This window comes from Liolophura sinensis, chromosome 6, assembly GCF_032854445.1.
Source record: "Liolophura sinensis isolate JHLJ2023 chromosome 6, CUHK_Ljap_v2, whole genome shotgun sequence".
Classification (NCBI taxonomy): domain Eukaryota; kingdom Metazoa; phylum Mollusca; class Polyplacophora; order Chitonida; family Chitonidae; genus Liolophura; species Liolophura sinensis.
Window position 1 is genome coordinate 5,935,105 of NC_088300.1, and position 144,179 is coordinate 6,079,283.

At 39.4% G+C, this 144,179-nt stretch overlaps 6 protein-coding genes across 6 annotated transcripts; 1 reads left to right on the forward strand and 5 right to left on the reverse strand.

Annotated features, from left to right (window-relative positions):
- Nucleotides 1-305: 305 nt before the first annotated feature.
- On the reverse strand, nucleotides 306-18,835 carry LOC135468747 (cytoglobin-1-like). Its single transcript, XM_064747154.1, has 3 exons — nucleotides 18,618-18,835; nucleotides 14,104-14,341; nucleotides 306-2,206 (listed from the first exon to the last, which is right to left on the reverse strand). The coding sequence occupies exons 1-3, from the start codon at nucleotides 18,764-18,766 to the stop codon at nucleotides 1,967-1,969; spliced, it is 627 nt and encodes a 208-aa protein (XP_064603224.1). The 5' UTR covers nucleotides 18,767-18,835; the 3' UTR covers nucleotides 306-1,966.
- Nucleotides 18,836-33,456: 14,621 nt separating this feature from the next.
- On the reverse strand, nucleotides 33,457-43,464 carry LOC135469112 (uncharacterized). Its single transcript, XM_064747645.1, has 12 exons — nucleotides 43,202-43,464; nucleotides 40,065-40,210; nucleotides 39,045-39,140; nucleotides 38,356-38,512; nucleotides 38,065-38,110; nucleotides 37,034-37,198; nucleotides 36,845-36,900; nucleotides 35,882-36,019; nucleotides 35,247-35,418; nucleotides 34,702-34,812; nucleotides 34,175-34,393; nucleotides 33,457-33,683 (listed from the first exon to the last, which is right to left on the reverse strand). Exons 1-12 carry the CDS (start codon nucleotides 43,408-43,410, stop codon nucleotides 33,468-33,470), a joined length of 1,731 nt encoding a protein of 576 aa, XP_064603715.1. The 5' UTR covers nucleotides 43,411-43,464; the 3' UTR covers nucleotides 33,457-33,467.
- Nucleotides 43,465-45,746: 2,282 nt separating this feature from the next.
- LOC135468752 (leucine-rich repeat and immunoglobulin-like domain-containing nogo receptor-interacting protein 1-B) lies at nucleotides 45,747-48,238 on the reverse strand. The gene is made up of 2 exons (XM_064747163.1): nucleotides 48,145-48,238; nucleotides 45,747-47,125 (listed from the first exon to the last, which is right to left on the reverse strand). The coding sequence occupies exon 2, from the start codon at nucleotides 47,120-47,122 to the stop codon at nucleotides 45,806-45,808; it is 1,317 nt and encodes a 438-aa protein (XP_064603233.1). The 5' UTR covers nucleotides 47,123-47,125; nucleotides 48,145-48,238; the 3' UTR covers nucleotides 45,747-45,805.
- A 3,834-nt stretch (nucleotides 48,239-52,072) lies between these two features.
- Nucleotides 52,073-63,978, reverse strand: LOC135466216 (anti-sigma-I factor RsgI6-like). Its single transcript, XM_064743619.1, has 12 exons — nucleotides 63,803-63,978; nucleotides 63,404-63,546; nucleotides 60,125-60,217; nucleotides 59,620-59,788; nucleotides 59,025-59,070; nucleotides 58,110-58,277; nucleotides 57,244-57,299; nucleotides 56,861-56,998; nucleotides 55,506-55,677; nucleotides 54,988-55,098; nucleotides 54,373-54,591; nucleotides 52,073-52,336 (listed from the first exon to the last, which is right to left on the reverse strand). The coding sequence occupies exons 1-12, from the start codon at nucleotides 63,976-63,978 to the stop codon at nucleotides 52,073-52,075; spliced, it is 1,755 nt and encodes a 584-aa protein (XP_064599689.1).
- Nucleotides 63,979-78,559: 14,581 nt separating this feature from the next.
- On the forward strand, nucleotides 78,560-86,279 carry LOC135469252 (uncharacterized). Its single transcript, XM_064747850.1, has 2 exons — nucleotides 78,560-78,689; nucleotides 85,367-86,279. The coding sequence occupies exon 2, from the start codon at nucleotides 85,396-85,398 to the stop codon at nucleotides 86,209-86,211; it is 816 nt and encodes a 271-aa protein (XP_064603920.1). The 5' UTR covers nucleotides 78,560-78,689; nucleotides 85,367-85,395; the 3' UTR covers nucleotides 86,212-86,279.
- A 29,167-nt stretch (nucleotides 86,280-115,446) lies between these two features.
- LOC135466218 (anti-sigma-I factor RsgI6-like) lies at nucleotides 115,447-124,278 on the reverse strand. Its single transcript, XM_064743621.1, has 12 exons — nucleotides 124,070-124,278; nucleotides 122,143-122,285; nucleotides 121,608-121,700; nucleotides 120,933-121,101; nucleotides 119,806-119,851; nucleotides 119,318-119,485; nucleotides 118,802-118,857; nucleotides 118,452-118,589; nucleotides 117,698-117,869; nucleotides 116,760-116,870; nucleotides 116,184-116,401; nucleotides 115,447-115,694 (listed from the first exon to the last, which is right to left on the reverse strand). Exons 1-12 carry the CDS (start codon nucleotides 124,276-124,278, stop codon nucleotides 115,598-115,600), a joined length of 1,620 nt encoding a protein of 539 aa, XP_064599691.1. The 3' UTR covers nucleotides 115,447-115,597.
- Nucleotides 124,279-144,179: the final 19,901 nt, after the last annotated feature.

A 144,179-nucleotide genomic window follows, 5' to 3' on the forward strand; every position in this document is an offset into this window, starting at 1 on the left:
CCTACACTTCGCGGTTTTCCATTCCTGATAAAGTTCTGGAACCTTGCAGTAAAGTCAACATAGTATACAAAGTGTTTTTCTTTATGTTGTTTGTCACAAGTAGTAAAACCTCTGCCTAGCCTCATCTGCCATCAGTATTACATCAGATAACGTCGCTATCACGTGCTGTGTACCTAGTCACTGGGGATGTTTGCCCAGAACTATGTATTGGAGTCTTTGATGATATAGTAATCTTCGGTATAAAGTTGTGGCTTTAGGCGTCAGCAGGTTTATTAAGAACTTGACAAAATGTCGTGGTTGGTTCTGGATGTTCTTTTTAACTCTTCCACAAACATGGCAATTCTCTTGTACTACAATCATTCAAATAATCCTGTGTACAAATCAATAAATGATCTCGTATCCTAATACATTATATGCATTTTTTCGATTGTAATAATCATCTCTTATTGCGATATAATATCCGAGAAATAAGGTTAACTCTATGAAGGACAATGTTCTTCTATTAGACAATGTTCTTCTATTAGACAACATGCCCTCATGCTAGAAATTACATGACAATTACAGTTTAAGAATTACACAATTTAATCGAACCTCTTCATATCAGTGACATAAACATCAACATTCTACAGCAGCACAAGAACAAACAGTATTAATATATGGTAGATAATCGAAAATAAGTGACCGTAACAAAAGGCAGTGCTATGTATAGTTAGGCTCCGCCAATCGAAAGAAAGCCTAACTATTATACAATGAATTGACGGTTACAAGCCCCCTAATGTGTCTGTATAAATAAAGAACTGGCAAAATCGACTACAGTATGAAAAAGATTGACATTAATCAGCTGAACACGAACAATCTCATTAAGACATTAAAAAGAAGAAAAAAAGCACGAGAGCAGGAAATAAACTTGTTGTCTGAAACGAACAAGGCGATAATCGCTATTAGTGATTCAATGTAGAGGATGAAGTTTTAAGAGTAATGCAAAAATACTAACATTGTTTTTATGGCGCAAAAACAAAATTATATTGAGAATTCCTCTTGTTCCCTGCATTAAAGTGTCTAAACAATTGCACTGAAGTTTTACATCGTAAAGTTATTTGCCAAAGGTGTGTGCTGCATGAATAGAACAGTTAAACACCGGTTAGTAAATACGCGTCATTCAAAATGAAACAAACTTGTCCTGTATTTCACTGGGTAAAACAATTTGCCACATTCTCTTAACATAGAAAATAAAGCTTTCTTGAAAATAACGTACTTTTCATCAAATGTTCCAGTCAAACATTCACAACTGTCATAAGGTTCTCTTTGGGAGTTATACATATATACACACATTGTAAATCAAAAGTTGTAAGGCAAGATACGTCCACTGCACGACGTCAGTGAAACGCTGTCACGTGGGAGTCACGAATCAAGGCCAAGATGTGGTCACGTGTAACCATGGTATCCGTCTCGTGGACACTTCCGTCTAATACCATTGGACGCATTTTCCCTCCGCCCTTCTCGTCGGTTAAATTTCTCATAAGCTTTGCACATGCAACACAGCTTTTCACTCCTACACGCTAAACGGTCCTTATTTTGGAAAGGAATTTATAAGTTTGGGATAACGATTTTTGCATGCGGGTAGAAAGACAATGGGTCCAATGAAGTGTTTTCAGACTTGAAAGTCTTGGACTTCAATATGATCAGTCAAACGGCTTAACTGGATTTTGTATACGTATTTAAGACGCAGCAATTTTTTGCACGAGAACCGAATGTAAGGCTATAGAAACTGTGATGGGACGTAGGTCGTGTTGCAACAGGTCATTGCTTTACTTTATAAAAATGTTTACTTATTACCTATAACATTGTCAACATAGAATTAGTGGCCATTTATCGCTCTTGTCATCATTCCAGTGTCATAGGAGCATTGTCTTTACATTGCCCATTTGTCACGAAGGTGTGGGAAAGGCTTCAGCAATCTAACTTCTCAGTTTTCTTCCCGTACATAAGGGTTGTCGAATGTTGAGTCGGCATCATCCTCGTCGTCATGGGCCGCAGCTCCAGCCGCTTTGGCTCCCTCCCGTTTCTTCCTTTCAGCATCCCGTATGCCCTCGCTCATTCGAGCCTTGATATACCAATACACCTTCTTCCAGGCTTCCATAGTTTCTTTGGTGTATTTTTCTTTTAGAACTTCTCTAAAGCCATAATCCATAGAAGGCCACAGTTTCTGGAAAAAAGAAAGAAAAATATCGACATCAACATTCCACAGATATACATGGTGTGGATTCTATGTGTCTAAATGACACCATCTTAGCCGGACGTCGTCTCAACACCTGCCTGACCGTTTGTACTGAATAAGAAACGTGCATAAAAAAGGTCTGAAACATTATACAGGTGGCATTCTGCAATTCATCTACGAAATCTAGACTTATAAGAAAAAGAAATCCACGCAGATTAAAAAACAAGCTTAATTTTTCTCTTTCTCGATGCCGTGTTATTGATGACGATATATTAAATCATTTATTTATTTGATTAGAGCTTAACGCCGCCCTCAAAATATTTCACTCGTCTGTCAGGATTATCAGTGGAGGAAACCACTTTTACCTCGTCAAATATTCAAGGTGCTGGACGAATGAGCAAACACCAATAAACCCCTTGTAATGAGTCTGTACACACGTTATTTACAATATATAACTGGAAAATATAACGCACATCTTCAAGTCAGAGTTGATATTCGGACGTCAACGGTTGCCATATATACTCACATTCCACACAAATATATAGTCTAGATACAGACACAAATAAAACTGAATGTTGTTATAGAAAAAAATATGATCAATGAAACATTATTTCCTAGAGAAAAGGAGCCATCTTCTAGACGGAACCGAACAGTGGAGAACACAATGTAACCAAGGGGTTACCGTCATAGGAACACCAGGCCACGAGAAGCCGTGCATATTTCACATACTGCCCCTGATGGAGCTCTCAAGCGACACACATGCCAGTTTATCAGATACGTGAGATGCCCACGGTGGTGTCATAAAAGCCAACACATGGCACTAATGTCGATATACTGCACGTCAAAAACCGATTAGTCCCGATCTTGCGATTCTGTGGATTTGACTACCTCACAGGCACATACACACATATCGGTTTCCATTTTGGGGCTGTCAGGTGGTCTGTTGCTGTCCAACAAGTCGTTTAATGTGATTTCCCAATCTCGTAATTTTAACCTACTGTGCGGCAGGACGTGGTAAAACGAACTCTTCTCTACAAATAAGACCGCTGCATATGTAACAGAGGGTTGCGTCATCAACCACTTGATCACTAAATAACGTTAATCTTTTGCGCCGCAGATGAAACAGGTTTATCTAAGACACTCAGCATTCAAAAGATGTTTAAATCAAGGTATACAAAATTATTTTGGGGACATATGGTTAAACCTGAACACAGACGATAAGATGGTACCTTTATAATGAATCGTTTTTTGCCGGTAAACGTCTATGGAGTAAATCAAATGAATCTGAAATTGACTGAAACAAAACCATGCAAATGATTAGCACATGACTGATTTTGCTGTGATGATTGTTCATTGATATGACATTTTTGTGACCACCAGGCTACTGCATCTGCAAGTTCCGCTGATATACAAAATATCCACGCATGGCATGTGATGGGTCTTCCAGTCTGACTAGTCAAATGAAAAGCGAGCAAGCTGTATTTTGTGCGATTTGTATATAGGTTTCAATTTTCAAAACGACTTATGTCCACAACAAGATCACCTGTTCTCTTGATATCATCATATTTTTTTGCGCCGTTATGGCGTCATCATACAATCAACCTTTAGTTTTGTCTTAAAACTGGTGACCGGCAGTTTTTGTTCGCGACGTCGTCGTACACAGATGTTGTATCTATCTGACAAAGCCTGTGACCTGCTTGTCGAGTGATTATCCTTGTGCGTAACTGCGCGTTTTCCCAGACGATGTTCGAGTCAGATTCATGTTGTAAAAAGAGCATTTTAACCAGAACAAGACAATGGGCCCAAGAAATGGCCACTTTCGAAGATTTACCCATCAAGTTGTGGGGATAATACGTAGACTACGGATTGTTTGTATGTTTTGTGGAACTGTAGGGGCAAACTTTCAGAAGGACACCGTATCCTTAGCCTTCTTTATGTCGGGAATGGCGGGGAGATGCAGAACAGCCATTCCACAACCACAGAAAAAAGTCGGGCTTTGTTGCCAGCTAAGGTTGTCGGAATCCACCCCAGAAACCGCTCCTCCAGAGATAAGGCTTCTTGAGACAGTGAAGGCGCCCTTATACAGAAGCATCTCTCCCAATGTTACACCCAATGTGGGCAGAATCTCGATGGCAAGCCTCGGTAAGACTGTAACGGTGTAATCAGCAACTCTTGATTCACGGAGACAGGGGGACGAAAGCAGGGGCAGTGGATTGGCCTAGGGAAATAAAGAGGAAGAAGAAAATGTCCGTGGTTGTTTACCTCAAAGCATGTATGGAAGTGACAGCGCCTGCAGTTCCAGCAGATGGATTCCATAAGGGCGTCAAGCCTGGGCGATGAGTATGATACAGAGGTCAGTACAGAGAACTTGACTTCCCAGAATACAATCTCCAGTAGTCAAATCGGGGTAATTGAGTGGTCCTCAGTATATGGTTATAAACAGAGAATCGTGCTAAAAGCCTTTACTGCAGCTACAAGTTATACTGAAGCTAGACTTCTTAATGAATGTTAGAGCTCATTCGTGGCAAAACTTCGGGCCGTTCTGGTCCAAGGAGAGACACATAGCTTATATAAGATGTATTTTGACAGATGAAACCTAGGCAAGTGGCTTCAGGTAGAAGGATCAAGGAACAACCCGGGGAAGCCTAACACATCTGCATCTCTGCATTCACTATCGGTGCTGTGGACTGTTTGCACAATAAAGGAATTCTTCATCTCAGCCTTCTAGCGTTCTAATATTCTGATCACCAACACCCGCTATCATGTTTTAGGGGTTTTTGGCTCACCCATGAAGATAGTGGGGGGGGGGGGACGCAAGATGAAACTTTAGTTGTGCACGTCTGCTTACACCTGCCCAGAGCCATTTGCTTCCCCTTTGAAGCCCAGGAAACTGGCCGATCCCTTGTCAGTGGGGTGTGTGTTGTCCGAATTCGTCGTGGGAAGCGTTAATCCGGTAAAAAGCCGCTCAGTGGTTCCATCAACGTGCACGCTATTTTCTCTCCGTAGCTTGGATATATCTATGTTGTCAAGTTCTCAGATTTATGTCAGATGTCAGCTACACACGATAACCAATCGGCGGCTTGAATACGCCGCTAATATTCGGGTGGTGATGCGACACAAAGTGTTTCTGCAGACGGATTAGGAGGACGTGAAATACGGTTACTGACACTATAGGTGTGATCTGCTCGCCCAGCACAAACGGATTGACGACGACGAGTTTCAGACGAATTACAGCTTAAAGGAGGGTGCCTTACGGTCATTTTCTGGGTCAAGACCCAGACAAATGTTGGGAAATACCTTTCTCTGCCGTCTCGTCACGTGGGAGCGACCTTGGAGAAGAGGACATGAAGCCTCCGTTCAACAGGGACCTGCACACCATTGAGGAAGAGGGAACGGAGGTTGTCTCAGAGAGGAGCACAAAGGCAGCCTTTTGGAGGGCCCAACGCAGAGAGTTTTATTTATTGTAACCGTTTTGAAGCAGCTAGGAGAGAGGAATGGACGCCATACGTTGGGAAGGGCGAGGGCGTAAGCATTACATTATAAATGGATACAAACGCTCGCTTTGATAGATGATGTTATTTGATTACTATGAGATGAAATGCAGTCCTTTACCTTTGTTAACATATTTTTTATCACTTATATTTTATCACTATATCTTCGCTAACCATAATTGCAGTGTTTTGAAATTGTACTTATAAAACTGGGCATTTAACTTGCTGCTGTTTGCGGTGTCATAAATGATATTAGGTATTTCTAGTATTGTGATGAGAATTTACAGAATGGTGCACATGATTTTAAGACAGCAAGTATTAAAAAGTTCAGAAAGCGTCGCAGGCGCACGCATTAGTTCTATTTGAAAAGTGTGAAAATGGCAAAAAGCTAAGGCTTTTCAATGCTGTATACATGGCATTTTGTCCAATGAAAGTTTAGCAATAGAGGCGTTTGAACTTTCTGAACCCTATGTTATGCCAGTTACCTGTTTTCTGTGATTAGGGGTGCTATATAAAGGAAAAGTCCCGCTATATTTGATGAAGAAATAAAATGCTTAAAAACCTCAACTCAGCCCTTTGTGTTTATTTTTGTTAACCAGAATCATTTGGATTCCCTAAACACGTAAACCAGCTAACGTGACGTAAACCAGCTAACGTGACGTAAAACAGCTAACGTGACGTAAACCAGCTTACGTGAACAAACCACTGGAAGGACAACCGTACAATCTCTGTTGACATTTTAAAACACATAATTCTCCACGAGCATATTTCTTTCCTGGTTGCTTGTTTCAACTGGGTTTAAAACAATACTGAAAAGGTCAACATTAACGTCATAATTGTCATTCGCGTCTGACTGATTTAAATCCCCCATGTTGTCTTTATGGATTTTCTGACATCTTACGGTGAAGTGTGGCCCTTTCCGAGGAGATGTATTTGCCATCACCAGTGTAATTAATCTCTAACAGTGATGGCAACGCTCATGGGAGGAAATCTCACTAATTCCGTATAAACTGTGTCATATACTAAGGCTACATAAAGATGTGGCAATCTGCAAAGAATATCATGGTCGCATCGAATTAGTTCTGATGGTTCTTAATGGACATTTCGACATGATAAAAAATCATCAGCATTCGTCTTAGGTGGTAAATGGTATTTAGAGGGTATAACAGTTTCTTTCTGTCAGGAAAAGGAAACCAGAGCCATGCAGCTACCTTCCTTATTTAGATCAATTACCGATCTTTTATCTGAAATATTTGTGTCGATTTTACTTTTAACCTTTATAAAGCTATTATTATAAACATGTATGACAAAAACGTTTAGGCTAGTTCACGCTGTACATATGACATTTTGTTCTAGGAAATTCGGGCTATACAGGCTTTGGATTCCTTTCATTCAAAGCTGCAAGTAGAATATAGATTATTGGCGAAAACTAAAAATTCGTTACAATGTCGTAAGCATGGTATAGAGTGAATAGAAAAATAATGAGTAATAACCAAGAAAATGACCAAGGAATACAGCATGATTTGTATGTAACAAACGTCTTCTAAGCTGGACCGAGCAGTGAAGAAGGCAATGCAATCATAGAGTGTAGGGTTACTGTCACAGGAATACCGGGTCACGAGAAGTCGTCCATATTTCACTTACTGCACCTGGTGGAGCTACACAAATGCCAGTTTATCAAATTCGTGAGATGCCCACGGTGGTGTCATAAAAGTCACATGACAATAATGTCGACATACTGCACGTCAAAAGCCGATCAGTCCCGATCTTGCGCTCGTGTGGATTTGACTACCTCACAGGCGCATACACACATATCGGTTTCTATTTTGGGGTTGTCAGGCGGTCTGCCTGATGTCCAACAAGCCGTTTATTATTATTTCAGATTCGCAGAACCTATTGTGCGTTAATTATTGGTAACACAAAATAAATTCTTCTTACCAAATGCGATAGATATGTAACATGTAAAAGGGGTAAAAGATATAAAAACTAAATGTGGGTAAATTCATGAATGGATATCTACTTGCGCACCACTGCACAACGCACCATGTAGATCATGGGATAGTAGTTTCGATCAGCCGATGTCGTCAAACATTAAACCAGGACATAAACCTATAGATTTGTTTTATTTTATTTTATTTATTTATTTTTTTTTTTGATTTTCCTTTTTCGTCGTACATAAGAATATTTCACTCATAAGACGGCGGTCAGCATTATGTTGGGAGGAAACCGGGTAGAGCCTGGGGAAATAAACTGGTAGAGCAGCAGACTACACATATATCTGTTGACATACGACTGACAAAAATGCACAGAGGGAAATTCGACAAAATCTGCAAATCAAACAAACTTTGACGTACAATCACGTCACGTTTGACCTTGGGGATAACGGTGTGACAAAGCAAATGTCAATAACAACCATTTCCCCAACAGAAAGCAGACCATGGGCTATTCGTATGTATTGTGGAACTGTGGGAGCAAAACTTTCAGAAGGACACCGTATCCTTGGCCTCCTTCATGTCGGGAATGGCGGGGAGATGCAGAACAGCCATTCCACAACCACAGAAAAAAGTCGGGCTTTGTTGCCAGCTAATGTTGTCGGAATCCACCCCAGAAACCGCTCCTCCAGAGATAAGGCTTCTTGAGACAGTGAAGGCGCATCTCTCCAATGTTACACCCAGTGTGAGTAAAACCTCGATGAGAAGCCCTGGTAAGACTATAACGCTGGAATCATCAACTCCTGATTCACAGAGAAAGGAGGACGACAGGGAAGAAGAAAATGCCCGTGGTTGTTTATCTCAAAGCATGTATGGAAGTGACAGCGCCTGGAGATTGATGGATTCCGTAAGCGCGTCAAGGCGATGAGGCGATGATTACAATACAAAGGCCAGTACAAAGTAATGTTACCCCGAATTAAAGCCTTCTTTGCCCTCTGAGCTACCTGACTACCATCGACATCAATTAATTAATCAGTTCATCAATTCCAAATCAGAAGTTTTCTTGCTGACAAACGAATCTACGACCAACAAACCTGTTAGTACAACGTACGATATAGACAAGCACTGAGATTGTCAGATGTGGAACTGCCACTGACTACTTCTGTCTCCTCGACCACACCTGTACAGGTAGCTGGATGTGTGATGGAGTTTGCTGCTGAAGACTTTAGGCGCGGAGTGCGGACAGTGGACTGGACTGCCCAGAATACAATCTCCAGTAGTCAAATCGGGGTGATTGAGTGGTCCTCAGTATATGGTTATAAACAGAGAATCGTGCTAAAAGCCTTTACTGCAGCTACAAGTTATACTGAAGCTAGACTTCTTAATGAATGTTAGAGCTCATTCGTGGCAAAACTTCGGGCCATTCTGGTCCAAGGAGAGACACAAAGCTTATGTAAGATGTATTTTGACAGATGAAACCTAGGCACCTGCCTAGAGCCGTTTGCTTCCCCTGTGAAGCCCGATCTCTGGCCAATCTCTTGTCAGTGGGGTGTGTGTAGTACGAATTCGTCGCGGGAAGCGCTAATGCGGTACAAAATCGCTCTGCATCAAAACAGAAGTCATTCTCTCTCAGTAACTTGGACGTGTCTATGATGTCAGCAAGTGCTCGGGATTACGTCAGTGTCAGCTACATTGGTCAGCCAATCGGCGGCTTGGATACGCCGCGAACAAACGGGAGGTGATGCGACACAAAGGGTTCCTGCAGACGGATTAGGAGGACGTGAAATACGGTCACCGATACTATAGGTGTGATCTGCTCGACATGCTCGAACGGATTGACAACGACGAGTTTCAGCTTAAAGGATTCTGCGCCTGACAGCCATTCTCTGGGTCAAGACTGTTAGAAAATCTCTTCTCTGATGTCTATTCATCTGGAAACGGCGCTGTAGAAAAGAATCCAATGCTTCCTATCAAAAGGGACCTGAATACCATTAAAGAAGAGAGTAAGGAGGATGTCACCAGCGAGGAGCACAAAGATCACCTTGTGGAGAGCCCAACCTAGAGGGTTTTTGTTATTGTTACTAGAGTGGTGAAAAAGTTGACTTTATTCTTCGGAACAGAAAACTGAGCGGAATAGAGTCACCACACAAGAGAGATACATACATTATATATACGGCATAGAGTAATTGTTAGAAACTTATGAAATAGTTGAGTTTAGATTAACTTGTAAATTATGTTTGATATTGAAGCTCCTGTATTTTTACGCAATAAATGTTAAATTTTTTAAAACGTTTTTGATTTTGTGTTTCATATACTTAGTTATCAGGAGTTTCATTTCGAATCGTGTTCATGTGTTTTTGTTCATCAACTTTGGATATTGTTAGCAGATTGGTTCTCACACCTACAGGCGAATCACTATTTCGTCAATACAGAAGTATTGTATAGTATGCAAGATTGCATATAACACAGATCTTGTCAATAATATCTCATCTCCTCAATTCATAGCGCTAAGCAGCTTTATTATTATGTCAAGTATATGCAAAATTAAAGCAATAATTTGAAACGATATATACAATAATACACAACAAAAAACCTAAAATACGAAACATTCTAGACCTTTTATATAGAAAAGAAAATGTAACTTTGTACCTTAATAAACTGAATTTTTCTTGCATCTGGAGGCATTCATGCGTCATTGGTATTTAGCAAAAATGGAAATTCCATGTTATTACTCCAAGTAACAGTTTACGTAAATTCCAACTGTGCAAGCTATCCGCACTAGTCACAGCAAAACAGTAAGTACATTACAGTCACCGCAAGAGAGTAACCACTATACAGTCACCGCAAAACACTGACCACAATACGGTCACCGCAAAACACTGACCAGTATACAGTCACCGCAAGACAGTAACCACTATACAGTCACCATAAAACTGCAACCGTAAAGCACTGACCACAATACAGACATCATAAACAGTAATCGCAATACAGTCACCGCAAAAACAGTGCTGTAGAAAAGAATCCAATGCTATAAAGTCACCGCAAAACAGTAACCACAATATATTCACCATAAAACAGTAACCACAATACAGTCACCGCAAAACAGTAACCACTAAACAGTCACCTCCAAGATAGCAAACACAACGGAAAAATAGACCATTTATAACCAGTGTGTGGAAGATAAGAGACTTATTAGTTACTGTGATTGCTAAATATGCTTCAGTGACACTTCGGAAAGGTTTGATACGAAAAGTCGAAAGGTCAGCTGGTTATAGTGATGTAATGTGAACGCAGGAAATGGGTCACGCGCTCTTGCGATCATGGCTCAGACTGCCACAGTCGGAACGAACTCCCAGAATTCGTCAGTGAAACCAGGAATCGGAAACTTACATGTTGAAATGCCCTCCCGATACGCTTTTAGGTTTGAGGGGAAATGAGTGTGTCACGATCACAGGGCTATCGCTAAAGATACCAACCCTAACGCACCTGTTTCCGCCAGGGGAGTGGGGGGGGGGGGGGGGGGGGGGGGGGCTGTCATGGCTTACAGTTGCAGTGTGGTGTGTTTACATGAACAACTGCTGTGACACCTGGCAATGCACAATAAGGTAATATACACACATACTATCCACTGCTATGTGTTGGTTTAAAGGATGCTGATGTCATTTTTTCACACACAAGATATATATCATAATATTCAATATCAGGCGTGCTACATGTCCCCCAATCAATTTAATCCTTTTAATTTTATTGTATGCATCTGAATGTCAAAACTATATACAAAATGATGAGAAAAACATTACGCTCATTTCTGACTAAACTTGCTGTTGGAATTTCGACTGGCCAATGAGAAGAATCTGTCTAAAATAAATTTCTCAATGGCGTGCTCAATGGCTATAACTTGTAGAAATTAAAGGAGGTAGGTTTTGCAGAACCGTATTTTTACAATGGTAACATGATAGCTTAGTTATATGAGAGCCAGGAATATAAATATCAAACATCAACGACAGACAATATAAAAAGACACGACAATTTATATTAAGTTCCACGGCAATATCAAACTAACGCATTGTCCAAGAAATAAAGCGTATCAGCCGACGACAATACTGGTACTAAAGTCACGAGCATTAAGTCTTACCTTAACCTGATCATCACGAAATGTGCCTTAGTATCTATAGGATCTAGGCTCTGATAGTTAATGATATGTTTTGTACATTGGCCAAACCAGGAAAGAGTGTGTGACATATATAAACACCAGATCTGATACCATCTTGGGATTTAAAGTTCTGCATGTGTTTGCTTTATATTATAACACTTCACATTGCACTTCATTAAACCCGCAATACTTTCGATATTCGTTTATAATTGTGCCAATTCATTCACAAGCTCCATTTACGAAAACAGTCTATATGTAAACAAGTATTCTCTGTTAACTCTGACATTTGTAAGATATTTGACAGATACTCCTAAAAGATGAAGAGATCCTGTCGGGTAAAGATGTCAGACAATCATTACAAAAAGTCATTGCATGTTACCTCATTGTGGTTCTGTATATTAAGGTGAGACAGCTGCTAGAGTATATGATATAAAAGTTATAGAGAGTTATCATATAAAAACATCTCACTCAGTCTTTAGTATATCATCCCTAAACACAGCATACATTGTCACTATTCTCCCCAGGTCTGCTGCAGTATTATGGACGCTGTCAGTTCCCAATGCTATGTGGTTATGCCTAAGAAGCAGATTTAACTCTCACTATCATTAACATTCACTTTATCAAAAACGCCTCCAGTCAAAATTTTATAGTTTGATCGCTATCCGCGAGAACATAGGGCTCCCAGTTGTCAGCCTACTTCTGGGGTATATCACGGTCATGAGGCACCGACAAGAGAATCGTCAGCACGTGTGATCTCGAGCACCACAAGCTTACACATATGGAATTATAACCAGTATTCAGTGTATATCACATTGTTAATACTTGATTTCTTCTGGGTTAATTGCATTGTGACCGCATAGACGTACAAGTGTGAGATTTAATACGTAGTGCCTCAATAATGAGGTCATTTGCGAAGATATCGTGTTTCGAAGTTAACTTTATTCATTGACTGATCTATTACATAATCATCTACTTTGTAAGTGAGCGAGTGCTTGGGGCTTAACGTCGTACTTAACAATTTTTCAGTCATATGACGACGAAGGAACCCTTAGAGTGCATGTAATGTGCCTCCTAGTTGCAGGACGGATTTCCACCGCTCTTTTATCTAGTGCTGCTTCACTGAGACGACTTACCGAAGGCAAGTAAGCAGCCCCGGCCGAACCCTTATACTGATACGTGTCAATCAGTTGTTGCACTATCTCCTTCATGTTGAACGCCAAGCGAGGAAGTTACAACTTCCTCTTTTAAAGTCTTAGGTGTGACTCGACCCAGGATTGGCCCTGGATCTACCTCTCCCGAAGCGGACGCTCTATCATCTACTTTGTGGACGCGTGTGTACACTTTTACACATGCTATTACAAAAGATCATACGATGGCATATCAGAGCACATACTTGCTAGACGCCCGTCCTATTGAGGTTCAAGCTCGAACCAACATAAACTGTGTATGATGCCACTTGAAAGAAGTCATTATAGCATCCAAAGAAAATTTACACCTATCTCTTGACTGTTATGAGCAATGTTCATTTAACGCCAAACTTGTCATTAAGTACTGAAAGACATGAAGAAAGATTTCAACGTGTTAAATTCAAAAAAGGAAAATGCTATAGGACTATAAAAAGTTTAACTCCTAAGGTCGTATTGACACATTTGTAAATAAATTCTAAAATGGACCAAAAGTTGAGTATTTAAGTGTCTAGAGCATCACCTAGAGTTTTTCAGCCCGACAACCAGAAATGGAAAGTTTCCTCTCTGCTGCACTAGACACTCCAGTAGAAACTCCGGGGGGTGTCATTTTAAGCTGATCTGGGCGCTGAGCTCAATTAATCAAGGTTACATGCGGACGTGCTGATTTAGGTTAATTACCTAGCCCTCGTGGTAAGTGAACTGGGCAAGGTCAGTGTGTTACCGGAATTTCCCTTGTCTCCCTGTGATTTTAGTTACCGGGGAAAATAACCGCCAGCCAGAATGTGGGGTCATTAGAAGAAATCGGCTATGGTCTACTCCCGCATCTAAAGTCCACAGCGACAACCTCTTACGAAGTCTTCTTTAACGTTCTATTTTAAGTTGGGTTTGACCTGATTGGCACACAGTTAGAATCTCTTTTCCTGTAATCCAGTCCCTTTACACACCATTTCCTGACAAAGCACCTTATACCTTTTACACATTGGCCTTAAGTGTACCTTTACAATGGTAACGTTCACTAAGTGACGTTGGACTGTGTCTTTAGCGTCCGCTGTTACCACCTATAAACACTTTACTCGCAGTATTCGCCTTTTCAACCCCCGTTGAAGTAGTTTTATTGACTTACTTGTAACATGTAGGGTTTTATTTTTCGCTTCACGTGACTTTGGCCGATGGCAAACAGTACATTATTGAGGAATTCCGTGTCGTCCAGGCTCTCCACGGCAGCCCCCAATCCTTCCATTACCGTCAGCGCATGCGTCTCCAAGCGATCGCGGTCCATGTCCGTCGACAATTCATTCCGATCATTCATCGTCACCATTTTCGGAAAGTATTTCTTCATTTCAGCCTCTTGGTCGAAAAACCTGGAAAAGCCACAGAATGGTTCATAAATCAGCATTTTAACATAAAATCATACCTGCAGGACACCAAAGTATAAGCCGTAGAAAGTTTTTAGCACATTTAGGTAAAGAATGGATTAAAAACAAATTATCCATGTTTCCATATGTTCCAGATTCCATGCACAAACATTCAAACCTTGGATGTTATGTTTATTAGCCGGGGCTATAATATCCTTTCCAACATTATTTCGGCCATTGAAAAGACACGACGGTGTCTATAAGTTCGGATATTTATAGTACTGCCTCACTGAAACGCCTTCATAGTAACACCATACATGACATACACGGTATGCTAGCAAGGGGATGGGGAGGGGGGGCAATACGTTTACAGTCTTAAAAAATGATGTAACCGTATATAATGATACAGTTTTACTGATGCATACTTCATTTCATGTCCATTTACATTGTTGAGTATCATGCAATGTAAAAGCCTTATGCGTCCATAGACTTCATTTAGATTTTATCTAAATGAAGAACGAAAGTTTCCCCTAAATCACCACAGGACGTTAAATGTTTACGTAAAACTAAATGAGTGCTGTTTTTGTGTAATATTTATCAGTGGATTAAACTTCAATGTTAACGTAAACAGAACATTCCTGCTTGCATCCACTTTTCTAAGAATGATATATTTTCTGGCACGTGTCATACTTTTGTTTACTAGATTTCTGAAATACAGAAAACAAAGCAGCCATTTACATCTTACCTATCACCTTGCTCTATAAACACTTTTATCGAGTGTGTGTTTATGTTTCCCCCGTGGGTTGCATTTAGTTAAAGACTACTCCCATTCTCAGTCTGTTCTTTGGGCATGTGTGTATATAGGGACAGGAATATTTTTCAACCCGGATCGTTGGCAACATTTCAAACTTCAAATAGGATATCCAAACGGCACGCCAGGGAATAACTGCTTAAAACAGTGCATAAAAAATCTGTCCAGGCTATTTTAAGATGAGTTATTTTCTCACGTAACGATCTAAAATCGCGTGAGAATCTAATCGCTCGTATCGAAAGGCATGTGGACATAGACAGACTTGTACACCGTCGGTTCAGGTTCAATTCTACCAAATGTGTTTTTGTTTTTGTCTTAGCAGATTCTGCAGTTGGCTTTGGTCGATATGGAAGGTACCAGATGGAACGATTTATTCAGTTCTGCTTGATGTGTGACCACCCAGTGGATGGCGACATCAGAAGATTTACTATTCTTTTGACGCCGAGGATATCGTGGAATTTATAACAACGCGTACATTTATTCGTATCACAACATATCATTTTAATTTAACCCAAGCTGATTTCTTATCATATTGATTCAGACATTTCCATATTTACAGTTTTAGTAGAGCAACTTATCAGTGATAAGGTCCCCTGTGCTAACAGCTTATAGTAGATTTCAGGAACTAGAGTCCGGCGTACTGAGTGGTCCCAAGGACTAGACATTTGCCGCCACTATGCTTTAATACTCAAAGCAGCGAAACAAAACTAGGCAAAGTCGCATATTAATCTATTTTCGAGCAAATGTAATAATACAGATCGAATACAGACCAATGTAGTATATAATACAGCAGCTTGCTGAGATTAAAGTCTATAGGTCTATAGGAGATGATTCTATAAGCAAAAGCTTGTGCTATACTAGTATGTGCTACTTTAGAACGTGCTACTGTCGTTGTTTTTAGCTTTCATCACAGGAAAAACGTGCAAAGACGTTTACCATGGGGAGGGGTACGGTGGGGTGGGTGTGAGATGGGGTAGTGAAAATATATAACAGATGGTGTTCTCTCCACTCGACACGTTTCAACCTTATTCTTACTCTTTGTAGTAATACAGATAGTGGAGCACCTCAGTCCGTTTGCATCACTGCTCGCAGAAGACCGACCATTCTTTATTGATCCAGTTTGGTGTGTATGGTCAGAAAATCCAGCTGTTCTAATGCGCAAAGGGATAAATCTCACATTCATTAATCTGTGTGCATTTACATTGTTTACAAGATTTTTTATTTACGCAATAGTTAAGATTAATTTAAGGCAAACACACCTGACATTTCTACTTCTCTCTTTAGCAACACAAACATTTAATTGTAAAACAATATTACATTCTTTCAGTATGAAATGTGTGTGAGTTTCATATGGATTCCTATCATATTAAATGAAATAATGCCACAACGCACTGCTGAAGCCTTAATATTAACAAAGCCGCTATAAAGTTAAGTCGACAGCTGGTGTCGAAATATTGGGGAAACATCACAAGTTACGGTCAGAATAAATCAGACACATTTTGTGTTCAGTTCACTAATTCAAGGCATGTCATCACACTCAATAACAGAACAAAGAAAACATGTTGTCATTGACTAGTGTAAAGTTTTCATTTATTTTCTCGTATTTTTTGGTTTTGGTGTTGCCGGAAACCTCTCCACATGTATGGATGTAATATTTGGTTATAATGGGCTCGTGTTCACATTGATTACGTAGCCGTTTTAGGTGACATGTATAAAATATGAGGTATGGTAATGATCGGATTCAGTCCACATAACGGGAATTACAGTTTGAAATCAAAGCAACCAACATTTGACGAACCACTAGTTTCGCAAAAAGTACGATGTTAAAATTTTACGTAAGTTGTACTTTACCTCGTGATGGAATGAAGTCAACATGTGATAACTGTTTTCAACAAATCACACCGCTACGTCAGTGACGTAAAAGTAAAACTGTGTGAAGTAAAACTAAAGCTGACTGACAACAAAAGTTATCAGAAAGCTCATAATTTATTTGCAGAAGTTGAGCAGTGTGTCGTACTTAGTTCTTAAAGAGCGTAGTGCGAAATAAACAATGAAACAGTTAATCCTTGATATATCAGAAACGCATGCAGTTATTCGAACATGCCCCGTGTACTTAAAACATAATTTAGAAATGCACTTATTACCCGTACACTATTCAAGGTCCAAACTGACACGAACATCTGCGTGAGCCCATGAACATGTTACCCCATTCAAGAAGGATTCCTGTACTTGGGTGGTTATAACAGTTAATAATCAGCAAAGTATAAGAGTTAGTTTGCTGATGGAAGTCTTGTTCCATCCCAGATGCCGTCCCTACTATGATAAACCTGTGTGTGGGTGCAGCGTGATACATCGTGCAGTTCATGCTTTTTATACCAGAAAATGGAAGTTCGTGAAACAATTGTTCTAGGTGAATAAATAATGCAGGTTTAATGAAGAGCTATTCCTGGAATGCTTACCTAGTGATTCTTGTAAATTTTACACGGTCTCAGAATAAACTACACACGGTAATCATTGCTCATACCAGGCCATAATAGGCGGAGTATCTCGAGTCAAGTACTGTAAAGGTAAAACGGAAGCACTCTTCTCACACACCGCTGCATCTTTATTAGTCACGCAGAAAGGAATAAAGTTGGACGAGAACAATTGCTCTTCTGGGAATATTTCAGATCTTTCACAACAACGACGAAGACTCGTATTGGCACCGAAAAGTCGTGTATAAAAAACTCGCTATCTATAAGAAATGTACTTGTTCAACTACCTATCAACTTCTAAATGCTAGTTAAAGATGTCTTTTACTGAGGCGTTTCTTCTGATCTTCTGTCTACTCTACTTCTAAGAACTCTAGCAGTCAATGAGTGATGCAACCATTCTGAAACCATTAAGAAGTTGGCTTCATTCGGAAGAGCTACAGGCTTGCTGATATTTTCCTGAAATGACACTTTATTGTGCTTTGTGTTCTTGAGACATGACACAGACGTATTAATCAATAAATATGTCTATTTTTCATAAGTTTTAAGGTGTCACCAGGGTGATTGGTTATATATATATGCAGAGGTGTTTTTCGCCACGAGAGTGGAAAAAGAAATGTTAAAGGTTTTCTTGGTAAAATGGTGGATCGATTTTTACACTCTGTTCCCTCTTTCCCTTCGACCTCGCCCAGTAAATTTCTGACGTGTTAAGTTGTGAAGCTCAACAATGAAACAATACTCAAACGTTTGATGGGGGCAATAAATTCTGAAGTACAGATTATGGTATAGGTACAGATTATGCGCGTTGTGTGAAAATAAAACACGTTTAAAAATTGCAGTGATAATATTCTATCGTGTTGGACAATGCTGTGTGTATTTCTTCACTGATGATTGTACAATACCGTAATGTTACAGGACGTATATCACCAAACAATCCAATCACTAAATTGTTGGATAGCTTTGAACTGTTTTTACCAAAACGCTGACACACGCTACTTACTTGGTAAAAATGATAATGCCAGTTCTCTTGACATCCTGTCGGATAATGGCCCAAGTTTGTTGAATGATCTTCACCTGTCTATCGGTCAGGTATTTGCTGAGTTTCTCACTCCGTGGATACACCGTACACACACCGTGGTAATTGCCCATCTCCGCTCTTCATGTCATGTCCAGCGCTCGCCACAGCATGGTCGGCTCAGACATCCAGTCAGCAAGGCACTCGAGTTCAGTTTGGCGTAGAAATCTGGGAAACCGTAAGCGTTATGAGGTTTGGACCTTTGCTCCACAGCATCACGACTGCATCCGGTGCCTTGAAACGTCATACGGGAGCTTCAGGTGGGCGATCCGTCACGTGACAAGGGTACACCAGCTCCACCAAAGACGCACGTGACTTCTCTGTTTACAGCTCTTCCACTTACGTACCTTATCGGCTGAGGGTCTGAGTGGTGAGAAATGATGGCGGTGTCGATTCGCTGACCGCCACTCGGATTAGCTGCCATAGTAAACCGTGCCAATATTTGACAGATCAATCGCTTTCACTTACAACCCTATATCAGACATATTGTCCAGGATCAGTCCAAATATTGACAAATAATCTAACATTGCGGCTGTGGCGATCTACAAGGCCGTTCCCCTCACCAGGAAACTTGAACACCCGGGATTCTGACCACTTTGCAGCCTTTGACAATGCGCGGATATGGAAGCCTTAAACTGTGAAAGCCAACCGGCTGGCTCTCCAAACCCATCAGACTGGCTGAAGTCGAGCTATAATAGAGCCCGTTTGCATTACAGTAGCAAAGAGATTGCCTATTACACTCTTCTTGGTGTGTACTTTGTCCTGTCCGTCATGGCTAATATATACCAGATATCATTACTTCAATGGACGAACTGTGTACAGCTGTCCTATTAGTACAATCTAGTTTTTCACCGAACTTGCACAGAGGAAGAAATGTCAATCTTTCTGTGGCCGCTAACCTATACACTTGGTATATGGTCTAAGATAGTGACGCGATATTGTCTGTCATGGAAGTTCAGATCGTTGCTGCCATATCGTCAATAATAGTACTTCATATCGTGATGCGATACCGTCAGGCTAAGATACCATACGGTCTATGATAGTTACTGAGATCTGAGATCGTCTATAATCCTGGCTCAGGTCATGATGCGGTAAGATCTATGATAGTGATGCGACAGCGTCTATGATAGAGGCTCAAATCGTGATGAGATATCATGTATAAAAGTACCTCATATCGTGATCCGATACCATCCATGATCGTATCATCTATGTTCGTTATGCGATACCGTCTATAAAAGAGGCTCACATCGTGATTCGATACTGTTTATGATAGTGGCTCAATCGTGATGAAATATGATCTATGAAAGGAGCTCACATCGTGTTGTGATATCATTTATGATCAGGATGCCATACCGTCTTTGAAAGAGCTTTAATTCGTCAAATCATACTGTCTATGATAGTGGCCCATATCGTGATAACTTACTGAAACGATACTGTGATAGTGGCTGACATGGTGATGTGATACTGTCTGTGACAGTTGCGCAGATATCGATCGTGATGCGATACTGTCTTTGACAGTGACTGACATCGTAATGCGATGCTCTCGATGACAGTGGCTCACATCGTGATTCGATACTGTTTGTGATAGTCGTTTAGATATCGATCCTGACGCGATACTGTCGATGATAGTGGCTCCCATCTTGATGCAGCACTGTTTATGATAGTGGCTCCCATCGTGATGCGATACTGTCTATGATCGTGATGTGATACCGCCTATGATGGAAGTTCAAATCGTGATGCGATACCGTCTATGGTAGTCGCCCAGTTTGTGATGCATAACTTCTACGGTATGGGCTGATGTCGCGATGAAATGCATGATAGTGGTAATTAATGCAATTAATATCTGGCGGCCGGTTGTCTACGTTTACCCATTCGCCTTAAGTACTTTCAGGCCTGGTACGGCTTTAATTTGTTTATTTATTTATTTCATTGCTGTTTTACGCCTTACTCAAAAATGTTTCACCAATACGACGGCGGCCAGCATTATGTTGGTAGGAAACCGGGCAGAGCCAGGGGGAACTCACGACCATCTGCAGGCTGCTTTCAGACCTTCCCACTTACGGCCTGACAGGAAGCCAGCATGAGCTGGACATGAGCTCACAACGACTACAATGGTGAGAGGCGCTGACAAGCTAACCACCTCGGTCACGGAGGCCCTCGGTACGGCTTTACGTTGTTTTTCGCACATCTATAGACCTTGCGGCAGTGGTATGTGAGGTCGTTTTAATGCGTAAAGGTTTCCAATATATAGGATCTTATAGAAAGCTAAGTAGAGTTGATGTGCTGGGTTATTTCCAAATATTATTTTAGAAATGATAAAGTTATGATGCTTTGATGAAAACTAAAATTGTTCAAACGAGTTACAACAAACATTTGTATTTTATGTGTAAATGAAGGTGTATCTAATTTAATGTCTGACTATGTAATTGTAGGCGTTTGGGTTTTTACCACTGAGACTCTGGAGTCATTATCCCCTCGAAACACGTAGTCAGGTTTACTCAGCGAAGAACGCTCGTGACCTCGTAATGAAGGCCAGTTGATTTTCTGCCCCATTGCCATTATGCGGTTGAATTGGTCTCACCGATAACAAATTTATCCACCACTCATCTTAGATTCTGGAAATATGGACCAATCAAAAACTGTCTCCCTTTCCATGATTAGTGTGAACTGGGTATAGTTTTAGGGTGTGATCTTCATATTTTTGGCAGCCACGTAGTCAGATCTTATACGTCCAACTTAAGGGTGTGGTCGTTTGAGCCTGTCTGGATACATTTGGATATAATACTGCTATTTGTCGGCTCTGGGTCAGCCTCTTGACGATCTCTCTATTCTCTGAAAATTGAAAGTTTGACTGTGTCATTTTGCAGGTGAATTCATTGTCATTTCACATTATAGCCAGGTTATTGTTTTAGCTCTGTTTTAGCACTCTTGCTTCCTTCGTTCCACCAGCTTTTAAGTGAAGATCTAGTCGGCCCAATATCCTTATATTATGAAGAGTAGTGTTGATCAGGTCCGCATCTATAAGGCACAATGCAGCAGGGTAAAAATGTCGACATGGAGACATTTCCATATGTAGCGCTGTAAAGTATATCTTCAGTCGTTATATCGGCGGTTCTCATTCACCAGACGTTATATCGGCGGTTCTCATTCACTAGACGTTATGTGTCGGTGGTTCGCATTCACTTGACGTTATGTGTCGGCGACTCTCATTCACCAGACGTTATATCGGCGGTTCTCATTCACCAGACGTTATGTGTCGGCGGTTCGCATTCACTTGACGTTATGTGTCGGCGATTCTCATTCACCAGACGTTATATCGGCGGTTCTCATTCACTAGACGTTATGTGTCGGCGGTTCGCATTCACTAGACGTTATATCAGCGGTTCTCATTCACTAGACGTTGTATCGGCGGTTCTCATTCACTAGACGTTATATCGGCGGTTTGCTAGCTTTGAACAACCATAATGTACATGTAGCAAAATATGTGAAAGAAACATATCCACCTTCATTTGATATACTGTAAACTACAGACTGAGCAGATTTTGGAGGAAGGATGATCATGGGAACATTGTAATGCTAGCAGAGAAACATTATTATACCCAATAGTCGTTATATGGAAACACTGAGGGACAAAATCGACATTTAAATGTTTTATATAAAATGTAGCGAACAGCTTTCAACACGCTATATGAGCTTCTGCCAGTTTCCGCTTATCGGAGTCTTTGTTGAAACACACTGATGAGAGTTTCCTACTTTCACTTTATAAACAACCACTTATTTCCAATAAACTAGGTTTTGTCTGATGGATGTCTCAATTGACATTGCAATTTTCTGAGCTTGAACGCTTAAATATAGAAATCAAAAAGGTTGGCCCTCCCTTTCAAGAGATGACCCATTCGGTAAAAACGTTAAGTGTGTTGTGATATGGATAATATAATGGTTCAGTAACCTTACAAATGACAGTTTACAGACTTGTCTGACGTCAGTATTGCTTCTATTTTTGGTCCCATATTTGCTTTCTGCAAAAACAACAAATTGATTATTACTGGGGAAATTGGAGTTCTCAGTGTAAAAAAATAGGGGTATAGTAGCATTTGTCCACAGGACTATGGCTAGTGGCACTAATACCGACAATATCCTCGTATAGCAGTCCTCCAGAGCTCTGCTCAAGTCTTTATACGCAGTTGTTCCTAAAAGTGTTCAGAGAGCACTCACCCTGTAGATTTCTTCACGAGACGGAAATGAGTTTACCGAAATCCGTCAGAAGCCGTCATCCACAGAAACAATTTTCTCATCTTTCTTGTGGTAAGCTTCACGATCCCATCATTAAAATAAACACATTGGCTCTTTTGGTTTAATTCGCAGCTATGTGTGGTACTTCCTCCTTGCACAATCTCCCACTAATACGTTTTAGTATTCCTGCACTTTACAATTTATCATCTAATCCCCAATTCCGCGCCGCTTACTTCTAACTGTTAAACCCATTAGCCGTACAAGAAAAGGTGACACTGAATGTACGGATTAGACTTTTTGTTTTTGTTTTATCTTCAGAATTATAAGTTTACACATGTTCGAATTTTAAGGTGGTGGTGTGATGTATATAGCGAGCATCAGGCCTCGCCTATATGGCCTCGTCATATAGGCCTCTCGCTAAACAAATGAGATCTTTTCATTTCTGCATGAGAAAGATTTCATTTAGGATAAGCTTACAGAAACGTCATCCATAGGTAAATACAAAGATGGATATGTCAGTGTGGCATATCTAATGGGCTCTGAGTCTCAGTTGTAACATCTCTTACAAAAGATATAAATTTCCTCCAAGCAGTTGAAATCAAGACGCGTATGTTTTGCTGTACTTTAGGCTTTGTCATGGACAACTAACATTATACCCTGATGGACGGAACTATGAAACTGTCAAGGGCCTCTTTTGCACCTTTTAGATGTGATCAGATTTATTACACTCCATCCCCTTTTTCAGCTGTCATTATTTGTGTCTTTGTTCAGAATATTAAATAATAGAACGCAGTAGACAATGGATTCTTAGTACAGCTAGTAGATATCCCCTTCTTTAATATGCGACATTATATTTACTGTAATACATGCATCCTAAAGGCCCGTGGTTACGTGCCTACTTTACGGTAATTCTCCGGATAATTCCATGATTTTGTTCAAAACTGCGTGAAACTCATGCTGAAATTCTAAGAAAATTAAAGAATGAAGAGATTTATCCAGAAGTTACAAGGCTCGTTAGAAAAACATAATCAGTGGCATTCCCCATTAATCTGGGTGGTGCCCCTCACTGTGAAAAGTAAGAAAGTGATTCTCAGAAAAGCAATTGTTCTGGGGTGGACATAAGAAAACTTTGTACACAGTACTCTCGATGAAATCATTGCGTTGAAAAATATTACGGGACATATACTAACGTCTAAAAGCAGGGCACAAGTATATCTGAAATGAAAAGCCGAAGTGAAGTCCAGAGTTTACCGTTTTCATGTTTAATGGGCATTTCATATCCCTTTATAGATATGTCATTGCTAATGGCATGCATGGTGATGCTTTTCACATGTTTTGCTGAAATTCCTAAGTCTTCCGATGTGTGGTCTTGTGAGACCGTAAAGCGGTTGCGTGACTGAGATGTCTCTATAGGTAGACGATACTTTGGCCACAAACTTGATACCAAAATCTATTCTGAGTTTCAGCACACGTCTATGGGGAAATACGACAGCAGCTGCTCTCAACATTTCTGACCTGAACAGCTCTGTGGCCAGTCTCGTGGGATCTCGAACTGGTTTATGTTTTCACCATCAATCGTCAGATGAATCGGGTGATGAAATAACCGGATAATCAAACGGACCTGAAAGACGAGGGAATGTTTTTATACATTAGTCTGTTTTTGCCTCATAATACCCAGTTCTTCAAAACTAATACGTTAATATGCACATCACATTACTTTCACATAAAAGGCTAATGACCTGAAGGGCATTGCCGTGAATGCCATCATATATATTAGGCCATGTATTCGCGATATATAAAGGCTTCTGGGTCTGCGTCATTGTGCTTTGATGCTAACCCCCCTCGGCTACACAAGCCACAAGAATTATTAAGAAGCACGGTGATAATCTGCTCGACAATCTGCTCATATTTAATCAAAAGAGAACCGCTTCTATTTTCAAGATCGGCCATATGGAATTTTGATCAATTAAACCGCAGAAAGCGAATATTAGTTATTAGATTTAAATATTATACCTTCTTGTTAGAATAACAACTGATTTCTTGTAGTGAGAAGATGGGTCACACTGAAAAAATGTTTCCAAAATACACGAACCTATAATTTCTCTCATTCAAATGACAAGTATGTATATGTAGGCCCTGTGTCATATGTACGGTGGACAAGGGTATACCAAGAAAATATTGCTTTGTCTGCAAGATCGTGCCGTTTATCCTGACGTTGACGTTGTAGTTTCCATGACATCCACGGGTGTGGAATTTGGTGCCAGACGCCAACGAGCGTGTCACATGTGTCCGTCATTGCCGTTTGACAATATTACTGTATACTTTCCGGTCGCGATATCCTAAATTCATTGTAGATCTGTTTATAAAATTTTGCGAAAGGAGCTCATAAAACATTGTCGAAAGAGCCCAATAATGTTATAATAATAGTGGCCATTACTGAGAGAAAATGTAAAAATAACAGAAAATATATATACATGTGATGTATGAAGTATTTGTTTTACACTGCAGATGGACACCGGGCGCTGGCCGCTTTCCTCCCACCATAATGTAGGCCGCCGCCGTGAGTGAAATATTCTTAAGTACGGCATAAAACACTAATCAGTTACATAAATAATCTGCTTTACATGAGGTCTTCTATTGCCCTTTGCTTGGTTGCCATGGTCACAAGGCCTGAACACATATACAGATTAGGTTCTAGCCGTAGTGTTATGCATGAGGTTGAAGTTGCTACAATTTAAACATTTACATGAACAGTTAGAATGAAGTACGAACTGTGGTTAACTGACAGAAGACCAGATCTCAGCGGCTGTGTGCTATAACTTCCCCATTACCACACTGTCGCCCCTGCTCTACTTATAATCTCTAGCTGTAGTCTTTTCTTATTTTGTCTGTTTTATTTTGTCGCCTATATTCAGCTCTCTGTAAAATCAGTTATGGTCGTTACGAAAATTGACTTTCGTCGTGGACACTTAACATGTTAAAATGATTTTTCTAATTCATAGTGCTAAACTTTATAAGCTTGCGTTCGAAAAGAATACTTTATTGCGTCGGGTGACGACATGTATGATAATTCAAAAAAAAGTTGAATGCCGGGCAGTGGGATGGAGAGATATTTGTTTTATCATAGTGCGCCCGTAGCGGTTAGGCTAGACTCCACGTAGTAACAAAGCTCACACTACTGTCTACATACGTATTTTTATAACAGAACTTGATTTGCTAACTTCGAACTCTGAGGACAAGTTGATGTGGGATCATACAGCTACAAGAGATAAAATAAATTTCATTTTTTAAGGTTATATTATACTAAAATATGGCAGTTTCAGAAACAGGGTTTAGTCTAAAGTCGATCACAGGTAACTGGGGCCACTTTCCCACAATTTCTCGTACATTTCTTCGCAAAAGACCTTGTCTATTGTTTTTAATATTTTTTCCATTTTTTCTTTCAGGCGAGAAGGGTATTTGATAATATTTTTGTATTGGGACAACAATTCGATATATACCGTCTTTGCATACTAATGTTCTAAATAAGGATGTGATACATGTCTAATAAATTTAGTTAAGCATAAAATTTGTTTTTTTTATATCCTAACAGATGGATTTAATCTAAACTATGATAATATTTATGATTGTATTAAAAATATAAATATGATCAAATTTCAGGCTGAACACATTTGTTAGCTGAAAAACCATATTCTAGAGCAAATATATTTATTAAACATGTTTTACGTCCTCATTTATGCCATTATTTCACAAAGACAATATAAGCAAAGAGGTGGTCCCGAATACCCACCGCACAAGAAGTATTTTAAAGTGTCTTTTTCTCTTTAAAGATAAATAAAAAAAGTAACTTTTCGCACGCTTTCATGGGAACTTTATGTAAGTTTTATGTTTTCTCAACCTTTAAAATATCCACATACAGAACATAGGTAGTGACTTTTTCAGCCAATCATAGAACTGCAATGGCCATCCATAGTACATGTATAGCCAATCGTTGGTAGCTACTTGCTATCAAAGACCACTTCAGCAATTTGGTGCTCGAACTCCCCACAAAAAAGTTTTTTTTAATAACATGGCTCAACATTTCATAGGGCTTCCTTTGCCACCCATAGAACAGGGACTGTCAAATGCAAATACAACGATGTATCACGTTGCTAGGACTCAAATCTTATAAAGCTTAATCATTTCGGCATTTTTTAGCACACTTTAAAAACTATACTTTGTCCTCAACAGAACAGAGGTAAGGTATTTAGTAAAGTTGCAAAGTTCTTAGTAACTCGAGAATATTTTGATTTTCTTTGTGCTTTTTGATTAACAGATATATAAAGTAGCTTTTTTGTTGAATTACAGTATGGCGTGTATCATCCCTGTTCGGGCTTGAAAACTCAAAATGTTCGTTTTCACTCACTCACTCACTCACTCACTCACTCACAACGACGTCCTTTACCCTTAAGCGATTTACCACCTGACAAACATTCATATTTATGTAGTATAATAATTTTGGCCTTTATTGTTGATTTAATGACATTTTGATTTAATCAGAGAATAATACCAGTGTATGACAGTGTCATTCTACTTTATTTTGGTTTAGGGGACAATATTTGAACGTGTCACCTCACTTGAAAATTAGGCAATTTTACGAACTGTTCAATCAGGCGACCTACCGGTGTTCTCTGGACGCGTTGTTTAATAATTTTGATGTCGCCTAAGGCGTGAGTTCTTGGTGTAGAAAACAATCTGGAGGAAATTATAAATTTGAAAAAATATTCTAACTGCGTTTTCTTGCAATAATATCGACGTCCAACATATCAAAATGAAAAGGTTGTCGTGTTACGCGTCAATTTCTTGGCGACAAGTTAAAAGGAAACAGACTTTAGCATATGTGTTTCGTGCTACTGTGACCCAGCTTTATCTCGGGTCCGCTCACAAAAGCAGACAAATCTCCAGCGTAATGTGTTTCACCGCAAAATCCCACATGATGATACCCTCCACAGACTGGGTTGCTGAACACGATATCATGGCTGCCTTGCATCCATCAGCGTTCTGATTCTCATCTGGATTCTGAACGTCTAGCTCCGTGCTCCATTACGCAAGTCTAGCCCTTGTCAACCAATCAGGGCCACTGTAATAAAGTCTGAAAACTACATCTGTCGGCTTGTGTTATAAGTGAAGATTTTCATTAAATTGAGATATAATAACGTCTAAATGCAACAAAATGGCGTAGGCGGAAGAGACGAGTTGATTTGGAGATTCACCGTGCAGAACCAGGGTAGGGTACTCAGTAGATATGATCTGGGGAAGGAGTGACTGACAGGTCACAGTCTATATGTCTGTATCAGATTTCTTTTAAGGGATTCCTGACCGAGTATATACACTTTTAAATTTAGTCAGAAAAGAGAAAATTTACAATACAGATGTTCTTTAAATCTGAACAAGGTGAGCTTATCACTGAATACAGTTCAGATTGTCTTTCTTATGCATCGAACCTTCCCCAAGCGTGATCGTTGACATGTACACAACAGCCATCTTAAAATCGCAATCATTCCAAATGTCTAAAACGTAAAACTGATATCTCGCAAATTGGATATCTGAGAAGTTTCTGAAAAGTTAAGCGTCATACGCGAAACAGTATTAAACATTCCATCACATTAAAGTGCGTGCCTTAAATGTACGTCAGAGTGACATTAAGTGTCTGGAGTAAAGGATATTTTAAAGTTCAAAACTTGTCTCTGTTATAATAATATTTGACCAAGGGTGCTGAAATTTTTGTGAAAAGTATCTATTATCCTTTATAGCATGTGTGTTGAGTGTCAAAGTTTTTCTAGAGATCTTCACTCGCGCGTCCCTTCACATACTCCACGGGTCGAGAACACGAGAGTCGAAACTACCGAAAACTGCATGGTTTGTTTACTAGTTATTCTCTCGCGATTTTTGACAAACTGCGCTTGATTAGCAAGAACATATCGCGGTTTTACTAATATCGCATTCCCGAATTCTCCACTCGCGCGTCCGTCATAACATACTCGGGTCGAGAATAGGAAAAACCGCGCGTAAAATTTTTTTGTTAATCTTGACTCTTGTGTTCTTGAACCGTGAGAATTAAAAGGCGAGTGATTGCATCCGTCTCCATATGTTGGAACTATTTTAAATAACTGCAAGTTTAATGTACCATGTCAGACAGAGTGCCATCAAGTGTTTTGGGGGCACTAGTATTTAAGCATTTACATGAGCAGTTAGAATAACACTCTGACCCGAGCGTAAACTGACAACGGGCCTGATTTCACTGGTTTCCCGTGACCATTTGCCAGTTGTCACACTGTTGTCGCTGCTCTGGTTTTACTCTCTATACTGTACGTCTGTCACACTGTTGTCGCTGTTCTGGTTTTACTCTCTATGCTGTACGTCTGTCATACTGTCAGTTTCCTGATATCTGTTAAATAATGTGTGTTTGAATATTTGCACATTTACAAAAGACACAATACTGTAAAGTAAAACCAGAGCAGCGACAACAGCGTGAAATCTGGCAATTACATGGTAATACCTAACCGGTGAAAGTCGACCTTTTGTCAGTTTACCTCAGTGGGGGGTTTTTCTAACTATTCATGAAAATGCTTCAAAGGTAACAACAAACACGACCCTATAGCACTTTGGCTCAGGCGGAATTGAAAATGTAGAATTGGTGAAATGGTTATATAACAGATGGCTTTCTCACTAAAGGATCTGGCATCACGATACCATAGCTGGCTCATTTACAGTTTTCTCTTACTGAAGGATTTGGCTGCATGTAACCGTGCCTGGCACATTTACAGTTCTCTCTAACTGAAGAATCTGGCAGCACGATACCACAGCTGGCTCATTTCACGAAGGATCTGGCAGCACGGTGCCGTATCTGGAAATTTACAGCTCTCCCTTATACTGAAGGATTCAACAGGACGATGCCGTGCCTGTCATATTTACAGCTCTCTCTTAATGGAGGATCCCACCCGAAAATGCCGTATATGTGTCAGAATTACAGTTCTGTCTCACTGTAGGATCCAGCATGAAAATGCATTACCTGGTATATTGATAGGCCTGTCTCACTAAAGGATCTGGCAGGACGATGCCGTACCGTGTCTTAATTACAGGTCTGTTTCACTGAATGAAGGGACAGGACGATGCCGTATGTTTTATTACAGTTCTGTCTCACTGAAGGATGCCATATGAGAGACCAAATCAACATTTAATCCAGAATTATCGATATCAATCAATCATTTATTCATATCAATAAATCATTTAACGATATCCATTAGTCATTTATCAATATCAATAAATCATTAATCGATAAATAGTGGTATTTATCTGTGTCTATAAATGAATTATTGATATCGATAGATGAATGAACGATATCGATAATGAAATAGCGATGTCAATGAATGATTATTGATATCGATAATTCTGGATTAAATATAATCAATTCTCTCTAACTGAAGAGACACCACTATACCACAGTTTATCGATATCGATAATTTGGCCCTTTTAGCCATCTAATAATTACTGCTCGATTCTGACATCTCGTTATATTTTCAACCAGAAGAAAACTTGTAGAAAAACCTAGAAAAACGAATGGAATTTTTCCAATTGTTTTGCAGGTGTTATAAGGTTTCCATCATAAACAGTGCAGAGCTTGCTGCATGAAATTACCGACCTAGGTAATACGTCCCTGACTCTGCTGCTTTACTTCTTCGATGGCTGACCCTGCTACATCGGCATTTGTAAATACAAGCATTTTCTCTCATCCTTTCTGTCGTATAGGAACGTTTAGGTCATTTCCATTGAAACCAACAAGAAGCACTATTTATCGGTATATCCATAATTCGTTTATGTATATCGATAAAAAATTAATCGACATAAACAAATGATTTAGCTATGTCGATAAATAAATTAGCGATATCGATAAATCGCTACCAATTCGATATCGATAATTGTACCTGTCATATGTACAGGTCCGTCCCGCTGAAGAATCCAACAGGACGATGCCGCACGTGTTATATTTGCTGTTCTGTCTCACTGAAGAATCCAGCAGGGCGATACCGCAAGTGTTGTATTTGCTGTTCTGTCTCACTGAAGGATCCAACAGGATGATGACGTACATGGCATATTTACATGCCTGTCTCACTGAATGATCTGACACGACGATGGGCCCTACCTGTGTAAGTGCATAAGAAATTTAAACATCCTTTGTGGCATATGTGATTCATCTTTTAGCATGCAAAAGTTTTCGCTGTTTTTTATTCTGTGAACCCATTTCAGTTCGTCATATATTGTAACCTAAACACCATTGGTTTCCTTTTTAAATCAAACCTAAAATAACATGTAAGGTTAATATATGGGAATTACTACAGACGTAACACGCATATAATCAATGTTAAGACTTTTAATATTTCATAGATTCACAACTATCTCGGTATCTTATACGCCATACCTTTTCACTTTTATTCATCTTGGGATAAAACAAGCCCTTTTTCATGATTTGTTATGTCCTTTCATGATTTGAAGTTCCCAGTACACAATCTAGCGCCATTTTTACGCTTCAGACACGATTACTTAGGACTGGAAAGACTTAGTAGGAACCGATTTAAGAGTGAACAGTGAAATCGTGTCAAGCAAAAAGCCCCGTCTTCGCACGTTTGAGATGACCATCTGGGATTAGGAATCCCACGGAATCGCGGTAGGACACATTCATTTCACATTTATTAGCAATGCTGTTATCTGGTACACTTTAACAGACGCCAGGGTCAAAGAGATCAAATGAAATTACTCTCAGTCTAGAATGAACCAACCTACAAACGATGCTATTTGAGGGCTCATGGGTTATGGAAGATATACACAGTGTAAAGTGTGATATGACAAGTAAAACGAGCTGTTGGTATCACCTTATTGTAATATATTACATGAACATGAAGCGAATACAAAAAATCTTACAAAAAGAAATTTCATCTTGACAATTTCAGCTTGAAAGAGGAAGTTGTAACTTCTTCGCTTGGCGTCCAGCATTAACCATTGTAACGACTGGTTGACTCGTATCAGTATGATGGCTCGCACGGGGCGGTTCACTTGCCTTCGGTAAGTCGCGTCTGTGAAGCAGCAAAATGGTTTGTCTGAATTTATTTATTCTTATTTCTGCTTCATTGTTAGTTAAGCAGTTCTCTGCCACAGAGAAATGCTACTCTACGTTAACACTGAGGAACACTGATCCCTTTTAAATTATTTGGTTAAATAGGAACACCTGTTCTTCAGTATTTACTTTCTTGCTCATTTGTCACCCATCTTAATAAAAAAATCTAATTAATAGCTCTCGCCTGTGACAATATTTATTTATTTGTTGATTAAAGCCATACTCAAGAATTTTTCACATATTCGTTGGTGGTAATCTATTTGAGTGAAGTAAACCGGAGGGCTCGGCGTAAACCACAAACCGGAGTGCTCGGCGTAAACCACAAACCGGAGTGCTCGGTGTAAACCACAAACCGGGGTAGTTGCGGATTTTCCCACATGTGACGAACAAATCAGCACAACACGTTGGTAGAAGACAGGCCATCTTCCACGAACGTCAGACGGCGCAAATGTTCACGCGAGCGTCCTCACCCGCTTATAAATAGTGAGAGATGAGGAATTTCTGTCTAAGGGCGGGTTTGAAAGCGCACTTCGTGCTCTGTGACAATATACATAGGTTTAACCAATGCTAGAACTATCGGGTCATACCAAGACTTTAAAAATGGTACTTGCTGTTATCTCGCTTGGCACTCAGCACTGAGCGGTTAGAAGAAGAAAACCTAACTGATTGGGTGAGGTGTCATGCCTGGTGCCTTGGGTATAATATTTCAGTGGTGGCAGCACTTTGACAGCATGGCCTCGCCCTGCCACAAGAAGACTTGTTTTATGTTCACACACCTAATGACTCTTCGTCGTCATATAACTAAAAAAAAAATGTTAAACTCCAAGCATACATACATACATTCAATGTTGAATTAATAGATCTCACACAGCCTTATCCCATGTTCCTCTTTAACAATGCTGCTCGCTTTTGATCATACACTGAGAGAAAAGTGTATGGCTCAGTAAAAAAAATTGAGTTATACAATTGAGATAATTGAGTTCAGAAAATGAAGGGATATGATCAGATCACCTGAGTAATGAAGCTCATCAGGTTATATTGCTGACTCACTTGGTTAGTTGGAAAACTCACAGGAGTCTTTCATGACAGTTGATCTGGTCATATGACTCAATTTTCTGAAATGAATTAGCTCACTTGTATAACTCGATTGAACCAACCTGATTTTTGAGTCAACTGACCCAAACTTTTCTCCGTGAAACACTTCTTTGTTATGGTGAAATCTAGGCTATCATAGTGATGTTATGTTATGTTATAAGCTTGCAACTTGCTCAGGGATGTGTGGTTGTAGTTGAGTTCGAAGAACTATTCTTTCTACTTTCTGAGTAAACCAGTTAGTGGAATAATGGACAGAATAAAGACGAGAACATGGAAATGGTTTAGTTTATTTTCTGTTAATGGCTTTGGACGGTAAAGTGCACATTAGCTGGAGTTTTCCCCAGGCTGAAGTGTTCTCTCTGGACGACTTTGCCGTTTATTCTGACGATGACGTTGTAATTTCCATGAAATCCCCGGATGTGGAACTTGGTGCCAGACGCCAGGGACCGTGTCACATGTGTTCGCCATTGTCGATGGACCAGGTCGATGTATCTTTTGCCCGCCGAGTTAACCTGAAGCAATAGATGGCTGATTCAGTGAATGATCGGTTATTCGTCCACCCAGAGTTTCACACACAATATGTCAATACGCTACACCGACTGTTCAATGTGGATCATAAGTCTGGGTACTTTATTTCTAAGTCTGAGGTGAAAGCAGGCAAATGTAGTGTAGGTGAGTAATCCGATGTTTTGAACGCAGTTCTCGTTGTTAACACCTTACAGGCCTACACACACAACGTTTGGCTTACGGCAACTAATATATATCGACCCAATACATTTCAGAGACCCTGCTGTATTCCATACAAAGTTGATCATACAAATACATGTAGGTATAAGAACTTTCACCATTAACAATTAAGTCATGGAAATAAACTACAACATTACAATAAATAATAATGATACGGACTTATGCCGGAATTTGACAAATATTGTGGCTTACTTTGCTCCATGTCCGTTTTTTTCTAAACGACATTTAAGAAAACCATATATATGTTAAAACTGACCCGGAAATCCGGCCCAGACACAAGGGAGGCTTGTTCTCCAGCGTAGTGTGCCTGGCTCCAGAAACCCCACATGACAATGCCTTCGACCGCCGGGTGACTGAACAGAACTCTCATGGCTATCTCGTACCAGTCAGCGCGCAAGTTCTCATCCGGGGTCTTAACGTCTAGCTCCGTGCTCCATAACGGAAGTCCTGCACCCGCCAAACGATCAAGGCGTCTCTAGAAACAGAACTGTATTTTCCTTCATCAGGATTACGTAATCTTTGAACCAACAGCGTATGTATAATTTCAATATTTGCAAGGTTTCTATTCCACCCCACTATCCACCCTCAAAAAATTACCCCGGTGCGAAGTTACCGAGTTGTTAATGACTGTTGATAGTACAAATTTGTAGTCAGGCGGAGTAGTTATCAGTGCGCTTGATGGCTTGTTCAATTGTCAAACCGCTTAACCACTAAATTGTTCGCTATAACAATCATTACCACAGACAAAACCACACTGTGTAAACTGGTGTGAGCAGCACATACCAAAACCATGGTAGGGTCAGGAGCTATACCACTTGGGAAGTGGGACTGAACGCCCATGCCGTATATATGAGTATTGAACTTCTTGTAAGCGGACCCTTGTTGAGTATAGGCCTACAAAACAAATGAGTAGACCTATATTTAGTAGACCTAGTAGACCTATACTAACGAATCACATATATGCCTGTAAACACAGTTAGATTAAAAATCATAATCCTTTATGCCAAAAGATCGTAAGTTATTTTCCGAAATAAACTAAACCGGCTTGCATGACTGCAATTAAAACGCTTCACTTTCCTTATTTACATCCAAAGCCCGTCGTCAAAATATGAGAAAAAATAGTTGTCTGATATCCATTGTTTTCAAGTAAAACTTAATCATATTCAAATGGTTATTGGGTTTACATTTTCCTTGCTCCTGTTATAATTGTCATCATGGCAAAACTCGAAAACAGTCAGGAAATAGTGTCACTGATTAGCGAAAACCAGAGGTGCTATCTGCGATGGCGAGTCAAACTGTGGAAGCTGTAGAATAAGTTGACGACACACCTCTGTGGCTCCTCCAGAACCGACGGTGTTGTAATCATTGAGGAAAAGCTTCACGTTAGGGTCCCAGTGGTGAATCATCCGAAAAACATCCTTCGTATATTCAGTGTCATTAAGCTTAGTCTCGTACCAGTTTCCATGCAGAAGTTCGTTATTCACGTCCCAGTGTTTAACTCTGAACGATAAGAAATACAGGAAGAGTAAGTATAAAGAATAAAAAAGAGAGGTATTTGCTCAGTCCATTGATTTATTTGACTTATTTTATAGACTTTTTAGCGGCAGTGACAGAGAAGGCCAAACTTTAAATGCTCTAATGGACACTCATTTACAACTTGTTAACCAAAAAAGTAAGAATATATCCATTTACAAAACTAGCCAGGTTGCAAAAAAAGAGGCGTTTAGACAATAATTACCGGCGTAATAAATAAGGTTTATATTTATATTTGCTCTTTTGGCGTAGAAACAATCAATGTTCTTGGATTAAACGCCAAACAGTACGTCAAACAAGCTGACACGCCTCTTTCAGCACATAGAATCGCTGCCGTCAATAGCCAGAAGGCCCTGCAATTCTTTAAAACCAAAAAATCCAATGAAAATAAATTGAATGCACAGTTTGGTGTCGAGTGTATAATACTTACAGTCCCTTATACCGCAGTGCAGTTTCTTTAATGTGCTTTGCAACAGCTGTCCTCACTTCTGACCGTGGTAAGTTTTTCAACCACCGTGGAACAAATTGCTCTACTGCCCAGAGCATATTGTGAGCTCGAACGTTAATTCTGCAGGAGATGATTACACATAATAACAGTATATCATCAAAGACAATTTGTTGTAGCTCTATACTTAACATGTCTTTGTCTCGTTTCTATTAAATTCGCCATCGATACACCAATGTTATTCCTATGGCCAGCGCCTGCATAAGGGCATTAATCCACTGTGTTGTCACAACTTCATGGAAGTCTCGTGACCGAATAAACACGTGCAGGTGCTTCAGACAAATCCGTAAATTAAAGGGATACAGAATCAACATTGATTGGCTGACTGTGGGATTCCTGGGGTTAAATCTTGCAGCCTTGGTCACACGTGAATAAATGGCCCATACCTAAAATTCAGCTTAGGTAAGGCATAGCCTGGATTTGGGTATCTCTCACATCAGCCAATCACAATGGAAAAGACATAGCCTGAACTTGGGTATCTCTCACATCAGCCAATCACAATGGAAAAGACATAGCCTGGACTTGGGTATCTCTCACATCAGCCAATCACAATGGAAAAGACATAGCCTGGACTTGGGTATCTCTCACATCAGCCAATCACAATGGAAAAGACATAGCCTGGACTTGGGTATCTCTCACATCAGCCAATCACAATGGAAAAGACATAGCCTGGACTTGGGTATCTCTCACATCAGCCAATCACAATCGGAAAGACATAGCCTGGACTTGGGTATCTCTCACATCGGTCAACCACAATCGATTCTGTATCCCTTTAAGTTTAACTTCAGCGCGTTTCCAGCTATTCTGATGAGAACAAATGGCTTGTAAAACTATGGCTTTACAGATGATTATGAAGGTAGAGATTGGACACAGACAAGAACTTCTTACCCATGCTTAACGAGCTCTTGGACAGCATTATACCCCCAGTCCCAGTCCGGATGACCCTGGCGAATTCATAACAGTGTATAAGAAGAGAAAATATTTTCGATTATTATTCGCTATCTATGAGCCTTATAGCTGTCATCAAAAGGAAATTTTTATGGCAATGGATAAATGAATAAATGAAACTTGACTTACCCTATTCGACTCAAACTCGTACCACTTTAGAGCATTGCCAGGTACTCCCCAGTTGTAGTTATCGTAGAGAAACTGTGCGTATTTCCGGTTCTCTGGACTGCTGGACACAAGTCTGTGGGCATTCACCTCCGTTCCGAACGCAAATCCATTAGTGGTTTGATTGATCTGTTGAAACAATTAGCCACTAAAGGTTCATTTCTGGCAATGACACTACCATTCGTCGAACATAAAGGGACGTTCTATGTGGAGAATGACATGACCCCTCTTAAAGGTAAATCTTTACCAAAACCGTCAGTTTCTCGATTCAGATATGGAATGAGGGATCGCCGAGATCATGTTGCAGTCGGGGTCTTAATAATATCACCTTTCAATAATTACACCGAAAAATAAGTAATTTAACTATAAGCTTTCAAATTTGTTTGTTTTCTTTTTTTTTTTTTTTTTTTTTTTGTCTTTTATGTGTTTGTTTTTTTTTTTTTTTGGTTTCATTTTTTTTTGGAAATCAAAACGTTTGTATGGATATGTATTGCCTAGGGTTATCTGGAATTCGATACACGAGTGAAAAATCCAGACATCCTAATTGAAGTAACACGAAAGAGTAAGTCTGAAAGAGTTCATTATAACACCCAATGCTTGTGCGCACAAGGTTTTGGGGGCGCTGGAAACGTTGGCCCTTGTGGTTTTAATGGCTAGGTCATATGATATTCGGGAACAATCTCATTTTCATCATTAATGGGAATCTTTTATAGATTCGCCTGCTTCCATTGCTCTCGGAACCTTGGTGGTAAGAACTGGTTGACGGTAATTTCTTGTGTGGTCTTGATGGAGATCACTTGCTTTCCACCTACAGGACGTTGGCCTATGTCACACATGAGAGAGCTCGAAAGTAACTCACGAAAGGTAGACGGTTAACCCCGGGTACTCCGGTTTACTTTACCCATAAAATTAACCACCATCGTAAAAGTGAAAGTATAGAATTAGATAACAGTAACAGACACATGAATTTTTAAAAAATCGTCATGTCAGCTTACTTCCAGCTCCACGGATTCAGGCTTTACTCCATTAGGAAGGCTGACACTGAGCAAAGAGAAGAAATTTAATAGACAATTTCTCAATAGCAATTTACGGTTACAGGGACCACATGTATCCTAGAGACGATGTTAAAACGTTTTCTGCACCCCGATCCTGTTAGTTAAACATCTCCACTTATGGTAATATCGACAGGTATTATATATGCGGAATTTATTTTAACATATTTTCATGACATTGAGTCAAGATATTGTTTTAGAAAACCAGCTATTTCAAAATTCCTTAAAGTTTACACAAAGTTGATGTCTGATTTTCGGATTTTTTCAATTCTCTTGTCGGCCTCAGTGCGCCAGTTTGCGACTTCCGGGATTTCCTTCAGCGACAAGTCATCCACAATGAAGTCAATCCCAGAGTTTGGTCCTTGTAGATAAAGCCGAGCTGACTTCAGGCCTGGGGAAAACAAAAACACACTCAGGACATTCAAAATGTTAAGCATCAAATTCACCATCTTTTAAAATTCTTTGTGATAAATAAGACTTGAGAAAAAATATGGTACCAAGTCCATTACAACACATGCCGCACGTGGGAAGGTCTGTCAACAACCTGTGCATGGTCGTGTTTACCTGTTTTCAACCAGCGCACGGGGATATTGTAATCGGTTTACCGTTTTTTTGGCCACCGCACAGGTAAAACCGTATTTGATTTACCGGTTTTCCGCCACCCTGATGGGAGACTGTACTTAATTTGGTGGTCTGCTTTTTGGTCATCGCGCTGGGATACTGCATTTGGTTTACCGGTTTCTCGCTACCGCAACAGGATACTGTATTTAGTTTACCGGCCGGTTTTCACCCACCGAACAGGAATAATGTATTTGGTATATCGGCTTTCCGCAATGGCACTGCATGGAATACTGTATTTGGTTTACCGGTTTTTGGCCACCGCATTGGGATATATAGGGACTAGGGTAGTGCCTTTGATTTACCGGTTGTCGGAGTGACAAAATCCCCCGCCAGGTGAATCCATCCATCTTCAGCAGTCAGAAATGGGCGACGAGCTACGCTCAGGTAATCCGTTTTACCTGTCAACAAACGAAGGGTAAAACATTTTATTGCAGCCAAAGCTAATTATCTAACCGTTCCATGCTATTGGAGCCCGAATATTACACTTCTATTTAGAGAATTTGTCTGGAAGTGATATAACGGTATTATAAATATTTATATAATAAAGCAATACAAACGTATATTTCTGTTTTGATTCTGGTTAGTTTATGCCCTAAATACCATCGATACCAGAGAGAGAAGCATTAATACGCTTTATTCACGTATATGGAAAAAATGGGTAAACATCGGAAGTATTCCTTGATTTATCACACAATCATATTTGATGGCTGGAACCCTTGAGTAAGTTGTAAATGGTGTTAGACCATTTTGTCACAGGCACTGAAATGTCGTGGTTTATCGCCTATGATTTTCTGATCAAACAACTAGCTCTAAAAAAATAATTGTTTTAAATTTAACAAAAAGTCTATTTTTATTTTATTTTATCGGGCTGATTAATCACGGCTCGGCTATCACACCTCCGCGGCAGTATAAGTTCGAATCCATCCGATTCCGCGTTCAAGCTGATCTGATCTGTGGTGCAAGGGAGAGAACTCTGAGGTCCATCTCGTCACGTGAAGCAGGCTCCGCCTGGAAAATCTTCCTGCTTACTGCATAACTACATGTGTAGATACGATGAAGTTATGTCAAGACTTACAAAAATGCAATATCACACTTTTGATGAAAAAGTTTGCATGTCAGAAATGATGCCTTGATTCAGGATGAGAATATGAGAATTTTCGTTTGACATATGGAAGTGGTCTAGCTTATATTTTTCTATTCCTTGAAAATATCTTTAACTACCCGGACTCGAATGTGCAGAACGTTGTAATCCTAAAGACGTATTTTGAATTCAGAGTCTTTCAACTGTTGATAAGAATATAAATTCACCAGATATAACTCACCGTTCGTCAGTGTTTCAGAAATTTCAATCTCTATATACTGGAGAATGTCATGGTCGTTATTCAATAGTTTTACCCAGCCTTCAACTGCGTAGCGTTTTCCCATATCCAGGTTGATCGTCTGGGTTGGACCTTGATAATACTGTGTTCTGAAAATAAATTCAGAGGCATTCACAAAATATATCTGAATTTTTGTTTCATGTTCAATGCTGCTTCGACTGACTCGGTTTGTTGTCCTTAAATATTGTACAAATCCACCAAGAACTTAATGCAACATGCTATTTTTAAAGTTTAATTCTAAACCAAGCTTAGGGCCCATTTCATACCAGATTGTAAAACAACTATTTCCAGTCTCGAAAGGCTCTTCGTTCTTTGAAAGTTTAGAACGCTGTCTTTACTCCTAATCCTTTATTATTCACTTATTTATCCATATCAAATATACGGCGATATATTATGGGGAAACGCATATCACCCACATCTCAAGTCCTTGTACATAGTTAAAAAAGATCAGTTAGACCGATTAATTTATCAGGCCGCGTTTGCCATACCCAAGCGCTGTTTTGAAAATCTGACCCCTTACCGAATTATCTCTATTTTCTACTCTGTTACCAACTCATATTTACTTTTATCTCAGAGACACTATTCCTGTAAGTTTAAAGCCCTGTTTAATCAAACAAGAAATTTTAAATCCGTATCACACGCGAGATAGAGATCTAGCCTTCCATAAAGCATTGTGTAATACAAATCTATCATATTATTTATTCACAACTTCCAGTCCTAAGGGATGGAACAAGCTTCCATTAAAACTAAGATCAGTTTCTTCTAAATCGCACAATCAATATTTTCTAAGCTGCAATCTTCAGTCTTACATTAAAGAATTAAGACATAGTCGAGGTAAAATAAATTCATATATATTTAGAAAGAAAACAATTATTTACACACAAACTAAAATGTCAGCCTCACCCCTCCAATGTTGTTATATCTTATGCATGGGATAGAATAAGCTCAACATGACCTTTATTCTCATCATGTATTATATCTTTTTGGACTTTATTGTTATCACTGTGTCTGTATTTTGTTGACGTCTTAATATCCAATGTATATATTTATTATTGCATGGCTAATAAAATCAACCAATTTACATACAACCAGTGCTTGGTCACACGATCAGGCGACATTTATGTTTGAAGAAATAAAACGAATCAAACTCTGTTGGAAAACTCGGTAAAACTCCAGTTTATGCGACATCATTGCGTATGAGTTGGGAAAAATAAAATGGATTTAGTCCAAGTTTTTAGTCAAAACGTTTTTTACAAGTGGGTCTAAGCGGTTAAGCTACTGTAAATCTGGACATCTCATCGTCTGTAACTGTAAGCACGTGATATTTGTCGTTACTTGTGTTTGGAGTTAGTTTATGTACTGTACAGCGAATGTGAAGTAGACAAGTATGATGTCACGCAGACAGTTTGTTGATAGCCAAGAATCTTGGCTGTGATCTTTTAATGTGGGGTTAGGCGTAGATCGTAGCCGAGGAGTCCTCAAGGTGAAACCAGTGGTATTTAAAAACAACTTAGCGCGTAGAAACTCCGTGCCACAAAAATTCGTGCAAAATGATCCAATACATGCGTTTACCGTGCAACACTCCAATAAATTATGTTCACCAAGAACATTCTCTGTTCCTCTAGCAATTTTTGTCACATACTATAGCCTTTAAGATCTGTAAATCAAAGATAAGTCACAGTTGTGACTTATGCTCACATGCTGTGTCGACATCGTGACCTGATAACTCGGGTTGTAGCTCAACGCGCAAGCGTGGTTGATCTTTCACCAGGTCAGTTCTGACAGACAGGAAGCCATGTTACTGCGGAGGTGCGAATCTGCAATTGTCTGAAGAATATCCAGCAGAATGACGGACGCCACAAATAATGTGAAATGGCAAATTATGTTTGTAGTAAAAAAAAAATAAAAAAGGAGGGAGGGGGGGGGGTTCTTCGGCAACCGTTCTATTCTAAATTTCACGGAAGGTCAACCGCTGACGCTCATGCGCACCTAGCTGACACAGATTTTAATAACATGGCAGCGCGCGGCGACCTGCCAAATACGAACCTATTTTCGACTTAGGCTAAGATTTACAGCAGAATGGTGATGTAAAGGCAATACTGATTGTGGAAAAATGTACGTAAATATTTTAGGTTTCAGAATTGCCATGCTATATGTGTATTAAAGACGTATCTAACACGCATGCGTCGGAATTGAACGACGGGGTAGCTCTTTGTAAGTATATATATATATATATATATATATATATATATGTGTGTGTGTGTGTGTGTGTGTGTGTGTGTGTGTGTATTAAAGACGTATCTAACGCGCATGTGTCGGAATTGAACGATGGGGTAGCTCTTTGTAAGCATTATAGCGAAATCGCGTTAGCCCAAAGTTTAGTGCTCCTACCGTAACGCCCAGCTTCGGTCATATAGACTTTCGCGCGGACAATTTCACTAAAAATCCCTCGGCTCGAGTCCGACCTTATTTTTGCTATTCACTGATTCCCTAAAACGCCTAAAATGTAAAGCCAGCATTGGTAAACAATCTTTCAAAAGTAATTCAGCCGTTTAAACTTTCAAATCGGACAACTCAAATCAACGTTTGCCATGTTTGGATTTTTTTTCATCTTTGGGCTTTCAACTGAACCTACTTTCGAATGACTCATTTATAAATTACTTTGCTAAGTTTCATAAATGCCTTTGTCAGGTGCCGAACAATGCAGATGACTTAAATTGTAGCAAATTTATTGACAGAATGGAAGTAATGTCACTGACAAAACAAATCACTGATAAAATGGATCACTAACACTCAGCGGCCATCTTTGATAACTGATCTATCGACTTGCACTTGAAGTCACTAGCCCTTAACACGTTATCGCGGTAGTTAGCTCTAACGAAGCTGTCACTTTGCTAATAGAATCTTTACATCAAGAAGTGTGTAAGCCGCTTGACGAGAGACAGTTGTCGTCTCTGCATGTCTGGTTTACTTTTCAACACCTTGTAATTGTATCCAGTCGAAGCTATCTAATTCTTTAAGAGTATACGAATAAAAAGTGAAGTTGGTGACAGCAGATTTTCTGGTTCTTCCTCACCTACCTGCCAGTAACCTTGAGGGCTTTAGATCCTGAATGGCTCTCCAGCGTCACCTCGCAATGATAGTTCCAACATGTTTCCCAGTGCTGCCTGTCTTGCTCAAATCCTCCATTTATCAATAGTTCTGGTGAGTCTGCCTGAGACAAGGCGACTATACTCGCGGTAAACACCACAAAGATCACGACTGCTCTGTGTCCTACCATTCTGTTCATCTGATACACTTGTCGGAATCAGCTTCTTCAAGGTGTACACTTCTATCTAAAAACACGTGTTGACTTTCTCAGAGATATGTGACAAACCAAAATCGCACCAGAGTATGTACAAGGCCTGAAGTATACGGTGGCCCGCTCGAAATATTTAACATTTTTGACTGATTGCAATGTTTCAAAGGACTTTTTAATAAAAGTTATCATTACGAGGAAAGAACTTTGGCTATATACAAAAGCAAATAAACGCAGAAGCAAAGACATTTTACACAAACTTGATCAATCCAACTAACTTCGACAAACAGCTAGACACGTTTTCTCCGCGGAACAAAGGTTCTCTCCGCGGCGTAAACCTTTTCTTCTAGGTAGAAAGGTTTTGTCCATGATGTAAATGATTTCTCCGCAGTGTAAACATTTTGTCCGTGGTGCACAGGTTTTTCTCCGTGATGTAAACGTTTTTTTCGCGGCAGACAGGTTTTCTCCTTCGTAGAAAGGTTTTCTTCTTGACAGAAACTCCGCGGAGTAAACCTTTTCTGCGCGATGTAAATGTGAATGTTATATACATACTGTATGCATTGTACCTTATATGTAGCACTTGATATTTGCTAGTGAGAGTTATTCCTCTCGAGCTAAAATTTACGTTAACCTGTGAAATGCTTCGGTAAATTAGTCTTCTTTCCTCATGCTGTATCAACCTAAAGATGACCGTGGGTAATCCCCCGGGCTCTGCCAGGTTCCCAACTACCGTAATGCTGGTCGCCGTCGTATAAATGAAATATTCTTGAGTACGGCGAAAAAAATTAATCAAATAAATAAATAAATCATGCTGTATCGTAATAGGGATTGATAGCATGTTAAAGTTTGACTGATAAGATCTAACTTGTAAACGTTGTGAGTTCGAGCAAAATCAAAGATTGCGGAAGATTGTGGAGTGTTACGTTTAGTATACATGTATACAAGTGCATGTGGTATACTTGTACCCTTTTCTCTTGATGTTATTGGCTTCAGAAATTAATAGTAGGCCTATACTTACCTGGTAACATCCAGTTTGGTGATTTAAATGGTGTTGTGGTGGATTCTGTAGAGGAGGTTAAATCCGTATATCGCTATATTTAATTAACCGCTTCAACTACAACATTTTTCGATAGTGCTATATTTCGGCACACACATTAGTTGAAATTGTTCTATTCTTGTCACATTACTACTCTCTCCAATGTTGATACCATAATGTAGCTTAATTCTTCTACAGCTAAACTAATTCCAATTTTTCTTTTGTTTGTGCTATTCTCTGTGTGTGTCACTGTCCTTTTTGGGCGATATCAGCTCACCCTGGTATGTTTCCTCCAGTAATGAACTGGTCACTATAAACCAAGGACTGGTCTTGAATTTATTAAGTCTGCACATACATAAAGCTTTTCTCCTCGGAGAAAACCTTTTCAACGCGGAGAAAACGATTTTCGCTTTATTTCAAAGTTTTAAGATGAATATATGTTAATTTGCTGTGTCCATAGTGTAAATTCTGTGTTGTAAATGGTACGTTATACAATAGGAATCATAGTGTAAATTAGTAGAAAATGTTGAAAATTTGGAATGGCACTAACAGGCCACCGTACTGAAGCCTGTTTAAAGTACAGCTGGTCGCATGGCCTGATATTCGCATGGGTCGGTCAAATACAACTGTCGACTTGAGTGACACCCTGCCACTCCAAGAATACGGGATATTCATGCGTGATTCTTTTGGAGAATACTATTGCGTATTATATGTGAGTGACTAAGGAATACATTTATGCTCTCCTCGACGTGACATGATAATCGTCAAATTATCCTAATACCGTGTTGGTTTTTGGATGACCGGTGCGACATTTTCAAATCTGCATTCAAATTAGCCAGTTAGTATCCATACATTTGAGTGATCAGGACTAAAACTTATCCGTATATTGTTTCTTTCATCAAGATATTTAAAAAATGCTCAACATTTATATAACTGATTAAATCGATTACCAGAATTGATTAAATGTGGTATGATTCATAAAATGATGGCCTTTTATAGTATAAGAAGAAAAATAATTCATACTACCGTTTCCTTGTAGGGGAATCACCACACCAGCTTTCGTGTATGGTGATTGTCCCTTCACTGAAGTGGGAGACGGTGGACTGTTTCTAACTTAAAACTTAGCATGGGACAAAGATGGTTATTCCGAAAGTTAGATACTAGAACAATGGTTATATGGTATAACCACGTGGGACAGAAACCAACGGAACATTAATGAAATGATAAATAAAAGCAAATTAAGCACGTACCTCTTTAATTTCTGAGAAAGAGTCAAATTGGCACTATATTTAGCATGCACATGTCCGTTCATTTTCTTTATTAATCAGTTAAAGTCTACTATTTAAGTGTTCAAGGACCCTTGCACTTTGTCTTGACATACTCTACAACTTTAGATTCCTTTGACGCGGTTTTGTCCAAGCATTTTCCGATGAGGCTGGACATGAGATTAGTGTTCAGGATCCAGTTCATGGCACACCCACAAACGATGGGGTTAGAGCGCACGTCGACTGTAGTTATGTTTGGTTGTGAGAGAATGGCACGGGGTAGATGCGTGAGATTGGTGTGACTCAGCCCCAGGTACTGGAGAGAAGGTAGCAGACTGAAGGCGTGGACAGAAATGTCCACGATGGGATTAGACGACAAGATCAACCTCTTTAACCTTGTGAGATTTCCCAAGTCGTTCGTCTCCACAACTAAAATCTGATTAGATGACAGATCTAACATCTCAAGACTCGCCATATTCTGGACGACGAACGGAATCTGCCTAAGGTTATTCTTGCGCAGAATCAACTCTGTCACTTTGTTGTCGGCCGACACAACCTCGTCCGAGATGAAGCGCAATTTGTCGTTGTGACTCACTTCTAGAAACGTCAGCTTGGGAAATATGTGAAACACGTCGGGGAATAAAGTGAAGGTCACGTGTTGGAGTTTAAGCATCCATGTAGAATTAAGCCTTTGCGGACATATCGGAAACAAGCTGTCGATATCCTTCACGTGACCGAAGGTCAATGTCAAGGTCTGAAGATTAACAAGGGGACAAATGGCATCAAGAGACGAGTTTAAATTTGAAGACGTAATTTCAAGGAATTCTAAAGACGAGATAAAACCACTGAAAGCGTCCTTGGGTATGCTACCATAGTGCATGTCTGACACTTGCAATGAATTTAGATGAGAAAGGTGCTGAAGCTGTTTCGGCCAAGAAGAAAGCGAATCCAAGCCAATACTGAGGTGTTCCAGGCTGCTGCTGACATTAGTCAGAACAACTGGTGACAAGATGGCAATACCATTGAAACTCAGGTGTGTCAGACGTTTTAGTGACGACATAGCCTCTGGCAAACCATGAGTGAAGTTGTTTTCTCGGAGGAAGAGGCGAACAGTGACATTTTCTAAACCAGCAAAAGCATTTGTGTCGATTTCGTTGATGACGTTGTGATCCAGATAAACGTGTAATTCTGGAGTATCACTGATGTTCACAAAGGCGTTAGGCGGGATGTATTCGATGTCGTTGTAGTTTAGATAGACGCTTGTTCGGTCTGATAAGATATCGAATGAAGGCACGTCTTTAAGATGTCTTCCTTTACAGTTAATGACCTTTCCTTCCATTTGACATTGTCCGTTAATAGTTTCTGTCGATAGAAACAACAGCAACACCACACCCGACAACATCACCTGAAAGGAAGAGAAAAAAGAACCAAACATCCCAGTATATGTATACACCATACATAATACTTACCACCCGTTCATATACTTAGAAAATGACAGATACTAGTATGTGCTGTTAACACACATACATCCATACACTTAAATGCAAGGTTGTTGGCGAGAGTAAATCTAAAAAATGTTAAAAAATATATTTTTAAGTTTGCTGCGTGCTGCTAAAATCTATCAGCGTTGAACCCACTCAAAAACAACATGTGGTCGTTGTGAGTTCAAGTCCAGCTCATGCTGGCTTCCTCTCCGACCCTAAGTGGGAAGGTCTGCTAGCAACCTGCGGATGGTCGTGGGTTTCCCCCCACCATAATGGCCGTCGTATAAGTGAAATATTCTTGAGTACGGCGTAAAACACCAATCAAATAAATAAATAAATAAATCAAAAGCAATATGTCCTAATCGAGCGTCACTTTCAGTGGTTTTGGTGATACACACATATTTTGCTAGAGAAGCTCCACACTTTGGTAATTTCCACACTAATTAGAAAAAGTCTTCTAACTGCATTTTCCTTGTAATAATATGGACATTCATTGTGTGGAGCTTGGGCTGTTGCGTGTCACTGGCTAAAGGCAATTTTGGTAGGGAATATGACCGATTTTACAGACAGCTGAATATAGGCGACTGGCTAAAAGATATAGACTACAGTAGGTAGTGCCTGCTAGCAATCACGAACGGTTCACGTGTTGGCTAACCTTGAGACGACTCGTTATCAAAATAGACGACTATACAAACTCTGCAATTGACAGCTTTTAAAACCTCAGTTTTAAATTCACATAGACAAAGAAAGGTTAAGCTAATTATCGTTGCACTGTGTCATTTACACTATTAAGAAACACACTTTCGTCAATTTGTCTAGATTTGAACACTCGTTTATACACTAAAATACTCGTGTTTGGTCAACAGGTGAGAACAGACCGCTTGTGTCAGCAACGTTACACAGACTGGAGTGAGTTTCAAGACAATCAAATCATACTTACCAATACCTAATCGCTCTTACAGCGCCCACTGGACTGGAAAATAATCTTACTTGGCAACAATCAGGTGAGTTTGCACAAAATGTAGAAAAAAAATTTGCTCAACTATGAAAGATATCGCTTGGCTGGAGAGTTGTTTTCTTTCTTCACGTGATGACCATACTGCAGGTTCTCACATTGGAGACAAACAGATAAGAGGCTAATCTATCTTTTTTTCATATGTTTCAGTTTAAACACAAAAGTAGCTTTACCGCTTTCCAATCTCCTGGTCAAGGTAAGGAAAGCAGGCCATTGTCCGCTAAGGTTTCTTGACACTGCACTGTTATTTTGGACCTAGTTAAAATATATCAGAATTTTAGTTGTAAATAGAATTGAAACATTTTTACCCAGGGTTACTACCCACAACCTGGGCAATACTAAGGTGTCCATGACTTCACTTACATCAGCAACATCGGAAAATGGTGATCATGTAAAGCTGGTTTTTTTTTTTTTTGGATGTTGTAGCATAATCCTTGCATGCACGGCTCTCTGAGTTCGCTTTACACCACTGCCACCGCTGGTAGATTTGTATAAAAATGTCGAAGTAAGCGAAGGTTACTGGAATGAGGCAGAAAGTGATGTCAGCAATCTCAACAACACTGTTTTCAACCTTTGTTTCTAATAATACTTCATGCACATGCATCACTCTTACCGTAAAGTATACACGACAAACAATTCTAACAAACGATCTGAAAACCATGGTATTGATGAATGCTAATTAAATAGCTCTGCGCGAGGACATCAGTGGTAAGGTTAAACCTCAACAAGCCTACGTGCGTCGCACAGGCTCCAAAGGTCAGGCTTGTCTAGTGGTGAGAGTGATATATAGCGAGCGTAGAGAATAGCGATGTAAGAAGTATGGGTTGTAGAGCAAAGTCAAAGCTGCATAAAGGTGGAATGACATCGAAAGTTTGGGATGTATACTTTTAGTTGACAAATTCCATTTCATAATTAGCACCCCGATAATCAATGTGCTTATGTAACACATAGCTTCATCTTAGCGACCTGTCCTGCTGTTTTTAGATCTACGTTTGGTGACTTTTTTTAATCAAAAAATATTCCTTGTCAAACATCAGCCATGATGAGCTAAAGATATGACCACAAGGTGCTAAAAGGAATCACCTTGTCAAAGGAATTCTGTGTATGCCCACGAGAGACACATGGCATTTTCGCGAAGTAGTATAAAGGCACGTCATAAAAAAGTGAATGCTTGCAATGTGATATGTGCTATCAACCGTCTTTTCGTCCGTAGTCCGGTCTGCGTATTCTGCTCATTACATGCGATTGGTTGAACGATCTCATTTCTTGCCGTAGGTGTAACTGGGTAGACAATGCATCGCATACGTGGATAGCAACCTGATTTACCTGTACTCACTCTGTATTTTATTATGTATGACGTCATGTCCGAGATATACATCCGATTGTTTTGCATGTGCGGTTTTACTTTTTATTTATTTATTTATTTATTTAAGTAGTGTTTTACGCCGTACTCAAGAGTATTTCACTTATTCTCACTATTCCCTTAACTCACTGTCCCTTGGGATAATATAATAACTAATCAAGATACAAATTCGGCACTATCTAACTTTTTCGGATCAGTTTACTTCTATATATGACGGGTGTTTTCCAGTAACAACCATGACTTCTAAAAAAATTAACATAATTAAATCTTGGATTTCTCGTGCCTTACTGGTATTAATCCCCGAGAAAAACAGGCTATACAGACGACATCTTAAACACAGGACAAAGGATAGTCGTCAGCAATTTAGAACTTATCGTAATAAAGTTAATAGTCTGCTCCGTTTTACAAGGAAACAATATTTCGAACGTCGGTTCAACAAAGTAAATCAAGACATACAAAAGACCTGGAAAATTATTAATGAACTACTGTGTCGGAGTAAAAAAGCAAGCAAGCTTTCAATATAAATGGTAGTGACATTAAATTTTGAGATGAGACCGTGATTGCTAACAACTTTAATGAGTACTTCAGTAGAATAGCAGACGAACAAGTGAGCAACATGGACTCCGCAAATGAACAATTTACAGATTTTCTTGGACAACTATATGGATCACAGTTCAACTTTTCGCATGTCTCTCCAAATTTTATTCAATCTGGGATAGGTAAGCTGAAAGATAATCCTCGCCTGGGTTAGATGGAATACGTACATTCCTCGTGAAGTTAGTGTCAGATGTAATATTTACACCTCTAGCACACAGTATCAATTTATATCTTACTTCTGGAACTGTTCCGAAAAGTCTAAAAATCGATCAGGTCTTGCCTATATATGAATCTGGTCAGACTAATCACATTGAAAATTATAGACCTATTTCTGTCCTGCCTTGTTTCAGCAAATTCCTTGAGAAAACTGTATAGCCAGCTGGAAAAATTTATACGTGGCTTCTGGCCAACCGGTTATCTCTAAATATCTCCCAAACCAAATATATATCAATAAAACCCAATAACCAGAAAATAACTGCAATTCTTAGTTTGGTTATCTCTGGTAACGACTATATGGCGATATATTATGGGGGAACGCATATCAGACACATCTCAAGCCCTTGTACCTAGTTCAAAAAAGGGCAATTAAAACAATTACTTTATCAGGCCGCCTTTGCCATATACCCAACCGCTTTTTTTGCGAACTGAAAATCTACCCTTTGCCGAACTATCTCTATTTTCTACTACAAACTCATACTTACTTTTATTCCAAAGACACTATTCCTGTAAGTTTAAAGCCCTGTTTTATCAAACATGAAATTTTAAATCTTATCACACGTGAGATAGACATCTAGCCTTCCACAAACCATTGTATAATACAAATCTATCATATCATTTATTCAGAACTTCCGGTCCTAGGAAACGGAACAGGCTTCCTTTAACATTAAGATCAGTTTCTTCTAAATCGCACATTCAGTCTCTTCTACTTTCTGAGCTGCAATCTTCATCCTTACGTTAAAGAATTAAGGCATAGTTGAGGTAAAATTAATACATATATATTTAGAGAGAAAAAAATTTATTTAGACACAAACTAAAATGTCAGCCTCACCCTTCCAATGCTGTTATTTATTATACATAGGATAGAACAAGCTCAACCTGAGTTTTATTCTCTCCATGTATTATATCTTTCTAGACTTTATTGTTATCACATTGTGTCTGTATTTTGTTGACGTCTTAAAATCAAATGTTTATATTTATTATTGCATGGCTAATAAAAAAAAATCAAATTAATTCAAATCAAATAGTAGCAAATCGCATCCCAACCCCCTCCAACACCATGGCTCAAGCAGAACCAGGTAAAAAAAATGCCGGGGTGTTCTAGTTGTGATGTATTAGACGTCTCTGGTGTAGAATTATCTGTCAATGTACGCTGCTGTTATAATAACCCGATTATTATTTGCCATATATGTAATATAAAAATAGGTACGGTTTCGTGTCCGAGAGTTGTTGTGCATGTGCACTTTTAATTTTCATTGAATACATACACACAGAACGGATAATGGGTCTCGCCTCACATATGTCTATTTCCGCAAAACTTTTCCGTTGTAATCCGCATGCCTTTTCCGTATGTTATACATAGAGTTCACTTCGTGTCTCAGCGGCAGCTGTTTTGTATGACACCTTTCAATACAATATTGTTCTTTATGTACAGTTTTAAATATTGACGTATGCTTAGATATGGATGTGATGTGATGTGATGTATTGCATTTTTTCCATCTTTAGTTACCATGGCAACCTGATAGTCAGTATCTGCATGGTTAGGTAGCAATCTTTGGTACAGAAATATGTATAACTTCGTAGCAGCTAAAACAGATGGGGAAACAATAATGCCCTCTACAGGTATAATCACGACGTATTAATTAATTGTGTATAGTAATAAAAAAGCAGCATATTTCAATGTTCAGTTGTAAGTTTATTATCTCTAAAGGCTTTAATATCAACCTTGAGCATTAACATGAAGATTAACATTGTGGTCACTTTTGCCGAGTGAGAAGTACTGTGTGTGGACGGTGTGTCCCCATTAACCTTCACGCGCACAACGTAGTCACCGCGGAATCCTCGCACGGTAAATGCCGAACCCTTGGAGAGGATGTGGCTGTTATAGGTTTTCCATTCTGTATGGATCAGGTCAAGAAATTTTTGACCTGCGGCATTCATCTGCAATAAAAGGGACAAGGTTATTCACATCTGTCGACATCTATGTATGACGATAGGTGACCTCTAAATCCAAATTGAATTTCATGGGACAAACGCTCTTCTTCAGTGAAATTTGTCCATATAGAAAAAAATAGTCTTATTTAATTATTCACGATTACGGGATTTAAGAATTACTTTATGAGAGAAAAAACAATGTAGAAATAGCGAAAAGTAGTTAGCAGGAGGACATCTCAGTTGTGCAATCAAAGCACAACTGAGATACATATTTTATTAACGACAACTTACATACTAGTATGGTACACGGTTTGAAAACTAATTTCACTCATTCCCCTAAAACATTTCTTACGTCTTCAACATCACTGAAAACTGTTGACTGTTTGTCTTTGCATGATTCTGTTCTAAATTCGTACGTAATATACTTTCTTAGTTCTTTGGTGGTTTGTGTTAAACGTCGTAGATCGTTGTTGTATTCTAATCTTTCTGGTTGTTCAAAGTTCCATTCTAGGCATAAATTTTCATGATTTTTTCACAAAATTGAGGGAAAAGTAGTGAACAGTTCTGCTTCACCGGCCTCGGAGTGATATAATTAAAGACGCACAACATTGAGAGAAAAACCAGAGGTGCGACGACAATTTAATAGCTGGCAAATAGTCACACGCAACCGGTAAAACAAGGTCCCCTGTCAGTTTACCTCAGTTTTATTCTAATTGTTCATGTAAATGCATTACTAGTAGCAAATTACACGCCCCGTATCACCATGGCTTAAGCAGGAATTAGGTAAAAAAATAAATGCCGTGATGTAATTGTATAACTATAAGACGTCACTGGTCTAGAATTACTCAAAATGCTGTGTTGTCATCAAATTTAACATACAGTCATGTTAATCACAATGACAAATCAGTTGACTACTATCAGCTGTTTGTCAGTTTTTTGGAAAATTAAATTGGTCAACCCATATCAGGTATTTGACTGGAGTTGTCTCGGGACAATAGTTATCAGGCCGAAGGGCTCGGGGCTCGCAGATTTAGAGACAGTGCTGTAAGGCTAAATGTTAACATGTAAGTAAATGAAAAAGTAATTGTCGACTGTGACCTGTTACATGGCTGTCCGTTGTACACCAAGTAATGCGAGACAATATGGGGTTTGGGGGACTAGAATAAAGAAAAATGTTCTACACTCCGTAATCAATAATTATTATATAGTTAGTCCGTGCTGAGAGATGGGATATTGTCAGTTCGAGAGCAATGATATGCAACCAGTGCGAAGCACGAGTTGATTATCACTTCCCAAGAGCTGAACTTTCCTTATATCCCATCCCCCAACCTGCACAGTGTATTTCCTTATATCCCATCCCCCAGCATGCACAGTGTATTTCCTTATATCCCATCCCCCAGCATGCACAGTGTATTTCCATATATCCCATTCCCCAGCATGCACAGTGTATTTCCTTATATCCCATTCCCCAGCATGCACAGTGTATTCCCTTATATCCCATCCCCCAGCATGTACAGTGTATTTCCTTATATCCGATCCCCCAGCATGTACAGTGTATTTCCTTATATCCCATCCCCCAGCATGTACAGTGTATTTCCTTATATCCCATCCCCCAACATGTACAGTGTATTTCCTTATATCCCATTCCCCAGCATGCACAGTGTATTTTCCTTATATCCCATCCCCCCAACATGTACAGTGTATTTCTAAACGGTGTGTACTTGCTCAGCTGGCACTATAAATCGCCAAATTTGTACATCGAAATGGGAGGTAGCCATCGTCAGGTTGTTTACATGACAAACAAGCAGACGTCAGAGAGGCAGAGTAGAGTAAACACACGAGATCGTTGGATATAAGCACGAGATCGTTGGCTATGACCTCGTAAACGTGGGATTGTACCTTGTGAGCGCGGCGTTGGCTTGCTTGAGCGCCTGATCTTGGTCCATCATGTTTTGTGAAATATCATGTGACCCAGTATTGGCCAATGGAAGCCACGACTTAATCTGCGATATATAATAATCCCACTGCTTTTTGACACCCACCTTAAATTCTGGACCTGACACCAGTGCGGCTGACTCTCCCCTCCAGTGATGCTCGCTCCAAAACCCCCAGAACATGATGCCCCCAACAGCTGAGTGAGAGAAGAAGGTACGGAGTGCCGCGTCATAAAAGTCAGCTCGTTTGTTCACGTCATTTGACTGGACATCCAGCTCGGTGACCCAGATTGGCAAACCCGCGTGCGCAAGTTTATCCAGACGCGACTGTACAAATATGGAGAAACAATCATAAACCCAGCCCAGCCAGTCAAATTCAGTCTACATTTTCGAATATCGCTTATCATATTTTATGATACTCATGCAGTAGCTGCACCTATTTTCTCATCAGATTGATTAATGTTTCTTGTCGTGTTTGGGGATATTTCAGTTAATTGATAGCGATATTATTTAATTTTATTTATTTGACTGGTGTTCACGCCAAAATCAAGAAGTTGATGTCACTCAAGTTTAAAGTTTTAGAACTGAGTCATCCGTGTTTCATCGTCATATAGACCATCAAGAATTTGTCTCAGACAGCAACATTCAACTTGTCGCAGGATATTCCTGTTTAAACAGCCAGAAAACACTTAAAAGATTCAAATTAGTTTGAACGAATCTTACATTAATGGAATAGAAATCTGGATACTGGTTCTCCCCGAAATGACACTGGACACCGATACCCCCGACATGAGTACCCGAAGATTTGTAATCCTTCGCCTGTGCCAGATAATTCTGAGTAAACGGAGCATAATGATATCATGAATAAATATATTTATCCATTAAATTTGTACTTAATAGATTAAATGATGTCATTCCACATCCAGGACCTCTTTATGGCTCAAAGACACAAGTCAAGACCAGGTCGAATACATTGTATTTGAGTAAACTTGCTGGAAGAAAACCTTAGTCTACGAAACTTTAAATCCTTCATTAAAACGCATTTTAATTACATTCCTTGAGCTAATTGTACAAGCCTATCAGTTCCCTTGTTTTAATAGAAGACAACAGGAAAACAACAAAGTCGACGATATGATGTTGATAATTATAACACTATTATTACCCTATATACCTTTAGTTTAAGAGGAACGCTCTCGCACGCCTTAGTGCTTCGGAGAGTGCACAGAGCTAGGTTTACTTACATCGGTAGACTGGCCGTTGGCTACCACGTTGTAGTCGTTCAAGAAGAGCTTCACGTTTGGATCGATGCTGTGAACGGTTTGGAAAACTCCCTTAGTGTAGTCGGGATCGTTGAGTTTGGTAGCGTACCAGTTACCGTGTAGCATCTCGTTGTTCACGTCCCAGTGTTCAACTCTGTTAGTAAAAGTATGGCATTTAAGAAAGCATTGGTATACTACAATTAGCTTTCCGCAAACAAAAATGTTAAAAAGAAAAGACAACTCTAGGCCAGATGTATGTATTTATCGATAAAGAGTCCAATTTAAAGTTCAAAAACCGCCACTTGTTGTTTTTGTGATGATGGGGAAAAGAGATATAGCAGTGGACAAAACACCCACGCAGGGAAAATCGAACGGCCAGTCATGCTCTCAGGTTTAACAAATCAAGGGCGAGATACTTCTACCACCCGAGAAGACATCTGTTCCGCTGTTACGTAACCCGTTTATAAATCACCATTTTACCATGTAAAAGTAGTATCAAATCGGCTGTTTTCCTTCTGATTAAGAGACAATTCTGATGTACTTTAGAGCTATTTTCAAGGGGAAAGTGATAGTGGGATGCCTGGCGTTATTCACCGAGGTTTCAAGCAGGAGGCCACAACACGTGGCTTTCGGTTGTAATAAGGGGAGACCGTACATCGCGCGACAAAGGAGTATCTCGCCTATTATATAATAGCGTACGGTCCGAACGACGCGGCATCTTGTTTCAAATTTCTCGAAAATGGCATATCCCATGGCCTCATAAGAATTCTAGATTAAAAGGTGATTTACAGAGTTACCAAGCGCGTAATAAAAAGATGCCAGTGCGTGTCCGTTTTGTTCTGTATAAACCTCTCTTCTGAAATAACTTTGGTTATGGTTTTGTTGTCTTTTCTTTTAGAGAGAAACTTATGTCAGAGTTGTCAATTTTCAGCACAAGTTGTGATGTGACAGAGCAAGTGCAGCTAACCGTCGATGCTTCGAAACGACGCCAACAGATTCGATGACTTTGTATTGCCTTCATATTAGAACACATCTCAACTACGTTACCTTTATATCATTTTTGTAATTATTTTTGTACATTTTATTCCTTTTTGACGATAAGCTCAGTATTTTTATGAAGTTCTGTAGTGCCAGGAAAGCGTCAAAAATATGATTCACGTTATTCCTTGAAACCACAGTGTTTTTGTTCATTACACTGATTGAAATGTAGCAATGAATACACGTCTGAATTATTGATGTATATTACATTGATTTATACGGTGGCAAGATTTACTCATGAAACGTATGGATGAGCATTAATTTCTGCGTGTAATATTGGATATATGTTGTAAACTTACAATCCCTTCAAACGGCCTACTATTTCATGGAGATGGTGATCGACAATGCGTCTGACGTCAGAGGGTGATTTGGATTTCAACCAACCAGGGACGAACTGTTCCACGGCCCATATAAGGTTATGACCTCTTACTTTTATCCTTCAACGAGACAAATCATTCATACATTACATTAGTGGCTCAACAATTCACGTAGCTGAGTGTGTCGTAGTTTTCACGAACTAATTACTGGTTGGATAATTCTCGTTATGATATAAATCTCGAGCTATGGCACTTCTTCCTTCCACATGGTTATGCGCAGACCGTTTGTAACTAGGCCTCTTATACTATGCATGTATGCAACACTACAACTGTTTAAATCTGTGAGCATTACAATGTTAGCTTACCCATGGTTTCTCATAGTCTTTATAGCATTTACAGCTGTGTCGTAGGTTGGGTGGCCCTGCAAGAATAGATAAAGACGAATCATGGATTTATTGTTAAAATAGACTGTTAAAATTCAACATTTTTTTTAGGAATGACATTTGACTTTCCAAAACAGTGCCATTTCTAAGCAACTAAAGCGTTTACCAACTCTATCTTTCATATTTAACTAGCAAACAGTTCGATACCTATGATTTATTATTCTGAAAGGTGTAAAAAGTAATAAAATGATTTCTTATGCATTTATAATTTTATATTTTATGGTAACAAAATGTTTACAATGAACTTTAAAGCTATAGTGTTGGGAGACATTTTGTTATTTATTTATTAAATTGAGTTTAAAAATCGAGTTTACAGTAGTTTACCTACATTATAATGGCGGCCAGGATTACGGGAGAAGAAAATCAGGGAGATCGTCACACTTCGACATGCACGAAGCTAACATCTGGATACAAACCTGCGAGACTACTGACCAATTGCTATTTGATTTTTAGGGTTTAGGTGGCCTAGTGGTCATCGTCCCAGTGCAGCACAATGACTTATGGACCTCTCACCTATGCGGCTGCATTGAGTTTAAGTCCAGCTCATACTGGCTTCCCCTCCGGTCATACGTGGAAAGGTCTGACAGCAACTTGTTGATGATCATCAGTTTCACAGGGTCCGATTTCCTCCTACCATAATGCTGTCCGCCGTCGTATAAGTGAAATATTCTTGAGTACGGAGTAACATCAGTCAAATAAATAAATCTGATGTTTAAAACCATGTCTAGCTTTAGATAAAGAAATATTCAACAATAAAACGCTAATTAACCCCCTTTTCATGCACCAACCTCAGAATATTCTAACTGCCTCCATTTCAATGCGTTCTCTACCACGGCCCAGTTGAAGTGGTCGTATATAAACTGTCGGTATTTCTGGTCGGAGCCGCCATTGTTATTGTTCATGATGGAAGCTACAACCGCCGTGCCGAATGGGAAGGCATGCTTGTACATCACCGTCTGAAATGTAACTCCATATGATGACAGTTCTGATTTTTAAGTTAATTGTACAGATCTAGTGACCCCTGATTTTATATGTAACAGTACTTTCTTTTCGGTACAGTGTTGCATTTCAGGAGGGCATAACCGGCTACGAGCGATTTTGGACCTTAATTTCAGTTTCCAAAGCGACCCTGTTATGAACCAGTCTGCATCGGATCAGTGTACATTGTAACGCCCTAATCATTATAAAACCCATAATCTGTGTAACAAATATGACTGCTTGAAGTTTTCTACCCAAGCTGACAAATTACGTTATGAATTAAGTGTCTATGGAATTTTGTATGTTTATTTATCTGTTTTGGTTAGTGTTTTACGCCGTACTCAAGAATATTTCACTTATACGACGGCGGGAATTCCATTTATGGAACAGTGTTAAGTAAATTCTTCATAAATTCAGATAAATTTGATTACTCGATGGTAAACGGATAAGCTTATAATTTTAGCATTCACAACTCCATGCATTTATAATTTCAAGAATTAATGAAATTTTATGTGGCATTACAATTTCATTATTTTATAATTATGATTAATGACATTAAAACAAAACAGTACTTCTTTCTTAATGTAGCATTTCTTATAAAAATGACCACAGATGATCATTTTGGAGAAAAACGGTTTAGCAATTTCGAATCATCAGTGGAAATTTCGTATTATATATCTGGTCAAAGGATTACGCTACAAGAAAAAACAAGGAAAACGAGTTACCTCAATCGTAACCGAGTTGGGATTGACACCGTGGTCAGTGGTTACTCTGACAAGCACAAACGTTTTTACATTTTATTACATAAACAAATGTTATATTTTCTACCGCTTCTGATAAGATAAAAGTACTAATCAACTGTCAGTATGTACGATTTCACACCATCATTCGTTTCAGCAACAGAGAACATATTCCCACGCATGTTATAATGACAACACTTGTGTGCGGATCGCGAAGATGAAGGCGTGGGTGAAATCATATTTATGTTGGAGTAGCACAATACTCGTGCCCTAAGTGAAGATCAGGTATTACATCAAGGTGTGTCTATTTATATTCTCCACTACAACCATGAAAACCATTCCATCACTTTGATAAAGGATCGCAAACTTGAAGTTTACACAACATACGTACAAGGTTTGAAGTCAGGCTCTGAAATTAACAATTCCTTTAGTCAACTCTTAAAAATTTCTTAATACTGTTGAGAAATTGTTAAATTAATGAAAGCTTGATATTTCACCTAATTTACTTTGTTCCATGCAATTCGGAATGTCTATGAAATCTCTCTTTGCATGGTGAAATCATGAAACGTCCAGAACTAACTTGAAATGAATGTTGCTCTTTCTGAGCCGATCAATGCGCTCACTGGTCTGAGCCTTCCAGTTTCCCGATGATTGATGACCCGAGGACTGGTCAGTGAGCGAGGCCCCGTCAGCTATAAACTCAACACCTGGCTCAGGCCCTTGGAAATACACCCGGATGTGGTCAAGGCCTGCAACATTCAAATCATGTACATAGGTGACGCGATTAACTTGTGTGTTTGTGAATAAATAAATGCCGCTGAGTATATTGCCCCCCCCCACTTTTATAGCATTTCTTTAAAAAGAATTATGAGATATACATCATGTACTCCTTGATCATCTTGACGTCGTTCATAAGTTTATTTATGGTCAACTTATTCAAAGGTACGCAGATACAAGACAACATATTATGATGAACCAAAAATGTACACGTCAAAATCTTTGTTGAGGTGATACAGTCAGCATCATGAAAACTGACAATCGTGATTTATGGGGTTTATTCTCTGCTGAATTAACCGCTTACTCACTTCCGGGTGTGATGAATGACCCAATCAGATGCACCCATCCAGAGTTAACACGCATGTTGTAGTGATGAGCCACGTTCACATAGCTCTTCTGCCCTGTTAAAATGAACAGTATGGATATCGCAAAAAATTCTCTCCCGAAGGTCTTGCAAGAAAGAATGCCTTCTTGCTGTAAGACGTATCAACAGAGGCTCTAGGCCCAGAACAGTCCAGCTGAGATGGGCCATAAACTTAGTGCATTATTGTAGTTGTCGATTTTCACACATGCCTGTGTGAACCATTGCTTGTATAAGGACGTCACAATAATGAAACGTTATAAATCTTTGCGTGATTTTAAACCAATGGACTATTCCCAAGCTTAGGTATCAAGTCATGTGTTTGTAGTTCACAGCACACCGATTTTCGTTGTTTCCTTGACAAATCTACGCTGCGATACACATACTTGTACATTCAACCTCGTCATAGATCTACGTCAATGGAATCACATGAGAATAGACCCTGCCAATATTGACTTCAAGACGGAAATATGGACCATTGCATCAATTTCTTGTGGAGCGGACTATCGAAAATTCAGTCGACCTCGTGTACACTGCAGACTCTGGTCACGTGGTTGGATTGTAATTAAATGGATTCTGTCTCTAAAAGAGATAAATAACCCACCAGGTATGAACGAAAACGATCTTCATGGTTTGTCGGACTTTTTGCATCCGTCAGAAAACGTGGAGGTGGCACAGCTGCCTGATACTGATTTGCAACAAAGACGCAATTCCAGTGGGCTTCAACAAGATAGTTCCTATGGCCGCTGATGAGATGGCGCGCCTCACACAATATTTCATTTCACAGAATGGATGCAACCAGGTCTTTCCCTGGTGAAGAGTACGCCAGTGTTTGTACCCAAGATGTTCCGGTGACTGAGGTATCAATCGGTGACAATTTGCCGCAGACACTAAAATACTAAGAACCGAGTTGGCGATATGGTTTTTGGCCAGGGTAAAGGTAAACATAGCCGTGATGCTGCTTGGAAGTCCAAGCCTCTGGGAAAATGAAGTATAAGTCACATTACAGTGGCCAGTCTCGCCCAAGTTTGGGGCGACGATACCGTAACAACAAACAGGTACAGGACAGGAGATAGTATCCATTGTAGATTCAGGAGAAACGAAGGTTTGTGAAAGGATTTATCAACGTTAAGAATGACATTTGAAAGGAAAACAGCTAAAATAGTGCTACTATTGGGTTTGATGAAATGCCACATCAGAACTACCAGCCAGCCTGAGCAAAGGTCAAAGAAAAGGTGGAGTCCATCAATGACTCGGAGATAGTTACACTATTTTCAAAATGAGTAAACAAAACATTCCAATATGAAAAGGGTGCATTTGTATCTCCCATTTTCGTGACATCAAAAACGGATGTGACCTATAGGTCGACTTTAAATTTAAAGCAATTGAACATTCATATCTGTTACCATCACTTCAAAATGGAGTTCCTTCTCTCTGCATTTTTGATGACGCATTGTTATATGTGAGAATTGTTATATAGCTTTCGTTGAAATTAAATGATGCCTACTATTCAGTCATAGAACCATCATAAATACCTCAGATTTATTTGGAGAAGTCAACTATTTCAGTTTACCTTTGTTTCCACGGGCTAGCCTCATATCCACATATGGGACAAAACAAGTTTTTGCCTCTCTGAGCCTGATCAAATGGATATGCCTCTACAGGTTAAATTGATGATCCATATTTACAAGGGGATTCATTTAAAGAATGTGCTGATACCATCAACAAAACCGTGTCTTTATTTGATTGTTTGGGATTCTTTATTCACACCCACGTCTGTTCTCACGCCAACAAAGAATATGCCATATTTAGGCTTTATACTGAATTCAGAAAAAACGTCAGTCTTAGGAATCTTAGTATCAAGTTTCCCAGGTGTTACGTTCGGACCCTTATATTTTCAGCAACTGGGTAGGGATAAAACCACTCATTTAAAGGCCTGTATCTGGTGTTTTGATGAGATAATGCCACTGTCAGATTCAACAAAACCTGAGCTTAGGTGATGGTGTGAGAATATTGAATCGAGCTTGAACCTTGTTTTAGAGATACATCCTGGTGTGATAATCTTTACCGATGCTTCAAAAAAGGGTGAGGGCGGTTACCGTTGGTGTAACCCATGGTGATCAATGGACCCCGGAAGAGGCTAAAAATCTCTTCTGTTACCTGGAACTCTTGGCGTGGCTGGGTTTGTGGATCAGTAATCATAACATGTTCACGCTTAATGATGAATAATACGACTGCTATACTGCAACAATCAATCACATTAGTACCACCCAACCAGTGGAGTGTAATAATCTGTGTTTTGGGGGTTTGGGATTGGTGTGTTCAGCACAGGATCTGGGTAAGTAGTAATCAAGTTTCTGGCTCTGGGAACGTTGTAGCCTATTAGGAACCTGATTTAGGATGGAAGCACTCTGCTTTCCCTGGCGTTGTCCGCATTGCATGTTAACCTAAATATAGATTTATTTGTTCCGAGACTAAATGCCCATATGTACAAATGTATGTCTTACTGACCTAATCCCAAGCTCTGACTATAGATGCATCCTCTATAAGTTGGACTAACTACAGCTTTTATGCCTTCCCGCCTTTCAGCGTTATAATCAGGTGCTACTGATGACTGAACAGGATTCTGCGGCAGGTGTCTACTGCAGGTTTCTAGGTCACATGAAAAAACCTTCGCTACACTTTATGATAAGCTAATTATGGCGGCCAATTTAATGGACTTTGCTACTGTTTTAATTGTACCATTGATTTAGCATTGATCTGTTTGTAAGGAGCCTTGATTAATTAGAAATGTTGGTGCTTTTACTTCATTATTTATTTTTCATTGGATCTGTGTTCACATACAATACACGTAGCGGTATGATGATATATGTAGCGGTAAGATGATAAAACTCGTGGCCTCAGGTTTTAAAATATCACGTGATTCCGGAGTGAGGCAAACCTATGACGAGATAGAACTACTCGTAAGTTGAAGTTTGATTGTGATTCTACTGAGTCATATGTCAGAATCCGTCAGAATTACGCGCTCACCCGAAATTATCCCGCCACTGATGTAATCCTTTGTCTGTGCCCATTCGGCTTTCAGTGCTGACGTGAAACCCATGAACGCAATCTCTCATTGGATGGTTTTAATTATACTCTATACATATAAGAGACCATAGCTGTATTTCTACAAAAATATTTTTCTTGGAATAAATTGAACTTGAAATATGTTGGTTGTGGTTACCATTTTTCAGACTGTATTCCACCTCTAACTCTAAGCTTTGGCCTTTGCCGTTATCGGTCAGCAGCTTGGCCCATCCTTCAAATGTGTAAGTGTGGTGCTCTTTCACCCAAACATTCTGAGATGGTCCTTCATAAAAATTGTGCCTAGCAAACACAGAACGTAAAGCACATATTTCCACATTACAAAGCGGTGAACGTTTACCTCGAATGGTCAATGAAGAGAAATAAAGCCACATGACCATCTACTTTCGTACACCTTGTCGTTGGTGTTTTGATATTTTAAGTATTGATAAAGATAAATTACAAACCCTATCATTGATGTAAACCCAACCTTAACTGCAAGACCTAAATAGCCATTTTTTCTAAAATGTTTTATATGACAACATATTGAAGCATGTACCTTCCTGTTGCTTTCACAGCCTGAGTCCCACTACGATGATCACTTGTTGCTTGACACTGAATGCTGTAACAGTCCCAGTTCGCAGTTCCCTCCAGGTCATGATTTTTCAGCAACTCCTGGCTTAGCGTTGTAGTCACAAGTATACCTGTAATTAGAACTACACAACCGATCGCCATGTTTTAAATGCGCGAGCCGATTGTCCAGAGCTTGGGAGATTTATCAAAGAGCTCTCGCTTACACGTGGTGCATTTATCGAGTTTTAGTACCGTAGCAAAAGGGACTGCTACAAGGCCGCTAGAAGATAAAGGGAACCTAACCTACATAGAGGTACCTCGAGGAAGTTAGGCGGCCACACGCGCTTCCCAAAGCCACATATGATGGCCACATATGATGGCCACATATGAGCAACATCACATACTATAGCCAGTTTTTTATTCATTATTTCACAAAGGAATTTTTTGTTTTTTGACCGGGTAACTTTCCTAAGGAGGAGGGACTCATAAACAGTATAATGATAATTAGAGAAAACTAAATTTTCCATATGACCGATAATGCATCGCCTATAACGTCATTATTGTAGTTTACACATATCCAATGTTAGGTGACGCAAAAGGTCCCTTTGTTCGCCGGTATACATAAATAATGACTGCGGTTCAAATGGATGCATGTTTTCGGATAATAGTGTAGATTTATTTATTTATTTTATTTTTGTTTTAAGATTCTGATTTATGATGTGGCTGTGAATCCAAGTCCAGCTTGTAACGAGACCCGTCTTTAAATATTGTATTATATTTTTTCATTTACCTGGTCAATGTCTGTTCCATTACTAGAAGTTACCATTACTTCTGATTTGGTTACTGGTTTAGTAACTGTAGGGGTTGTTCATACTTTGCCTGTGGAAGGTATTTCCTTTTTGCTGGGTAATGACTTAGCAAGAGATAAAGTTAAGGTGTGTCCTCATGTCTGTAGTGTTCCGGTTTTGGACGGAAATACAGGACGAGTTTCCCTCTTGTCTGGTTACCAGGTCACAGAAAAAAGCTAGAGAGAAGGAAGACAATTTTTCTATCGCTACTGAGGATTCAGCAGGTAATATGAATTTGGCTGATACTTTTGTTCATGATATTGGTGATGTAGAGGGTAGTCAAGACAGATATGTTTTCTCTCGATCTGATGTGGTTTAACAACAACAGTCAGATCGTGAATTAAGGGAATTAAATAAGTCTGCTTTATCTGTGGAGGAAATAGTTGATGTACCTGTTGGTTATTACATCGAGGATGAGTTGTTGAGAAGAAAGTATAGATCCCCTCATGTATCAGCTAATGATCATTGGGCAATTTTAATCTAGTTGTCTTACCTCTAAATTATAGACAGGAAGCACTTAGAATGGCTCATGAGATTCCAATAGGCGGACATAAGGTGGATATTAGGTGGACATTAGAAAGACAGAAAGTATAAAATCACTCGCCATCTTTACTGGCCTAAGATTCACAGGGCTGTGGTTAATTTCTGTAACACATGTCTCACCTGTCAGCTGGTAGATAACCTACAGTATAGTGTAATATCTGCACCATCAATTCCAATTCCTGTTTTTTGATGAACCTTTTAGTAAGGTACTTACTGATTGCGTTGATCCCTTACTTAGAACTATATCAGGATACAAGTATCTTTTCACAATTGTGTATGCAGCTACTAGATTTCCAGAAGCTATCCCAATGAAACAGATAACTACTCCTCAGACCGTTCTTACAGCTTTTCACCAGGTATGATTTACAGTACATGTTACACAATGGCCTAGTCAGAATGACTGGTGTTCACCAAATGTAGTTATCCCTAAGATCGATGGTTCTATACGCCTAAATGTGAATTAAAGAAAGGTCAATGCTGCAACCAGGAAGGATTCCTATCCTGTTCCCCGTACTGAGGATTGTATTGATAGGGTAGGAAATGCCAGGTTTATTAGTAAGATTGACCTCCTTAAGGGGGTTACTGGCATGTACAATTAACAAATAGAGGTAAGGAGATATCTACCATTGGTGCTCCTTTGGGATTTTATCAGTTTCGTGTCACACCGTTTAGCATAAAAAATAGAGAGGCTACGTTTCAGAGATTAGCCAATAAGACTGTAGAAGGGATGGAATTTGCGACCTATATAGATGACATTCTTATTGTAAATTACACGTGGGAAGACCGTTGTAAACATCTGGAGATAATATTCTCTAGTTTGTCTTCATTAGGTTTAGTGACTAAAATTAAAAAGACAGAATTTGCCAAAGGACAAGTGACATACCTTGGTCATGATGTTGGCGGTGAACAGGTAGTCTCCATGCCATACTGGATTTACCAGTGCGTACTTGTAAGAAAGACATTCTTGAAATGCTTGGATTGTGTGGTTTTTATCGTATGGCTGTACCCAATTTCAGCGATGTTGCTGCTTCAATGATACAGTTGCTTAAAACGAATGTCAAGTTTGTATGGTCGGATAGTCAGGTTTTAATACATGTAGGTTAAAGGCCATTCTATCTAACCCTCCTATTTAGAAAGCTCCAGATTTTAACCGTCCGTTTAAGATGTTATTGGACGCTAGTGACATCTCAGTAGGAAATCTTTTGCTCCAAGAAGAAGAGGATGGGATAGAACAGCCTGTGAGTTACTTACTACGAAGTTAAATAAACATTGTTCAACTACAGAGGGGAGGCATTAGGCCTTGTGCTGGCTGTGCAGCATTTTGAAGTGTATTTGACCAGTTGTTCTGGTAATGTCACTGTGTATACTGATCACAACCCTTTGGTGTTTTCAGAAAAGTTTTTTTTTTAGAAAAGAACAAAAAAATCAGACACTATCGCGATGGTGTTTGACTTTACAGCCTTATGCTCTGGAGATTGTTCATATTGCAGCTAAAGATAACATGGTGGCTGACATGCTATCCCTTGTAATATTTTGTCTTTATTGTATATATGTATAATATTTAGTGATTGTAAAATCCTTATTGGGGCCTCCATGGCTCAGTTGGTTAGCGCGCTAGCGCAGCGTAGTGACCTAGTAGTCTCTCACCAATGCGGTCGCTGTGAGTTCATGTCCAACTTATGCTTGCTTCATCTCCGGCCGTAAGTGGGAAGGTCTTGCAGCAACCTGCAGATGGTCGTGGGTTTCCCCCGGGCTGTGCCCGGTTTCCATCCACCATAATGCTGGCCGCCGTCGTATAAGTGAAATATTCTTGAATACGACGTAAAACACCAATCAAATAAATAAATAAATAAAAATCCTTAGGATGTTTTCCTTAGGAGGTGGGGTTAGTGTCGAGAACCCTGTCTTTAAATATTGTATTCTATTTTTTATTTTACCGGGTCAATGTCTGGCTCACATTTTCTCTTTTTGTGTACGTTGTAGTCTGCGCTGTAATTCAGCCGAGCGTTATGAGTTTCGTGTCATTGTAAATAGGGTATACATTCTGGAAATATCTATCGGTGTAGTAAGCATGTTTACGATCAAACCATCCACAATTTTCTTCACGATAGTGTATAAATATGAGCGACGGAGTTGCGAAACTCGCAGTCATTTACTCAAGTCCACTTGAGGGCAGTTATATTTACGGTCATTCACTGTGAAGGATTTTACCGGCCATTCGACATTCGTCACTTGTAGGCCTATTCCATTATCTGTATGCAGTACTTTGTGAACTTGTGTTTCGCTGCTTGCTATTTTTGTTGAGACGTTGGTTTGGAGCTATACAGGATCATGGATAGACTGTGCTGGCATTGTTTTGGTGGAGGATTCTTCTTTCATTGTACAAGCTCCTGCACGTCATTTCAATGGCCAGTAGGCGTATAGTGTTTTTTCTGTAAACTTTATACACTATGGAGGACCCGTATGTACATCTCATCATCTAGTCGAGTTTCTTCTTTCGTAGAAGATATACTGACAGATTTGAATATATTTTTTCTTCATCTCGGTGAAGGACGGTACATTGTTCTGCTTACCAGGAAATGCACTGTGAAAAGCGGTATTCTGCTGAGATACGATTTTGCCCCGCAGGGGGCGCCATGCGCGGAGAACGCCCTGACCACATTACTCGAGCCTCTATATTGGGAGTACCATGAGTGCGTATACAACTTCTCTGTTCCAGCCGTACATTCTATTACACGGCAGCTTTTGGTGGTCAAATGGTTTGGTATATGTGTCATTTGCAACACATTTAGAATAAGGAAGCATGAAGCACTGAATTATATATAAAAGAAAACTTGATCAGCATAGTTGATTACCTGAATCCACTATGTAGCTTTAGGAAGCGCGTGTGGCCACTGTATGCATACATATTAATATAACAGGGCCTCCGTGGCTCAGTCGGTTAGCGCGCTAGCGCAGCGTAATGACCCAGGAGCCTCTCACCAATGCGGTCGCTGTGAGTTCAAGTCCAGCTCATGCTGGCTTCCTCTCCGGCCGTAGGTGGGAAGGTCTGCCAGCAACCTGCGGATGGTTGTGGGTTTCCTCCGGGCTGTGCCCGGTTTCCACCCACCATAATGCTGGCCGCCGTCGTATAAGTGAAATATTCTTGAGTACTGCGTAAAACACCAATCAAAAAAAAAATAAAATAAAATTAATATAACATTTCAACAGCTTCCTTGTGATTGACATGCGGGAGAAGGATCAAAAACTAAATTTGGAAACAGTATTTGGAATCATATTTTTACTCGGTTTGGATATGAGATATGAGTCACCTTGGCCAGCGTGAACAACCGAACAGACAAACGTCCCCACGTTTCCACATGTGTACAGATATGCCCATCATATCGGTGGAAGACAAGTGATCAACGAACGTTAGACTGCGCAGACGGCCACACGAACGTTAGAGTGCGCAGACGGCCACACGAACGTCATCGTCCGCTTATCACCCACATAAGCAGTAAGAGACATCGTATAAAGCCCCGTTGACACAGAGACGAACTTTTAGACGAATCATTACAAGTGTAATTCGTAAGCATTCTTAACTGTTCTTTGGAGAGTCGCGATTAATTCGTGAACAAATTCGTAAACATTCGTAATGTTCGTAAAGAATCGTGAGGCTTTCTTCAACTTTTGCAATCAGTTTTAAATTCTTAAAAGTTCGTATGTTGTCGTAAACAGTTCTTAAGCATTTTTAATGTGTCGTAATTATGCCCTAAGTGTCCTAAAAGGTCCTTAAACATTCTTGAAGTGAATTTATTCTTAAAATTTTAGGGAGATTCCAGATCACATTAAGAATAGCTAAGACAATAATACACGTTCGCAATAATTGGTAAGACATTTAAGAATCATTTACGAACATATACTTGCTTTCCTAAAAGAATTTCTTATCTTTCTCAAAACATACACGAACTTCGGCGAATTCATTTGCGACATTTCAAGAATAGTTTAAGAATATTCGTATGTGTTTACGACAATTTAAGAACATTTAAGAACACGAACATACGAACTGATTTACGATAATAGTGTAGCACGTGATCAGAGGTTATAAATACATGTCCTGACGTTCGGTCTCATTTCACTCAATATTTCACAAAATTCACTTCAGCGCAAAAATGCCTGCAAAGAGAGGGACAAAACTGGGTGCCAGGGAGTCCGGGACCAGAATTACTACTGAAACTCACCCACCACCAAGGCTGCTACAGGTAACGGAGGAGGAAAATCTTCCTTCTGACCAGGAAGAGGAGGCCACTTAACCTGTTCATGACACTGATAAACAAGGTGGTATCGACACACAGGACGATAACAGTGACACACCTGCTGATGAGACTGAGACACCTGCTGCTGCCACTAAGACACCGGGACACCTGCTGATGACACTCCTAAACCTGCTGATGACACTTCTGTGGATTACACGTTCCAGGACGATAATGGTAGTGATGGGAGCAGTTTAGATGATGGGCCCAGGAAGAAGAAGCGCCGGCAGCCCAATCTACTAATAGATCAAAGGCAGGAGGTGGAGCTGGCAGAATGGTACGTGGAAACTGAAGGCTTCTACAACGCAAGACAGACATGACGAAGAATGCCAAAATATATAGTTTGACCTGTAAGGGCCGTTTTCAACTGTGGATAAGCCGCATTTTTGGTCTTAAAAATGGTCAGAAAGTAGGAGTACGGCTTATTCTTCAGTACAGAACATAATGAACATTTGTCTTGCTCAGTAGCATGCTAGCTTTCCAAGCCACGCCTGGGCAGATGCTAATTTCCATTAAAAAGCTGTTCAGCCAAGTTACATACGGCTGTTGTAATCCTATTGCTTGATTTGACACTGCATACTCAAGTAGTAACCTCTAAAAACTTTCATCATTTCCAATAACATTGACATTTTTATCTGCTTTCTGTTTAAGATGATCAGCTTAACACATTCTTCACGTCCATGAGGGCGAGATATGTCAAGATCACGAAGGTCGTCTGGTCAAGCGGCTGTGGAACTCACTGAGAGGGAGCAGTACATATTCAAGACATTTCCATTTCTTGACACCCATGTCAGCAGGAGCAAGAGCCGCAAATCTGACAAGGCTGGTTCCGTACACAGCATTTTAAATAGTTTTTTTTTTCCAAAATTTAATAAATATAATAAAAATTTTTTAAAATAATTCATCTAACTTTAGAACTTATCCCAGCCTTGCATGAAATCAAAACAAGGAATTACAATCATTTTTATAGCAGTATGTACATATTTATTTACACTTTAATAATTATTTACTGATAATTTCAGTAGCTTCTATAACTGATCAATTATTAAATGAATAAAATTAAATAAATAAATCATTAATAAATGTTTCCTTCTTGTTGATTTTGTGCCGCGGACACAGGATCAGATACCTGCAACATACAAACAAAAAAAAAACAAACAACAACAACAAGCAATGTGTTACTGTTATTATAAACGTTTCAGTTCCCGTTTCAACTTCCCTGACTTCAGAACAGTCAACTCTGCCAGTTCCACCTCCCAACCCACACATTCTACCTCTATTCGACCCGCTACGGGTCCCATCCAAGCCTGTCACTATCAGTGATGAGGATGTCACCATTGTCAAACAAGAGAATGACAACCAGGACTGGGAATTACCTAGATCTGGATCGGGCAAGGGCAAGGGCAAGCCCAACTTGGGCTCTACAGCAGAGGACGGTCTTCCCACACTAACACTTAAGATAAATAAGTGCCCACAAGGGTGTAAAATGATTTTAAGTAAAACTATTTATAACATAACATTTACTGATGGCTGGACATTATTTTCTAATTTTTAGTATTTAAATTCTAATTTCACATAATATTTAATTCAAAAATTTCCATTATTTAGTGAACACTGCATAATATTTCTTTGTCTTTTGGAAATGTCTTTAATGATAGCCATAATCCACATTTATATGAAAGGTACTTAACTGTGCAACACTTTATATGAAAGGTACTTAACTGTGCAACACTTTATGTTTTGCAGTTAACTGACCGTGCAAACCAGGTTGCGGAAGCTCGTAAGATGGTCTCATCCAAGAGCCCGCATTAGGAAGTCCAGAAATGTGTCAGTTACTTGACCACCCAACTACAGAAAGTTTCAGAGGAATTATGGTTTGACTTCTTCATGGCAGCAATGAATCTTGTTTCACCGCTACAGCTCACGTTCCCACCAACAGCACCACCAACAGCAACAAGGCTTTCAGCATCGATTACCAACTGATATGTTTGCTCAGACTCAAGTTTATCCCCAACCTATGATACAGGAGCAGCCTGTGTAGCAGTAGAACCAGTATGGGAGGCAAAACCCTGTAAGCCATCAACTAGTTACACCTTAATGGGCCCCTAGACTCTCACCCCATGGAGGGAAAGACACACCATCATTTAGCCCTTTAATCGATATAATGAAAATGTCCCTTGATTAGAATTTTTAAATGACTTAAAAACTGTAATATTTGGCTTCAAGGCAACATCAAGAGTTTTTGGAAGAAATCTTGACATTTATATGAACACTTGAAGTCTTGCCATTATGAAAACTTGCAGTTATGAACACTTGTCATTATGAACTCTTGCCATTATGAACTCTTACCATTATGAACACTTGAAATCTTCCCATTTTTAATAACTTAAATCTTAATAGTTTTGCCAAATGGAAGAATGTGAATCTGGTTAAACGACTTTGTAATCATTGCAGATGCTTGTAAATATGTTAAAATAGTTTGCATTACAATTCAGAAAGAAACCTTTTAATATTAAAGGTTGTAAACTGTACTTTAAATCTTGTCTCTGCATTGCAATACATTCCCAAGGGGGACTTATTTGTTTGCGAAATATATTAAAGTAAAGAAATAAAACTACACTAAGAGTTAAAATGGAAAACATTAAAATAAAAAAAATAAAACCAAATTAAGAAAATAACCTAAAAATAACTTAATAACTAAATAACAAAATAGATAAATTTTAAAAATAAGATAAAATAACATAAAGTAGATACAAGAAAAAACTGTACAATAAGAAGGAAATTTCAGAGAGGACAAAAGAAAATTTAATCCATCACAATGAACTCGACTCTCTTTGGTTCCCATTTCATTGTTGTTAACATACATCTAAAGCTGTACTGAATACCATGCATTTATAAATACGTTTACACTTCTCGGTTTAATGCTACAATAATTATTTATTAAATAAACATTAATAATGTATACCTTTTTGACAAATAATACTTAAACATATGAAAATGAATTAATAATTAAATAGACATCAGTAAATTTTAAAATTTTACAATTAATATTTAAATAAATATTTATTTTAACAAATAATAGTTAAATACATAGAAATAACTTGATAATTACCTCGCTTTGGGTAGGGCCTCATTAACCAGGTGCGTAAGGCAAAAGCATCATCTCTGACAATTACATAAGGCAATGGCTGGTCATCATTTGGAAATGGTTCTGGAGCACTGATGCTAAAATCCAGAGCTTCATGTACATCACTTTCTTTGAAGATACCTCCATCAATGCAATTGCCATTGGCACAAATGTTAACGCATAAAAGTTTGCAGTTGGCATCAGCAAGGCCTAATATGACAATAGAATTCTTATGCTTGTAGTAGAATGATCCCCCATCGGATGGACAACGGATGGCAACATGTTTTCAATCTAAAGCACCAATGGTGCTATGAAAATTCCATCTACTTGTTTCCATCTGAATTGTTTGGCAACATCTTTCCACTGCTCTGGTGTATTCGGACACGGTAAAATTTCTTCCAGGAGCTCTGTAATGATGACCTCACATGTCTGTGGAATTATACGGCATATTGTGTTGTGAACAACCCTGAAACCAAATTGAAGGCTTTAATATCACTCACCAGTTGTTATGTAACCCCGTGTAATGCCAAGACGTAGGCATTGTTCCAGGGACTCTCATGAATGTGCCTTACTTTTGGAGGTGGGGTGTTAGACGTTCACCATTTCGGTGGTAACGGGGTAATTTCGCATGTCAGGGATGACACGGAGGAAGTTTTTGCAGCAAATGATGTCTTCTCTATGCAATTCAGCCAATAAGTGTTCATACCGTCCATAATCTGACGTACGCAGCAGCCAAGGAGTAGCCCAAACACACCTCTTTGCTGGTTTCTTTTTTTCAGGCAACTTTCTTTTTTGGCACATTAGGAGATGGGCAGCTGCCCGTAATAGATTCTCTTCTTCCCAGAGACAATAATCGTCTTCGGAGTCCATGATGGAGAAGGAAATGAGGGGGAAAATGCTCAACAAGCCCCTTCATATAATTCCAAATCCCTGTTTGTTTCAAGTTTTTCGGAATTTTGCTTGTCAAATTTCGTAATTCATGTCGAAAGTGTGTCTTAACTGTGTCTCAAGTTGTCTTAAACATTATTTATGATTCTTAAGCATTCGCATATTCTTGCAAGCAGTTGCAAATTAATCGTATTCTGTCTTATTTTAGTCTTCTGCGTTTCTCCCGGGCTTTTTACCCGGTTTCCTCCCACCATAATGCTAGCCGTATAAGTGAAATATTCTTGAGTATGCCGTAAAACACCAATCAAATAAATAAATAAATAAATATTTTAGTCTTGAATATTCTTAACAGATTCGTGTGAACTATATCGAATTTACCATCTAATTCGTCACTATGTCGTGTTTTTCTTAAACTTGTTGTATACATTTCTTAATGATTCTTTACATTCGTAAAGATGGCTAAATTCTGGTGCTTTTTTTCAGGAATGTTAGTGAAGGTTAGTTCATGAGTGTTCGTCTCTTAATCGTTAGTAACGTTCTTCTAAGTGGGAACAGGGCTTAAATCTGTATGGGACAGACATTATAAAGTTTGGCCTGAAATGTTAAATTTGTTATTAAGTGTGGTAAGTATTCATGGAGTTGAAATTTAAAGACATGAATTTGAGTCAGAATGAATAAAAATACGTTTACTGACAACCTAGCTCTTACTTCAGACATTTTTGGCATAAACTATGACGATTCGATGAAAACAAATGTAAAATTCCAGTCAAGATAGTGTTCCACACTTAGGCTTGCCGAAAAAAGCCATTAGAAATTAATTTATCACCTTTACGTCAATCATGAAATACTAAATGAAGTTGCCACATTTGAAAAGATTATATACAATGTAGAACTATAGGCCTTCAGTAGGCCTACTATTTTCATGTATTTACTGCACTCAAGAAATACCTAGGCGTGCCCTTTGATATTCGTTTATCCCGTGGATGACTGACATGAATTTTGTTATTGTTAAAAAATTAAAACATTATACTGGTGTCTGGGTGATCATTCATGTAGGAGAAACCATGCACTAAAAGATGGGGTGCAGGCCGAAATGTAGTGGATAGAGGCACTTGCCTTTCAGTCGTTATATGTAACACGCGGGTGGGGGGTTCAAATTCGGTGGTGAGTACATGTCAGAAAGCGTTTTAGTAACTTGCCAACGGTCAGTGGTTTACTCCTGGCATTCTGGTTTCCTCTATAAAACTGCCCGCGTTATGGTATCAATGAAAAATTCTTCAGTATGGAGTTAGACAATAACGAAATCAATTAATAAACAAATAAGAGAGGCGAAAATTCAATCCAATCGTTGTATGGCTTGGAGCAGAAGACGTAAACTGTGTCTGTTGCAAGCAATGTTGAATTTAAGCCTGGCGGCCGAAAGCCCCGCACCTCGTCCTTCACCTTGGTCCGTTCAGTCATGCAGGGTCGTTAATCTCGGTATAATGGTCACCATACAACTGCTGACTTCGTGATCTAAAGGTCACATGTTTTTGTAGTAAATTTGTCCCCTAATATTCGCATGGCGCCATGCCAAACCACCACATGCAGCACATCAACCATGTATGATTAAAAGGTTTCCTGAGCTGTTTTTGCTGGAAGTAATGTTACAGCATTGTCAGCTTGGTGACGTCAAGAGAGTTTGGTAGTCTTGGGCAAAAGGTTGTTATTAGATCAAAACAAACATATATTTAGATATTTTTTATCTAGGTGCAAAGTAACAGTTCAGAAATGTATAGTGTATCGACAACCTATGACATCTGTGTGGCAGTGGTATCCAGTCAGTGACCCAGCAGTCTTCAGTTCGCAGGCAAACTTTGGACCTACTTGCACGAAGTTCGCATGTGTAACCTAAAAGGCCTGTTTTTCCTGATATGTGGGTAACGTAAAAAAAACACAACCCATGAGCCTCGGGCAGGACTGTCCCGCACATACTACTTGGATGCTACTTGGTAGACATGCAAATGCACCAGAAATAAAAGCACTATTTAATAATTCAGTGTTTCATACGCAGACTAAGGTAGGCATACTATACACACGACAACGCCGTGAAAACCTGCGCATGGTCGTAGGTTTCCCCGGTCTCTACCCCACTTTCCTCCCTGTCCACCGTCGTGTAAGCAAAATATTCTTGAATACGGCGTAAAACACCAATCAAAAAAATAAATAAATAAACAACTCAACGCCTTGACGGTATAAAACGAAACAATTTAGCTCTTTTGGAAAAATACCTACTTTTCAAAATAAAATTTAAAGGCTGCATTTGTGTACAGTGCCGTTCCTAGTCACTGCAGGGCACACTTTTCAAACATTTATAGGTATAATATATAAATATACATATATACGTATATACTGCATAGATCTATTTTTAATAATTTAATAATTTTTTATATTTGCTTTTTTCCGCTCAAAGTAATGAGTATATACTTACTAAAAATATAAAACTATACTTTACAGACAAAATAACTTCAAACTGTTACGTGTTTAATCATTTGCCACACAAAAAATTACACATTTTTGTGGCCTTAAAAAGATATACATTTGTAGGAAACACTGACACATAAATAGCAACCTGCGGATGGTCGTGGGTTTTCCCCGGGCTTTGCTCGGTTTCCTCCCACCATAATGCTGGCCACCGTCGTATAAGTGAAATTTTCTTGAGTACGGTGTAAAACACCAATCAAATAAATAAATATATTATAATTTGCGAAAATAAAGTCCTGGCCCTTCTAAACAGTTTGTTAGCATTTTAAGGTAAAATTTATGGAAAATAAAAATGGTGCTAAGTACAGTGAATTGTAATTCCACCAAAGGTAAAAAGTTTACCCTGCACAAATAAAAATTATGAGTATTATACTGGAAATTGCGAAAGCTAAAGATATAAATTTTGTATACATTGTTGGCTTCGTTGTGGTCGACACTGGTAAAGCGCCGCGTAAGTGCAAATAGGTCACTGTACTTTTGACTAATCTGACAGCACGTATTTCATTCCTGCTTTCCTGCATACCACGAGACTGGATATGGATGAAAGTGTGATGTGGCGAGCTCTCCTTTGCCTGTCTCTCGAGCTCCTCCTTGCCAGGCTGTGTTATAATTTGTGTTTCTAAGGATATTGACGTTGTGCTGTTTGCCCCTGCACTGTGCAGAATTTTAAGCAAATATTAAATGCATTACATTATCAAGGCGCAAACCTTGAACTATTCTCATTTGAAGCAATATAAATAAAACTGCTATTTCAAATAAAATATGGCAGGCTATAATGAATGAATATTTCAGTCAAAACTTGCCAAGCAGTATTTTTTATTCCGCAGTTAAACTTGGAACTGAAGGATGGTGCTGTGGTCTATGTATAATGTGTACATTTATGGTAACACAAAAAGTACTGAGAACGGGTTGAAGTTTATTTAACTTAACGCCAGGGCGTTTTGTATGTTGTTAAACAGAGGACCAGTTGTCTACATAACCTGTTTAAAGTGGTACACTAAAAAAATAATCTGTTAATTTTAACAGAAAGTTTACTGAGTGATGCGAGAATTTATTCTGCTATTTAATCACAATATTCTGTCATATTCAACATAATATCCGGTAAGACCAATATAATCTTTATGTTGAATTAATGGGATGTGTGTGTTATTTTTAACAGAACAAACTTCTGCAATAACAGAATTCATTCACTCAGACAGCAGACTTTCTGTTAAAATCAACAGATTATTTATTTTAGTGAAACAAAACGCTTCTATTTCTTGTCGTCCAAAGAGACTAATACGAGCCATCAGTCATAATGGATGTTTCGGGTCAAACAACATTTAACACAAACCACCAAGGCGTATAAAGCAACAAATTAGGACAAATTCATGCAGGGACAAGCAGAAGTATTCTGACATCGGTTTCTGTCGGTTTAGATTTTGTGTTTGTCCCCACTCCAGGTTAACAGGTTTGCGTGGAGCAGCCCTGTTCGAGAGCGTCAGGTAGATTATCGGGACAGGTACGAAGGTGCACGCACGTAGACGCCAGTTGTCTAAAGAGCCCACGGGTTCGCTCTAACTTGCCAAAATGAAGCTACTTATTCTTAAGTACCTACTACTTTATGTCATTCTTCATTTACACATTTACAGTAATTATGTACGTATCATATTCAAGATTTTGTGATTAATAAACATTTCGTATGAAGGGGAACATGTTTGAGTTATTCAGATCAGTATTTTCAAGATTTGGGGGCTTACTGTTTGAAATTCTATCCACCTAAGCATTAAAAACCGCTTCGATCATGTCAGTTAGTGTATTAGATATAGCCACTTCGAGACTCACACTGGCTGTGGTGGGAAGAGAAGAGCCATGCACTCATGTGTCCGAATTAAGCCTTAACAAGATCATGCTGAGCCACGGAAATCTTAACTTTGGTGTGTTATATAGACATATCCTATATTCTAAGGCTCCAGCAACTGGTGAGATCGTTTTCAAAGTATCTTTAATAGTTTACAAAACTTGGACTGCGCAGTGCGTTGTTAGATTTCACCACACTTTTCTCGATTATTTTCTGTGCATATTGTAAGATTTTCTGCTACACACTGTAAGATTTTCTGTACATATTGTAAGATTTTCTGCTACACACTGTAAGATTTTCTGTGCATATTGTAAGATTTTCTGCTACACACTGTAAGATTTTCTGTACATATTGTAAGATTTTCTGCTACACACTGTAAGATTTTCTGTACATATTGTAAGATTTCTGCGACAAACTGTAAGATTTTCTGGGACAAACTGTAAGATTTTCTGCGACAAACTGTAAGATTATCGGTACACATAAAGATTGTTTTATCAGTTGATTCATGGAAAAGCTACTCCTGAACTTCGAGATGATATAAATTTGCCAACACTCATGCAGATAAATGTGTATGTTTTGACAGTAAGGTGACTCCAACCCGGATCTGCGACCAGGTTGATCATGTAAACATAAGTATGCCAAGGATCAACAGTCCAGCAACCAGTAATTTCCAGGAACTGATGGCAAATTTAGATTTATAGGGTGTTTTTTACTGAGGACACCTCTAGCAGTGACCTGTGCGGCAGAAGAAGCCCTGACGTGCAGACGACTGAAGATTTGCCGGCGAGCAGGACGACAGTAATATAAGAGAGGTAAGATCAGATGGAGAGAATAGGATGTTTTGATTGACCTGCGTACATGGTATGCTCCTTCAAGAATGGTGTACACGTGTAACAAGATGGTCGCCTGAACATACATTATTGTTATGTTAATTCAAATATCCAACAGAATATTGTTTGTAGATGGTACAACATTACCAGTGTAGATATTTTCACGATTAACAAAGGCCCATCAGACTTATACTCCACTCTCTCTGGGAACTGCCTTTTATTTATTTATTTATTTGATTGGTGTTTTACGCCGTACTCAAGAATATTTCACTTATACGACGGCGGCCAGCGTTATGGTGGAAGAATCGCGTCGAGGAAGGGGAAAACCCTTCCGCGGGTTGCTGGCAGGCCTTCCCAAGTAAACTGACTTTTAATCAGTTATAGCGTCTTAATTGTTTAAATAACAAGTTAATATGCTGCTCAAACTGTTTGTCTTAGTTTTACTGAAAATTCAATAACACGAGTTCTTCAGTTACGCGAAATCAGCTATGGATTTTGAGATATCTGAACACACTTCTGGTAGATACAACTTACCATCCATGCAATCATGTCATAACTGGTAACTTTAATACTGTGAAAAATACTAATCTTCGCTTGTGAAGCTTGTGAGAGGTCCAATGTAAAGAATGTATGCGTCCAAACATTCGTATACTAGTTGTCCACAAGCCTGCACAAGGCCAATTTCTAAAACGATGCTGAGCAAAAACCATCAAAAACTAAGAAAATATATAATGGGACGAAATTACGACGGAATCATGCACAGAGTAGTAGCCTTTAATGGTGTTGGAAAGACACAAGGTATGTTCTAGGCGAAGGATTGAAATCAGTATTCAAATCTTGTACCATACTAGTATCTCAGTTTCACTTCGATTGCAACTGTTTGTCCAACTGGTGGCGTAATTCAACACGATAAATATGTCTGGGTACTGCTACACAGTACTGTATCTTACGAGAAGTGCTGTAAATCCTAACAGTAGCTCTAACTGATGTAGATTTATGATACTGGCATCCAATGACGTACGCTCAGTGTGTACACATAATATAAGTATATATCTGACTAGTGTTTGCAAGACTTTGTGAAGAAACATGACACGATACTGTTGTCTTACTGCACTTTGCTTATGTAACTAAGCAACAGGCTGTGCATTTAGTGAGAAGAGAGCTGTTCATATACTTTTTGTAAGTCCAACTTAGAACAAAGTTTACTGCAAAAATACCCAGTTTGTTCTTACAGTGCATTCTGCTTTTCAGGGGGTTGTATGCCGCTATATTATAAGCATTTACATGAAAGTTAAATTAAAACCCGGAGATAAAGGAGACTATATTTTCACCGGATACTTGGGACAGTTTGCATAATATCACTCTGTAGACGCTGCTCTTGTTTTATATTTTGGAACGTCCGTCTTACAGCTGGTATACGAATGTCTTTTTCCACGCATAGATTTCCACGCTGTAGTCTTTTATGTTGTATCCCTATCTATACCAAGTTTCCACAGCCTGATCCCTTTGTTACTATTTATTACTATTTATATGGTTTTCATTTAGCTAGTTTTGATGTATTTTAATGTAAATTCAAACATTCCAGCAAATGAAACCATTGACTTTATTTTTAACCCAATTAGATCTCATGCAGATTCACTTTTCCACTACCTGAACCGCAAACCACTCCAAAAGCTCTAAAATTGGCATTGTGAAACACCACATTCAAATTCAATTACTAATACTTTGAACAACCATACGTATTTAATATGGCCCCTCCACTACCACTCAGCCTTGCCCACACATTCATGAATAGCATGCGTGAAAAACATATACAACCAATAATCAAAACTGGCTATTAGATTCAGTTTTAAAATACTTGAGTGACACCTTCGTGCCTGACATCAAACCATTAATAGCATACATTATGAGATCCTTCTGTATGGTGGATATACATGTATAAGCTACGCTCCTCCCCTATGCTAACCACTGCGCTCTGTAGCGACAAACCTCACATCAGTGACATGCATGGGGTCAAGAATTGTTTAGTAAGAAGTACCCGCCCATTTGACGACCACCTTTGTCCTATCATGCCTACTTTTACGAGAAGGATTCAACATTTGACTAATTGCATTCGCCTGTGCAAAAATGGATGGAATGTAAATTTCTGGCCTTAGAACCTGTCTGCGTTCAGTTTTCATCTCTCTTGGCGCCATGACGATTACATTATAACGCCATGGTTAGAACCCATGGACAGCCCATGACGGACTTGATTTTGGTTTCAGTCACGGAGCATGGAAGACGATTAATAAAACAGAATTTGTCCCTAAACTGTCTTTCTTTCCTCTTTCAAAGCATATTTTTACAACGTGATTTTAACTTTTCCGTTATGTGGCTCGGCAACGCGACAGATATATGAAACCCGCTCTCTACGTAGATAGTTCTAAACAATATCACTTGTTTTCTACGATTTGAAAATTTTCTTCAGCTTCCAAGTTAGTCAGTTTACCTAGACCTGATTCTAGATCTTAATACAAACAGGAATATTTGACTTTAGTGTTTGCCAGAGCTTGGTTATACACGAAAAGTGTGCTTTACAATCAGAAATGCCATCACCGAAGTATGTGACGAAATGGAACCGTCAATAACCCCATCAGTAGAGGAGCATGACAGTGTCAAGCGGCACTTGGATGATAGCCATTATTGTGAGCTACATAACTGTTTTTTTTTTTTTGACGAACGTATTTTGATGCTACGTGAAACATCCTCTAGATACAGGATTAATGCTATTTTTAGATTTAGAGAGACGGTATAGTTGTGTTTTATGAATTCTTATGATGGGCGCAGAAATCTTTAACCGAATTAGACGTACAGTTGTGTTTTTCATGTTTTATTCTACCAAGCTGCTGTTATATTTTTACACACCAAAAACAGTGGTGACATTAATTTTAAAAAATGATTGGAAGAATTCATGCCATAGGCAGATGTTTGGTGATCCTTGTGTGAGTTGATGGAAACTGCGTTGTAATCTTGTTGGTTGTGTGATAGTAAGAGTTAGCAGAGTTGCAGTCCCACGACTTTGGTGTATTTGTACGTCAATCTCATTGTGTATTTTGGTAAACCTTCACCTTAAGTCTCCCCAGCGCTTGGTCTCCTTGGCCACTTTTCTGTAATTTCCGTGTAATAATCCCCAGAAGACCTTTTCTCAGTTAAAATCACATCAAGGCAAACTGAGCTCGAATAAAAGAGCAATAAACGTCATTTCACGACAGCTTATAAACCAATGATATAACAGCAAGTGAGGCGGTGATAACAGGTCAGGTCAGGTACACTGAAAACACTCACATAGCACAGTGACATAAGTATGTCAAGCAACGATAAGTAATTCTTCCAGGAACTGAAGCTGGATACACTGAAAACACTCACACAGCACAGTTACATAAGTATGTCAAGCAACGATGAGTAATTCTTCCAGGAACTGAAGCTGGATTTCGATTCTAAAAGGGCTCTTACTGAATATTTCTCTAAGAGTGGAGATTGCGACAGTAGATCTCCTGACGTGCAGACAACACTTGGTGTGTTGTTGTACAGACGACAGTGATACAACACGGATAAGGCAAGAGGAGACACAGTGCAGGGACTGTTTGATTTTCATCGCAAAAGCAGTTAAGGATTTGGAGATGTCTGAATACACTTGTGGTAAATACAGCTGCGAATCGTCACACTCATCATCCATGTAATCATGTCGTAATATTGTAAAAAATCACGAAATTTTAGAGAGCCCGGGAACATAAATATGGGACCTGATAACAAATTTATGCTTTCGGCACGTGAAGACTATGCACAAAATGTTCAAATCCAGTCCTTCAGTCCTTGTAACTTATAGAGGAGATAAACGCTGCAGAAAGTACTGTTGCGCAACTGCAAAATATTCAGGCGTCAGCTTGATGTGGAGTGTTTAAAGTAAAAACATCTCACTGAACACCTATATATAGATGCTCAAATACAAATACAAAGACGTTTCCAGTTGGGATTTCTCTACTATCTGTACTACTATTCCTTAAAGTGATTGAGTTCATAGAATTCGATCATTAATTATTTAATAAAACCGGTCGCCACCATATTAATTCTGAAGGCAACAAACCGTTCATCATTTCTGCTATATACACGGGTTACTATTCATGTGATGCCTAATTTCTCATAAATAACATCTATGTGCATGCCGCTCTGGATATAAGCATTCTTATTCACCTCCCCACCGCACTCTCCCCTTTTTGGTTGACCTCTACTTGTTCTCCTACGCAGCTACATGGAGAAATTATTACAGAGTAATCTCCTTCTTTCTCATACACTAAAACTGTATATTTATTTATTTGATTGGTGTTTTACGCCGTGCTCAAGAATATTTCACTTATACGATGGCGGCCAGCATTATGGTGAGGGCAGAGCCCGGAAGAAACCCACGACCATCCGCAGGCTACTGACAGACTTATTGACAGATACATATTTGATTAACGACATCATAGCATGAAACACGATTTGGATACTGATGTAATTCATTCGCTGAGAACATTCCATACGTCTTTCCATCATCCTTGAAACTGCTGACTGCCATTCTTTCCATGAACCTGCCTAATTTATTACGTCATACTTTGTTAGTTCTTTGGTGGTTGATGTTAAACAGTATTTGGGAAATTCTTCTTGCCATTATTGACCCGAGGAATCAATTTCGATGGCCGTACAGATGCCTAAAACCTGTAAAGAACGCCTCCAAATTGAGAACTCTACAGTAGAAAATACACATATATACACAACCTTTGCTGTATTTAGCCGGTATGTTCCTACTTCATAAGCAATTACATAAACAGTTAAAATATTCGACATATCTGTGATATATCTGGAACCGTGCTTTCACGGTTTTACTTTCTATGCTGCAGTCTTTCATACTGAATTCTTATATAAACTAGATTCTGATCACGGCCTAAGAGTTCCAGGGCCTGGTCGCTTTGCTATTTATTGCTGTTTAGTTTTGATGTTTCTTCAATATTGAAACATACCGGTAAATTAAACTGTTGTCATCATTTTGAACAAAGTTCGGGTATTTTCCACTACCCGAACCACGGACCAGTCAACACAGCTCTAAAATTTGCATTGTGCATCACCATATTAAATTAAATAGCAAATATACAGAGAGCAAACAAACGGTGTCTCTGTAGACTTTCCACAAGCGCCCAGCTTAGCAGATATATTCATATATAACATGCATGAAAACACATTCTACCAAAATCCCAAACTGGCTATTTGAATCAGTTTAAAACTATGTGGATGACACCTTCGTAATACTCCAAAAACAGGCTGACATCAAACCATTTTCAATATACCTGAACATATCCTGCAGTACAGTGGATGTACATGTGCAGGCCAAGCTGCTCACCCGTGCTAAACCATGCGCTCTATAGCGACCTTAGTAAAATGAACGGGGCACAGATTTGTCTAGTTCGAAGTGCTCGCCCACTTGACAACGACTCTCCACTTTTGTTGTGGCAGCTTTTTCGCAGAGGTCTTGGAGGATTGACCAATTACGTTCGTCGGTGGGATCTGTCAGCCCCTCGTCTTAGAATCCATCTGACGAAATTTCTTTCTTTGTGCTGTAACGTTTACACTACAAAGCTATGGTTGGCAGCCACTATCCAGTGTGTTAGACTTGGGGCCCCGCATTTATACATCACACCTGCACAGAGCTGGTGTAAAAATCAAACCAAGCGCTCCAAAAGGCGCCTCCTACGAGAACGTCATTTCTCTCTAATTAGTCCATCAACTGAGAGAAATTAATTTTTTTCATGTTTGAAAGTCCTTTTGTTTAGTTTGCAAATGAGTCAATTTACTCAAACGTCATTCTGGATCTAAAAGGCAATAGGCACATTTGACTGTGGCGTGTGTGTGTGAGCTTGTTTAAGGATGAAAAGTGGGCTTTACAAGAAATGTTATCACCGAAGTAGGTGACGGTCTATGTTTCCAGTAGCGGCATAGTCAGAAGTTACATAGTGGCTGGACATGCATGTACAGGCGTCAAATTCATCGTCATGTAGAACCTGAAGTGTGGCAGGTGCTATCATTGTCAGGTATGGGACCGTTGTCGACCACACGGTTTACGTTTATGCGGCAGTGTGTAACAAAAATCCATCTCCAAACTTGAATCTTGTGATAAAAATTCCCACGGTATAAACCCATTCAGTCCTGCTTTTCTTCGTAGGTTGGCCAGGGCAGTATATCTGTGACGCTTCCGGTAATTATATGTTTAAACAGATTCCAGTCTTTGTAATTAGGTGAAGTATTTCAATTTGAACGTAATCTGTCAAACTTCAAAACTCGCGATAGTCATTTTCACACATTTTACATAACTACAGAGCGCTTCGCGTGCATGTCTAACTGACCTCAAGGGAATTAATTTTGTGAGGTGTTACTGAGATACCTGTTTAATGCATTAATTAGATAAAGGTACCATATCTAGCTCACAATTTTCGCCAGCTCTTTTGGGCACAGGGCAAACACAGGTAGCATACAGTTCCCTCAGCTCAACTCCAGATATTCCATTAATCATAAAAATCAGTCCCAAGTGATGTTATCGTGGTCTGCAAATTTTTTTCCATTTATTTTCTTATTCACTGATGTATTTACAGGTTTGGGGATTTGTTCAACACTCGCCACCATGAAGATGATCCTGACGATTACTCTGATGATGACTACGCTCACTTGGGTGCAGGGAGGACCTGCAAAGATCGAGTCGCCCTTGAACACAGAGCATGATGTGAAGGAGCATTCACGTTTCCGAAGAGAAGAGTCCAAGTTTATGAAAACCATCAAAAAGCTAGCTGGTCGTAATGATTATGAAAAAATTTTAGACGGGGCAAACACCGCAGAACAAGAAGCTCTACAACAGCCTAACAAAGCCGGTTTAAATCCTGACCAGCAGAAAGCCGTTTTCTTCTACACTTTAGAAAATGACTTTGTATATGCACTGAACACTAAACTAAAAGAAAAGCAGGGAGCAGGAGAATTTAGTGATTATGTCAATCTGCTTATGTCCGCTCTGCAGAAAATTGGCAAGTGTCAACCGAATGGAGGCACGGCGTGGCGCGTAGTGAAAGGATCGCTTAATCACATCCTGGGTGAGGATATTATCTGGCCAGCCTTTAGCAGCACGTCTGCCGATAAGGATTCAGTTCCAGACAGAGGAAGCATCACAACACTGTACAAAATTGAAGACGCCAGTGGGTACTGCATTGAGAGCTATTCAGATTATCCTGGCGAAAAGGAGTTCCTTATGCCACCGAATACTAAGCTAGAGGTCATGGATGGTCCTACCATACTGATTGATACACGTTACGAAAATCAGCGGCAGTATACTCTTCGACTGATCCGCCTTGGGACAAACGCAGCTGTGTCCATCAGCATGACAGTGTCAAGCGGCACTTGGATGATAGCCATCATTGTGAGCTATATATCTGACGAACTGGTATTTTGATGTGATGTGAAAAGTTCTGTAAATGAAGAATTTAAATCATTTTTTGTGATCTTTTAGATTTAGAGACGTCTTGTGTATAGTCGTGTTCTATGAAACATTGCCATAGTAAAGTTTCAATCACTTTGGTTCAAATGTATTAAGTTCAACTATTTCACACGGTTATAATGAGCAAAAAATGTTTAACCGAATTAGTAATAAATGTCTGTTTTTCATGCTTTCTGTTGACTATCTGTTGTTTTTATGTTTTTGTACACCAAAAATAGTTGTGAAATCAACGTTTTCAAAAATTATTGTAAGAATACTACCATTGACAGGTCTTTGTTATATTTGTGCATGTTGATAGAAACTGCGTTGTAATCTTGTTAGTTATGTGATTAAATTTGTGAAGAGTTGCAATCCCACGGCTCCATTCCCAGTTAGACGATTTTAGCCGAATAGTTACGAATTGACATTGTGTTTGCATTCGTGGTCTTTTGTATTGGTTCCTGAGCGTTCCTTATGAATTCGTGTTCTATATTTTTATGTCGGTGACAATTTCAAAAGGCTAAACATTTTCGTAACTAGACACAAGCTCGTAATGATTCGTGTGTATTCGTAAAAGCTTCTCATGTATTCGCATTAAACATGACGTCATTGATCGTAACAATTTCGTAACTTGTGACTGTCGCATGCTATCTTGAAATTCACGCCAATTTACTTCGGCAAAACATTCGGGAACGCGGCCTTATCGTACTAAGACCTTTTAATGTATCACAGCGCCAATGTTGTGTGTTTTGACAAACCTGCAGCTATGAGTTGCTAACATGAGTCATTCCAGCCGTTGAATTCCTTGGCCAGCTTTCTGTAATTTCCATGTAATAGCACACACAAGACCTTTTCTCAGTGGAAATGACAACAGGATGTACTCAAGGCAAACTGAGCCCCAAGAAAACAGTAATAAAGATACATGGTAAATAATTGTAATATCATGACAGTTTATAAATGTAATATTACAGTAGAAGAAAACTTAAAAACATGACACTATAGTCTACAAGGAGCACATTTTTTCTATCTGGTGGTGCCTGCTGCATAATTTTACCATTTTTCCTCGCCATACACGTAAAGCCTGAAAACGGCAAAGCTGGCATAAATTGCTGAGTCCATCGTGTCCTCCATCTTTAACACCCTGTAATTTATGCTGGGGGGGTGTTGCCTCTCAGAAATTGAGAGTCGTTAAAACTGCCGGCTTGTTCGCGTAAACTCTGAACCTACGACCAACATTCCGCTTTCCCGATCGTCAAGACTTCAGGGCTAGTTCTCAGGCAAAATGGAGTCGCCCACAGCGGATTTTGGCGCTGACTTTATTTATCAACTTGAGGTACATATTAGAATTTTTATAGCATGCACCTGCGAGGAAAAGCATACTCTTTTGAATGGTATTTGATTCATATTTAAATTTTCTTCTCCTTTAAATAACTGCATGTGTAGTGGTGATAGTAGGTCAGGTAAACACTCTAGCACATAGGTATAAAACCCCCATAGTATTCAGCATGCTATATCAGGACATTTTCATTGTACTGTCCAAATCACAGTTCATGTTCGTCATATGAAAACCGGTATGATATAGCTTTTTGAATACCGGTACTCGGTGCAGTCCACAAATCACTACCTCAGATAGGATTGGCCATAGCAGAATATCAAAACTTGACCTGCAATCTTGTCCTGACACGGGTGCAGTTGTCCCCTCCCCAAAGACAACTGAAATTCCAATGTATAATACTTACAGGCCCTTGAAATGACTGGCGGTCTCGTGTTGATGAAGACAATACTTCTGACCTGGGAGGGGGTGTATTTCGTTACTCGGTTTGTCAGTTCACTACTGGCTGGAATATGGTGCTAGCTTGTTATAGTATCCAATAATAATATAATATCCAATATATTCGGATGTAAGCTGAAAGGTTTACACCAGGCATTTTGAAAACATTTTGGCCAACCAGCTGTGCCAGACCAACGTTAAAGTAAAAGAAAGCAAAAATATGAAGTAAGGTTTATCAGTAAGGCAACTGAAAACTATGCATATAATCATTTCATTTATTTTATTGTTTTTGTGGTGGGGGGGGGGGGGAGGGGGACTTTTCGAAGATTGTTGAAAGGCATTTAAATGTCTGAATTCTGTTGTGGGCTTTAAGAGCCATACTGACAGTCTTTACGAACTCTGACGTCACATTACCTTTTTTCCTGATCTTCACTCTCAGGCAGCATCCAGTGTTTTATAAATCACTCACTCACAGTCTTAACATAGTTTACCGTTACTCTCTCACAGGATGCATCCAGTATTTTATAAATCACTCACTGACAATCTTAACATAGTTTACCGTTACTCTCTCACAGGCTGCATCCAGTATTTTATAAATCACTCACTGACAATCTTAACATAGTTTACCGTTACTCTCTCACAGGCGGCATCCAGTATTTTATAAATCACTCACTGACAATGTTAACATAGTTTACCGTTACTCTCTCACAGGCTGCATCCAGTATTTTATAAATCACTCACTCACAATCTTAACATAGTTTACCGTTACTCTCTCACAGGCGGCATCCAGTATTTTATAAATCACTCACTGACAATCTTAACATAGTTTACCGTTACTCTCTCACAGGCGGCATCCAGTATTTTATAAATCACTCACTGACAATCTTAACATAGTTTACCGTTACTCTCTCACAGGCGGCATCCAGTATTTTATAAATCACTCACTGACAATCTTAACATAGTTTACCGTTACTCTCTCACAGGCTGCATCCAGTATTTTATAAATCACTCACTCACAATCTTAACATAGTTTACCGTTACTCTCTCACAAACTGCATCCAGTATTTTATAAATCACTCACTGACAATCTTAACATAGTTTACCGTTACTCTCTCACAGGCTGCATCCAATATTTTATAAATCACTCACTGACAATCTTAACATAGTTTACCGTTACTCTCTCACAGGCGGCATCCGGTATTTTATAAATCACTCACTCACAATGTTAACATAGTTTACCGTTACTCTCTCACAGGCGGCATCCAGTATTTTATAAATCACTCACTGACAATCTTAACATAGTTTACCGTTACTCTATTGTATCAAACACTCACAATGTTAACATAGTTTACCGTTACTCTCTCACAGGCTGCATCCAGTATTTTATAAATCACTCACTGACAATCTTAACATAGTTTACCGTTACTCTCTCACAGGCGGCATCCAGTATTTTATAAATCACTCACTGACAATCTTAACATAGTTTACCGTTACTCTCTCACAGGCGGCATCCAGTATTTTATAAATCACTCACTCACAATGTTAACATAGTTTACCGTTACTTTCTCACAGGTAACACCCAGTATTCTATCAAACACTCACAATGTTAACACAATTTACCATCAGTCTCTCACAGGCCGCATCCAGTATTATAAAAAATCACTTACTCACAATGCTAACACAATTTACCATCACTCTCTCACAGGCCGCATCCAGTATTATAAAAAATCACTTACTCACATTGCTAACACAATTTACCATCACTCTCTCACAGGCGGCATCCAGTATTATAAAAAATCACTTACTCACAATGCTAACACAATTTACCATCACTCTCTCACAGGCGGCATCCAGTATTATAAAAAAAGCACTCACTCACAATGTTAACACAGTTTACCATCACTCTCTCACAAGCGGCATCCAGTATTATAAAAAAGCACTCACTCACAATGTTAACACAGTTTACCATCACTCTCTCACAGGCGGCATCCAGTATTATAAAAAAGCACCCACTCACAACGTTAACACAGTCTACCGTCACTCTCTCACAGGTAACATCCAGTTATACTGACAGTGTTTACGAACTCTGACGTCACTTCACCTTTTTTCCTGAAGGAACAAATATTTGAGGACGTTATTTCTGTAATCTTTCAATAAAGGTAGTTATTCCGACATTCAGTGTCGTGATTAGAATTGGAAAATCTTTCTGTGACGTCAGGGTTCCTAAACTCTTATAATACGTCATTACCTCGCCACAAAAAAAAATTTAAAAAAAACTAAAAATCTTTCTTTTCTTAGTTTGAAATGGTCCATTAGATGATACCTACTTTTAGAGGTCTTTTCCTTTATCATGTACGTGGTATGAAGGTGTTGAACTATATGGATTCCTTGACATAGCATTATTTGTCAGCATTAAGGACGTTGGACCATGCTAACGTCAGAATATGACAATCAGATAATGTCATACAGCATCGTCCCTCATGTTTTAAGGATAATATTAATACGTTCTAAAAAGTGTATGGAGACCACACACAATTACCACAGTCATGCGTTGTCTTTGCATTTGATCGTGCACCTTGTGGGGAAGCCAGAGAGAGGATAACGCGTACCTTCCTCATGCCATTCTAATATCCTAATGCTATTCCTGTTATAAGGCCGAAAGTTACTAACGGATAACAAAAGATATGCTACAACAACATTATTTGTTTATTTCATCTGTCTTTTACGCCGTACTCAAGAATAGAACAGCATTAGGGTGAACTTACCCTTTATTCCTTACTGTTAATCTGATATAATATTGTCAAAATCTATATACACTGAATTCCAAAAGAAACGCGAATGGGAGAAATAGTACAAACTGCAAATGAGTAAAAGCCGGTTGACTTTATTAAAACATATTTTTCTTACACAAGACAATAGCTCAGTTAAAAGCTCACATTGTGCTGAATCTTCCGAATGAATGGAAATGGGGGAACTCATTTAATTCGGATCAACAGTCACGCTTTTTGGGAATTGTTTTTCTGATGGAATAAAAAATTAACGTCAGTAACGAGTGTGGCCCCATTAGCGTCAACAACAGCAGCAGATCTTCTACCCATACTGTTGAAGAGACTTCGGATGAACGTCCGAGGAATGTTATTTTAAGTATCAATGACGCTATCAATGTATCAATGTTGCAAGGTAACTCGACAGGATTTAAATCCGGACTTAAAGCTGGCCAATCCATCGTTTGGATGCCGTTGGTCAGTAGAAATGTCTGTGTTAATCTTCCAGTATGTGCTCTTGCATTATCTTGTTGTAGAACAAGGTTATGTCTTCAAGCAGAAAATGGAACGACTACAGGCCTCAACACTTTATCGGCGTAGCGCGCTGCGCCGTGACGCCTCTACCACGTGCCTGTCCATTGTTTTGGAAGACCACAGACGGAAAGTGATGTCCCCTGCTGATTGCCCCCAAAGCATGACGGAAGGCCCTCTCCAACGGTAATTCTCCAATACACATGGATCACTGAACCTTTCACCTCTGCGTCGCCATACTCTCACTCGGTCGTCCACTGCGTCGATGCAAAATCGACTTTTATCCGAAAAGACGACATTCTGCCATTGCCCAGTTCCGATAACCTGCGGCCCAGTTAAGGATTCAAACATGAACCAACATAAGGTGGAAAGAAAACCTGCGTCGTTGAGTCGGCAACGTACAGTATTGTTGCTGATGGCTGGGTTCGTTGTTCCAACTGTGTTTCGAACTGTAGTGGCTGCTTGTATGAACCTATTCCGATAATGGGAATTGACAATGAAGTGGGTTTGACGGTTTGACGTCACACGAGGTCGTCCATTCCGAGGACATCCATTAACTGTGTTTGTCTGCTGGTAGTGGTCAAGCAGTCTGTATATGGTGGACTGATGAGTACCATACTGCCGTATCGCCACATATTGTTTTTATCCATTCGCCTTGAAAATTCCTCACGACTTTCCAACATCACTGAAATCTGCTAATTACTGAAATTTCCACGATTCTGTCCTAATTCCATACTCTATATACTTTCGTAGTTTAGGAATTAATACTCTGAGCCATTCAGTTGGAGTACATTAAACAAAGACACTGAATCTGGTCAACCTGATATATATTTAAACAATTACTTACGTTGCGACACAAACCAAAGTGTCCTCAACAGAGAATGAGATTAAAGTACAGAGTATGTATGGATGTGTTCTAACAATCAGTGAGTAAAAATCATAACAAGGACATAAGCCTATAAAACATGGTGTAGAGTTTCAGGTGGGAACCAGTTTAATGTTTCCGTCTATTGCTTAGATTTTTTTATGTTTTTGTTCCATGTGTATGAAAGCCTAAAGTACAGGGCAACATTCCTGCTTAGTCAGTGGCTTCTAGCTTTTACCCATATGTCTTCCTTCACACCCCTCACTCATAGTAGTCGCTCTTCTGGCCTATAATAGAAACATTTGTTTTCTTTATATCATGGCCACTCTGACAGGGGTGTGAAAGCACAACAGAATCATTTTCGTTACAGTCCGGTCTTGTATGTTGGGAAAGGTGTAAATGTAGTGGCTGTTGTGTCTCCCCCAATGTAAATTTCTTCACAGTTAACATTTTTACACTTCATTTCATACATAACATTGTTCTGTTTGGTGTTTGTTGGGTTTTCTTTTACACGAACAATGGCCTGTTGAATTTTGCCAACTGGTAAGATCCGCAATTCATACCGTTGATGGATGCGTTTCAGTTTTTCTGACAATCCATAATTGAAAGGGATAGAGACCTTTGTTCGGGATGTGGTTTGTATGAATGAGTCGAATGCCTTGTGAAATGTACATTGTTTGTATCCACAATTCTGTATACTCTCTGTGTTGTTCTCTTGTATTTTGTCCTCTTCACTAGTGACAAGAACATCTACCCGATTCATCAGTTTTGATACTTTCTTAGTTCATTGACGGCAAGTGTTAAAGGTCGTTTTGGGATTTGGCCTTGCGAGTATTGGCCTGGACGTCCATTTCGATTGACTTTTGTATACGAATTTCTGTTTCGATGCATAGACGAAAAATACATATTCATCCGTTTAGCTAGTAAATTTGCATTATTGAAATGCAAAATGTTTCGAAATTTTGAGGCTTTTATTTTCCAGTGATTAATCTCATGACTGGGGAGCTTCAAATATTTGCCAGACTGGGAGAGACGGTTAGAAAAAATATTCAAACAGGAAAAACCCACACAGTGCTTTCAGTGTGTCAGTTATTTCTTTTTAAATTTTTTTTATTTTTGTTTTTCAATATGTCGTGCTCATGAGATAATTGGCCAAAAGAAATGAACAATTAAGTCGTGCGCACGACATCTATGTTATAAGTCTTGTGCACGAGATCTTTGGTAAGTCGTCCTCACTACTTAATAAAAATCTCGTGCACACGGCATAACTGCTATGTTTTTAAGTGATGTCATCACACACCTGAGTGGATATACATATCAACTTTGCTCTCCAATATGGCTTTGTAATATGTGTAACCCAGTGATCCCATCGCACCTTTCCCATGCCCCCATTGTCACCCAACCATGTCCCTATCACCCCACTCCCCAAACACACGGTGCTTTTACTTGTCATACGATACATCCAATGATAATTCTCACAGTGCTCAAGGCCAAGGAATTCAATAGTTTTCAGGAAAATTGTTCATCCATACACTTGCTCATGCGTACGGTATGTTATTCGATAGCTTGGGGGTTTTTAATTACAACAGAAAACTTTCCGACATCCGCTTCTCGTACACTTGAACATTATTTCACTGACATACTTTAGACAGTAGGTTGCACATCTGAACTGACGCTGTGTGTCACATAACAATGAACTGATCGTATAAAGCCATGAGGCCTGCCGTATCGTATGTATGTTTGCGCTGTAACGTCGTACTTAATATTTTTTTCAGTCATATGACGACGAGGAGTCCACCATTTTTACTCCTGTGTTTTTTCAGGTCTTTATGCAGCAATAATAAGGAATGGTTATCGGATTAGGGGACGGAAAATGAATAAAGCGAATTATAACGTATGACAATGAAAAGGAAAAGAAAACATAGCTCAAGGCTCAAGGTATAAATGGATTTTAGCACAATTTGTATACATTTATCTATGTCCAATATGCTTTGTACACTGGGCTAGGGCAGGGCTTCTTTCAAGATTCACTCGCCATATTATCTTTCACGCGCCCAGTCTAGCAACAGGCATCGCCCGCATACCACGCGGTTCATTTTCCTTAAACAGGCTGCTCATCGCATGGAAACCTTCAATGACTGATAGCTAGGTTGTGGATTTGTACTTTCTTTGTACAAAGGTTGCCTACATCTTTTATTGTAAACTTGTTACATTACGTAACTGACACACTTTTTATAGTATTTATAGTTGAAATGACTCAATATACTGTGTGTAGTCCTGACAATTTCTCAGTTGTATCTAGCTCTGTAGAGCTGTGAATACATATACTGTCACAGCCCTGTGTTACAACCAATGGTGATACAAAATTCCAGTAATGAAATAACTCAGAAAAATCAAACGGTAGTGAAATAAAAAGTGCCTAGTAATGAAATAAAACCACTAATGAACCAGTTATGAAATGCCAGTCCTGAAGTTCAAAACAACCAGTGGTGACATAATAAGACTTTTTCATTACTGGCTGATTTTGCTGGTTTTCATCGATTTAACGATTTTATCAGACCGTGTATTTTGCAAAGTGAATCAATTTTCCATTTCCAGTGAAATGAAAGTTCAAAGAGTTAAAGTTGTTACATAGGCGTTAACGTCCGCGTTCCACACCTCTTCACGCCCAGAACGAGATTGCATAACATTTCACGAGATTTCACAGCATTTCATGAATTTTTAAGAGAATTCGGGAGATTTCACGAAATGTGAAGATTTCACAAGATACTCCGAATTTTTAACTCCGCACGTCGCCTTTCGCATACGTATCTTGTGGATACCTCTTTCGGCTAATGTGTTCTTTGTCAGGAGTGGTCGGTTAAGTCCGATAAAAAGTTTGTGTAAGCGATTTTGTGTATTATTCGATTTTTGTCCCAGTATTTTAATAGCAGGAACTGGCAATAACTGCTACAAAGCTCCGAAAGAAATTTAAACATTGCCGAAAGTATAACACACTAGTATTTCATTTTACGCTATTTGTGCAGTGTATCAATAATACGGTGATTGCCGAGAAATCAATGTGACCAGAGTGATTTCCGAGTGAACTGCAACGTCCGGACAGCGAAATGGGTCTATAGCCAGCAATTTAAAAAGTTGAGGAATAATGAAACGCCGTTTTCACGTCAAAGATATTGCTTAATATGTTTAGTGTCTATTCCGAATTGAGTTGATTTCTTAAATCTTGTTTCAACTTCGTGGAATGTATATTGACCTTTATATGATAGTAATCACGTGGGAATCAAAGCAAAACTGATGATGAACGAACAATGTGGACACAATGTCTCTTACGGTGGAGTATAGAAATCCAAACGATTGTACATGTATGTTGTTGTGCAATGCTGTGTAAGATGATAAACTACAAGGGACATTTAATGACTGGAACCAGTAGTGAAATAAAAACCAACCAGTAATGAAAAAAACACGTTTTACTGGTTTTACTGGTTGATTTTTGTTTCATATCTGGTATGTCAGTACTGGTCATTTTTTATGTCACTAATAGTTTTATTTGACCACTGGGTGTTTTTTTGTTTTTTTTTTTTGGTGAGCTACTTCATGGCTGTTTTTTTTTTTTATCAATACTGGTTGTAACACAGTCTCGATCTATAAGCTTACCTTGAACACCTCTGTACTGGCCACATCATTTGGCGGCCAACAGAAGTGTATTGAAGCCAGCACGAAAAGTACAGAGGTGTTCAAGGTAATCTTATGTATCAAGACAGGGCCATAATGGAGTACGTAATTATACTTACAGAGCTAGGTTGTGTCATGCAGTGCTCCGGTGTCATGTCTAATTGAAGAAAATTATACATACCGGTACCAACACCCAGGGTAATGTGATCCCGGAGAGTTAAATCACGTGAGGTGCGTATGTCTCCCGACAGCGTAAGGTAAGACATTTGACATACATCTACATTTGACAACCAACAATAGCATTTAAAGGTTCAAACATAACACGTCAACCCATTTCCCATAAAACAGGTGCTTTTATTTTCCTTTTAAAGTAGTATTTAACTGGCAGTGTCACAACGTTAGCAGGAGAATTTGCGTACCAGTTGTGTCAACTGTTCACAAGGAGAGAACAGCGAGTAAGTATTAAAGCACAGGTAAGATTTCCACTGGTCCACCATGTATATACTCGAATCTTCATCCATATAGCACTAATATTTCCTCTGAATTTACAGTATTACAGACCTACACCCAAGGTTTTATGACAGCAGTCTCTAATTCCCATTTTATGGTTTTTCAAAATGTGTAGTACAGTTTCGGACAGTTTCGACACTATTGACGTATACCGTCACTCACTCACAGGTAACATCTAGTATTTTGTCACTCACTCTCTCACTCACAGTTAATATCCAGTGTTCTATCACTTACTCTCTCACAGGTAATATCTAAGCATTCTGTCACTCACTCACTTACATGTAACATACAGTGTTCTATCACTCACTCACTCACAGGTAAAATCTAAGAATTCTATTACTAACTCACTCACATGTAACATCCAGTGTTCTATCACTCACTCACTCACTCACTCACTCACTGGTAATATCTAAGTATTCTATCACTCACTCACTGATAGGTAACATCTAAGTATTTTATCACCAACTCACTCACATGTCACATTCAGCGCTCTATCACTCACTCACTCACTCACTCACTCACTCACTCACTCACTCACTCACTCACAGGTAACATCTAAGTATTCTATCACTCACTTACTCACTCACAGGTAACATCTAAGTATTCTATGACTCACTCACTCACAGGTAAAATCTAAGTATTCTATCACTAACTCACTCACATGTAACATCCAGTGTTCACTCACTCACTCACTCACTCACTCACTCTCACTCACTCACTCAATCACTCACTCACTCACTCACTCACTCAACCACTCACTCAATCACTCAATCACTCACTCAATCACTCACTCAATCACTCACTCAATCACTCATAACATTCTACCACTCACACGTAACGTCTAAATATTCTATAACTCACTCACTCACATGTAACATCCAGTGTTCTATCACTCACTCGCTCGCACGCACGCACGCACGCACGCACGCACTCACTCACAGGTAACATCTAAGTATTCTATCACTCACTCACTCACCCACCCACAGGTAACATCCAGTATTCGATCCCTCACTCACAGGTAACATCCGGTATTAGATCACTCACTCATTCACTCACAGGTAACATCCAGTATTCGATCACTCACTCACAGGTAACATCCGGTATTCGATCACTCACTCATTCACTCACAGGTAACATCAAGTATTCGATCACTCACCCACTTACAGGTAACATCTAATGCTCTATCACTCTATCACTCACTCTATCACTCACTCTATCACTCACTCACTCACTCACTCACTCACTCACAGAAAACATCTTCTATCACTCCCTCACTCAAATGTAACATCCAGTGTTCTATCACTCATTCACTCACAGGTAACATCTAAGTATTCTATCAATCCCTCACTGACATGTAACATCCAGTGTTCTATCACCAATTCACTAACACGTAACATTTATGTATTCTATCACCAACTCACTAACATGTAACATCAAGTGTTCGATCACTCACTCACTCACTCACAGGTAACATCCAGTATTCTATCACTCACTCACTCACTCACTTACTCGCTCACTCACAGGTAACATCTAATGCTCTATCACTCACTCACTCATAGCAAACATCTAAGCCTTCTATCACTCCCTCAGTCACAAGTAACATCCAGTGTTCTATCACTCATTCACTCAAGGTAATAACTAAGTATTCTATCACTAACTCACTCACATGTAACATCCAGTGTTCACTCACTCACTCACCCACAAGTAACATCTAAGTATTCTATGATCAACTCAATCTGCGGTCGATGTGAGTTTAAGTCCAGCTGATTCTGACTTCCTTTCCGAACGTAAGCGGGAAGGTCTTCCAGCAACCTGCGGATGGTCGTGGGTTTCCGCTAGGCCCTGCCCGATTTCCTTCCACCATAATGCTGGCCGCCGTCGTATAAGTGAAATATTCTTGAGTACGGCGTAAAACACCAATCAAATAAATAAATAAATAAATAAATGTAACATCCAGTGTTCTATCACTCACTCACAGGTAACATCCAGTATTCGACCACTTACTCACTCACTCACAGGTAACATCCAGTATTCGACCACTTACTCACAGGTAACATCCAGTATTCGACCACTTACTCACAGGTAACATCCAGTATTCGACCACCCACTCACTCACAGGTAACATCTAATGCTCTATCACTCACTCACTCCCTAACAGAAAAAATATAAGTCTATCACTCCCTCACTCACAAATAACATCCAGTGTTCTATCACTCATTCACTCACAGGTAACATTTAAGTATTCACCAGCTCACTCATATGTAACATCCAATGATCTATCACTCACTCAATCACTTACAGGTAACATCCAATATTCTTTATAACACTCACTCACGGGTATCATCCAGTATTCCATCAAACACTCACTCACATGTAACATCCAGTATTCTATCAAACACTCACTCGTAACATCCAGTATTCTATCAAACACTCACTCACATGTAACATCCAGTATTCTATCAAACACTCACTCACATGTAACATTCAGTATTCTATCAAACACTCACTCACATGTAACATTCAATATTGTGTCAAACACTCACTTACAGGTAACATTCAATATTGTATCAAACACTCACTTACAGGTAACATTCAATATTGTATCAAACACTCACTCACAGGTAACATCCAGTACTCTTTTGAACACTCACTCACATGTAACATCCGGTATTCTATCATTCACTCACAATGTCAACACAGTGTATCAGCACTCACTCACATGTAACATCCAGTATTCTATCAAACACTCACTCACATGTAACATCCAGTGTTCTATCAAACACTCACTTACAGGTAACATTCAATATTGTATCAAACATTCACTCACAGGTAACATCCAGTACTCTTTTGAACACTCACTCACATGTAACATCCGGTATTCTATCATTCACTCACAATGTCAACACAGTGTACCATCACTTACTCAGAGGTAACATCCAGTACTCTATCACACACTCACTCACAGGTAACAAAGGTAACATCCAGTATTCGATGACTCACTCATTCACAGGTAACATCCAGTATGCTATCAAACACTCACTCACATGTAACATCCAGTATTCTATCAAATACTGACTCACAGGTAACATCCAGTATTAAATCAAACACTCACTCACAGGCTACATCCAGTATTCTTTTGAACACTCACTCACATGTAACATCCGGTATTCTATCATTCACTCACAATGTCAACACAGTGTACCATCACTTACTCAGAGATAACATCCAGTATTCTGTCACACACTCACTCACAGGTAACATCGAGTCTTTTATAAATCACTCATTCACAATGTTAATACAGTTTACCGTCACTCGCCCAAAGATAACATCCAGTATTCGATGACTCACTCATTCACAGGTAACATCCAGTATTAAATCAAACACTCACTCACAGGTAACATCCAGTACTCTATCACACACTCACTCACAGGTAACATCGAGTCTTTTATAAATCACTCATTCACAATGTTAATACAGTTTACCGTCACTCGCTCAAAGATAACATCCAGTATTCGATGACTCACTCATTCACAGGTAACATCCAGTATTCTATCAAATACTGACTCACAGGTAACATCCAGTATTAAATCAAACACTCACTCACAGGTAACATCAAGTATTCTATCAAACACTCACAATGTTAACAGTTTACCGTCGCTCTCTCACAGGAAACAGCAAAAAGTGGAGAAGTCTTCGATACCACTTTGACTCTATTTGCGTGATTAGAAATTAACCAGAAATGATCATAAATGTTTCAGTTACTTTTACAAACTTTGTCCTCCAATAATCTTCACGATTCCTATGAATGTTTTGGCAGTGATCACTTGTCACGGCTCTCCAATATCGACTGACATCTTTAAACGTGCGAAAAAAAAACAAAACAAAAAAAAAAACAACCTGTGCATATACATTTAAAAACACAATGCATCCAAAATGTATTTCGATGATACTGATGTGAAGTAACATCCTGCAAACATCTTAGTATGACTAATGGAACATATGAGACCTCTAGTAAATAAATATCTGTAAATATACAGAAATGAACTGGACAGCGCCCAACGAAGAGAAGCGTTGCTTTGCTCCACGTACTACATATATTTCTATATCGGGTGGGCATAAAAAATGGGCTGCAATTTGATGCTGCATTGCTCCATTATACTTCGTTCAAACCCTTTCAAACTTTAGACAATCAAATGGCATGATTTTGTTAATATACTGACTAATTTTTAAGGTCATAGCTTGAGTAACTTGTACACAGGGTTAAAATGAAAACATAGCCTTAAAAACGCACGTTCGGGTGACCCACATTGCATCACCTGTCGGGGACGTATGAGTGTCGTACGGAAAAATTCACTGAGGATGAACTAAAAGCACGCATCAAGGACTGCTGGAAAAAATTACTTAAGGAGATTCGGGACTCACTCAGTTCATGGAAGAAACGTTTGCGCGCCGTCTACCGAGAAGATGGAGGACCAATTGATCTCCTTTTCAAGTAAAACGAGGAAGAACATCATTTTGAAAGGTCCGGAAAATGCGTTTTTGACTCTATTTTGATTTTGGTCCCATGAACAGAAATCTTAAAGGATGAAATTGAAAATTGGTCTGTATACTTAGGCCATAATGGCCTTTGAGTGTGTAAATTTTTAGAGGATTTTGGAGATACCGAGTGTCAAAGTACGGCCGATTTTTGTATGCCTACCCGATATATATCGACTGATTTCTGTTTTCTCGTCATATACTACAGCACTGATATACTGCAGCTCTGACGTATCTCTCGATCTTGCCCTTTATTTAGGGTACTGAGCAACAGTCCCTGGCGTCATTATGCAATCCGTCCGGATTGCAGTTTGTCAAATCCGTCGGACAAAATCCGGCTGAAGACTACGAAAACATTGATTTGAACACAAACTGGAAAGGATTTTGAGGAATTCAATCAGGGTATATAAAAATACAGAGATATAAAATTATCCAAAAGTATTCAGTTATATTTTTATGTTTTAATATTTTGTTTATTTCTCGTTCATCATTTGTTTATTGTTTAAGGTTCGCCGCTATGAAGAGGCTGTTGACAATTGTTGGTAACGACTTTTTCTTGGGTGCAGGGGAAGCCCGTGGAGTTCGAATCTCTTTCAAAATCAGAAAATGAGGCGGAGGGACATTTACGCTTCCGAAGAGAAGAGAGCAGGTTTCTGGCTTCCATCAAAAAATTGGTTAATCACACAAAATACTATGATATTCTGCAAGGGGCGAGAGAAACAGAACAAGAATGAATGAATGAATGATTATGGCTTAACGCCACATCGGCAATATTTCAGCCATACCGTGGCGAGAACAAGGTGAAAGCAAGAGACGGTTAAGGTTTTCGATATGACAATATGAACACCAAAAGTAAAACAAAAAGTACAGACGTGATTAAAATCGAATAAAAGAAAAATAAGATTTAAAACTCGAAAACCAGGGATAGAGTACATGTATAAATATATATAACTGTTTATCTATAGATATCCATGGCAATTAAAATTTATATTTTATGATATAGGCCAATGGCCTTTAAATAATTTATGACAACATCGCCAGCGATGCTGTCAAACAAATCATATATAGAGTTGACTGTGTAGAATCTCTGCCGAACATGGGCAAAGTCTACACAGTCAACCAGAATATGTTTGATGCCATATTGAGCATCACATCCAACACACTCGGGAGCACTGCTCCCATCCAAGATGAAATTGTGTGTCAGATGAGAATGTCCAATACGGCATCTGGTTAAAACGACTTGGTCTCTACGAGACATATCAAATGTATATGAATTATAGCCAATGACCGGATGAATGGCATGCAGTTTATTATGGACCTGCAAGTTCCATTCACCCTGCCAAAGGCCACGAATATATTTAAGAATATTGGACTTCATGTCAGTATAAGGGATTTTTATCTTAGATATGGGTTTATTTAGGGCAGCTTTCGCCTCCCTGTCTGCGACTGTGTTTCCATGGATACCAGTATGACTTGGTATCCAGCAGAATATAATATCTTTACCTCTTCTAATTAATTTCCTATGTATAGCTAAAATTTGAAGGATCAAGGGATTTTTAAATTTATTATTCTGTATTGCCAATAGGCAAGACAACGAGTCAGTGCATATGATTGCCCGCTGGGCACACCCAGAAGAAACATATGATAAGGCCAGGAGTATAGCTCTGGCCTCGGCAGAGAATATTGAAGAAGAGGATGGAAGACGAAAGGAAGAGACCCGCTGCTCTAAGACAGCCGCAGTCGCAACCCTGTCCCCATCCTTCGACCCGTCAGTATATATAAATTTATAATCCGTATAATTAGCTTTAATTTCAGCAAAACCTTGCTGAATTATAAGAGGATTTGTATTCGATTTATTATATCTACGTAGATCAAATATTAGTTTTGGTTGTGGGAGAAGCCATGGAGGAGACTCCGGAAAAGACACCGGAGCTATATCATCCAGCTTGATGTTAGCTCCCACAATATGTTCCTGTATACGAAGACCGAACGAAGGAATCTTGTTAGGACATTTAGTATATTTGTCTACATATAATGGATTGAAAACACAGTCGTAGGCAGGGTTTGTTGGATGAGCTTTAAGCTTTGTACTATATTGAAGGCTAAGTTTTATACGTCGGTGATATAAAGAAGGTTCATTTGCCTCCACGTATAAACTTTCTACTGGTGAGGTTCTAAAAGCACCAAGGCTGAGCCTCAAACCTTGGTGATGAACAGGATCCAACATTTTAATGTACGACTTCCTAGCGGAACCGTAAATGATGGATCCATAGTCCAATTTAGACCTCACCAGAGAACGATATAAATTAAGTAAAACTGATCGATCAGCACCCCAATCGGTGCTAGACACGACCTTAATTATATCGAGAGCCTTTGTACATTTAGCTTTAAGCATTTTTATTTGAGGTATAAAAGATAGCTTACTATCAAATATTATACCTAAAAATTTTGTTTCTCCAACAATTTTAATCTGTTTACCACAAAAAGTAAGCTCAGGGTCAAGATGAAGTTTCCGTTTATTACAAAAATGCATACCGACGGTTTTAGACGTTGAAAATCTAAAACCGTTTTCAGTTGCCCATTTCTCGATCTTATTGAGACAAAGCTGCAACTGACGTTCGATATTATTCATATTCTTAGCTCGGTAGCATATAAGGAAATCATCGACGTATAAAGAACCCTCTGTGCCAGATGTTAATGTTTTTGCTAGGCTATTTATTTTTATGCTAAACAGAGTTGGTGATAGAATGCTGCCCTGGGGTACACCCATTTCCTGCTCATAAGAGTCAGAAACAGTGGACCCAACCCGTACCTTAAACTGACGATCGGATAAAAATTGGGATATAAATATAGGTAATCGACCTTTAAGACCCATGTTCGCGAGGTCTTTTAAAATACCATATTTCCATGTGGTGTCGTAGGCCTTTTCAAGGTCAAAAAATATGGACACCACATGTTCATTATTGATGAAGCCATCGCGAATAAAAGTTTCAAATCGAACAAGGTGATCCATGGTAGATCTACCTTGCCGAAAACCACATTGAATATTAGATAAAAGCTTGTTGGTTTCAAGAAACCAAACAAGTCTATCATTAATCATCCGTTCCATAGTCTTACAGACACAGCTGGTAAGAGCTATGGGACGGTAATTATTTGGATCATTATGATCCTTACCCGGTTTGGGAACCGGGATAATACACGCCTCCCTCCATGAGGCTGGAAAATTACCAGTTATCCAAATATCATTAATCAAGTCCAAGAGAGTCTCCAGTGGCTCAGGTGGTAAATGGTTCAGAAACTTATAATATACATTATCAGGACCACAAGCAGTATCGTGGGCCTTTTTTAATGCAGTTCTAAGTTCCTCGATATTAAACGGATTATTATAATCTTCTAAATTCTTAGAAGAAAAGGGCAATTTGGTTTTCTCCTTCTGGTTTTTAATATGTTGGAATTTTTTAGTATAGTTCTCAGAAGAAGATTTGTTTGAAATTGTCTCAGCTAGTTTATTTGCTATATCAGATGGAGATGTTAATGTATTATCGCCATCTTTTAAATGCTGAACTTTTGCTTTATTATTTTTGCCCTTAAGTTTCTGAACCATGTTCCAGACCTTACGCATGGGTGTTTTTGACGTAATGCCTGAAACAAAGTTCCGCCAACAAGATCGCCTCTTGGACTTGAGTAATCGACGAGCCTTAGCTCGAAAAATACGAACCTGGTTTAAGTTATTATCAGTAGGACATATATTAAAATTTCGCTCGGCCTTTTTGCGGTCCTTTATGGCTTTGCGACAGTCCTGATCATACCAGGGTTTACTTTTGGATTGTGGATTTGTCGAGGTTTTAGGGATAGTTCTATCGGCAGCTCGTAATACAAGCTCGTTAAATTTTAATATTGGATCATCTGCTGTTTTGAGAGTCTCTGGGGTGATATCAGCCTCACAGAACATCTCAAATGCGATCCAATCTGCTTTATCGAATTTCCACCTAGCTACACGTTCTAAAGAATTAGAAGTGATATGTTCTAGGATTATAGGAAAATGGTCACTACCACAAAGATCGTCATGCACCTTCCAAGAAAAATCTGGGAGAAGTGATGGATCTGTGATAGTGAGATCGATAGCAGAGTAAGCGCCATTACCTGGATGTAAATAGGTATTAGAACCATCATTGAAATAACACAGTTCTTCCTTACATAAGAAGTTTTCGACTATCTTGCCCTTATTATTTATGTTATTACTTCCCCAAAGGGGGTTATGGGAATTTAAATCTCCCAGTATTATAAACGGTTTGGGTAATTGTTGTGTCAGATTATGTAACTCATTGGCTGACAAAGAAGTGTTCGGCGGTATATACACCGAACATAATGTGACTGTTTTAAACAATGAAACACGAACGGCCACAGCCTGAAGCTCTGTATTCAGAGCAACAGGGCTGTGGATAATGTTGTTATTTATGAATATCGAGGAGCCGCCTGCAGCTCGCTCTTCTTCATTTGAATAAGTACTATATAATGAATAATTTTTAAGTGTTATTTTATCTTTGTCAGGTGTCTTCAGGTGAGTTTCCTGAAGACAGAGGGCAACTGGATTGAAAGATTGAACTAGCTGTGTTATTTCAATAAAATTTGCCTTAAGACCTCGACAATTCCACTGTATAATTTTGTCTAAGTAAGACATTATGGAGGGAGGCGTATGGGGGATTTCTCTTTATGTTTGGACCGCGGACGACCCTTCCGTGGAGATCGGCTGTTAGATCTCCCTGGTGCGGGTGATGTATCCATCACCTCCGCATCTGAGGCTGAAGGACCAACGTCCTCCAACAACCCAAACTTGTTAAAAGTTTGGACAGGGTCTCTAGTGGCCTTAGAGGGACGCTCTGTGGGGCCACTAGGTTTATTAGTTTTATTGTTATTACTGTGAGGTTTGTTTTTTGATTTGATGCTGTCATTAGGTTCAGGTTTATCAGAGTTTTCGATAATGTTTACTGTTTTTATTTGTTCTGCTGAAGTAGTCTGGGTTGAGCAAGTGTTTTGCGCAGGTTGAGCCGAAAGTTTGACAGAAGTGGTACTAGGTTTGTCGTTTTCAATGGGCCAAGTCAATGAAGTCTGAGTAGCAACAGATACTACTCGCTTGACCACATTGGCGAACGAAGTATGCAGAGAGGAATTAGAAGGTAAGGCCAATCTGCGGGCTTCCTGATAAGATATGTTGTTTTTAAATTTGAGGTTGATTATCTGCTTTTCTTTTACGAACAGTGGACAGTCTCTAGAAGAGGCCATGTGATCTCCACCGCAATTGCAGCACTTAACTATGCTGTTGCAATCGAAACCATCATGACCCCCACTGCCGCACCGGAAACAAACCAGTTTATTTCTACATTGGCCCTTGCCATGGCCAAATTTTTGGCAAGTGAAGCAGCGTGTAGGGTTAGGGATATATAAAGCCACATTAACCCTATACGGGCCAATATAGATATATGACGGAAGAGATGTAGTATTGAATGTTAAAAGATATGTATTTAATTTAATGACATTGCCAGATTTCTTCATAGTGAAGCGTTTTACTCTGGCAACACCTTGTGATTTTAACTCCTCGCAGATTTCCTCTTCGGTTAAGTCAATAATATCAGCATCCCTATCACGAATTATTCCCTGACAGCTGTTCAGGGAATTGTGAGGGGATACGAAAACAGGTATATCGGAAATTTTATTTAGTGACAGCAGATTTTTAGATTGTTGCCTCCGGAAACATTCAATGAGAATGTCTCCGGATCTCAGCTTTTTAACATTTTTAAGAGTACCAGCTGCACCCTGGAGAGCTCTTTTCAAAAGGAACGGATGAATTTTGGAGGCCGGCTTTTGTTCACTCTTTGTTGAGAGAACAATGAAAGCCGGCCAGCTGTCCTGTTCATTATCGATTGAGTCAGATAGCTTCCTCTTTTTATCAACACACGGCAACAAAGTCGGCTGAGAGGAAGTTCGGTTAGATAAATTAGAAACATTTGCAGAAATTTTTAATGTAGACATGGTTTATATGTATGAAGTTCACCCCATATGTTCCCCACCCACCACGGAGTGCCAACAAGGGCGATGTCTGAACCTGGGGATACCCAGCAGGAAAGACACCAAGGATTCCATATGAGGTATACTCGAACAGATCGATTTATACCAAAAGGTTAAATTCAATCTACTCGATTGACCCATGAGCCACCGCCTCAAAACGTAGTCCTACAAACGGTATTTCAGAAATAATATTTGTTCGCCAAACGATATGCTGTTATTGAGGCAATTGGGACCACGTAGAGGCAAGACATGACCAAGCCGATTGATCGGACCGGGCCCATCCGACCTCCCGTCTCTCTCCAAGTAAGGGCCAAAGTGCCGTGTTGGGCGTGAGGATCTCGCAAGACCAACCCACCCTCAGCCACCAGGATCCCGTCCTCGTAGATTACGGGTCGCAACCCACGGCAAACAGGTCGCTTCCCGGTTGGCTCTCACACAACCGAGAAGATGTGAGCCTATTATAATCACCGGGCTCACACAGGAGAGCTCTAGGTTAGTCGACTTTTACGACAAGCTTGCCTAGAGGGCTGAGGTCCTATTCTTATCACCCCGGAAACCCCACGGGGGAACAGAACAAGAAGCCCAGGATAATCCAGCAGCTTTAAACAATGACCAACGGAAAGCCGTTTTCTTCTACACCGTTGACGATCCACCATTTTACTCCTATTTGAACACAAGGCTAAGAAAAGGGAAAGGACCAGAGGAATTTGGTGATTATGTAAATATCTTATTGGCCGCTTTGGGGAAGATTGGCACGAGTCGGCCCAACGGTCAAACGGTTTGGCGGAAAGTGAGCGTAACGCTTAACCACAAAGAGGGCAGCCTTTAGTAGCACCTCCTCCAGTAAGGAAGCTTTTGAAGTGTTTGAGGGTACATTGTACGAAATCCAAAATGCCGCAGGATACAGCATCAAAGCATATTCAAAGTTTCCCATAGAAGAGGAGTTCCTTCTGACACCGAATACTGAGCTAAAGGTGATCGGCGGCCCAACGAGAGATGGAGATCAGCTGCTTTACACGCTTAGCGTGATCCGTTTAGGAGAAACATCACTAGATGGGTCCACGGGTATGTCCACGGGTATGTCCACGAGTACGTCACCAAACGGAGCCGTGTCAATCAGGATGACAATGACATGCGGCGCATGGATGATTGCCATTATTATGAGCTACATATCTGTTTCTTGATCATACGTAGTCAAATCTTCAAATACAAGACTGTTGTTTTTCTTTTACAGTTTTAGATTGAGACAGGATGCGCTTTATTTGCTCCATCATTGCTACAGGAGAGGGTTAATCAAGTTCTTTCACGTTTTTAAAGGCCTAGATAGATTCTTATAGGAGTTAGATATCTTTATGAAATTTTTTTTGTTGTTTTTTATATATATAATGGTAATATGTTGATTCTGTTTTTGATTTTATGTTTACTTACATTGTTGAACATTTTAACGATGCAGCTTATTTGGTGAAAATAAAATTAACAAAAAATATTTATACAAATTTGCACGCCTGTTATGTTTGAAAATTTTATATCGACAACTCAGCCCCATGTTAATATGGCGACTGTGTTGTAATCTTGATGGCTACGTGATTGAACCTACGGCTTTAGGTTCTAAAACCTCAGTCAGTCTTTTTGTGTGTCTTGATAAACCTGCATCTGTGACCAGCAGGCGATGTGACTATTATGAAATATCCAAGCGACGTAAGAGACATGTGCACTGGACTATGTTGGGTGAGATGCCATAGCTTTCCTAGTTGTCAGGCAAATTTATCAGGGATCAGAAATATTGCCCAGCTTTACATGGCTTTCCCGGTGCAAAGGCGGATTTCTCAGGGATCAGACATATTGCCTACCTCTAAATGGCTATACCCTTGCCTTAACTCCAGTAGAGCCGTACTTTACACTTATTAACTTGATGGAATCCATACCATGAGTCTCGCCGACCTGAGGTCAAACACTGCCATGCTAACCTCACTGAAGCTGCTAGGGAATAAAGGTGAGGCCGACAAAATTGTAGCGCACATATATTATATGTGCTTGCCAGCTACTGGCAACAGCTCAGTAGCTAGTGAGTGAGTGAGTGAGTGATAGTTTTAACGTCGCTTTCAACAATATTTCAGTTTTATCGCGACAGTAAAACGTCAAGTAGTCAATCTACTACGGATAATTCATTTACTAGTCAGTAAAAAAAGGACATCAGAAGTCACATAACAAACACAGACGGTAGTTTAAAATCACAGCTTTCCTGCCATACCAATAGTAGAGAGAAAATCAAAAATAGTATCACTTTCTACAGAATTGAAAAGTTCTGCAAGAGAGCTCACGTGATATAAGGAATCTCGTGCAGCAGCAAAGTCGCCACAGTCAAGCAATATGTGCTTGACTGTGAGCCGTTAATCACAAGCAAAGCAATGAGGAGCATCTTCTCCTTTCAACAAATACCCATGCGTAGCACGTGTATGACCGATACGACACCTCTCAAAAGCAAGAGCGGAGATGATGCCGTGAAAGGGAAGGTGCTGGACCAACAAACTGACGAATATCATGCAGTTTGTTGGTTTTCTGATCATCCCATTGAGCCTGAAACAAGCGCTTGATATAGGAGCAAATAAGTGAAGTTTGGGTAGTAACGGAATAAGAAGCCGCCTTAGCGGCTTCATCTGCAGCAGTATTCCCTGGGATAACCATATGCCCGGGCACCCAACAAAAGACAACGATAAAATCTTCATTAAGTCGTTTGAACATCTCCCTGATAGACAGAATGTCTGGATGTACAGGCGAACTAGCCCGAATTGCCTGGAGGCAGGAAAGAGAGTCAGAGCAGATGAGAATCTGCTACCTCCGAGCTCTGGGATGGACCGGAGTGCGCACAAAATTGCCTTGGCTTCCGCAGTAAATACAGAACAGGAATTTGGAAACCGAGTTGAAATGGTTCTGGGCCCAAGGACAGCGGCAGAAGCCATGCCATCATCATCCTTGGAACCGTCAGTGAATATACGGTGATAAAATAGATACTTTGAACACATACCACATGTTGGTATACTAGAGGGTTGGTGGAAGATTTCTTCAGGGAGGAGAGCGAGGTATCAACCCGAGTCTCAGGACATAACCACGGTGGATCTTCCTGGATGCGTATGGGGGCGATAGTATCCGGTCCAAGTCCAGCTGCTTGCACATGTTCCTGGATGCGGGCACCCAGTGGAGGAACAATGAATGGCCTCTGAGCATATAAGTCTTCAAATTCCGGATGGAAGACACACTCAAAGATAAAACTCTGGCAAGGCTATTAATCCTAATGCTACAGAGGGTAACTGATAAAATGCTGCCTTGAGGAACCCCCTGATCTTGTTCAAAGTAGTCATATAGGCTAGCCCAACCCGAACTTGGAAGTGTCGATGGTCTAAGAATTTATGAATAAAGTCAGGAACCCGACCTCTAAGTCCAAACCCATGCATATCTTTCATAATACCATATTTCCAAGTAGTGTCATATGCCTTTTCCAGATCAAAAAAAACAGATACGACATGGTCATGAATTAACGATACCGTTCTTAATAAAGGATTCTAGACGAAAAAGATGATCAACGGTAATGCGATTCTTTCGAAATCCACATTGAATGTCGCTTATCAATTCGTTAGTCTCCAAAAACCAGACTAAGCGATCGTTAATCATCCTCTCCATAGTCTTGCATACACAACTGGTTAAGGAAATAGGACGATAGTTATTTGGATCAGTAGAATCCTTTCCGGGCTTTGAGATGGGGACAATAATAGCGTTTTGCCATGAGGCAGGAAAATTCCCGGAAATCCAAATGGTATTAAAAATTCCAAGAAGCACCCTCAAGGAAGATTCTGGAAGGTGTCGTACAAGCTGATAGTGGATATCATCTGCTCTGGAGTTGAGTCATGGGCCTTGCTATGCGGATAGTTCATGTAGAGAAAATGTAGCATTGTAGGATTCTTCATTTGAGGATGTAAAATCAAGAGGACTTGCTTCGGTCCGTTCCTTGTTACGCTGGAACTGAGGCAAGTAATTATCTGAAGACGAATGGCGTGCAAAAGAAGCGCCCAATCTATTGGCTATGTCAAGCTTTTCTGTCAAAGAATTATCCCCGTCTTTAATCGTTGGATCATATTCCAGACTTTTGACATAGGGGTACGATGATTAATCTTAGAAACATAACGTTTCCAAGAGTCACGTTTGGACTGTTTGACAGTCCTACGGGCTTTAGTTTGAGTACGCCTAACATCGTCTAAATTACCGGTAGATGGTCTACGTCGGTACACGCGCTCAGCACGATTCCTGAAACGTCAGTCTGCTTTATCATAATTAAAGCGTGGAAGGGAGGAAGATACCAGCTCCTCAAGGGTAAGTATGGTGGGGAAGTGGTCGCTTCCGCACAGACCATCAAGGACGCTCCAGCTGAATTCCGACCTTAGCCCTGCATCAGCCAGAGACAAATCAAGGACCGAATAAGTGCCCATTGCAGGATGAAGGTAACTATGTGTGCCATCATTTAAGACGCATAGAGAGTTATTAGATATACAGTGTAAAATCCTCCAGTACAGAACCCTTCTGGTTACGTTCAGAGTCACCCCAGAGAACACTGTGGGCATTAAAGTCACCCAAAAGAAGACACGGTTTAGGTAATTGATCATATAAATTTTGCAGCTCTTGTTGGTGAAGAGTAGAAGAAGGTGGTATATAAATAGAACAGATTGTTAATACTATACCCAGTGTGATATGCACCGCCACCGCCTGCAAGTCGGTGGTCAGTGCCAGTCTATTGTGTATTACGCCCTGCCTGATCAAAAGATTTTTTTTTTTGATTGGTGTTTTACGCCGTACTCAAGAATATTTCACTTATACGACGGCGGCCAGCATTATGGTGGGTGGAAACCGGGCACATCCCCCCTGATCAAAAGAGAAGAACCGCCTGATGCTTTTCCATTCGTAGACGTGGCAACAGCGTGATGAGATACATAACCTCAACATTGATCAGTCACGAGGATCAGTCGTAAGAGTTTCCTGCAAGCTAAACGCTATAGGATTGAGGTCTTGAGCTAACATCTGGAGCTCTGCGAGGTTACACCTCAATCCTCTACAGTTCCACTGAAAGATCTTTGTAGTAGCCATTATTAATATTTATTTGTTTTTTTTTTCCTGGACTTTTTATACATCGCTGCCCTACGCTCAGCAAAATCCTCCTGTGACAACGTTATCAGCTTCCTCTGCTTTTTAACCTTGTCATCTTTAGAATCGCGTCGCAATGTGCAATAATGCGACCCCAGGGATGTTGAGACAGGTACCAAGACCTCACCCTTGACACTGATATAGGCAGGCAAGTCTTCGGGTGCATCCATTTCCGAAAGAGATTCCTCCATATTGGATTCTCCACCAGCCCTAGACATATCAGATTGCTGAGAGCTACCCTGAGGATCAAGACAATCTGCTATATCTCTAGTGTCTGTGACATTGTAGACGGGTCAGGGCTGAGCGTGCTACCCCATAAGAACGGGCTCTTACAAAGTGCACCTTTGGAGGGCGTCACGCCACTGGATTGCGTCTCCTTAATGCAGGATGGCGTCGTATTCGAAATTTCTGACGATCTAGGGAGTGAGGAGCTATTCGAGATTTGACTCATGCTGACAACCTACTCCGAGCTATTTGACGTCTGAGATGCATCGCAAAGGCACTGGGGCCCACCTACTGCTGGCGATTCGCTTAACTTCCTGACCTTATTTGTAGCATCAATGCGCTTATTTCGAATATTTTTGTTGGAGGACATGGAGTTGGTGAAAACTTGCCACTCTCCAGCTTCTTCGTTGTCAGCAGTAGAGTTATCCAAAGTCCCCTTATTTTGTTGACTGGAAGGAACAGACTCGCCAGAAACCCCAATTTCCATATCATCCCCATGTCTCTCACTATAATTACCATCATTATCTCCTCGACCTTCATTCTCATCTTTATTGTCACCTTCAACTTTATAGTCATTACTATCTTTATCATCATTATCATTGCAATCTTTGTCGTCATTATCGCCATTGTCATTTTCATCGCTCAACGGGCAGTCCTTTTGAAAGTGGCCTGCCTGTTTACACTTGAGGCATTTATCGTTTAAAGGACAGTCGGCCTTGAAATGTTCTGTACTATCACAGATGTGACAAGCACGGACCTGACCTCTGTACCACAAAGGAATTCTAAAATTCCCAACCGGAATTGAATGTGGAATGATCTCGGTCACACCACTCATGTAAATACGGCGCATACCATTCTAAAGTGACCTATCAAAAAGGTAATGTTCCCAGCTGACGTGATGAACCGTGCCATACCGGGACATCAAACCTCGAACAGTGTCATCGGGCACCGCGATCGGACATCGAGATCTAACCAGGAGCCTTTGCTCCTCACAATCATATATTGGACAATCTACCCCTTTGAATGTGGAGCCGCTAGTCAACAGCTGTTCCTTCACAGTTTGCGTAGCCACTGTAACATTCCAGACATCTCTAGAGACATTGATTAGTCCCTTTAAGACATTAGGCCCACTTCCCACTAACTGCCTTTAGCCGTTTGTATACATCAACCGGTTGTACACCTCCCTGTATTACAAGCTTAAGGCTTAATGTGTCTATTTACTCGCCCTGCCCACAACATTGTGGGCCAGGGCGAGAACTACTACCCTAAAGAGAGGACCACAACTATGCGTTTGGAACAGTGTGGATGCTGAGCGCAAAATAAATACGGTATTACAAAGTGGAAATGCACTAAACTATGTACAGGTTATTTACAGAGAGGCTAGTGAATACGTCCTGCCGCTAAGAGCGACAGAACGTAATGTCGCACCACCCTCAAACTGGGTGACCACTAAACAAAAGCTGAGAGCACAAAGGCTAGTTCCACGGCCAGCCAGGGACTAACTCTATTTACAACCCCCCTCACCCACAAGCCAAGAGAAAAACTAAACTTCGTGCAAGAATGCACGAACCTACAACCAGCAGCTTAAACGCTGTTTTTTGCCTGTTCCGCTAGTCTGGGATTGAATAAACCTCGATCGGGCAGGCTGACCTCGTTCACTGTCCTATACCTTAACCCGTATAGTCCTTTTAACCTGCATGGTCGCTGTAACACAGGACACACGACAACTGGTGTCTGAGCCAAGCCACGCTGGCCGGCCAAACAGCCACACGAATCTAAGACAAAAATGTCGATAAACTGGTCAAAAATAAGAAATTCCTCAACGAAAAGTATATGAGACTAATGCTCGCAACTCGGCGCAACTGCTGATTGCAAAAGCAACGATAAATTCGCTAAATTTCAGCTGAAATTTAACTGAGACAAACTGAGCGACCAAACAACACGTCCGACCTCTCTCCACTTCAGTAGCCAGAGTCAAATATCTGCTCAATGTGACATCTTGTAACAGTGCTGTTTGTGTTCTGGCCACATCTCAGTAGCTCAAGTTAAACATGGCTGGTTTCCTCAATGTAATGTTTGTGCTTGTCAGTAGGTCGCATGTATGAATGATTATGGCTTAACGCCACATCGGCAATTTTGCAGCCATATCGTGGCGACAGTAGGTCGAGACCTATATGACTGGTTTGCTCAGTGTAATATCTTGTGCTGATAGGCTTGTGTTCAAACCACAGCTCAGTACCTCATGTCAAATATGTCTGGTTTGCTCGATGTAATGACTCTGCCAACAAGTTTGTATTCAGGAAACAGCCAAGTAGATCGAGTCTACAAGACTGGTTTCTTCGATACAATGACTGTGGTGACAAGTTGGTGTTCAGACATGAAATTCAAGCCTTAAGCGGTTCGGACATGAAGTTTAAACCTTTAGTTACCTGTTCTAATGTTTAGAACAAGGAACCACCCGAATATAAGCACGACCTACACGTTCAGCCAGCCAAACCTTTGCTTTATACGGCATGCGGCCACTTATATACATCCTTTATTGTTTAACAATTTCCGGACTTCTGGTACGAATTCATAGGGAGTACTAAAATAACGCTCTTTGCTAGGCCATCACCTAAGAGGTTGAGCACTGGAATGTAACTCACAAACCTCTTCCCAATGAATATAACCTGAGTTATTTTGTCAAGGGGCTTAATACTTGGAAACAGATCTAAACTGCCATGCATATTCTTTCCGATGGCTTGGTAACTCTATAAATCAACTTTTAGCCAGAAATTCTTACGGGGACATGGGAAGCGACACGTAAGAGCAACAGGAAACACGATGTCACGTCATTCGTACCCTCTGTGCATGTACATGTGGCGCCTATCATTGTCTCAATGTGCGCGAGTTTTTTTGTAACAATAAAAATGTTATGCTTTTTAAACTTTCTGTGTGGTACTATATCGATGACTGTATACATTTGGTGTAGTGGCGTCTTTTCTTTCAAGCATACGTATACAATTACGGCACGGTGCTTCCTCAGTGACAAAACATCGATTGTTTGGATGTCCAATTTTTAATTGTTCAAACGAAAAATGTCTATCCTTTATTACTTTATTGCAAAATATTAACCGTGTGCGCTGATATGAAGGTTGACATTGTGGTCGCCATTGCCGAGGGAGAAATGCTGGGTCTGTACGACATTGCCGTTGATCTTGACGTAGATCGTGTAGTCACCACGGAAAGCCCTTACGGTGTACGCAGAGCCTTTGGAAAGGTAATGTTTGTCGTAAGTTTTCCATTCCCCATACACCAGATTGAGGAATCTTTGACCGGCGGCGTTAATCTACAAGAAAACAGGTATATGACTGTGAATACAACAGTGGTCACTGGAGCAGCGACGACAGTGTAATATCCGGCAAATGGTCAGCCAGGTAGCCAGTGTAACACGTCCTCTTGTCAATTTACCTCAGTTAGGGTTCTTTTCTAAGTATCCATGTAAATGATCAATAAAGGTCAGTTTGAAACTGTCAAGATCATAGGGTTCCAAATTTTAACCCCGCTTTACATTTTCACTTATTAGAAAAAAAGTTAAAAGACTCACTACAAACATCGTCAGGTAATTCATCGAATAGATATGATTTCTTACACCGATCAATGAAGATCAACGAAAATAATTCCTAGAGTGGGACTAGTACTAACGACGGGGCGTCTAGCTCCATCGTTCTACCAAATGAGTTATCCAGCCAGATATAGGGATAGCTCGATTCTTTGAGTCCAGTGATTAATATCACTGTTTCATAATGATGGCCATACAATGACACTTAATACTTGCTCTGAAATCTTGTCCTGACACCAGAGCTGCTGGTTCTCCCCTCCAGTGATGCGTACCCAGAACCCCCACAACAAGATTCCCTGGACGGCGTGATGGGAGAAGAAAGTCCGGAGGGCAGTTTCGTAGTAGTCAGCTCGTTTGTTCACGTCATTTGATTGGACATCCAGCTCTGTGACCCAGATTGGCAGACCGGCCTGTGCTAGTTTGTCCAGCCGAGACTGTACAAGAAAGGAACACTAATCCATCACACGTTACCCATGTCATTAACACAGGGCTATTCATTTGTTAAAAGAAAGACAGCATAAGTAACAATTAACTTTGACAAATGAACCTACAAGTTAAAAACAGATAAACGATCAGGTAGGTGTAGATATGTTTGGACATCCGTATAGGTAAAGCCTAATAAGACGTGCAAAATTCCACTGATATTGCGAGTCTGATATCTCTGTCCAAGACCCGTATCTTCTGTGTCCTAGCGATTGAAAGGTTAGTACATTTAATTAGCACCCCACAGAAAGTTAACAGTTCAGTTTTTAAGATAATGAGCAGTACAAACTCCCCACACAATAGTCTTACGTTCACAGTGCTGGGATCAGGATACTGCTCCATGCCGAAGTGACACTGGACGCCGATACCGCCAATGTGAGTACCGGAAGCCTTGTAATCCTTTGCTTGAGCCAAATAATCCTGTTAAAGAGATATTGTCTGTAGTTATGTGCTTCATCATTGTGTGATCGTTCCTCAGGCAGAGGCCTGATGACCACAAGATGTAATATGTCATCTCGTAAGCACCTGTATACCTAAACATGGATACAACCTAACCGCCTGACCCACACCACCAAATCCCCAGCTTATTTTAATTAGGTGCTCTCCACAACTTACTTTAATTATGCGCTCTCCACTCATCTATATATTTGAGGGATAATAACAATTTTGTCTGCTACAACTAGCCACCATGTCATTAGCCACTATGTTTGTCAAATTGCCATTATTCACGCTCTCATATAATAAAATGGCAAGTTTGTATATGTACCTGACAATAACGTATAACATAACAGATAACAGTTGAAAACTTGGACTCCAAAACCTGAATGGATGTAGTCTTTACGAATTTTCCGCATTAGTATTTGAGCTATACACAGAAATTTCAATCACAAAACAACAGAATACCGTCTACACCCATTTTAGGTAGCATCCAATTATTTCATGACATAAAAAATAAGAAACTCTGCACAGCGTTCTCAGTCTGTTTAAAGTTTTGATACGGTTAAACGTTGCTGAGACGGGTGCTGAAGTGTTCTGAAGTTTGCTGAAGTATTCAGATGAATAGACGCCATTGTTCGACAGTGTAATGCACAAACCAACATTACGAACCAAATGCCCAAATATCTCTTCATGTAGATATTGTCACCATGTACAACTTAATATCGTGAGTGTGGACGCAAAGAAGCTCTCTTGCCGCAAAGTGCTTAAACGTGAAATACAGGGATAAAGATTTTATGAAGCCAACTCACGTCAGTAGATGCTCCGCCAGCTACGACACTGTAGTCGTTCAAGAACAGCTTAACGTTTGGATCGATGTTATGAACGGTTTTGAAGACTTCCTTCGTATAGTTAGGATCGTTGAGTTTGGTGGCGTACCAGTTACCGTGTAGCATCTCGTTGTTGACATCCCAGTGTTCAACTCTGTGAAGACATTCGTTTGGTTTAAACCAAACCATGGTTAATGAATTCATCTTATCATGGTGGTTGTATCTTAAATTAGATGTAGCAGTTATCAGGGATTCTTGGCAAAACATCCATATTCACTGTAATCAAATCAAAGTTTCTGTATCTACCAACAATAGCCCAAATTATTGTCTTGAAGTAAAAAGAAGAATCCTGTGATACATTTATTTTGTTAAAATGATTCTTTGGCTCTTCGACTTTTGCCAAAAGTCTGCGGTATAAATATTCCCCGCCCTTCTTGTGACGCTTTTCTTTCGTGTTTTATATTTAACACGTTCGATAATGACGTCATACCGGATGAACCCATTCTACCAATTATTTGACTTATAGCAATACAGGTGGGGCTTTATGGTTGCTTCACGGTACCAAAAAAATGACATTGTTAACTATTGTCTCCCGTATCAAATGGTAATAATTTCGAAAGGGGATAAGGGCGTGCTCTCATAATGCACATATAAACGTAAACAATCAGTAGTGATTTTATGCCTTATGTGGTTTACAACATTTTATCGTATCAGTACCGAGAAGTAGGGTACTTACAGGCCCTTGAAGTGGCTGACAGTCTCGTGTAGATGATGATCGACGATGCTTCTGACCTGAGACGGGGACTTTGACTTGAGCCATCGAGGTACCCATTGTTCCACAGCCCATAACAGGTTATGACCTCTCACCTTTATCCTGTCGGGAATAAGCCGTGAAATCTGTCATGTGCTCAAAGAAAAGCTTATCAATGCAGGTTGTAAGCTATCATTTACATTGCTGGAAAACTCTTGAGTATGTGTTAATCAAAATGTCACCATTAAAAAAAGAATAGCACTGGATACTTATGTGGTGATCTGGTGCGCTTAGATATCGAGTGATCGAACAGTTGCTTAAATTATACTACTAACCCATGGCTCCTTAGCTTCTTCACGGCATTTATTCCGGTATTATAGTCGGGGTGACCCTGCAGCAAATAATATACTAAGTTTGTCAGACATTTCCAAACCAAGGCACTCACGGCCCCATGATCTGTGTTTGTAAAACTTCAAAAATCGCTCCCTAACCAAAAGGGGTAGATCAATGTTATTTCTTCGCTCGCCGTGTCAAAATATTCCCATGATATAAAAGATAAATGCAATTAAGATAGTGTTACATTCTCTGTAGCATACCATTATTTTAGTTGATTGTCATCTACGAACACGTGACCTGGTACATAACATTCCAATAGTATAGCACTTTATTTGCTGATATGCCGTTTTACCCTGGACAGTGGTTTATTCAACTGTTGAAAACCAAATTCTCCCCACCTTTCTGTAAGTTTTTAAAGGATTTTTAGTTATAGAACTCGCATATCTAAACTAACACAGAATTTCTATCAAGACAAGTTGATGAGCAATTTGTCAGCAGTGCGGACGAGAACTGACCTCGTTGTACTCGAACTGATTCCACTTCAGCTGATTTTCCGTAACAGCCCAGTTGAAATGGTCGTATATGAACTGCCTGTACTTCTGTTCGGATCCGCCATTGTTATTGTTCATGATGGATGCTACAACCGCTGTGCCGAATGGGAAAGCGTGTTTGGTCATCACAGTCTAGAATGTAGAACGAAACAAGGTCCGACTCTTTGAATGCTGTAGTTCAATTATTGCTTGAGTGTAAACTTCTGCTTGTAAAATCATGATGTATCATGCATCAGTGTTTCAAATCTTATCCAATTTTGTCTCAACACATTTGCATTAACAACACGAAAGGAAGTGTACACTTTGCATCATGGCTGACACGGAATCATACGCATCATAACCTGGTACATCACGGGTGTGCTTCAAAGGGAGGATACTCTTGCATGTTATGCCGAGGAAATCAGATATTTTTAACCGCAGATACATAGTTTTAATAAAGAAAACTAATTTACCTCGATAGTGACAGAGCCATGATTGATACCCCCGTCAGCCGTGACCCTGAAATAATATAACAATATATAACATTTAAATCCGATTAAAAATGTCTGTCACAAAATTCCTTTATATTCCTGCAGTATTTACACACACATGACCTGTTTTCTTACTGGTCTGATGGAATTTTTGCGCAAATTTATTTCCAGTTTGAGACACAGGCAAGAATTATGGCTGAAGGAAACCGAGCCGAACATCTAAATGTCGGAAACTGGGCACATCGCGAAAATCTTATAGAAACAGCCAGATCAGAGATAGACGAACTACACTGGCACTAGACTTAAGCGAAACAATGGATGTAAATTGCACAAAACATGACGTGTTTATTGCTCGGCACTAACTCAGAGTGATGCAACGGAGAAAAGCATAAAAAAACAGCGTCTGCACTTACATACTCTTTACGTGCGCTCACAGAGCGTACTCCCGAGGTTTGAATAAAGAATATGCACTTCAAGAAAGGTGTATATTCTATTAAGGTGAACCACTTTAATAATTCAATTTCTTTAATTAGATCAACAGTTTATCAATAAACCTGAGTGGAGGCATCGTGCCCAAATATTACTTATCACTGACTCTGACACATTATTAAGGGTTGTGCCAACCTCCAACATGTTAATGGCACATATAAACAATCTCTGAAAAACGCCGCATGTATACAAATCAGTTTCAGATCAAATCGTTTTGTGGACAGGCTTTAGTTCTGATTTTATCAATGCGGTACATGCATTTTACTGACAAGTTTTAAATGTAATTGCAAAATGCAACACGGCAGCATGGTATCGTGATGTGTTTTCTTGATTATGATGATACGTAGTAATGGAGCCTAACTAAACAGTTTCATGCCTTACAAGTGACAAGACCAAAACACAAACTTAAACAGTGGATCTCCTGCCAGTTTCTATTATGCTTATCATTTTCATATACTGAAGAAGTCAAACCTTTCACAAAATTAATTAATAACTCATTATAATAATAATATAATAATTCAAATTGTTTTGCTTAAACGCACCACTGGAAATATTATCTGAATTAATGAATTTGTCAATTGTCTCTCCAAACCAATATTCTGACATCAGAAAGCACTAACTTGAAGTGAATGTTGCTTTTTCTGAGCCGATCAATGCGCTCATTGGCCTGAGCTTTCCAGTTTCCGGATGACTGATGACCCGAAGACTGATCGGTGAGCGAGGCCCCGTCAGCTATGAACTCCACACCTGGCTCGGGCCCTTGGAAGTACACCCGGATGTGGTCAAGATCTACAACACAGCAACAGTGGAAAGCAAAAATGTTTAGAGATTAGTACACATACATGTACATGACTCTATAGTCATCAAAAGGTTTCATACTCAGCCACGTCTTCTTGACATATTTATACACCACTGTGTCATCACACTGTATTTAGCTATAGTATGTGTATTTAAAATCCTGTTTAGTTTTTAAGGCATACTAGATCAACTGTTTTCAAAATGGCTGTTTGCCATACACTGCTATGACATACCCTAGAGCTAGCTTTGTTATCTGATGGCTTCCACGAAGCCTCACAGACTAATAGTTCTTACAAATGACGACAACTGATTTGATATATTCAATGACAGGAAGGTTTGTAACCAAAAAGAAACATTAGCTACATCAACAAAGCAGCCAAAACGCGACGCCAGTCGAGTTTCAAGCGTTAGTTTCCTGTTTACTTGACTGTGTGATGGACCTTAAGCCTGGCTTTATTGTGTGACGTATTGGAATAAAGAAAATTGTGTTTACGTACTTCCGGGACTCATGAATGTGCCCGAGAGGTGAACCCAACCCGAGGAAGTGCGAATATTATTATGTCGGGAAACGCTTACATAGCTTTTCTGACCTGTAATGAAAAAAGTCAAATCAAAGTAGATATTATACTAGCGAGATTATTGTGTTCAAGAAACAAAAAGGCATGTCCATATTCCTACAAGTTATCACCAGATTGCAGTTCCCAATATCTGTGACAGTTCCAGATAAGAACACTTAAATCCTCACGACGTTAACTTTTTAAAGGAATGGTTAGAGAAATAGGGAATTTCGTCCTCATTCATGAGGTTGAAAGGAGGACGTGATCCATGTCCAATAAATTTATTTGAATGTTTAAGTATATTTTAAAGTTTTCTCTTAGTTTAAAGATTTTTGAAAGGTATCTAAAGAGCAGAAGACTGGCAGTGATCAAGTCTCTTACTTTATAACAGTTGACATCATTTGCAAGCATAAAGCGCCCAAGAGTAAATTTAGTCTTGAATTAAAAAAAAAAATTAATTCCGTGTGTAACCTACCATTCTTATAACTATGTTCTACCTCCAGTTCTAAGTACTGATTCTTTCCGTTGTCATTGACCAGTTTGGCCCAGCCCTGGAATTTATACGTGGTGTGTTCTTTGACCCACACATTCTGCGATGGGCCCTCGAAAAAGGCATGCCTGGAATATAAAAGTTATCAATGTATACTAAACGGTTATTAAAACTCAGAGATACATTAGAGTATTATAGATGTGAATTATGAGATGTATTTCAAGGTTATAAATCAAGAGCGCAGAATCATTCCAAAACAATTCTAAAGCTTAATGTGTTTATTTCACTTACTCTGGGTTCGCCTACTGTGGATTCGCCTGCTCCGGATTAGCCTACTATTATTTCGCCTGCTCTGGATTCACCTACTCTGGATTCGTTTACTCAGGGTTCGTCTACTCTGGATACACCTACTTTGGGTTCGTCTACTCTGGATTCGCCTACTCTGGATTTGCTTACGCTGTGTTTGCCCACTCTGAGTTCGCCCACTCTGGGTTCGCCTACTCTACAATCACTTACGAAAGTCACCAATGACCTAAAATATCCCATTGCCAATGTAGTCGTATCAGCGTCACGAGTAAATATCATAGTCTATTTATTTTAGCCAGTCGCCTATATTCAACTGTCTATAAAATCAGTGATATTCGCTACCCAAATTGCCTTTAGCCATTGACTCGTAACAACCAAAGCTCTACACATGGAGATGTTGAATGTCTATATTATTACCAGGAAAATGTAGTTAAAAATTCTTCAAACTGTTAATGTTATATTCCATAATCTTTATTTCGACACCAAGACCCATTGCTTCGGGTGACGTCATAATTATTCAAAAGCTAAAAAGCGGTTTAAACAAACTCCACGCAGTAACACAGACTACTGTCTCTGCGAACAGATATCGTGGCTCTAATTTCCATCTAAACCTTTAGAGATAACACCCATCTCTAAATCCACACCGCCGTGCATACTACACATACTACAAGACATAAAATAAAATTCATCTGTTAAGGTTATATTATACCAAAACGTGTAAACAATTTCAAATGTGGCAGTGTCAGTAACAGGGTTTACAATTAAGTCGATAGCAGTATAGGTGACTGGTGTCGCCCTCCACCTTGCCACTGGTTTTTAAATAATTCCAACGTCACCCAAGGCAATGTGTTCTTGCCGTCGAAACCGAGCTTATGGGCTTTAACATTATGAATCAGAAAAATTCTTCTATCTTAATTTTCCCTGCAATAATATAGACTTCCAACATATCCATGTGTAGAGCTTGTGTTCTTACGTGTCACTGGCTAAAGGCAATTCTGGTAGTGAGTGGACTGATTTTACAGAGAGGTGAATAGACGATTCGCTAAAAGAGGTAAGTATAGGCGGATGTTTCATTCACGCGTCAGTCGTTAACATCGCGATGACATCGCGTTCCGAATAAATTCCCTCAGTTGAGTTGTAGTTTCAAAATATCAATTTGAATTTCGAAGTGTTTTTTTAACTTCTTTGTCTTCGTTGACAAATATGCATATAATATGAACAGAGGTTTAAGCGGTTTTAACAAAATAAACATACATATTATATATATATTATTATTATTATTATAATAATAATAAACATATATTTATACTTTTACCATCTGTTTTCTATTAAGCCATTTCTCGTTTTCTTTTTTGGTCCACGAGAGTATATCAGGGATCAGGCTAAGCCTAAACAAGCCCACGTATGTCACAAAGAGTGAAAAGATCAAACTTGTCTATTATTGGCAGTGTCAGAAGTCAATTACTCGCAGGTCAAGCTATACTTTTCTCTCCTCGTTGTCACTGAGAACATTTATCTGACTTTGTTGGTGATAATAAAACGCAGGCAACACAAAGCTATTTCCATGTTTCGGGGGAGGGTATTGGTCTTAGCAAAGCAAACTTACCGTGATGTTGCCTTCACAGCCTGGCTTCCGCTGTGATGGTCGCTTGTACCATAGCACTTAATGCCGTAGCAATCCCAGCTCCCGGTTCCCTCCAGATCCGCGTTTTTCAACAACTCCTGGCATCGCGCCACGGCCGCCACCACAAGTATGACTATCAAACCCAGGGCCATGTCTTCACGATGTTTTGTCATTTTCCCTTTGGCAGGCATTTTTAAAGAACACCCTATGATGACCTGCTGATATTTCATTGGCTGATATATTGTCAGTCGTGGCGGTAACCTTGGTGTTTAGGTCGCCATGCGTCTCTCAGGACTGATTCAGAAGACTTTGTGTTAAATCTGACCAAGTTTAGGTCAAGGTAAATCTCTTTACCTCAGCCCATTGCACCGAGGAACGAATGCTGAGATGTAATGTCTGGACTTCCGATTAAGGCGCTTCTGTTCTCACCAAATTCATGGGTCCCGTTTATGTTTTAGTGTATACCCAAAGCTGAATCCACATGTAACAGCCATGATTTGTATCAAACATTTATGACTACCGTGTTAATTATGTTTAAGACATTTGCATTCAAATACGTAAGTTTACCAACTCGGTGTTAACCGGCAATCGGTAGAAGCAAGGATACGCTGATGCTGCAGTCTAAGAGTTCAGTGTGGGTGTTCAGTACAAACATGCACCAGCCAAAGCGATATGCAAGCATTGTGATATATGCACCGTCCGTCTGATAAGAACGAAATGACTTGCAAATATGTTTACCACAAGCCTGCTGAGTTCCCACCATATGAAATGAAAACTGGAGAGAGCACTAAAGGTAGATAAGGTAATGATAAGTAAGTAATAGACTTTTGCCGTTTAATGACATTTGGCAATTAGTGACAATCGCCCTCCAACCACCCAGGAACCTCTCACCAATGCGGTCGCTGTGAGTTCAAGTCCATCTCATGCTGGCTTCTTCTCCGGCTGTACGTGGGAAGGTCTTCCAGCAAGAATTGACGTTTGCCTGGGACCCATAGTTCAAAAGTGTCTTAAAAGTCAGATTTAAACCTTAATACCAGTCTTGACCTAATACAAAACTAAGGGAACTTTAGTCCAGACTAAAGGTAATATTGGACGTAACTACATATACATTTTTAACTACGGAACCCTGATTACCGCTTATTAAATCACTGAGAAAGTGTCATCTGTGCCATGCATAGCCTAGTTACGTGGTATGTGTGTCATGAGATAAGACAAGGTATCAGTCATACAGTTTAGACGTCATGGATAACGTTGGTCTATGGAAAACCGTTGCAGCCACTCACTTTCCGCGATCGAGAATACGAGAGTCAAGGTTAACGAAAAGCGCGATTTGTTCCCAAAATCTCTATCCGCAGGTTTTATGACGGGACACACGAGACGTGAACTCGAGAATGCGAGATCAGCGAAACCGTCATGCTAGTACATTATTGCTAATATCCCGAAGTTTGACAGAAACGAAGAATTCGAGAACGTGATATTAGTCAAATGGCGAATTGTTTTTTTAATTCTCTCACGAATTTTAACAAACTGGGTGAGATTAGCAATAATATCACGCGATTTCATTAATCTCGCATTCTCGACTCGCGCGTCTGGTAGAGACAACACGAATTTTTGTTAATCTTGACTTTCGTCTTTACTCGGGGACTTCAGACCTTCAGCATTCATGCAGACCATTGTCTGCTCCGTTTAATTCGAGCGTTCTGGTTATGTAATCAGTAGCTCAATGTGATTCCATTCCACACCCTTCACCCTGTCAGCTAGCCTGTCACCAAGGTCACTTGCTTGTCTTATATTAGCTGGGTTGTGTTTGATAACTTGGACTTTAGCTTCAGAAATTAAAACAGAAAGAGTAATGAAATTTGTATATTTATAAGTGCCATTTTTCATCGTTCTACTCAGTTTTGACACGCGAGTCAAAAGTTCTTGGTGATAACTATTGTTGAAGCGCACAGTTATATAATCGTCTGTCATAGTAATTCAAAAGGCACTGTATATTTTTATACAGCTCATGCAAATCAAAGATATTCTACGACTGACCGAGTGACATATGGTAATATTGGCGGAGTATATTGCAGGGGAGAGAACTAGTGTTTACCAAACACTGGTATAAGTATGTTCAAGTATGAAGGATCTACTGACGTCAGGTACAAATTTGCTTTCGACCACATCTGGGTTTATGCTAAACATAGCTTAACAAATAAAAGCTCAAAATAGTCATTATCAAACAGTGAATATACACAACATATACAAACCCACCAGAAATTAAGATTAAAATCTAATTATGTTCAACGACAATGACACGGACTAATATATGCATATCTCCTTGTATTTCTCATATCTCATGTGTTAATGTAGGGCACCCCACCGGTGATTTTTGAAAGAATCATATTTCATATCATTAAACAGCCAAAGAAACATAACCAACATAAACCGTACACTTTAGATTATTAATTTGACGCTGTTGTTGTCAGAAATTTCGAAAAATGTGGGTAGTGCGCCCAAGAGGGAAGCACAAGGCTTGTTTTGTGCCCTTTTCTGCATCTTTAAGTTTGAAAATGAGAAAGTTCTGCACGATCTTGTCCATGCCAGTGTCTAACAAGATAACGTCATGCCATGTGAGGGTTTAATTAGTTTATAGTCTTGATATGGTCTGTTATGTGTTACTGAGGAGTATTTTGATGAATTGATTGTACTGTGTAAAATAGAAACAAACATACAGTCAGTACAGATATGCACATTTCCTAACAAACACCACATCAGGATACCATTAAAAGACTACCCGTACCATCAGAGCGTGTGAAAAGCTATCAGTGAAGCCACATCTCGTTGATCAGATATAATCTATAGGGAATAATTTCCAGAAATAAACTAGACGTGTAAAGAACCGGCCAGTACCACTACCTTACCTAATCAACAAGTAAGATTCAAAGAGAACCACCTCGTCGAACAGTTTGCAATATCTGTATCAGGAGCATTCATATCACCTCACGGTTACATTTTTCTTGTTGAGTATTTTGGTGCCAAGACTGTAGAATGTAAGAGTTCATTAAACATATGAGTTCGTTTGCTCAGAGGCTATGGAATCGTGTGAATATTGCGGGGACTGAAACGAACATGACAAACTCCCTATGTATGTAAACATTTGGTTGTTTCGTTGCATCGTTCTGCAAGTGCGATTTTATTTCAAAGCCAAACAAGCATAAATTCGCAGTGACTGCGACATTCCGTAAAAAAATATTCACGTCGTCTTGCACCCAGCCTCCGTGGCTGTGTTGGTTAGCGCGCTAGCGCAGAGTAATGGCTGGAGCCTCTCTCCAATGCGGTCGCCGTGAGTTCAAGTCCAGCTCATGCCGGCTTCCTCTCCGGTCGTACCTGGGAAGGTCTGCCTAGTAACCTGCGGACGGTCGTGGGTTTTCCCCGGGCTCTGCCCGGTTTCCTCCCAATATAATGCTTGCCAACGTCGTATAAGTGAAATATTCTTGAGTACGGCGTAAAACACCAATCAAATAAATAAATATACCAGTGCATCAGTGAGTGCTTAGGGTTTAGTGTCGCACTTAACAATTTTTTCAGTCATGCAGCAACGAGGGATTATAGCAGGTCTGATGACTGTCATAACTGGATAGAATGTCAGTTTCAGTATTTATCATGGTTGGTGAGAAATACCTCAAACCTCACAATGAAACATACTCACTCGCGCTCCAAAACTCATTGACGCTATATCTTTTAGGAACATGGTGGTATATAGCAAAGAAAAAAATATCTTCATGAAGTTAACGAATGGAAATTCCCACTTAAAAGATGACTTCTTTCTCTTCCATGATGTGAGTTGTGATCAGCATAACGAAAAGGGCGGTGTTTCAGGGGCAACAACTCTCAACTTACTGGTCCCTTTTTATTATATTTCATCAGCTTGGAGAGATCGACTATACGACATATATTGTCAGACAGCTGTTGAACATACCACGATGTCATTTTCAAAACGTGCCGAAAATCCAGAATAACAATCGTGACAACTGTAGTGAATTAAAGCGCTAATGTGTAAGATACACTATTTCCTAACCCCGATTTTACTTTATACAAATTATCTCTTATCATTTCTAGGTTGTTTTGATTATATTGCTAGTGGAGTGACAGGGGACAGTTATGCGAGGTTGTGTAATTTATTATCTGCATGTAGGCGTGTGTGTCATTTGTGACCGTCACGGCAAATTACAAAATACACATGTTATATACACGAAATAAAACTTGAATACAACTAACTCAATAGGAAATAGGAGGCAAACCAAACGTCCGTACTGTGCATAGTTATTGTAACATTCCTTTAAGTTGTAACTTTATAGCCGGAAAAGGTTTTCGATTACCAGAACATTATCACACGCTGATGTCAGGAGAGGTAGACCAACTGCGCGTTTAGCACCTGCTTTGATATAAACCTGTGCTGTCTTCACAATACAATGATCTCAGTCTTCTTTCTAACCCTGATCTTGAGACTGGCTCGACGGTCTGATATAGTGTCCAGAGTTTGCAATAGGGTAGTATTGAGATCGACATCTTTTGTCGTTAAAGGCAGACAAATGTCCTAGTGTATAATGCTAAATGTCAGAAATTGTTGACCAGCTCCAATGGCTCAGTTCGTAGACCGCCCGCTTCGGGGGCGGTAGATCCTGACTCATTTCTGGGTCGGGCCACACCCAAGACGTTCATTTCTTCATTTCACAAACGCTCATCTCTTCAGTTATCTCCAGCAATTGTGTACCTGTAAATAACTACTCGGGAATCATTTTGCAGAAGACCATGATATTTTAATTATAATACTTTACTGGCAGGTAATACATTTCTAATACATTTCTGGCAGGTAACAAGGTACTGTGGTACTTCTGTTATCTTCACCAGAAAAAGAGTTCTCTCTTAGCTCTCCTATTATGACTCTTTCACACTGGACGCAACAACCACATTCAACAATAACGTAAGGGAAATAGAACACTCTTTTTTTCTTTAGTGCCATTCATACTTTTTAGAAGATACGATCACCTTTTTATTAAACTGGCAGACGACAGTGGCGTCTCGTGGTAGCCTTGGTTCCACGTGCCAATAGATTATGTCAGAGAAAATAACTGATGTACAATAAAAAAATTAAATTCATGTTCTGTGCTCGTGTACGATACATCATAAATTGTTGCATTCTCAACAAAATATTGTGCTACATGAAAATAGGTTTCCTCTCTCAGTTGCAACCATCTTCTTGTCAGCAAGGTTGATGCTGCGCGATTGGCTTCGTAATTGCCCTTACTTTACTGTACCGTACATATGAAAGTGTTCAGAAACCTATGCTTTCGACAGCGAAAGTCATTGCCAACAGAGTACTTCCGCGAGAGGATTTTCAGCCAATTATTGATCATCTCTTACAAGTGTGTATTTCTTCGTTTTAGACGCAAATGTGTGTAGGGTCGGATCTAATTTATTCTTGGACACAACATTAGACAACAGCAACAAGCAGCGTTATGAACGACGAAGTGCTTTAGTCGACACAAACGAACACCAGAAAGTCACGGATTTATCAGGCAATGCCGGTGATAGTGTAAGAGGTCGACCAGCTAGACTAGTCTATGTTGTTGTTGTTTCGCCACAAATTTCTGCCCTCAAAATGACCGTTGCCCCAATAACATTGAAGAAGTCGAGGTGCAGGAAGTTATTTATTGTGCTAGCACTTCTGCTGTGAAACAAATTTCCTCCAACTACACCTCATAGTTGTCACTACAGTTACTTTCCAGCGCTGTTTTGTTTCGAACTCAGAGCCTGTAACTATAATTTGTAAAGTGGAACCTGATTGGGCGGTGAATTATGCATATTTATGGCAAATTAATGGCTTTCAAGAGTTAACCTGACTCAGTAAATCATGGTAGAAGATGTAGGACATTGCCAGGTTGATAAGATGGTTGAAATGTCTCAAGACCCAACCTCGCCGGCTTTTCTAAGCCAGGGCTTCACAGCTTTAACGGCTTTTCAAAGCGTTTAAATGCATACATTCCAGTGCTATTAGCAGCGACACTCACCGAATACTCACAGAATGCTCCCACACAGTATAGTCAAAGATTAGTCGTAGCATGCTCGTTCATACTCGTAACATATCTCCTGTTACGGTTTTAGCAATTTGATTTGACAGGAAATGAACATAATTAACAGCGAGGTGCACAAAGCTCTCGAAAGTGACTCGAGAAACAATATTTAGAGGAATATCCGCTGGTCATATTTGAATTGACTTTTCCCTGTGGAAATTACTTCTACAGCGTGTTAATGGGTGTCCTGATATCGTTCTATCTCAAATAGCCGTCGGCCGTCGAACATTATTAAAGTCTGAGATCGCACTTGAGGTAGCTGTTAGCCTGTGTCACCGAGTGTCAACACCACAACAGCTCTACAGAGGACACCCATGCCTTTGCCTCAATCGGACATAAGCAAACCACTTTCACTTGTTCTCTTAACAAGAACTACTGCTCTCTAACGTCTTTCAAGACATTGGTGAACGGTTCCACTGGTCTATACGGTACAGCTTTAAACAAGTCAGTTGCCTGAACCAGTTGTATATTTACATTACTCTCAATGTAGTTACAACATGGACACCTGTTTTACATTTCGATACCATAGTCGAACTGCTAGTAAAAATTCACGCGCTTCGCTGCACTTATACGCGTCTTAGAATAGAGTTACAAAAGTGTATGCGTTTTAGAAATACCAACATAATTTCAACTCGTGGTCTCAGCTTGAATAGTTATATAATGTAGTAAGACTTTTTCAAGGCAACCCTGTTTTATTATTTCCAAAGCCATTTCACATCTTCACTTCAACATCAGAATAAGGAAGGTAGATCACCGATTGGGGGAAAGATTAAGAAGGTATAGTGGAATTTTGTTTTAGTTTGAGGTTTAGGACATTAGAAAATTTCTTGGGAACGGTCATATATGTCTTTAATTATATAAATTATATTTCTTTTTTCGGATGTAAGTGAAACAAGAGTATTAGTCTACTCATTCAGTGTGCTTAAGGCTACCTTTTTGCGTGCAATTCTGATCCGGGCAAAACGGTGAACTGATCCTTGTTTCCTTGCACTGCATGAGTAATATGTCATCAATTTGTTCACAAAACGTCATCGCAAATACGTCTTCAGTTTGCTCACAAAACGTCATCGCAAAGCTAGGAATGCTAAACAGCCTGCACAGTTTGAACCCGAATTAATTTAGGTGGGGAATGCCCCGGATTACAAGAATAAATCCATTAGTTACATTATACCTTGGACATTTACCCCAGCAGCAATCAGTCGTTTTGGTAAGCTTGAGTTGTGAACTCCATGTATCATCGTTAATAAATGTTTTCAGTTGATATTCCCGTGGGGCTTCCGGAAGATAAGGGTAGGGCCCCAGCTCTTCAAACAGACCAGCTTTAAAAGGCAACCTACCTAACACCCGTGTGAGTGGGCGAGGTGAATATAACCAGCAGCCCCCCAGCTTATCGTTACAGCGGTTTGCAGGGAAGCCTGTTTGTCGTCAGTTCCAACATGTGTTAGGTAAGATAAAATGTGTATTCAGCCCCAACCAAATAAAAAAGAACCGTCGTGTCAAACTCAGAAAAAGACACAAAATTCGTCATTTCCTCGATCGCTACATTTATCGTTTCAATTGACTATTTGTAGAACTTGGGATTGTTAGCGTTTGAATTGCCTACGTCTAAAACTGGGAACATTTAGCGTGTCAGTTGCCTACATGTAGAACTGGGAATCTTTAGCGTGTCAATTGCCTACATGTAGAACTGGGAAAATTTAGCGTGTCAGTTGCCTACATGTGGAATTGGGAATACTTAGCGTGTCAGTTGCCTACATGTAAAAATGGAGAAATTTAGCGTGTCAATTGCCTACATGTAGAACTGGGAATACTTAGCGTGTCAGTTGCCTACATATAAAAATGGAGAAATTTAGCGTGTCAACTGCCTACACGTAGAACTGGGAATATTTAGCGCGTCAATTGCCTACATGTAGAACTGGGGAAATTTAGCGTGTCAACTGCCTACATGTAGAACTGGCAATATTTAGCGTGTCAGTTGCCTACATGTGGAACTGAGAATACTTGGCGAGTCAATTGCCTACATGTAGAACTGGGGAAATTTAGCGGGTCAATTGCCTACATGTAGAACTGGGAATATTTAGCGTGTCAATTGCCTACATGTAGAACTGGCAATATTTAGCGCGTCAGTTACCTACATGTAGAACTGGGGAAATTTAGCGTGTCAACTGCCTACATGTAGAACTGGCAATATTTACCGTGTCAATTGCCTACATGTAGAACGGGGAATATTTAGCGTGTCAATTGCCTACATGTACAACTGGGAATATTTAGCGTGTCGGTTGCCTACATGTAGAACTGGGGAAATTTAGCGTATCAATTGCCTAGATGTAGAACTGGAAATATTTAGCGTGCAGCAATCAGTCGTTTTGGTAAGCTTGAGTTGTGAACTCCATGTATCATCGTTAATAAATGTTTTCAGTTGATATTCCCGTGGGGCTTCCGGAAGATAAGGGTAGGGCCCCAGCTCTTCAAACAGACCAGCTTTAAAAGGCAACCTACCTAACACCCGTGTGAGTGGGCGAGGTGAATATAACCAGCAGCCCCCCAGCTTATCGTTACAGCGGTTTGCAGGGAAGCCTGTTTGTCGTCAGTTCCAACATGTGTTAGGTAAGATAAAATGTGTATTCAGCCCCAACCAAATAAAAAAGAACCGTCGTGTCAAACTCAGAAAAAGACACAAAATTCGTCATTTCCTCGATCGCTACATTTATCGTTTCAATTGACTATTTGTAGAACTTGGGATTGTTAGCGTTTGAATTGCCTACGTCTAAAACTGGGAACATTTAGCGTGTCAGTTGCCTACATGTAGAACTGGGAATCTTTAGCGTGTCAATTGCCTACATGTAGAACTGGGAAAATTTAGCGTGTCAGTTGCCTACATGTGGAATTGGGAATACTTAGCGTGTCAGTTGCCTACATGTAAAAATGGAGAAATTTAGCGTGTCAATTGCCTACATGTAGAACTGGGAATACTTAGCGTGTCAGTTGCCTACATGTAAAAATGGAGAAATTTAGCGTGTCAACTGCCTACACGTAGAACTGGGAATATTTAGCGCGTCAATTGCCTACATGTAGAACTGGGGAAATTTAGCGTGTCAACTGCCTACATGTAGAACTGGCAATATTTAGCGTGTCAGTTGCCTACATGTGGAACTGAGAATACTTGGCGAGTCAATTGCCTACATGTAGAACTGGGGAAATTTAGCGGGTCAATTGCCTACATGTAGAACTGGGAATATTTAGCGTGTCAATTGCCTACATGTAGAACTGGCAATATTTAGCGCGTCAGTTACCTACATGTAGAACTGGGGAAATTTAGCGTGTCAACTGCCTACATGTAGAACTGGCAATATTTACCGTGTCAATTGCCTACATGTAGAACGGGGAATATTTAGCGTGTCAATTGCCTACATGTACAACTGGGAATATTTAGCGTGTCGGTTGCCTACATGTAGAACTGGGGAAATTTAGCGTATCAATTGCCTAGATGTAGAACTGGAAATATTTAGCGTGTCGATTCCCTTCAGGTAGAACTGAGAATATTTAGCATGTCGATTGCCTATATGTAGAACTGGGAATATATAGCGTGTCAGTTGCCTACATATACAACTAGGAATATTTAGCGTGTCAATTGCCTACATGTAGAACTGGGAATATATAGCGTGTCAGTTGCCTACATGTAGAACTGGGAATATTTAGCGTGTCAATTGCCTACATGTAGAACTGGGGAAATTTAGCTTGTCAATTGCATACATGTAGAACTGGGAATATTTAGCGTGTCAATTGCCTACATGTAGAACTGGCAATATTTAGCGTGTCAATTGCCTACATGTAGAACTGGAAATATTTAGAGTACCAATTGCTTACATGTAGAACTGAGGAAATTTAGCGTGTCAATTGCCTATATGTAGAACTGGGAATATTTAGCGTGTCAATTGCCTACATGTAAAACAGGGAATATTTAGCGCATAAATAGCCTACATGTAAAACTTGAAATATTTAGCGTATCAATAGCATACATGTAGAACTGGAAATATTTAGCGTGTCAGTTGCCTACATATAGAACTGGGAATATTTAGCGTATCAATAGCATACATGTAGATCTGGGATTATTTAGCGTGTCAATTCCCTACATGTAGAACTGGGAATATTTAGCGCGTCAGATACCTACATGTAGAACTGGGAATATCGCATATGTAGCTCATTTAGATTTAAAGGCAATAATAACTTTTTAAGTCTTCATTCTTCCAGTTAATATTTTAAAATTTAAAAAGAAGCCTTATATATCTTTTAGATTTTTATTAGGTAAGTTTATTTTTTTGTGAGTGTTATTGGGTACTTACCTGCTGACAAAATGTTGTTACAGTCATATGACGTATATGTATATATTTGATCATCTTTCTGAAATTTGCGCTCATGCGCTTAAGAAAACGTAAGGCAAGAAGTTCAACCAAAGTAACCGGGGTTAGGGTCTTACGTAAAATTGCGACCGGGATGGTCACCGTCATTTATCTTTATTCCATGTCTAACGTAGATGGGAAAACTCTCCAAAGAGCTCTCAGTAACAACAGGCATTTCTTATACATAACAGCATGGGAGTGACCAGACTTTGAGGTTCTTACAGGTCAATTCCCAAACCCTTCTTCCTTCTTTTCTCTTCTTGAGAAACAACCATATTTAAACTTACAATTGTTTGTTTACCTCACTATTAGTAACAGTTGCTGGTTTCAGGTATAGACTTGTTCTTTAATTGCAAACACTGACTGATTAGTCAAATGAACGTGTGGAAAGTTAATCCCTGCACTTAATCTACTTAACTATACTTGTTAACAAGCTGGACACAGTTGACTGCCCAGTTTATAGCTTGATTTAACTATTCCTATGTCACACGTCTATTATAACTATTTTACATTTACATTAGACTTGATCACTACATGTGTGTACCCAGCTTGTCTGTAACAGGTTTACTAGTAGTGTACATGAATTATTAGGGTGATCACTATATAGCTGATTATATAAAGTGTTTGGGAGTTGACCTGTAAGGTCTTATACAAAGACAGAACAAAAACAAGAAAAGTTTTAAAACGAATCATAGACAACAAAAAGATTTTTTATGAAATTGTTTTTTATGAAATACCGATAATGAAGACAATATAGTTACAAATTCAGGAATAGAATTGAAAGATAGACAAATTGATGGTCGATTTAGTTTTCTTGAAGAAGCAGATATTCTTCATTACGTTGATACGAAAGACGATAAAACATAACAGAATTTTATTTCTGTAATTCTGAAATTCAGAGGTCAAGGATCACAACATCAAAAAGTACATAGAAACTGCAAAGGAATTTGGCGTCGATCTCACTAATTCCGATTTAAATGAATCACAAAAAACAGTTACTAGCCTTGATTGGTGAAAATAGGGACATTTTTGCCAAAGACTTATCAGAATTATCTACATGTAATACAAAGAGCATAGAATAGATACAGGTGATGCAGCTCCTTGTTAGGCAGAGATTTTATAGGGCGTATCCTAAGATGAAAGAAGAAATTTCAAAACAAATTGATGAAATGTTAAAAAATGGAATAATAGGACCTTCAGTTTCTGAATGGTTATCTCCTGTTATATTAGTGAAAAAGAAAACCGGTGATTTAAGGTTCTGTATAGACTTCAGGAAACGAAATGCCATAACTAAACCCGTTTATTTCCCATTGCCAAGATTAGAGGAAGTTTTTGATGCTATTGGTGAATCCAAAGCACAAATCTTTTCCACGATTGATTTATTTTCCGGTTATTGGCAAATAGATTTAGATGAAGAAACAAAGCACAAAGCAGGTTTTGTATCTCATAAAGGCGTCTATCAATTTAGGAAATTACCATTTGGATTGACAAATACACCTGCTTCTTTTCAAATGATAATGACAGAAACCATAAGAGATATGGCTTGGAAGTATGCACTTGTATATGTTGATAATATTTTGATATTCAGCAAATGTTTTCAATCTCACCTTAAGCATTTATCATCTGTGTTTCACAGAATGAGAAAAATAATTCAAAATTAAAACCTTCTAAATGTTATTTTGGTGCTGAAAAAGGAAATTACTTAGCACATGTAATTTCCAAAAATGGCATTTCAGTTGACTGTAGTAAGACTGAAGCTGTACAAACAATTCCTGTACCTACGAATGCTACAGATGTGAAATAATTTCTAGGTTTGTGTAACTATTATAGAAGATTTGTTAAAGATTGTGCAAAAATAACGCATCCTTTGAATCAGCTGATGAAGAAAGACGAAGTCTTTGATTGGACAGAAGACTGTGAATAAGCTTTTAAGCAGCTGAAAGACGCACTCCAGTCTCCTCCCATTTTACATTTTTCAGATTTCACAAAAGAATTCATTTTATATTCAGATGCCTCAACACACTCCATAGGATATATTTTAGGACAAAAGAACAATGAAAATAAAGAAGTTGTAATAGTCTACGGCAGCAGAACACTACGAAATATTGAGAAAAACTGGAGTATAACAGAACGTGAATATTTAGGCATCGAAAGCATCAGACAATACCATGTTTATCTTGCAAACAGTAAATTCCAAGTAATAACGGATCATAGTGCTTTGACTAGTCTCCAGAGTATGAAATAAAACCGGCCGCATTGAAGGATGGTGCATGTTCCTCCAACAATATAATTTTGCTGTTGTTCATAAACCTGAAGGAAACATGGCAATGCAGATGCTCTATCCCCTTGACCATATATGTGCTCTCCAAGTGATGGCCATAATCCCAATGAAATAAATGATGGAAATTTAATAATGTCTGCAGAAACGCTACCTCCGAAGACAGCAGATATTCTGGCTACAGCAGAAGAGTCTTACATACAGCTGTAACCGTTAGTAGCACTTCAGGAAGTTTCCACAGTTTCTGTAGAAGATCTTAGAAAATTGCAAAGTAGGATCCGGTGTTTTTTGTAATACATAAAATCTCTTGAAGATGATATCATTCCTTATGATGAAAAGGTAGCAAATACTTGCCGACCATCTGTCAGAGGAAAGGTGGGGTGTTGTATCATCTCTTTTCTCCTAGAGGTAAGGGAAATAAAGCAGAAAGAGAGGTCAAACGATTATGTATACCTTTTGCAATGAGAGATGAAATTCTGAAATCATATCATGATAGTTTAGGTTATCAAGGACAAGACAGAACACAGCGTGCAATTTCTTTAAAATACTATTGGGCAAAAATGATATCCATCATAGAATACTATGTAAAATCATGTTAAATTTGTCAATCATCTAAGAGACATTAAGAAGGAACCTTTGAGACCTTTACCTATTGGTTCAGCTTTTAGTCGCCTTCATATGGACCTTTGGACCTTTACACAAATCTAAAGATGGTCATTCATATATTTTGTTGTTTACATGTTCTTTTTCTAAATGGCCTGAAGCATTTCCTTTGAAGACTAAAGAAGCCAGTAAAATTGCCAGGGTATTATATTAAGAAATAATACGTCGATATGGTGCTCCTAGAGAGCTACTTTCTGAAAGAGGACAAAACTTCCTGTCACATTTGGTAACAGAGTTGTGCATATTGTTTCAAATCACAAGATTGAAAACTAGCAGTTACCACCCTCAAAAGACCCTCAAACAAACGCTGCATACTTTCACATGCAGCTGAGAGCTTACTGTAAGTCAAACTGGAAAGAAGTTTTACCAGCGGTAATGATGGCATATAGAATGACTCCTGCCATTGAGTCAACTGGATACAACCCTTTTTATACTTGTTTATAGCCAACTTACTGTACCTGTAGACACTTCATTACTTCCATTTCCGAATATTGGCAAAGATGCAAATGCTCATTTAGGAAAACTAAAAACAAACTTAGAAATCTGTAGGTCAATAGCACATGACAATATCGAACAGGCTCAAAAGAAGTATGGTAGACAACACGATAAATCATCTTCACAGCCAAAGTTTAAAGAGAATGGCAAAGTGTCGCTCTACTGCATGAAAAAGCAGCCAGGGTTATCACCCAAACTGTGTAGAAAATGGCTTGGACCTTATTACATTTGTATCTTTCATGAAAACAATACATACAACTTAGGAAAGCAGAGGGTCACGATTTAGTGAGATCTGTAGTTCATGCAAACAGGCTAAAACCTTACACAGATCCAAAACAACGACCAACCAACCCACCAGATAATGAGGATCACTCTGAAGAACAAAACCCTGAAGAGCTGTAAGATAAGACATATGAAAAAAACTTAAGTTCACAAACAAAACAAATAGACAAATCCAAATAGGATATTGACGTGAACAAAGATATACCTAGCCCAGGACAATCAAATGAGCAAAGTGAATCTTTGTCTAGTAGAAAGATAAAATCTCACGAAATAAAGAAAATTTTGAAATCTACAAAGCAAAAAAGAGAGTTATGGTGTTAAGTGCGCTTTACATCAGGAAAGCCACCAGCATGGGTTAAGGAAAACTTACTTGCTGATCAGACTGTTAGACAGGTCACACAAGAAAACGAAGAAATTAACATGTTAGTATTGCTACATTAGAAAGTTTATTATTGCTAGTGCTATTACAATGAACATTATGAAAGCTTGTCATAATGTTTCAAATCTAAAAATATACATATTGCATGGTATTCATACAAACCAACAAATGAAAGAATTTTGAGACAATCTAATGTTTCAAGGCCGCTCACCTTCATCCATTAGATAACATTATTTCTCTTTGGTCTGAGCAACCACTGAACACTGTATGTTCAAAACATTAAATGTGATAAATATACGCTTGTACAATCCAGTCAAACCATGCAAAATGTATTGAAATACTCAGCCGTTATCAGATAGCATACTAGGTACAAACAATATACTAGAATACCTATTTTCTTTTCTAATGCTGTTCTTTCAGTAAACCAATCAGCAAGCAGCTACATCCTATTTATAGTTTTATTGATATGCATCTGATATTTTGTACGTTTATCTTTAGAAATAGATTTATTTTATGCTGGCTGGCACCCCTAAAGGATCACACTCACCTATTTACTACTGTATTATTTTGTTCTTAAATGTTAATTGTATTCTGATAAATATTGTTTATTTCAGAAAAATGTATGGTATTAACGATAAATTTTCACTTTACTGTGCAGAAATTTAGTACAGCTTGACACATTTAATTATTTTCAAAATACTTCGACTTAAATGTTCCATATAACTTTTCATAACTTACCGATTAAATACATTATAATGTATATAGTCATGATAGATGATACATACTATACAGTATAAGAGCAGAACTTAACATACCTGTACTGTACATGTTTATTATTGGTATTTCAATGATTCTATGTTTAACATACCTGTTTTGCCAAACAGTAATCTACTCAAAGACGACGAGAACGTCGTCAAGATGGAGAGGAGGCATATATGACCAGCTATATACTGATCACCCTAATAATTCATGTACACTACTAGTAAACCAGTTACAGACAAGCTGGTTACACACATGTAGTGATCAAGTCTAATGTAAATGTAAAATAGTTATAATAGACGTGTGACATACGAATAGTTAAATCAAGCTATAGACTGGGCAGTCAACTGTGTCCAGCTTGTTAACATGCCGAGTTAAATAGATTAAGTGTGGGGATTAACTTTCCACATGTTCATTTGACTAATCAGTCAGTGTTTGTAATTAAAGAACAAGTCTATACCTGAAACCAGCAACTGTTACTAATAGTGAGGTAAACAAACAATTGTAAGTTTAAATATGGTTGTTTCTCAAGAAGAGAAAAGAAGGAAGAAGGGTTTAGGAGTTGACCTGTAAGGACCTCAAAGTCTGGTCACTCCCATGCTGTTATGTATAATAAATGACTGTTGTTACTGAGAACTCCTTGGAGAGTTTTCCCATCTACGTTAGACATGGAATGAAGATAAATGACGGTGACCATCCCGGTCGCAATTTTACTTAAGACCCTAACCTCGGTCTTAGTACACACGACACTAACAAGTGACCACACAATCACGGTTTAAGCACTCGGCAGATTTATTGCGTCGTCCAATTTCCCTATGGTAATAAAGTTTTCTGATCACTTTTGAAACTCAAACACAGTATTCTTTCCCTTTATAACTGTTCCAGTATACTTGATAAAACTCGTGGTTTTAAACTTTTAAAGTCAATTGGCCCTTCAAGTTCCATCGAGAAAACAGCTAGGTTCCTGAATTCCAGCATAAAATACGATGGACATCAGTAACACCTTACGAGTCACACCAGTGTTAAAGAAGACAAGGGAACAGTCAGTCGAGGTGTAACGATGAAACTGACGCTCCGCGATATCTCGTTCTCATTAGTGAAGTATACAGTCCAACAACGCCGGTGTTTGGGAGGAGCTTCTTCGCCAGCTTGTACACAATATCGTTATCCACATTCCTGGTCCTCAGAACACACAACTTTATCCTAGGGCCGTTGATATTTCACTGCGGAAATTAGAACGTTGTTTCATACTGCTAACTACTGTTTCTTAGCATGCTCGTTCTTATATACCAGTATTCATGTTTTTCCATATTTTTTAGCATTTCTTTTATAATTTCAGATAGAGAGTGCATGGGTGGGAATTTATGAGAACAGATGACAAGATGAGGCTAACACTCGTAATGCCCCAGAATACTGAAGTCTATTTAAACGTGCAGAAGTAAAGCTGGTGATAAACCTGTTCATAAGAAATCATAATCGTAAATCTAAAAGTAAAGGATACTGCAGAGTGACACGCGTAAAATTAAATTTTTTACATAAATGTGTCTGTACGTGTCAAAATGCGTATTCGTATGAAAAGCGGCAAAATGGACGTCCCAGATGAAAAATGGGAAAGCCGGATTCGTGTGAAAGCGGCAAAATGGACGTCCCAGATGAAGAATGGGAAGGCCGGATTCGTATGAAAGCGGCAAAAGGGACGTCCCAGATGAAGAATGGGAAGGCCGGATTCGTATGAAAGCGGCAAAATGGACGTCCCAGATGAAGAATGGGAAGGCCGGATTCGTATGAAAGCGGCAAAAGGGACGTCCCAGATGAAGAATGGGAAGGCCGGATTCGTATGAAAGCGGCAAAATGGACGTCCCAGATGAAGAATGGGAAGGCCGGATTCGTATGAAAGCGGCAAAAGGGACGTCTCAGATGAATAATGGGAAGGACGTTTCCCTAATCAAGGTTTAACACAGTATAATAAGACTTACAGCATAGAGTCAGAGAAAAGCCAGAGCAGTGACGACAGCTTGATTATTGGCAAATGGTCACACGTATTACCGGTGAAATATACAAACCAACAAAGAACTAGGAAAGAAGTACAATGTTTAGATGGATTCATAGACTCCAGGAATTGAGTGTTTCATATTTCACATTTTGTTCTTATACAACAAAATCGCCATGTACTAAAATTTGGAATAAATCAACAGTTGGTATGGAACGGAGTCACATAACCTAACGCAGTGTTGTTTTATTGTTGCCTCTTGCTTTCTGCTTTCTCTGGAGTATCCAACGACAGAGTATAGATCTACTTACACCGAATTACATGGTTCATCGGATTAGAGCCGTCCGACTGCTCTCGCCATAGACACGGCCGCTCAAATGACTAGACCAGTCATATATTGCTTAGGATTGATTATGTTTTGGTTATAAGTCAGCCGAGGAGAAAAGAGTTTTTCCCATTACATCAATAAGTAATGAGTTGTTGGTGTATTATTTTGTAACACCGGCAACAGATGTTCTCCTGCGGACGAATCTGACAGAAACTCGATAACTGATAGCTCTGCTGTGACCACACCACAACAGACATAGAGGAGCACAGCCCTCACGTCTAGGCATCTATTTGGTGTCATTGCTCATTATACGGCGACATTCATGAGCCTGGCATCAGAGCCGGTGCTCCACGCACATCTAATGGCGTGATCAATCGACTGTGAGAAACTCGATTCAAAGTAAGGCACAAAAATAACAAAGAAGTCTAGTCTCCGAATAAATCCTCTTTTCCTCGTTCTACAGTGCCTAGTGAGCCGTGGATCTTCTGGTAACATTTCCTATGTGCGATACGTATCACTGTGTGTTAAGACTGGTTTTCTGTGTTGTACTAAATCATTTCATGGGCCTGGTTAAGTAATGCATCCTGCCGATAGTTCATAAGCATACAGGCACGTAACAATTTATTTTATGATAGCTGACAGTAGATATGTAACATGTACAACATCTATACAGCTGGCAAAACAGAGAAAGGACAATACACACGTTAAATTTAAAGACCCAATTAATTAATCTAAGCCACCAACAGTGCGAAGTTCTGTAGTGAAAAATGTGCATTGCTTGTCGTCTACAAGCTCTCTTGACAATATAATATTGGGAAATGAACTTCTCTCTGCAATTTTTATAAAATGGATAAATAAGTAAGAAGTGATATTCATCTTCAGTAACGTTGCATGTATTACATTTCCTTTGGTCAACGGGAAATATGTTAGGCTTGTGCCACCTTACCAGTTTGGACTGCTAAGGTACGAGAGATTCTTAACCTGTCTATTTCTGCCCTATACTCCTCTATCATAATGATACTCATATGTGGCTGTATACAAAATTCCATATAGAGGTTTGCTCTACTTATGATTGAAATCGTCCCTGCCAATTCTTTACGTGTTGTTTTACCAGTGACATGAACACATTAACATTGCTGGCCGATCGGGCGTACCATGCATATCCACGCCCAAGAGAATACAACGAATGATTGGCAGTCTTGACACCCACTTAACATGGTTTCGTCGCTGATAGTCACTCGGGTAGATACTGTAACATATCGTCCGAGGTGAATAATTTTAATCCTGTATTTAATATTTTCGTGGAATTCACCAAAGCTACCATCATACCTTAATACAGAACATAGAATAGATTAAGAAAAAATATCCGCATATGTGTGGTAATATTTTCTTTCATGAAATGCACATGTGTATTTCGGCACTCAGATTACAGAAATGTACTTTTAAGCTCGTAATATTGGTTTACGATTGCATAGATCAAGCACTGGAAATTTCTGTTACCATCGGCATGGCATTCCATTGAGACAGGGCTATAACTATATATCCGTCATCTCTTAAGACATAGTGTCGTATTAGGACCAAAGTACTATGAAAGTGAATTTAAACCCCAAGGAAAAGACACACATCGATTAACAAAAAGGTCAATTTTAGTGTCAAAAAGTTACTGCATTTTTCAGTCACATATATATTCAAGTGTCTTGACGTAACAAACGATTCATTCAGATCTGAAACGTGTGACAGGTTTTTTGAAGGATTTATACAAACATCTATATGGCCGTTCCTGTAACATTTAATTGATACCTTATTTAAATAATAATTGGTAACTTGGATCTTCTATCTTAAAAAGCGCTCTATTTATGAAAAAAAAGCAGAGAAACGGTGAAAGGAAAGGGAAATATACATACAGACGAGCAATATGTCAGGGTGCGAAATATATTTCAGATATACAGTGATGAGTATGTTAAAGTTTATTTCTTTTAGCTAGTCGCCTATTATCACCCTAAAATCAGTCATACTAGCTACCACAATTGCCTTTTGTCCATGACACAAAAGAACACAAGCTCTACGCATGATCATGCTGTAGGTCTAAATTATTACAAGGAGAATGCAGATAGAATACTTTCTCTAATTTATATAATGTTAAACTCGATGGTTTCGACGACAAGAACTCTTTTCCTCAAGTGATGTCATAATTTTTCCAAAAACAGGTATACTGGATATTGGGCGGAGTTCAATGTTTTGACAGCGGGTGACAGCGGGTTTCTTCACTATTCCTGAATGTGTTGTTCGACTCTGGGCAATTTTTACCACAGACAACCTCGTATATCATATTAAAGTGGACATAAGTTCAGTTATCATGTATATGGTTGAATGAAATATATGTTGTTCAGTACTTTCTT

Coding starts and splice junctions, on each gene's coding strand:
- LOC135468747 (XM_064747154.1), bottom strand. CDS start 18,766: ATGGGCAATTACCACGGTGTGTGTACGGTGTATCCACGGAGTGAGAAA. Junction 14,342..18,617: donor GGCATTATCATTTTTACCAA/GTAAGTAGCGTG, acceptor TGGCTTTTCCAG/GTTTTTCGACCAAGAGGCTG. Junction 2,207..14,103: donor TAAAACCCTACATGTTACAA/GTAAGTCAATAA, acceptor TCTTTTTTCCAG/AAACTGTGGCCTTCTATGGA.
- LOC135469112 (XM_064747645.1), bottom strand. CDS start 43,410: ATGAACAGAATGGTAGGACACAGAGCAGTCGTGATCTTTGTGGTGTTT. Junction 39,141..40,064: donor TTCTGAAACACTGACGAACG/GTGAGTTATATC, acceptor GTTTGTTGACAG/GTAAAACGGATTACCTGAGC. Junction 34,394..34,701: donor CTGACCCTACCATGGTTTTG/GTATGTGCTGCT, acceptor TTCTGTTTCTAG/AGACGCCTTGATCGTTTGGC.
- LOC135468752 (XM_064747163.1), bottom strand. CDS start 47,122: ATGTTGTCGGGTGTGGTGTTGCTGTTGTTTCTATCGACAGAAACTATT.
- LOC135466216 (XM_064743619.1), bottom strand. CDS start 63,978: ATGGCGATCGGTTGTGTAGTTCTAATTACAGGTATACTTGTGACTACA. Junction 58,278..59,024: donor CCAACTCGGTTACGATTGAG/GTAACTCGTTTT, acceptor GTTACATTTCAG/ACGGTGATGTACAAGCATGC. Junction 57,300..58,109: donor GGCAGTTAGAATATTCTGAG/GTTGGTGCATGA, acceptor CTATTCTTGCAG/GGCCACCCAACCTACGACAC.
- LOC135469252 (XM_064747850.1), top strand. CDS start 85,396: ATGAAGATGATCCTGACGATTACTCTGATGATGACTACGCTCACTTGG.
- LOC135466218 (XM_064743621.1), bottom strand. CDS start 124,278: ATGCCTGCCAAAGGGAAAATGACAAAACATCGTGAAGACATGGCCCTG. Junction 118,858..119,317: donor ATCAGTTCGAGTACAACGAG/GTCAGTTCTCGT, acceptor TATTTGCTGCAG/GGTCACCCCGACTATAATAC. Junction 118,590..118,801: donor AAGAAGCTAAGGAGCCATGG/GTTAGTAGTATA, acceptor TATTCCCGACAG/GATAAAGGTGAGAGGTCATA.